At 48.2% G+C, this 144,179-nt stretch overlaps 1 protein-coding gene and 1 pseudogene across 1 annotated transcript; both read right to left on the bottom strand.

Annotated features, from left to right (window-relative positions):
- Nucleotides 1-40,454: 40,454 nt before the first annotated feature.
- LOC146754728 (uncharacterized) lies at nucleotides 40,455-115,876 on the bottom strand. The gene is made up of 8 exons (XM_085527478.1): nucleotides 115,766-115,876; nucleotides 115,410-115,520; nucleotides 115,094-115,288; nucleotides 112,497-112,712; nucleotides 96,690-96,741; nucleotides 50,373-50,496; nucleotides 44,820-46,737; nucleotides 40,455-40,559 (listed from the first exon to the last, which is right to left on the bottom strand). The coding sequence occupies exons 1-8, from the start codon at nucleotides 115,874-115,876 to the stop codon at nucleotides 40,455-40,457; spliced, it is 2,832 nt and encodes a 943-aa protein (XP_085383604.1).
- A 15,590-nt stretch (nucleotides 115,877-131,466) lies between these two features.
- LOC146754727 (protein MANBAL-like) lies at nucleotides 131,467-132,162 on the bottom strand (annotated as a pseudogene).
- Between the last annotated feature and the right edge of the window lie 12,017 nt (nucleotides 132,163-144,179).

Here is a 144,179-nt window from a genome sequence, read left to right as displayed (position 1 = left end):
GCCCAGGCAGCCAGAAAAGCTAACGGTCCCCTGGAGCGCATCAGGCAATTTATTGCCAGCTGGGTGAGGGAAAGGATCGTCCCTGTCTTCTCTGCACTGCCGCAGCCTCACCAGGAGCACTGGGTGCACTTCTGGGCACATAAAGGACATCAAACTATGGGTGAGTGTGTACAGGAGGGCACTGGAACTGAGAGATCTGATGTTCAGAGTTGCATTGGGATTGACTGCTTGTTCAGACTTGGCCCTTCTCACATCCCACATCCTGCAATGAAACACAGGGTGCATATGGGACATGAACCTCAGAGCGTCCTTGCACCCCATGCAGAGCCTGGGATCTTCTGTCCCCATGTCTTTCATTTAACATAATACAGACTTCCAACTCACTGCCCCAGGAAGAATCCTTAGTCAGCATGAGGTCCTGCCTGCCAAGGGTCTGGGGATCAGGGCTTGGCCTTTCTGCTTCATAAGGCAAAGGAGGGATTTCTCAGCATCAGAGCCACCATGCCAGTGCCTTTGCCTGACTGGAGTCATGGCTTCCAATTATCTTCTCTAACAAGTCCCTTGGGAAGCTTGCTTGGTAATGTTCCTCAGTGGCCCCATTCATACTCCAAGAAACTTGACTGTTACTTCTGACTTTGTCTTGTTGAGCACTCTGTGCAAATTTCTCTCTGCACTGGAAGTTGATGGACTCAGCAGCAAATGCGCTCTGGGGCCCATTATAGCGTTTAGAGCCTCCTGTGCCTTGTGCCTTCCCATTATCTTCTTCAGGTTTTCAGAACTTGTTCAGCAAAATGGAGAGATATCTGGAGAGAGCTTAAAGAGGAAGAATACAGCAGACATTTATAGTCTATTTATTTATAGTTGTGTTAAAACAAGACATTAAAACAGCACTGTGCAACTGATAGTGATCAGGATGTCCCAATGATTTCTATTCTCTTACTGTGTTGACAAAGCTCCTCAACATCCCCACCCCATTTCTACTCACCTGTCCCCATGGGATTTGCATCATTTTTTCTCACATCACTCTTCTCCTCTGTCACCCGCTAAGTGTTAAACCTCCTTTGCACCAACTCCCACTGGCTTTCCACAGAGAACCGGATGCACATGGAAAAGGAGTGACTTCTCTTTTTTTGGCCATCAAACGGAAGGAAATGTGATGCAACTGAATCAACACTAAAACACAGTGATCAACTTCATGCCATGTACAAGCTGCGTCTATTGAGGTTTGTCTTTCACAGGGAATATTTGTACAGGAAATGAGATAGACACAGATAGGATGGGATAGATAGAATCATGGTGAAAGAGCTGACAACAGAATCCATCAGACTTTTGAGGAAGGGAGCAAATTCCAGTAATCTCCCTGGGATAGATCTGTCAGGTAGTTGGGAGGTATCAACTTAAAACTGAACAGGACTCATGAGTTCTTCACACATTGAGATGGGTTAACACATTCTCATTGATTTCTATCTTTGTCTTCAACTCTTTTTTTCACCTTTATTGGCATTAATGAACATCTTTTAGGCATTGTGCTTTATAAAAAAAGTAAGAGAAAAACAATAAGAAAAAGAAGAAGGAAAAAAAAAGAAAAAGAAAAAAAAAAGAAAAGAAAAAGAGTAAGAAAAAGAAAAAGAAAAAGAAAAAGAAAGAAAAAGAAAAAGAAAAAGAAAAAGAAAAAGAAAAAGAAAAAGAAAAAGAAAAAGAAAAAGAAAAAGAAAAAGAAAAAGAAAAAGAAAAAGAAAAAGAAAAAGAAAAAGAAAAAGAAAAAGAAAAAGAAAGAAAAAGAAAAGGAAAAAGAAGATAGAAAGCGATAGATGGAATCATGGTGAAGGATTTGACAATGCAGTCAATCAGACTTTGGAGAGATGGAGCAAATTCAAGTAATCTCCTTGAAAGCCAGAAATCAGACAGATAATTGGGAGGTATCTGACTGAACAAAGATGGGGAAATATGGCAGGCAGTGGGAGGAGCGTGTGCCCAAATGGTATGCTGAAAACATGCCCTTAACCACGGCCATTTAGTTACAGGGCATTGGCTCTGGCACCGCTGTCTGTGTCCCTGAACCTGAAGGCATCTGAAGACACCAAATCCTCTCAAATACTCATATTTCTAACTTAAAATGGAACAGGACTCATGAGAATTTCTCATTTGAGATGGGTTAACACATTTTCATTGATTTCGATCTTTGTCTTCAATTCTTTGTTTCATTTCCACTGACATTAAGGAACAGCATTTAAGCTTACAACCTCAAAATAAATAAATAAATAAATTAATTAATTAATTAATTAATAGATCCATTTGCATCTTGCACATGGCCTGATGCCCCTTTGACCTTCACAATTCCCACCAGATCTTCCATGCCGGAGAGTATGAGATCCAGCAGAGAACCTCTCCTCTTTGGTTCCTCCATGGCTTGGTCAAGAATCTCCCATCTGTGCTCTCCACGGATCTGCTGGATGGCACATGCCCTGCTGTGCAGTCCCTGCAGAAGACACTGGAGTGCAAAAGGCCCCCAAAGGTGACAAGGGCCTGAAAACATCAGATTCCCAACAGTCTGCATAAGGCACCTTCCATTTACTCTCCATGATCAGGAAGACAGGAACAGACACTGTTCTCTCCTCCGTTGGCTATTTCCATTAGCTCTGACTTGGCTGCTCTTCCATCCCCAGGCAGAGCTCAATGCACTCTCACAGAGGGCAGTCGCCCTTCCTTGTCTCCTCGCCCATTCATCCTAAAGACTCTGTATTCCCCTTTCGCTACAGTGCAGTTGTGGAAAACATTAAACTGTGTCCCCATGATCCAAACAGGAGCTCAGGCCTGCAGCTCTACCAAGATTTCTAGCTTATTGTGTGTTGGTATTTGCATTAGTGCAAATCCACAGAAGTAAACATCCTAATTGGAAAGCATCACTGGACATAGCCTGACTGGATAGCTCATCTATGGTATTAGTGCGCAGAAGGTGGCACACAGACATTAGACCGATCATGGGTCTTGGAGGTGACACACGGACACACCATGGGCATGGCTTTGCTGAAGGCCCTGTGCTGCTTTTGAAGCTGCATGTGAATTCACCAGACAGCCGGTACTACCCCCTCTCTGGCCCTCAGCTGATGCCCAGGAAGGAGGTGTCTATCTCAGTGATTTCCCACACGGTTTACAAGCACAGGCACACATCAGGAGCAGCCCAGGCACCTTGGGCATCACCCAGTGTCTGTGTGTGAGCAACTGCCTCCCAGCTGAAGGACAGAGGACTCAGAGCAGGAGCTCACATGCAGGCGACTCCTCGTGCACTTCTGAACTGAACTAGAGGAATCCCAGCTCCTGTGGGTGTGTAGGGAGCTGAATCCCATTTTCAGCTTCAGGATTTCTGTCAAGGGTTGAGACTCCTGAACTAACTCAGCTGGATCACTGTCCTGCACAGGGAAAGTCCAAACCTCCCTGTCCTTGTCTGGGTGCCCTTACTGTTTCATCAAACGATCTCTGGTAGTACTCCCCATATGTCTCCAATCAGTCACTGACAACTGGACATGTGGTGGTTAATTGAGCAGATTTCAAAGCACAGTCATGATGCTGTTGTCTTTCAGGAGCTGTTGGCCATGAGGACCCAGGGACATGTCAGGGGAGATGAATGAGAAGGATAAAAATGACATCCTCTGCTGCTGAGCTGGGCCGAGCTCCTGGGACACTGTGAGCTCATAAGAAGTGGGCAGCACTGCAGAGAGACAGCTGTGCCCAGGAGCAGCTCTTGTGCACAGCACAGCCTGCAAGCGTGTCACGGTTTAAACAAAAAATCCACCTACGTCTGTGACAGGGGCCGTGGGCCCCGGAGGGGCCCTAGGCCAAAAGGAAAAAAAGTTAATTAGGAAAAAGAAAACAGCGGCAACGATCTAAGGAGGAACACTTATTTACTAAATACTATATCGAAATACAGGATAACACAATATAATACAATATAATTGAAAATTGAGCTAACGAATCAAGCAAAATAGGAGAGAGAATGAGTCCCGTAACCGAGAGGCCTACTGTGAAATCGAGGCGAGACGGTGAAGGCTCCCACACACTGCCCTGAACTCCAGAACTCGAAAGACATCAGTCTGTTCTGCGACCAAGTTAATATAGAGTCCAGGTCCCGTGACTTATAGTCTTGTTCTCTGGGAGATGTAGTCTTCTTCTATAAGTTGCAGATTCAGTAAAATTATTCATGCTTTATATGATGTTATGATGTGGAATACTGATAGCAAAATTACAAAATTATTAAACCATGACATTCCACCCCTTATTCTACATCATTACATTATGTTTATACATACATACACACTCATACGTATAGTTGTGAACAATCAGCAACCTTATTTTCTCAACAATTTATATTTATTCCATACAAATCCCTAAGTTGAGAACAAAACTCTATAACTTAACCTACTATTTATTAATTTTGAGAAAATGGCAAAACTGCCAGAAAAAGGAAAACATGTCAGTGGTGGTAGAGAAAGGCAGCGCTAGTAGGGCGTCCCCCACATCAAGGTGCACTCATCCCTTCCCAGCCACCACAGCAGATTTCCTTTTGACTTATACTTCGTTCCATGTGTGCTCTACACATGCATGGCCAGAGCACGATATACAGTCCAGATGGAAAACTTGCTTACAGAATGCCTAATTAAGGTATATAGGAAAAAGTGTTTCCTTAACATTCATCCGCTCTATCTTAAGTCCTGTACCTAATTGAACATTCGTCAAATATTTTCTGAGACTCTACCGATATATCTACAAGAAATCATTGGCTGCACTCCCCCAACATCAAATTCCCTTGTGGTACACATTGAACATTCCCGTTTTTGTCCATCACCCACCACGTGCATCCAGGTCCCTGGTCAAAGACAGTACCCCGGAGAGGTTTGCCCTTTCCAGACGCTGGAAGGACCCAAACCGTTTTTCCCAACACGCTCTTTATGTGTACAACAGGAACCTTATCTCCCTCCACGGTACGTAGGGAGCTGGATTGGTTAGGACCATTACGATTACTAGATCCTCGAGTGTTGACTAACCAGGTGGCTTCTGCTAAATGGTTCTCCCAATTTTTATATGTGGAGGGTGTTGCGCTCGGACCGGAGGGCGTTATGCTCGGACTGAAGAGTATTGTGCTCGGGCTGGAGGGTGCCGCGCTCAGACTGGAGGGCGTCATACTTGGACTGGAGAGTGTTGTACCCGAACCAGAGGGCATTGTGCTCAGTCTGGAGAGTGTTGTGCTTGGTCCGGAGGGCATTGTGCTCAGTCTGAAGAGTGTTGTGCTCGGTCCGGAGGGCATTGTGCTCAGTCTGGAGAGTGTTGTGCTCGGACCGGAGGGCGTTATGCACGGACTAAAGAGTGTTGTGCTCGGACTGGAGGGTGTTGCGCTCGGACCGGAGGGCGTTATGCTCGGACTGAAGAGTATTGTGCTCGGGCTGGAGGGTGCCGCGCTCAGACTGGAGGGTGTCATACTTGGACTGGAGAGTGTTGTACCCGGACCAGAGGGCATTGTGCTCAGTCTGGAGAGTGTTGTGCTTGGTCCGGAGGGCATTGTGCTCGGTCTGGAGAGTGTTGTGCTCAGACTGGAAGGTGTCGCAATTGGGTTGGAAGGCATCATGCTTGGGCTGGAGGGTGCTGCGCTCAGACTGGAGGGCGTCGTACTTAGACTGGAGAGTGTTGTACCCGGACCGGAGGGCGTTGTGCTCTGACCGGAGGATGTTACACTCAGACCGAAGGGCACTGTGCTCTGACCGAAGGGCGTTGTGCTCGGACTGGAGAGCGTTGTACCCGGACTGGAGGACGTTATGCTCGGACCGGAGGGTGTCGAGTTTGGATTGCATACTCTCATTCTCGGCCCTGAGACTCTCTCTCTCAACCTCAAAATCTTCCCTCTCGGGAATGGTATTGAATAAGGCCCGATAAGCATTAGCTAGGCCTCAAGTCATTTGTGCCTCCTTAGATCTGCCTGAGCCACAACATTCCTGTCTCAAATATGCGGTCAAACACTCAGGATTCTTTAAGTGTTCAGGAGTAAAGCTCCATGACACTAGAGATGTCTGCCCTCTAAAAGTCTCTCCAAAGTCTCTCCACACTCCCTGCCACTCAGTATTCTCTGATTCTAGGGAAGACTTCCTCCTGATGTAACAAATGTAATAAATCCAAGAAGCAATAAGTAAAAAAGTCAACATTAAGTTCAGGGAGATTGACACAACTGACAGTGTAGTCCACTGGGACAACTGTTCATTCGAAGACTGCTTAAAGGATGCAAAGAAAAAAGGAAGAGCACGCTCAAAAACCACCATTTCCGTACTACTGGTTGCATTAGTTACATTAGTTGCTCCCTCTGGAGCTGCATGCAAATACCAAGTAAGCGTTGCTAACCATGCTTTCAATCTATTATACATTCCTATAAATTCATAGGAAAAAAAGGCTAGCTTAAACATAGTCCAATATTTTTGGAGCATTATAAAAGAGGAACTAATGAAATGCAGTACCTTATAAAGCAAACTTAGTAGAGGGAGCATTTTTTTTATTTATTTATTTATTTATTTTTCAATAGAGAGGGAAAGAAAGTAAAAAAGCAAAGCTCAGCAGTGTTTATAAAATAAACCGGGGTATTGGCAGTCCGCCTGGCCTTTCAAGGTCAAGCTCACAGGTGCAGAATCGCAAACCTAAGATAGCTCCTTAACAAGGAAAAAAACTTGTAGCTCTGTTAACAACTAAAAGAGCAACAGAAGAAAACACAGAAAAACAGCAACTCAAATTGCCCGCATTCTCCACCAAAATCTGTCATGGTTTGAACGAAAAATCCACCTGCGTCCGTGGCAGGGGCCGTGGGCCCCGCAGGGGCCCTAGGCCAAAAGGAAAAAAAGTTAATTAGGAAAAAGAAAACAGCGGCAACGATCTAAGGAGGCACACTTATTTACTAAATACTATATCGAAATACAGGATAACACAATATAATACAATATAATTGAAAATTGAGCTAACGAATCAAGCAAAATAGGAGAGAGAATGAGTCCCGTAACCAAGAGGCCTACTGTGAAATCTAGGCGAGACGGCTGAAGGCTCCCACACACTCCCCTGAATGCCAGTACTCGAAAGACGTCAGTCTGTTCTACGACCAAGTTAATATAGAGTCCAGGTCCCGTGACCTATCGTGTTGTTCTCTGGGAGATGTATTCTTCTTCTGTAAGTTGCAGATTCAGTAAAATTATTCATGCTTTATATGATGTTATGATGTGGAATACTGATAGCAAAATTACAAAATTATTAAACCATGAGAAAGTGACTGAAGGAGAGTAGAGAAAGGGGAGAGAGATTGCAGGATATGTACGGTGTGAGCGGGCTGTGAGCTCACTCACAGACAATGACAAGGTAAGTCTCACTGCAGACCATTTAGCTGCTTTTCATAGAGGGGTAACTTAATCTAGTACATCACGTAGCAGATCTGGCTGCAGGCACTGCATGTTTGTTTACTTTGTTAAAAGCCTTCTGCTCCAGCTGAGGGCTTTAGTGATGCAGTGTCAGAGCACAGCTCTGAAGGCAGCCTGCTTGTTGAGCTGCCCAGGGTGCTGCGGGGAGACATGTGGGGGGAAGAAGCCCCCCGGCAGGGCTTCTGCTGCCACAGCTGCTACCTGGGGCAAAGGGATCACAGTTCCACTGCAAAACTGTATGTTTCCTAGGGCCCTTTGCAACAGAAGAGCCAAGGCAGGGATTTTCCATTTCCTGTTCTTAGGGAAGGAAAGAGGATTGGTGGTAGATATCTAAATGGGTTGTCAACTTTGAACACAGCTCTGAGACTCCCAAATATTTCTTCAGTCCATCCAGAGTTTTGTGAACAGTTGTTCACAGGTTGTTCTTTCAGCCTCTCCTTCCTAAAAGGATGCAGTCTGTTTCAGTTACAGTTGTTTTCTGCAGACATTAATAGTTCACTTGTCCTGTTAACAGGCTGATATCTCTGAGACAATTTAAAGTGTACAGAGGCTGGGGCTGGGGTCTCGAAGAGCAGCTGCAGTAAAGAGGAAAATATCCAGGAGGCTGGAATACAATTATGAAATGAGAAGAAAGAAAGAGCTCCCTAATCTTCTACTCCTTAAGAGATGCTGAAGGTCATGAAAATAAATACAAGTTGTGGAGCTGAATGATCATTTTCCCATGGGAAAGGAAAAATTTATAGTACAGCAGGAGGAGTGTCACTGAGAAAGGTCTGGACTTGTCATTATCTTCTGCACTCTGAACAGGACTCCAAGACCAGGAACAGCAGATGTCCAACAGCAGCTCCATCAGCAAGTTCCTCCTTCTGCCGCTGGGAGACACGCGACAACTGCAGCTCCTGCACTTCTGGCTCTTCCTGGGCATCTACCTGGCTGCCCTCCTGGGCAACGGCCTCATCAGCACAGCCATAGCCTGCGACCAGCGCCTGCACACCCCCATGTACTTCTTCCTCCTCAACCTGGCCCTCCTCGACCTGGGAAGCATCTCCACCACTCTCCCCAAAGCCATGGCCAATGCCCTCTGGGACACCAGGGCCATCTCCTACACAGGATGTGCTGCACAGCTCTTTTTCTTTATCTTCTTTGCCTCAGCAGAGTATTTCCTTCTCACCATCATGTCCTATGACCGCTACGTTGCCATCTGCAAGCCCCTGCACTACGGGACCTTGATGGACAGCAGAGCTTGTGCCACCATGGCAGCAGCTGCCTGGGGCACTGGGGTTCTCCTCTCTCTTCTGCACACTGCCAGTATGTTTTCACTGCCTCTCTGCCAAGGGAATGTTGTGAACCAGTTTTTCTGTGAAATCCCCCAGATCCTCAAGCTCTCCTGCTCAGCCGCCACCTCAGGGAGGTTGTGCTTAACATTTTTAGTTCCTTTTTAGGGTTTGGCTATTTTGTTTTCATAGTGGTGTCCTATGTGCAGATCTTTAAGGCTGTTCTGAGGATGCCCTCTGAGCAGGGATGGAACAAAGCCTTCTCCACGTGCCTCCCTCACCTGGTCGTGGTCTCCCTGTTTCTCAGCACTGCTTCTTTTGCCTACCAGAAGCCCTCGTCCATTTCCTCCCCACCCCTGGATCTGACAGTGGCACTTCTGTACTCAGTGGTTCCTGCAACACTGAACCCTTTTATCTACAGCATGAGGAACAGGGAGATCAAGCACGCTCTCAGGAAGGTGTTGCAATACACACTATTCCATCTTCAATAAAGTGCACGTCTTCCTCACATGATTTCCAGTGATGCTTCTTCATGTGTTATGCATCTTTGATTGTCTGATTGTGTGTCATATAGCAATCCACAAAAAAAATGTTATTGAACTTTTAAATAAAAATTTATTTCACTTCACTAATTTCCGTTTTCTCGCTCCAATAGCTCATGTAAACCCGGAACCACATTCCCTGAATAGGTTAAGGGATACCTAAAATGCTTTCAAAGTAGACTTTTCCTTACCTTTTCTCTCTTCCTACTTTGTCATGGCCTGGGGGAGGTACAGCCACGGACAGCAGCACAACAGGCTCTTTTCATTCCTGCTCTCTTTCCAGTGCTGCAGTGCTCTGAAGTCCTCTCATTTGTGCAGGCCTGAAGGTCATGTGTGTCTCACAACTGTCCTGTGGTCTCTACAACAGCACTCCAGGGCTGCAGTCATTAGGCAGCAATATGAATGGCTGTGTCAGAGCTGGTCTCCTTGCTGGCACTGCCATAACAAGAGGGTCACTTCAGAGCAGCACCAGAGAACTGGAGGCCTCTTCCAAAGCTGGTGTAAGGAATATACCTCAGGAACTGCTCCCTGAGAAGCCCTCGAGATCTTTTGGTGCTCTTCAGTGTGTGACCAGATCAGATGGAATAGTCCCATGGAGATCAGTAAGCGACTCAGGACAGTGCTGTGGTTTAAGGTTTATGGGTTGAGATAAAAAGAAAAGGATAATAATTATGACAAATGTATTTATAAATATATAATATATTTAGTATATTTTCACACATATAAAACATTTGCTGTTGCAAGCATATATGAACTAATCCCTATTCTTACCTGTTTGCAAGTCCAGGACTAGTTGCAGGGCTTTTAACAGCCACAGGGTTCACTGTAGGAGCTGAAGTGTCAGTGAAGAAGTCAGGCTGTTGCAGGAGTTGAAGGACCTCAGAGTTCATTGCCAGAGCTGGAACCACCATAAGGACATGTGATTATGTTGGAGCAGCCACTGGGCTCGTTGGAGGGGTTGGAGAGACCACAGAGCTGTACCTCCTGGCACAGTGCACCTCCCTTGGGTGGCATTTGTTGCATTTTCTTATCGCAATACTTGGAATAGCTACAGGACCTGTAGCAGGAGTGACTGCAGAGCTCATTATGAGGGGTGGAGTGACAGCGGGATCTGTCCCAGAGCTTGGAGCAACCACAGGGCATGAAGCAAAACCTTGGAGCTGCTGCAGAATCTGTACCAGGAGTTGCAGAGGCTGCAGCACTGTCAGCAGATCCAACTCTCTAGATCTGGCACACTGCAGTCATTTGTGCATGTTTGGGATTACCAGGGCCACTGCAGACCTGCCCCCAATATTCTACCAGTTTCTCAGGATCCTTCAGTTGCTCAGAGATGAAGTTCCAAAGACCTGGGGGTGCTCACCGCTCCAGGCAGCTGCCCAGACCGTCCCACACCCCCTGCCATGTAGAGCCTTCTCACCTTGTGGCAGATATCTCACTGATATTCCTGAATAATTGTTTAACCTCAGTCATAGAATCATAGAAACACCAAGGTTGGAAAAGACCTAAAAGATCATCTAGTCCAACCCTTCACCTATTACCAATAGCTCCCACTAAACCATGTCCCTCAACACAACATCCAGTCGTTCCTTGAACACCCCTGGGCTCCCAGAGGAGACTATGTAAAATATGTAATTCCTAATCATATCGACAATATTACTTCTAAAACCCAAAGAGGACCACAGAGCTCAATGTGCACAAAATTTCACTTTGTCAGCTGCCAATTTTATCATGATACAAACTAAGTTCAAACAGCATACCAAAATAAATACCCTAATCCAGCCCTCAGAGTTGACAAATGCAGCAAGGAAAAGAAGCAGCAAGCAAGGAGCTGTGCAATGCAGCTTCATGAGAAGACTCAACAAGCTATCCAGGTCCTTCTGTAGTTCCCTTCTCCCCTCAGGCATATGAACACTCCCTACCAACTTGGTGTTGTCTGCAAATTTACTGAGTGTGCACTCAATGCCCTCATCAAGATCATCAATGAAGAAATACAGAAGCTATACAGTATTGCAGCGTTTGAGGCACGGACTCAGATGTGAATGATCCAAATCATTTATTACAAGTTCTCACATCCCTTATATACCTTCACAAGTTGTTATTTTCTAACTTTCCCATCCGCCCTTACAACTTTCCCAAACACCTTTACATGTCAACAAAGCATTCTACAAAATACTTTTCAACTGTCCATGCAGGCACATATCCAATCAGAGCTGTGAGACTTCTTCTCCTTGCAGAGGTGTCCTTGGTTCTCATGCTGTTTATCTTGCTCCACAGCTGCTGTTCTGTACAGCTTTTCTTGTATTCCCACACAATATAGATTCCAAAACCCAAAGATGACAACTGAGATGAATTTGCACAAAACTTCATTTTGTCAGCTGCAAGTTTTGTCATGACATAACCAAAGTCAAACAGCATAGCAAAATAAATAACCTAATCCAGCATCCAGATCTGACAAAAAATGCAGCAGGGAAAACAAACACCAAGCAAGGAGATGTGCAGTGAAACTTCCTGAGAAGGTTCAATGAGCTCCACAAAGAGGGAAACAATCAGCATCATGGCCAGCAATTCTCCAGCTCCCACGGAGCCCTGAGTTATCTCGCTCTGGACAAATGTGCTGTTATCTCAACCCTTGGAGCCTCACATCGGGCACCAAAATGATCGTGGTTGTTAAACCCAACATGTGGCTCAGCATCACACAGTGATTGTGCACTGCCCATTCCCAGTGGGATGGGGAACAGAACTGGAGTGAAAAAAAAGTTCAACTTGTGTGCTGAAATGAAGCTATTTACTAAGAGAGATAAAAGGAGAGGTGTAATAGTTACCACTACATATCTTTTCATATGGAATAGTACGTAACAATTGACGCACAAGCCCTTGCACAGCACTACCACACTGATGCCCAGCTGGCCCCTAGGCAGCAGAACAGAGCTAGATGAACTCCCACCCCTTCCAGTACTCCTCCTGCTTGCTGTCAGATGGTACAGAACGACCCTTTGGCCACTTTAAGGCATCTGTCCTCACTCTGTTCCCTTCCAGCACCTTGAGCCCTCCACTGACCATGGCCTTGGCTCTGTACAACACTCCAGAGATTACCAAGTCCAACCCCCCTACCAAAGAAGGTTCCTTACACCATGTCATAGAATCATAAAATCACCAAGTTTGTAAAAGACCTAAAAGATCATCCAGTCCAATATTTCACCTATTACCAATAGCTCTCCCTAAACCATGTCCCTCAACACAACATCCAGTCATTCCTTGAACACCCCCAGGGTCAGTGACTCCACCACCTTCCTGGGCAGTCCATTCCAGTGCCTGACCACCCTGTTTGAGAAGTAATATTTCCTAATGTCCAGCTTGAATCTCCCCTGCGGTAGCTTGAAACCATTCCTTCTGGTCCTATCACTAATGACATGAGACGAGGCCGACCCCCAGCTCACTACATCCTCCCTTCAGGAAGTTATAGAGAGCAATGAGGTCTCCCCTGAGCCTCCTCTTCTCCAGGTTGAACATTCCCAGCTCCTTCAGCCTCTCCTCATAAGGCCTGTGCTCCAGACCCCTCACCAGCTTGGTTGCCCTCCTCTGAACAAGTTCCAGGGCCTCAATGTCTTTCTTGCAGTGAGGGGCCCAAAACTGGACACAGTACACGAGGTGTGGCCTCACCAGAGCTGAGTACAGAGGAACAATCACCTCTCTGTTCCTGCTGGCAACACTGTTTCTGATGCAAGCCAGGATGCCCTTGGCCTTATTGGCCACCCGGGCACACTGTCGGCTCATGTTCAGCCGAGCATCAATCAATACCCCCAGGTCCATTTCCTCTATACAGTCCTCCAGCCACTCTGCCCCAAGCCTGTAGCGCCGTCCAGGGTTGTTTTAGCTGAACTGCAGGACCTGGCACTTGGTCTTGTTGAACATCAACATCCTTTCCCTTGTCCACCAGACGGGTCACTTAATCATAGAAGGAGATCAGGTTGGTCATGAAGGACCTGCCCATTGTGAACCCATGCTGGCTAGGCCTGATCCCCTGGTTGCCCCGCATGTGCAGAGTGATCTCCCTCAAGACAATCTTCTCCATAACCTTCCGTGGCACTGAGGTCAGGCTAAAAGGCCTATAGTTCCCTGGGTCCTCCTTACTACTCTTTTTGTAGATGGGAGTCACACTGGCGAGCCTCCAGTCTTCTGGGACCTCACCAGTCAACAAGCAGTGCTGATAGATGGTGGAAAGCGGCTCGGCTTCTATCCATCTATCACATCCATCCAACACTTCCATCTATACATATCTCAGTCCATCTTTCTATTTTTCTATCAGGGCTAGTACTGTTCTACCCCTGCCCTGGGTTCAGTGCATGATCCATGCTGGTGAGGTGTGGTCTGCAGTGTTGTGAAGGCAGGGGAAGAAGAGGAAGGAGGAGATCAGAGCTGTGTGATACAGCAAAAAGAAATGCTTATCTCTCAGCATCTTCTGGTATCTGAAAGCCATACTGTAACTCACACAGCGAACCTTGTCCACAAGATAAAACAAACAGCCCTGTGGGGGCACAGCCCTTATCTAAACCTGAAGGGGAGGTGGATTTGATCTGAATGCAACCATTCAGGTATGAGACCTGAATTACCTCCTTGGTACAACCTCAGAACCTCAGTCTGATGAAAACCAAAATGTTCCTCTCTCTTTTCCTAGTCTACAGCCTCCAGTGACAAGAACTACTCATACACTAAAGTATTTTCTCTCTCAAGCCCGTTAGGTTGTCCCATATACTCGAGAGCTAAGGGCAACTTACCTTTGCCAACATCAGAAGATAAAGTGGATGTTCACGTTGGCTCAGTGAGTTGCAGAGATAGGACAAAAATTATCTTCTGTGTCACACGTTCCTCCCAGAGAAAGTAGAAAGAAAGGCTTGATGTTCTTTCTGTTTACATACCAGTACACATGTAGGTCTCACAGTGCACTGGCCCTGCAAACCAGGACAGCCTCTCTCCTTCCCCATCCCCAGCGCAGATGCATCCAGCTCTGCCATCTCTCCTCACCCACTGCCAACACCCCAAATACTGAAACCTGCTGATCTCAGAGTGTTTGAGCAAGGGCTGAGTCACTGATGAGATAAAGTCAGGTTGAAGTTAGCACAGAGTGAGTTCAGTACACTACGGTTGATTCTATTCTCCATCAGTTTCCTCAGATTCTCTTCTCTTGCTGACCATTCCCTCACTCCTTATCTCAACTACCCTTATTCCCCTTGTTGTTTTTTTTTTACTTTGTATTATTCTTTAAAACTCTTTCTAATTCTCACATTATCCATCTTACAAGGGAGGGGTGGAACATGTACCTTCAGCAGCCACAGTGTTAACAGAGGACATGATAAACCATTGGTACTCACATCTGATCAACATTATCTAACAATCTATCACACCGCCAGTGCAGATCTATTGCATTCCAACATATCTTATCACCAGTCCATGAATATTTATTGATTGCACTGAGATCACCAGTGTCCTCTCCCCTTTCTATCTCTTTATCTCTTTTGGCTATCTAGGCATTTTTGTTTTGTTCAGCATCATGACAACTATGTGACTAACACAGCCAACAGAGAAGCTGAACAAGCCATGATGCCCCAGCATAGAGTGCCATCACACACATCTATTTACAGCAGACCAGAAGTAGACACGTGTTATTGTGGTCTTTTACTATCAACCCCACTGCACGTGAAGAAAAAAGGGGGGAAGCTGAAAAACTACATGAAAAAAACACGTTCTTCATATACAAGAGGAATTCAGGTTGTCTGCATTAGGTATTAACAATGCGTTGTTCCGGCAAACTAACCCAAGACTCCTCCCAAACACTCCCATCGTTCAGACCATGCTTGTGCTCTTCCTAATATCTGTAGGAGCAGGCACAGCACTGCAGAGGGACTTTAATGTAATGTCACAGGTGTGACTGCCAAGATTGTGAGCAGGAAGGGTAAAATGGGGAAGAAAACCCACTAATGTCTTTTCAGAACTTGTTCCTGGTGCTAGAAACCATCTTACCTACATAAATGAATGGACACCACTTTGTGGTGCGTAACACCTGACAACACATCTGAACTGAAAGGCAAAATAAGACAAAACTATTTTCAGTGGGATAAAAATATACAAGAAAATAAATAAATAAATCACAAGTAAGGAATCAAAATAAACTTTCAGAATCAGAATTCCATCTCCAGAGGTGAGGGAGCACATGGTTATGGTGCTGCCCCATGCAGGGAGCATGGCAAGAGCCAACACCAAGCTGGTGCCTTGCCCTACAGAAGCCTGTTGGCTGGGAAAACTTGCAGCCAGAGTGCCTAAGGCCAATGATACGTAGGCAGGTGGGTGAGCTGGCAGCAGGCAAGGCAAGCTTGCCTGTCAGACAGCCTAGCCAAGGCCTGATTATTTCCACTGAAAGCTTTGGCGGAATCGAAACGTTTCCGTGGAACATTTCAATTCAGTCTAATCAGCATTTTTGGATGGAAAAGTCTTCTGAAGGAAAATTTACTTCCAACTCATTTATTTCCGTGGCCAATGAGTGTGGTGTGGGTGTAAGGCATGGGCATGTCAGAGAGCTGGCAATTGACACATCCTTTGGCAGGCAAGAATCATCTCCCTCCTCAGTATCAACATACCATGCCACCCTTAGCAAACACCAGAAACTGATTTTGGCCATGATTTGGTGCATTTGGGGAGACAGGCTGGAATGACATGCGTGGGGGTGGATTTTACTGCGAGCAAGTCACCAAAGAGCTTATCAGAGTCTTTGGTAGACCTTATCACTGTGAAACCCTCGAAGACCAGAGTGTGAGAGAAGAGCAAGCAGTGTCTGTTTGCTTCTAAGGATGGACAGGAGGTTCCACTGATATGCATTGTTAATCCTGTTATTCTTAAGAAACCTTTCATCCTTTATCACTGTTGTTTGGGAGAAGCTGGGATCAATTAACTGATTAGAAGAACTGTTTGAGGAACAGGAATGTCTTGCTTGTAAGTGAATGCTATATAAGATGTACGCTGAACACAATAGAGACTACACTGATGCTACAAGAAACTAAGAGAGCTCTCTAACTCGACTGAGCACCGACAGACATGCAGTCAAGAACCCTGGACCTAGAGCGAACAGGAAATCCTGTCTAGGCATGGCAATATGTGTGGCCATCTATTGTCTCTTTGACTGTCTTTCGGTTGTGTTTTTTTTTTTAATTATTATTTTGTTCCCCAGAACAGTGCATTTCAGAAATGCACAACCTAATACTTTGTAAATTTGACACCAGATTTAAGTCTAAGACTTTCATCAGTGAAACTGTTTGCTTATGCCAGAATTACAAATACACCCACAGACATGCATAAAAAGGATATTTTTGTCCTACTTTTGTGCAGGTGTTGAAATTACGTGGATGCTATGCTAAGATGGACAAAGTGGGGGTTTCTGTGTGTTGTGTGCGCATGTGCAAAACTCGCCTTCAAAAACCCAGTATCTTTATGACAGTAAACAGGGGAATCACCAAACCAACTGAAGGATGAGAAAAGGGCCCCACAGTAAGGGAGAGAAAGAAACTGTCACAGAAACTGGGACAGGAAGAGTGAAAAGATCGTTTATGTCAAAGCTGTTAGAAGAATGGGGAGTGCAGACACTGAGTGCAATAACAAGGGGGATAAAGGCCATAAGGATGCAACAGCCTGAGAACAGTGAGGTGATTAGATGTCCATAGGGCAAACTGGAACCAGTTTGGGGGCTGCCCCTCCTACAGAGTTGAAAGTTTACAGCGAGGAAGACGATGAGCCTTCATCCCCCACCATCCCCACGACTCACCATGCGCACAAGGGGGGAGGGACTGCATGCTAATGGGGTCTCAGGAATGTAATGAATATGTATTCCAATTCCTGACAGCTATTGATGATGTATTAGTTCAGCCTATATTTGCAGCACACTTTCTCATAATGGTGTGCAAGTGAGGTGGAGCTATCCCCCTTACACCAGGGTGTATGCTCATCACTCATTAAACATACCTGCTTTAGAACTACTTTGTGGTTATGGAGTTCGATTCTGCAAGTCTCCTGGAAGTGTTCAAGGAACAACTAGATGTTGTGTTGAGGGACATGGTATAGTGGCAGCTGTTGGTGATAGGTGAACAGCTGGATTGGATGATCTTTTAGGACTTTTCCAACCTTGGTCATTCTATGATTCTATGATTCCCTGTCCTTGTCTGTGTACCATATTTGTTTCAGCACTCTACGGGAGGACTCACCACATGTCTGGAATTAATCACCAACCACTTGAAATCCGGTGTTTAATTCAACAGATTTCAAAGTACGGTCAGGATGCTGTTGTTTTTCAGGAGTTGTTGGCCAAGAAGACCCAGGGACATCTCAGGGAAGACGAGTGGGAAAGACAAAAATAACATCCTCTGCTGCTGAGCTGGGCCAGGCTCCTGGGACACAGAGAGATCATACAAGTGGGCAGCGCTGCAGAGAGAACTCTGTGCCAAGGAGAAGCTCTTGTGCACAGCACAGCAGGGCTGGGGCATGAGCTGCAGGTGACATGAGGATAGAAGAGAAGGGAGAGAGAGCTCACAAAGTGTGTATGGTGTGAGCAGGCTGTGAGCTCACTGCAGGAGCATTGCACACAGACAACGACATGGTAAGTCTCTTACAGTAGGCAACACAGCTTCTTTTTCAGGAGGGATCACTAGACTGGGGACATCCCATAGCAGATCTGGCTGCAGGCACTTCATGTTTCTTTACTGTGGAAAAAGCCTTCTGCTCCAGCTGAGGGCTTCTGTGATGCAGCGTCAGAACACAGCCCTGAGGGCTGCGTGACCCAGAACGGCTGCAGGCTGTGCAGCCGGGGCTGCAGGCGGGTGCCCAGGGCTGTCCTGCAGAGCAGGGTCCCTGCTGTGCCCCAGGGGCTGTGTGCCGGGTATGGGATTTCCAAAGGGAAAGGAAAACTTTTATAGTATACCAGGAGGAGTGTCTCTGAGAATGGTCTGGAATTGTCATTATCTTCTGCACTCTGAGCAGGACTCCAAGCCCAGGAACAGCAGATGCACAACAGCAGCTCCATCAGTGAGTTCCTCCTGCTGCCGTTGGCAGACACGCGGCAGTTGCAGCTCCTGCACTTCTGGCTCTTTCTGGGCATCTACCTGGCTGCCCTCTTGGGCAACAGCCTCATCAGCACAGCCGTAGACTGCGACCAGCCCCTGCACACCCCCATGTACTTCTTCCTCCTCAACCTTGCCCTCCTTGACCTGGGATGCATCTCCACCACTCTCCCCAAAGCCATGGCCAATGCCCTCTGGGACACCAGGGCCATCTCCTATACAGGATGTGCTGCACAGCTCTTTTTCTTTATCTTCTTTGCCTCAGCAGAGTATTTCCTTCTCACCATCATGTCCTATGACCGCTACGTTGCCATCTGCAAGCCCTTGTACTACGGGACCTTGATGGACAGCAGAGCTTGTGCCACCATGGCAGCAGCTGCCTGGGGCACTGGGGTTCTCCTCTCTCTTCTGCACACTGCCAGTACGTTTTCACTGCCTCTCTGCCAAGGCAATGTTGTCAGCCAGTTTTTCTGTGGAATCCCCCAGATCCTCAAGCTCTCCTGCTCAGAATCAAATCTCAGGGAAGTTGTATTTATCATTTTTAGTGCCAGTTTATTCTATGGCTGCTTTGTTTTCATAGTGTTGTCCTATGTGCAGATCTTAATAGCTGTGCTGCAGGTGCCCTCTGAGCAGTGATGGCACAAAGCCTTCGCCACGTGTCTCCCGCACCTGACCGTGGTCTCCCTATTTATCATCACAGGCTTTTATGCCTATCTGAATCCCTATTCTGTCTCCTCCCCATCCATGGACCTGATGGTGGCAGTTCTGTACTCAGTGGTGCCACCAGCAGTTAACCCCCTCATCTACAGAATGAGGAACAGGGAGGTCAGGGATGTGGTAAAGAAAGTGATGACCAGATGTGTTTCAACTGCAGTGAACTGCCCATCTTTTGGAATTCATGACTTGTAATGCAGCTTTCTACTGAATCAAGCTCTCCTTTATTGTTTGTTTGTGGGGATACAAGAAAAGCTGTTCAGAGCAGCAGCTGTGGAGCAAGATAAACAGCATGGGAACCAAGGACACCTCTGCAAGGAGAAGAAGAGTCTCACAGCTCTGATTGGATATGTGCCTGCATGGACAGTTGAAAAGTGTTTTGTAGAATGCTTTGTTGACATATAAGGTGTTTGCGAAAGTTGTAAGGGCGGATGGGAAAGCTAGAAAATAACAAAGTGTGAAGGTATATAAGGGATGTGAGAACTTGTAATAAACGATTTGGATCGTTCACATCTGAGTCCGTGCCGAGTCGCTGCATTTGTTTTCTTGGTTGTTTTTTTTTGTTTGTTTGTTTTTTTTTGTTTTGTTTTTTTGTGGTTTGTTTGTGGATGAGCAAGGAGCTCATGCAGAAACTGAAAGGGAAGAAGAAGGTCCTTGAAATGTGGAAAAAGTGTCTGACCACATGTAGTCAGGGCCTGCAGGGATGGAACAAGGAAGTCTGAAGACCACCTGGGATTGAATGTGACAAAAGGATAATGAAAAATGCTTTTTAAAGTACGTTAGCAGTCAAAGGAAGACTAGGGAGACTGTGGGTCCCCTACTAAGTGAGGGGGGTGTTCTGGTAACAAGGGATTCTGAGAAGATGGAGATACTGATGGCCTTCTTTGCTTCTGTCTTGTGTGAAAAAGCTCTCCATCAGGAATCCCAGAACCTAGAGCTTACTGAGAGGGTCTGGGGACTGAGGGACTTCCCTTTAGTCAGGAAAGAGTTTTGCCACACCAATGTTCATAAATTCATGGTACCCGATGGGGTGCATCCATGGGTGGTGAGGGAGCTGGCAGAGGTGATTGCTGAATCGCTCTCTATCATATTTCAGACATCTTGGAGAACGGTGGAGGTGCCTGAAGACTGGAGGATAGCCAATGTCACTCCAGTCTTCAAAAAGGCAAGAAGGAAAATACAGGTAGTTACAGGCCAGTCAGCCTCACCTCTGTCCCTGGAAAGATGATGGAACAGCTTGTGCTGGATGCCATCTCTAGACAACTGGGAGAAAAGGAGGTTATCAGGAGTACCCAGCATGGGTTCACCAAGGGGAGGTCGTGCTCGACCAACCTTGTGGCCTTCTATGATGTTTTCACATCCTGGGTGGATGGGGAGAGAGTGGTGAATGTAGTCTACCTTGATTTCAGTAAGGCATTTGATACTGTCTCCCACGACATCCTTATAACAAAGCTGAGGAAATGTGGAATAGACTAGTGGACAGTGAAGTGGGTTGAGAATTGGCTGACTGGCAGAGCGCACAGGGTCATCGGTGGTGGTGCAGAATCTGGCTGGAGACCTGTAACCAGTGGTGTCCCCCAGGGGTTGGTGCTGCATCCAGTCTTGTTCAACATCTTCATCAGTGACCTTCACAAGGGGATATTGGTCACCCTCAGCATGTCTGCTGATAAAAAAAAGTTGGGAGGATTGGATGACACGCCTGAAGGCTGTGCTGCCATTCAGCAAGACCTGGACAGGCTGGAGAGCTGAGCAGAAAGAAACCAGATGAGGTTTAACAAAAGCAAGTGTAGAGTCTTGCACCTAGGGAGGAATAATTGCATACACCAGGACAGGCTGGGGGATGAGTATCTGGAGAGGAGCTCTGCTGAGAGGGACCTGGGTGGACACCTGATGGATGACAGGTTGGCCCTGAGGCAGCAGTGTGCCCTCGTGGTTAAAAAGGCCAATGGCATTCTGGGGTGCATTAAAAAGAGCGTGTCCAGCAGGTCGAGGGAGGTGATCCTCCCCCTCTACTCTGCCCTGGTGAGGCCTCATCTGGAATATTGTGTCCAGTTCTGGGCTCCCCAGTACAAAAAAGACAGGGATCTCTTGGAAAGAGTCCAGCAAAGGGCCACAAAGATGGTGAAGAGCCTGGAGCATCTCCCCTATGAAGAATGACTAAGTAAGCTGGGTCTGTTTAGCCCTGAGAAAAGCTGACAGAGAGGGGATCTAATCCAGATTTATAAATATCTGAGGTGTGGGGGCCATAGTGACAAGGCCAGTCTCTTTACAGTGGTACATGGAGACAGGGCAAGGGGAAATGGACTAAGCTGGAGCATAGGAAGTTCTGCACGAATGTGTGGAAGAACTTCTTTACGGTGAGGGCGATGGAGCACTGGAACAGGCTGTCCAAGGGTACTGCGGAGTGTCCTTCTCTGGAGATACTCAAGACCATCCTGGACACCTACCTGGTGTAGGGAACCTGATTTGGAAGGGGGCTTGAACTCCATGATCTATGGACGTCCCTTCCAACCCTTATGATTCTGTGATCCTGTGCGTAATGGGCACTTGAGACCGCAGAGTTATTTAGCTGACCAAATAGATGAGCTCACCAGGAGAAGAGACGGATCTTTCTCTGTTCCCCATCTACTGAAAATTCCAGAGCTTAAGGCATTCCACAACTGTGACACACCTACATTCTCTCACTGATGACACCTTCATTTGATCTGGGCTCTCATCTGAATGGCAGTTCCCTGGGGTGTCCAGCACACTCTCAGCCAGCTGGAAAATGCAGCTGAGGACCTTCAGGAAAGACATGCCCTGGTAGTCTCAGTGCTTGATGAACAACTGTGAGCCCCACAATGGGTCTCGTACCTGTGTGCCACTTTCTGAACACCAGTACCACGATGTAGATGCAAGGCCCAGCCAGGCTAAATCAAATCATGCTTCTGGAAGGGGATGCTCTTGATGAGTCTTTACATTAATGAGAGGACCACAAACAATCACTCAGTGAGCTCGAAATCTCTGTGGCTTTCCAGACCTAGGGTCTCGTTTGGCTCACAGAGACATGTTGGGGTGGTTCCCACCTCTGAACTGTACCAACCTGGATATGGACTCTTTATGACGAATGGGCAAGGAAGATGAGGAAAGTCTGCTTTTTGTGAGAGTGCACTGAGGTCTGCCTGGGGATGGAAGAGAAGCCAGCTGAGAACTGATGGAAAGGGCTCAGAGAGGAGAGTGGAAGGTTCTGTTCTGTGTATATATATATTTGGCAAAATTGTTATCCTTTTCTTTTTCTCCGTCTTAGTCTGTAGATTAGTCTGATCCCTGGGTCAGGGATATTTCTAGAAAACTCCCCAGCCTTATCCGCCACTCTGATTATTACCCTTCATTGATAGTTCAGGCCGGCAGCAATGGGATTGCTGACAGGAGCCTGAGGATTATAAAAAATGATTTTAGGAGACTGGGGAAGTTAGTTGATGGAGCGGGCATACAAGTAGTGTTTGCCAGTATTCCTTTGGTGGCTGGGACAAACACTGAGATGATCAGGAAAAGTCATCTTATAAATGCATGGCTGAGAGGCTGGTGCAAATGCAAAAATTTTGGATTCTTTGATCATGGGGCAGTCTACTTGGTACCTGGCCTGAGGTTGGCTGATGGGAATTGCCTGTCTCCAAAAGGGAAATGGATACTTGCCCAGGAGCTGGTGGTACTTGTAGAGAGAGTTTTAAACTAGATAGTATTAGGTATTAGGAGAGAGGCGAGGGGCTCAGCTGAGGTGCGTCTACACTAATGCACACAGCATGGGCAACAAGCAAGAAGAGTTGGAAGCCATTGTGCGGCAGGCAAACTATGACCTAGTTGCCATAACAGAAATGTGGTGGGATTGCTCCCATGACTGGAGCGCTGCAATGGATGGCTACAAACTCTTCAGGAGGGATAGGCAAGGAAAGAGAGGTGGTGGTGTGGCTCTCTACATTAGGGAATGCTTTTATGCTACTGAGGCCCTTGATCTTGAAAGTCCAGGCGGACTGCCAATAATCCGGGATATTTTGTAAACACTGCTGAGCTTTGCTTTTTTCACTTTTTTTTTTCCCTCTCTATTGAAGAAAAAAAAAAAAAAAGTTTTCTCTAGTAAATTTGTTTTACAAGGGACTGCATGTCATTAGTTCCTCTTTTGTGATGCTCCAAACATATTGGACCATTCTTAAGCTAGCCATTTTTTCCTATGAAGCCATAGGAATGTATAACGGATTGAAAGCATGGTTAGCAACGCTTACTTGGTATCTGCATGCAGCTCCAGAGGGAGCAACTAATGCAACTAATAGTTCAGGAATGGTGGTTTTTGAGCGTGCTCCTCCTATTTTCTTTGCATCCTTTAAGCAGTCTTTGAATGACCGGTTGGCCCAGTGGACCACACTGTCGATCGTATCAATCTCCCTGAACTTACTGTTGGTTATTGTAATAATCTCACTCAGTATCTGGAATTATAACCTCAGGAGGAAGTCTTCCCTAGAACCAGAGAATACTGAGTGGCAGGGAGTGTGGAGAGACTTTGTAGAGACTTTTAGAAGACAGACATCTTTAGTGTCATGGAGCTCTACTCCTGAACACTTCAAGAATCCTGAGAGTTTGACCGCATATTTGAGACAGGAATGTTGTGGCTCAGGCAGATCTAAGGAGGCACAAATGACTTGGGGCCTAGCTAATGCTTATCAGGCCTTATTCAGTACCATTCCTGAGAGGTTGAGAGAGAGAGTCTCAGGGCCGAGAATGAGAGTATGCAATCCAAACTCGACACCCTCCAGTCTGCACACAACGCTCTCCACTCCGAGCACAATGCTCTCCACAGAATCACACAGAATCACAGAATTACCCGGGTTGGAAGGGACCTCAAGGATCATGTAGTTCCAACCCCCCTGCCTAGCAGGGCCACCAAACATACACCTTTACTAGATCAGGTTGCCCAGGGCCCCGTCCAACCTGGCCTTGAACACCTCCAAGGACGGGGCATCCACAACCTCACTGGGCAGCCTGTTCCAGGACCTGACCACTCTTCTAGTAAAGAACTTTCCCCTAACATCCAACCTAAATCTTCCCTCCTTCAACTTAAAACCATTTACCCTAGTCCTGCTATTATCAGCCCTTTCGAAGAGTTTACTCCCTTCCTGGGAGTAAGTTCCCTTCAGGTACTGAAAGGCTGCAATGAGGTCACCCCGCAACCTTCTCTTCTCCAGGCTGAACAAACCCAACTCCCTCAGCCTGTCCTCATAGGGGAGGTGCTCCAGCCCCCTGATCATCTTTGTGGCCCTCCTCTGGACCCTTTCCAAAATCTCCATATCTTTTTTGTACTGAGGGCTCCACACCTGGACACAGTACTCCAGATGGGGCCTCACAAGAGCAGAGTAGAGAGGGACGATCACCTCCCTATCCCTGCTGACCACCCCTCTCCTGATGGAGCCCAGGATCCCATTTGCTTTCCGGGCTGCCAGAGCGCACTGCTGGCTCATGTTAAGTTTCTCATCTATCAGGACCCCTAGGTCTTTTTCAGCCGAGCTGCTCTCAAGGACAACTCCTCCCAGCCTGTACAGGTGCCTGGGGTTCTTCCGGCCCAAGTGCAAAACCTTGCACTTTGCCGTGTTGAACCTCATTAGGTTCACCCGAGCCCAGCTTTCCAGCCTGTCAAGGTCCCTCTGAATGGCATCCGTTCCCTCCACCGTATCGACTGCACCACTCAGCTTGGTGTCATCAGCAAACTTGCTGAGGGTGCTCTCCATTCCCTCATCGATGTCATTAATAAAGATGTTAAAGAGCACCGGTCCCAAGACAGACCCTTGAGGGACACCACTCGTTACCGGCCTCCACCTGGACATAGAGCCATTGACCACCACCCTCTGTCTGCGGTCTTTCAACCAATTGCTTATCCATCTAGTTGTCCACCCATCAAATCCACTTCCCTCCAATTTGGAGATGAGGATGTGGTGGGGGACCATGTCAAAGGCCTTGCTCAAGTCCAGGTAAATGACATCGGTCGCCTTCCCTTCATCCACCAACGCCGTCACTCCATCATAGAAGGCCACAAGATTAGTTAAGCATGACCTTCCCCTGGTGAAGCCATGCTGGCTGTCTCGGATCACATGCTCGTTCTTTATGTGATCAAGCATGTTGTCCAGGAGGATCTGTTCCATAATCTTCCCAGGCACAGAGGTGAGACTCACCGGCCTGTAGTTCCCCGGGTCCTCCCTGCTCCCCTTCTTGTAAATGGGAGTGACGTGACCCTTCCTCCAATCATCCGGGACCTCACCTGACAGCCATGACTTCTCAAATATGATGGAGAGCGGCTCAGCAACCACCTCAGCCAGCTCCTTCAGGACCCTGGGATGCACGCCATCTGGCCCCATAGACTTATACTCATTCAGTCTAAGGAGGCACTCTCGGACTTGCTCTACCCTTACAGTGGGGAGGGAATTTACCTCCTTGGTCCCCACATAGAGGTATGGGGGTGCAAGACTTAGGGACGTGAAAAAGACTAGAATCCTGGCCACCAGTGAAGACCGAGGTGAAGAACTCATTCAGCACCTCAGCTTTCTCTTCATCTGTTGAAGCCATTTCTCCTTTTAAATTTACCAGAGTAGGTACGCCCATTTTGGCCTGTCTCTTCTGGCCAATGTACCTGTAGAAGGTTTTCTTATTGTTTTTCACGTCCCTCGCCAAGTTCAGTTCTGCCTGCGCCTTGGCGTTCCTGATCCCACGTCTGCAAGTTCGGACGGCATCCCTGTATTCTTCCCGGGTGACACAGCCTTGTTTCCAGAGCTTGTACACCCCTTTCTTCACCCTCAGTTCTCTTAGCAGGTCCTTGCTGAGCCATGCCGGTTTTCTACCTCTCCTGCCCACTTTCTTAATCAGGGGAATGGAGACCTCTTGTGCTGCCAGGAGGGCATCCTTGAACAGTAGCCAGCTCTCCTCAACGTCCTTATCTTTGAGGGCAGCGCGCCAGGGGATCTTGGCCAGCATTCCATTGAGAAGCTTGAAGTCTGCTCTTCTAAAGTTCAGCATCCTGGTCCTGCTCTTTGCCAGGCCCACATCGCTTGAGATCACAAACTCAACCAGGGCATGGTCGCTGGAGCCCAGGCATCCTCCAACCTTGACGCCTTTGATGATCTCCTCAGCGTTGGTGAGCAGCAGGTCCAGCAACGCTTGACCTCTGGTCGGTCTGTCCAATACCTGAACCAGAAAGCTAACATCAATGGATTCCAAGAGCCTTCTGGAGCTCTTGCAGCTCGCCGTGTGGTTTTCCCAACAGATGTCCGGATGGTTGAAGTCCCCCACCAGGACAAGAGCCTGTGAGCTAGATGCCTCACGCATCTGGAGCAAGAAAGCCTCATCAGCAGCCTCCCCTTGATCAGGTGGTCTGTAGTATACCCCTAATACCAGCTGTCCTTTATTAGTCCAATCTCTAATCCTAACCCACAGGCTCTCAACCTGTTCTTGACTGTTTCTCATGGGGAGCTCCTCACAGTTTATCCAATCTCTGACATAGAGAGCAACTCCCCCACCCTTCCTACCTCGCCTATCTCTCCTAAAGAGCCTATAGCCATCGATGGTAGTATCCCAATTGTGGGAGTCATCCCACCATGTTTCTGTGATAGCAACAATGTCATAATTTTCAGAGTGCATCACAGTTTCCAGTTCCTCCTGCTTGTTACTCAGGCTCCGTGCATTAGTATAAAGGCACTTCAGCCGGGCTGTCCGTCTCACCACCTTCATGAGCGATCCAGGATCCACTAGAACAGCGGCATCCCCAGCATCCCCCTGCCCTACTCCCTCCTTTTGCACTCTGCAATCATTGCCCACGGAGTTTGGTACAATCCCTTGAATGCACCGTTCAACCCCAGTAGCCCTTATTTTGCCCCCTTCCCCCTTCGTTCCTAGTTTAAAGACCTATCAATGAGTCCCGCTAATTCTTCAGCTAATACCCTCTTACCCCTCAGGGACAGGCTGCTTGCATCAGCAGCCATCATTCCAGGTGCAGTGTAGATTGCCCCATGGTCAAAATAGCCGAAATTCTTGTGTCTGCACCAGCTCTTAAGCCATCTGTTTAAGAGATGGGTTTTTTGGATCCTCCCTGTACCTTTTCCTGACACCACGGGCATAGAAGAAAAGATCACCTGCACCCCAGCTCCTTCAAGTATTCGCCCCATTCCCCTGAAGTCTTGATGGACCTCAGGCTTTCCTTGCCAACTTCCTCACTGCCAGCCTGAATTATTAAAAGTGGGTAGTAGTCTGAAGGATGAATCAATCTAGAAATTTTCTTTCAAATGTCCCTGACCCGTGCCCCAGGAAGGCAGCACACTTCTCTGCGGGTAGGGTCAGGCCGGCATATAGGGCCTTCTGTTCCTTGCAGAAGGGAGTCACCTACAACAATCACCCTTCTGTCCTTACATGTAGAAGCAGTCTTGAGGCTTCGGGGTGACCGCTTCACCTGTGGCAACCTCATGGGTGCACCTGTTTCCATACTCTCACTAGTCCCCCCCTCAAGTTCCAGGGCCTCAAACCGGTTTCGCAGAGGCACCTGGGGAGCCGGGGATGGTCGTGATGGAGGATGCCCCTTCCGTCGAGCAGGTACCCGTTTCCACTCCTCCTCCCTTCTCAAGTTACTGCTGGGGGGAAGAGAGGACAGGGGGCCGGCTGCAGTGTTGCCAGCTGGCTGGTTCCCCTTTACCACCTGTTTGTGAGGTGGCAGGGGCTGACATGCTCCATTAGGAGCCTCGACTGTGTGCTGAGAACTTGAGGCTGAGAGGGACTGACACCACCAGTCAATCTCCCTCTCACACTCTTTTATAGTCCTCAGCCTCTCCACTTCTTCCTTCAGGTCAACTACGAGGCTGAGCAAGTAGTTCACCTGGTCGCAGTGAACACAATCACTGCCTCCCTCACCCAGCACTGCAAGGGCCATGCTCTGGCACTCAGTACAGCCAGAGACCTGCACACCAGCATCTTGGGTTGGGGGCTCAGTCTGAGTTTCCTCAGACATTTTGGCCGCAGCCTTCCTATAAGGCATGTGCAGGACCTCAGTCTGGGTCTCTGCAGTCTTCTTGGTTGCTGTCTCCTGTTTCTGTGAGATCGGGACCCTTGTCTTGGCCTCCTCAGTATTTCTGGCAGCAGCCTTTCGCCGGGGAGCACCCATGTAGGAGCAGAATACTTACCAGAGCTGAAACAGGAAGTCAAGAGGTGCACGAGCCCCGCCTCCTCCTGACCGTTTCTGGTGGGGTGGGCAGCGACTAGTCGCTGCCCTCCTTGTGCCCGTTTAAATCTCCCTCCGTAGGCAGGGAACGCCCACACGCTGCGTCAGCGGCTGCGTCAGCTGCTCCCTGAGAGCTGCCGGGCATTTCCAAGGACTCACGTGTGGACAGAGGTATTGGCACATGCCAAAATCGGTCCTACACCCTCTGAAAGCGGATGTTGATAGCAGTAAGAGATAGATTCCCCTTTAAACGGGACTTGGAGCCTGAGAAAAAGAAATGGACTGATATAGAGAAAGGAATCCAATTCTTGAGAGAAAGTGCTTTGGTGGAAATGCTATACAGCCCCCAATTCAATCGTAACGATCCAAACCAATTACATGATCCTGAAACAGTCCGCGTTCCACGACAAATGTGGCGTGACTTTACAAAGGCAGCTCCAGAAAAGCATGCCAGTGCACTTGCATTAGTATATGGCAAAGGGGAAAGGAAACCCCTTGTGAATGAACTAATTAGCAGACTTCAGGAACTTGAATTATTTATAAGCGCTACAGAAGTTAATCTGTATACTTCAGCCATTGTCAAAATAGTGCAAAGATTAAACAAAATGGAGGGAACACAAAGTGACATTATTGAAAATTGGCTAACGTGCCTAATGTAGATGAATCCACGGGACTCATTGCTCCCCATTCACAAGCTAATTCGCCAATTAGAGAATCAGGGAGTGATTAGCAAAACTCACTTGCCTTTTAACATCCCCATATGGCCAGTGGGTAACACCAGTGGAGAATGGAGGCTGACAGTGGATTACCGTGGCCTGAATGAAGTCACACCTCCATTGAGTGCTGCTGTACCAGACATGCTAGAACTCCAGTATGAGTTGGAGTCAAAAGAAGCTAGGTGGTATGCCACCATTGACATTGCCAATGCCTTCATTTCCATCCCATTGGCTGCAAAATGTAGGCCACATTTTGCTTTTACCTGGAGTGGTATTCAGTATACATGGAACCGTTTACTTCAAGGGTGGAAGCACAGCCCAACAATTTGCCATGGGCAATGCTCCTGAGCACTTGCAGTATATTGATGATATTGTAGTGTGGGGACATACAGCAGCAGAGGTTTTCAAGAAAGGTAAACAGATAATCCAAATTCTCTTGCAAGCCAGTTTTGCCATTAAGAGCAGCAAGGTGAAGGGGCCTGCCCAAGAAATCCAGTTCTGAGGTATAAAATGGCAAGATGGACATCGTCACATCCCAGCAGATGTGACTGACAAAATCACTGCTATGTCTCCGCCCACCGACAAGACAGAGACCCAATCTTTTCTGGGAGTAGTGGGCTTTTGGAGAATGTACGTCCCAAACTACAGCCACATAGTGAGACCCCTCTATCAGGTAACACGGAAGAAGAATAATTTCTCATGGGGTCCAGAGCAGCAGCAGGCTTTTGAGCAGATAAAACAAGAGATAGACCGTGCCGTGGCCTTGGGGCCAGTACGGACGGGACAGGATGTGAAGAACATCATCTACACTGTGGCTGGAGAGAAAGGTCACACCTGGAGTTTGTGGCAAAGAGCCTCAGGAGAGATCAGAGGCCGACCCCTAGGATTTTGGAGTCGAGCATTGTCACGGGTTACTTAGATTTACCTATGCCCGTGACAGGCGAAGCCACCCCGTAGGGCCCCCCGGGGCCCGGAAAGGAGGGGGAAAAGGGGAATGGGATAAAAACAGCGGCAATCTAAGCAGGAAAAAATTCTTTTAATAAATATGATATCGAAATACAAGATAACACAATATAATATAATTGAGGCTAACAAATCGAACGAAACAGAGAGAGAGAGTCCCCGAAAACTGAGAGGCCTACTGTGAACTCTAGGCGACACGGCTGGAACGGTTCCCACTCTCCGAGAAGTTCGAGAAAAGAAGAAGAACACTCCAGCCTGGGAACAAGATTATATAGCGTCCTGGTCCCGTGACTTATCACTGGCCGTGTTGTTCTCTAGGATATGTAGTCTTCTTCTGTGGACTGCACATTCAATATAAGTATCCATGCTTTACATGATGTTATGATGTGGAATGCTGATAGCAAAATTACAAAATTACAAAACCATGACATTCCACCCCTTATTCTACATTATTACATCATGGTTAATATATATATACATATATATACACGTATGTAAAACTCTGATAGCTAAATTGCATGTAACATAACTAAATGTATAACTATAATAACTAAAATACACTACACATGCAAACATATATGTATATATACATAAAATTATTGTCTGCACTCCCCCAGAATCAAATTCCCTTGTGGTACACATTGAACATCCCCATCCTTCTGCATTACCCACCAAGTGCACCCAGTTCCCTGGGCAAAGACAGTTCCACGGACAGGTTTGCCCATTCCAGAAGCTGGAAGGACCCAAACAGCTTTTCCCAACATGTTCTTTACATGTACAACAGGGACCTTATCTCGTTCTATAGTGTGTAGGGGGCTAGATTGGCTAGGACCATCACGATTGACAGATCCTCTAGTATAGACCAACCAAGTGTCTTCTGCCAGATTCTTCTCCCAGTGCTTAAATGTTCCACCACACATTGCTTTCAACATAGTTTTCAACAACCCATTATATCGTTCAATTTTACCAGAAGCTGGTGCATGGTAAGGAATATCGTAAATCCACTCAATGCCATGATCTTTGGCCCAAGTGGTTACAAGAGAATTTTTGAAATGAGTCCCATTATCAGATTCAGTTCTTTCCGGAGTGCCATGTCACCATAGAACTTGTCTCTCAAGACCCAATATGATGTTTCGAGCAGTAGCATGGGGTACTGCGTATGTTTTAAGCCACCCAGTGGTTGCCTCTACCATGGTGAGTACATAACACTTACCACTGCGAGATCGTGGCAAGGTGATATAATCAACCTGCTACGCCTCCCCATATTTTTACTTTTGCCATTGCACTTCCCCCCAAAAAGGTTTCATCCTTTTGGCTTGTTTAATTATGGCGCATGTTTCACAGTCATGAATAATCTGCGCAATAGCGTCCATGGTTAAGTCCACCCCTGTCTCGCTCCAATTTGTAGGAGGGAGGCAAGGTTCTTTGATATGTGTATACCCGGCGTGAGATTAAGAAGCAACGGTTCAAATGTTGGTCCAACCAGTTTATTAAAGTCCTAGGCGTTTTTAGGGAGATGGGGAAGGGAAGGTAAGCGATAGGGAAAGTAGGAAATATAAGCAAGGAGTCTTTGCAGATAGCAAAAGAGATATAGTCACCACCGTGGATCCAGCGAGGTACACAGTAGGTCCGTTGATCTCAGGAACTCGTCTGATCACCGCAGAGGATGGGAGACAGCCAGGGAGCTCTGCAGCAAGCTGGTCCCGGGGTTCTTCCGACAAAGTTTTCCCCTCAGGGAATTCTCCGTCAAAGGTGTCTTTGGAAGTTTGTCTCCAAAGTCCCCAGTTTAGCGAGGGTCTATTATCCCCCATTTCGGTGGGGGTTCTTCTTCTTCTTAACAAACGCTTCTTTGTAAAAAGATTTTAAACTAACTTTTCTGACATTCCTGTCCCACAGATAAGCCAGCAAGGGTTGGAGGTCTCTGTTGCCAGACACAAGATTTACCACCTTCTGCAGGGGTCTGCTCCTCCCGGCAGCACTCCTGGAAAAGACTGCTTGTCTTGTTCCTGCTTATCTTTGCAGTCCTAAGCAGGGATGGCACGATAACACCCACCATTCACCCTCCTGGATAGTTAGCAGTTGCCTGTCAGAGTCTTATAATCAGAAAGGCCTCAAGAAAGAAAACTTTGAGACAATAAAAGAAAAACAGTCTGTCTTTCACAACCCCTCGGTCTCTGGCCCACTTATATGTCGCGTCTCTTCCTTGATGACCTGAGGTCTCATGAGCCCATCGAGCTAGGAATAATTCGCCCTTATTCTGCCAGTCCAAGTCGATTTGAGCCACCTCAATTCTGGCAGCTTTATCTACCTGATGGTTGTTTTGCTGTTCTTCAGTAGCCCGACTTTTGGGTACATGTGCATCTACGTGACGCACCTTTACAACCATATTCTTTGTACAGGCAGCAATGTTCTTCCATAGTTCAGCGGCCCAAACAGGCTTACTCCTCTGTAGCCAGTTATTTTGTTCCCACTGCTGTAGCCACCCCCATAAGGCATTTGCCACCATCCATGAGTCAGTATAAAGATACAGCATTGGCCACCCCTCCCGTTCAGCAACATCTAAGGCCAGCTGGACAGCTTTTACCTCTGCAAACTGACTTGATTCTCCTTTACCTTCAGTGGCCTCTGCAACCTATCGCGTGGGGCTCCATACAGCAGCTTTCCATTTGCGATGCTTCCCTACAATGCGACATGATCTGTCAGTGAATAGGGCATATTTCTTTTCATCTTCTGGTAATTCGTTGTATGGTGGGGCATCTTTAGCACGTGACACCTCTTCTGCTGGTGATGTTCCATACTTTTTATCTTCAGGCCAGTCCATGATCACTTCTAGGATTCCTGGACGATTGAGGTTTCCCATTCGCGCTCGCTGTGTAATCAGCGTAATCCACTTGCTCCATGTGACATCGGTAGCATGATGGGTGAAGGGAAACTGTCTTTTGAACATCCAGTTCAGCAATGGCAGTTGAGGTGCCAAATGGAGCTGCGTTTCAGTCCCAACTACTTCGGAAGCAGCCCGAACCCCCTCATACGCAGTTAAGATCTCCTTCTCAGTTGGAGAGTAGCACTCTTCAGGCCCCTTATATGCTCGACTCCAAAATCCCAGTGGTCGGCCTTGGGTCTCTCCTGAGGCTCTTTGCCACAAACTCCAAGTGGGACCTTTCTCTCCAGCAGCAGTATAGAGGATGTTCTTTACATCCTGTCCAGTCCTTACTGGCCCCAGGGCTACAGCACGGGCTATCTCTTGTTTAATCTGTTCAAAAGCCTGCTGCTGCTCAGGGCCCCATGCAAAATCATTCTTCTTCCACGTCACCTGATAAAGGGGGCTTACAATGAGGCTGTAGTTTGGAATGTGCATCCTGCAAAAGCCCACTACACCAAGGAAAGATTGTGTCTCTTTCTTGCTAGTTGGTGGAGACATGGCAGTGATTTTGTCGATTACATCTGTTGGGATGTGACGACGTCCATCCTGCCACTTTATACCTAAGAATTGAATTTCCTGGGCAGGTCCTTTTACTTTGCTTCGCTTAATAGCAAAGCCAGCTTGTAGAAGAATTTGGATTATCTGCTCTCCTTTTGTGAAAACTTCCTCTGCTGTATCGCCCCACACAACAATGTCATCAATGTACTGCAGGTGTTCAGGAGCACCTCCGTGTTCCAATACAGTTTGGACCAACCCATGGCAAATGTTTGGGCTGTGTTTCCACCCCTGGGGCAAACGGTTCCAAGTATACTGAATGCCCCTCCAGGTGAAGGCAAACTGTGGCTTACATTCTGCAGCCAAAGGAATAGAGAAGAAGGTATTGGCAATGTCAATGGTGGCATACCATTTGTCTGCTTTTGACTCCTGCTCGTACTGGAATTCCACCATGTCCAGCACAGCAGCGCTCAATGGGGGTGTGACCTCATTCAAGCAACGGTAGTCTACTGTCAGCCTCCATTCTCCACTGCCTTTAAGCACAGGCCATATGGGACTGTTAAAAGGTGAGTTTTACTGATCACTCCCTGATACTCCAACTGGCGAATCAAATCATGAATGGGGAGCAAGGAATCCCTGTTGGTGCGATCCTGCCGTCTGTGCACTGTCTTTGTAGCAATCGGTACCTGTTGCTCTTTTACTCGTAGCAGCCCCACAACAGACGGGTCCTCTGACAGGCCAGGCAAAACAGACAGCTGCTTAATGTTGTCCATATCTACAGCAGCTATCCCAAAGGCCCATCAATACCCCTTAGGATCCTTGAAATGCCCCCTTCTGAGGTAATCAATACCCAGTATACATGGAGCCCCTGGGCCAGTCACAATAGGATGTTTTTGCCAGTCTTTGCCAGTGAGGCTTATTTCAGCCTCCAGCACAGTCAATTCTTGAGAGACCCCAGTCACTCCAGAAATATGGATTGATTCTGTCCCTTCATGACTGGAGGGCATTAGGGTGCACTGTGCACCGGTATCCACCAGCGCCTTATATTCCTGTGGTTCTGATGTGCCAGGCCATCGAATCCACACAGTCCAATAAACTCTATTATCCCTTTCCCTCCCCTGACGGAGGGCAGGGCCCCTCTATTGGTTACCTGTGATGACTGGAGCAACTCCACTGGTGGTTGGTTTGTCTAGTAATTCTTTCACCCGTGCTCATTGTACAGAAGTAGGCTGGTCATGCCACTTCCTCATGTCTTCTCCACGGTCACGTAGGTAGCGCCACATGGAAACACACGTTGCAATCGTACTGTTGTTCCTTGCTCGAGCTGGGATCGTGTGCGTTTAACAGCTGAGACTTTTGATGATACAGGTGAGGAGTAGGACTGGAATACTTTGATCAGATCCTTCATTAAACCTGGTGGCCTGTACGAGGATTGACATTCATCAGTTGTATCTGATACTATTAATGGATCATTACGATTAGTTGATGGAAACAATTTCTTGTACATTTCATCTAGTCGGTCTTCTAGCCGTGAGATGGCAAAAACCGTGGCACGCAGTTGGGGGAGCTGCTGATCGACGGTTTGAAGCATTGTAATCAGCTTAAAAACTCGGGGCCATCTGTCCTCGAATCCTCTAGATGCTGTTACCAATGACTGCAATTCTCTCTGGTGCTGTACTTGTGATTTTCTGCCACATGTCAGGATCGGCCCTCACTCTCTCCGGATCATGTTCGCTTGGATCAGGGTTGTACAACATATCCACCATGGCCAATTCCCTCAGGTACTGAATACCATTTTGGACGGTATTCCAACTAGTAATTTTAAACTTCAAAGCATTCCTGTAGGGGTACCTTTCTCTCTCAGCTTCTAACAGCCGCAACTAGAGAGTGGCAGCTCCATCCGTACATCTGTTAATCCCTCTGTCAACACCTGCATCTTAGGCAAGGCTTCCTACTTGGCGAGCTTCATTACCATCTAGAGACAAGCTGTTGGCCCCGTTGTCCCAGCAGCGAAGCAACCAAGCAAGGATACCTTCATCTTGGCGCCGTGTAAACTCCTTTCTTGAGCCTTGGATTTCAGTCAGCTTCAGAGGTCAACGATAAGTGATTTCCTCCTCCTCATCAGTCTCTTCTTCATGCCTCTTGGTTTTTCCCTTTGCTTATTTCGGTACTGCTCCATGCCCGGCACCTGGGTCTTCTGCTGCGCCCCCCTCTGCTTCTCCTTCTTTTCGTTCTAGACGCATGGACACCCGTTTCCATTTCTTGCCTTCCTCAGGGGTGACTGATATTGCTACTGATGCCTCCTGTGACTGATCAGAGATAACTTGGGCTTGAATCTCATATCGGAATCTCTCTCTCTCCAGAACAGTATGATACAAAGCACGGTATGCATAAGCCAAACACCATATAAGGTTTACCTCCTTAGATCTCTGACCCATATACTCACTTAATTTCTCAGGGTCCCTTAGGTGTTCAAGAGTGAAATCCCATGACACTGCAGGTCCCCATGCTTCTAAGACTTTTCCTAAACCATTCCATATTTCCTGCCAGTCATCATTCTCTTGTTCAGGAGGAGACTTTTGCATGGAACGAATGTATAGGATTACACATACATTCATTAATATTGATAACATGGATACAAGTATGAACCCTATCTCAGTTATTGAAAGGCATGCAGAAATCTGAGAGTACAGCCTACAAAAAGCAGGTTTTTTTAGCTTGTACACTGAATTAAACATGGTGATGTTTGTAAAATTGCCTATTCCATCTGGGATGCAAGTATTTGTAAGATTCGCAATTCCATCTGCAATGCAAGTGTTTGTAAGATTCACAATTCCATCTGGGGTGTAGATGCCAAAATTCGGACCATACCACATCTCATATAAGTACCAGGCAGGTGTCTCCATCAGTATCCACCTTATTAGGCCATATACCTGCACAATTCCACAACAACAAATTATGGTGTTAATAGTTGATCAATACTTTGAGAAGATCATAATTGCTTTCAATCCCTTAAACAGAGCAACTGGGATGGAGAGTGAATTCATAGCTGGCAGGCTCCGTAAAAGTCAGAGCTAGCTAGCTTTGCTCTAAGGGAGAAAGAAATCCCTTTGTTTTCTATACAAAAGTTAGATAGCAATGCTGAGAATGTGCAGCTGCCCTTGATGTTGACAATTCGTCTGGTATTTCAAGGTCACGTTCTCAGTGAGCAGCTACAAAAAGATAACACTCCCGTAACACAGCTAACGATGCTCATTGGGAGCTAAGAGAGAGTCGTTCTAAAAGCTAAAAATCTCTATGCCCACATTCTCCACCAATAAATCTGTCACGGGTTACTTAGATTTACCTATGCCCGTGACAGGGGAAGCCACCCCGTTGGGCCCCCCGGGGCCTGGAAAGGAGGGGGAAAAGGGGAATGGGATAAAAACAGCAACAATCTAAGGAGGAAAAACTTCTTTTACTAAATATAATATCGAAGTACAAGATAACAGAATATAATATAATTGAAGCTAACAAATCGAACGAAACAGAGAGAGAGAGTCCCCGAAAACCGAGAAGCCGACTGTTAACTCTAGGCAACACGGCTGGAACGCTTCCCACTCTCCGAGAAGTTCGAGAGAAGAAGAAAAACACTCCAGCTGGGGAACAAGATTATATAGCGTCCTGGCCCCGTGACTTCTCACTAACCGTGTTGTTCTCTGGGATATGTAGTCTTCTTCTGTGGACTGCACAGTCAATAGAAGTATCCATGCTTTACATGATGCTATAATGTGGAATGCTGATAGCAAAATTACAAAATTACAAAACCATGACAAGCATATAAAGGGTATGAGGAGCGCTACACTCCAACTGAGAAGGATATCTTAGCCGTGTATGAGGGGGTTCGGGCTGCTTCTGAAATAGTTGGGACAGAGGTTCAGCTTCTTCTAGCACCTCGCTTGCCAGTAATAAACTGGATGTTTAAAGGACAGGTTCCCTCCACCCAGCAAGCTACTGATACCACTTGGAGTAAGTGGATTTCATTAATTACTTAACGAGCTTGAATGGGAAAACTCAGCCGTCCTGGAATTCTAGAAGTGATCATGGACTGGCCTGAGAGTAAAAAAAATGAAATACCACCTACAGAAGAGGTATCATATCATATCATAGTATCATAGTCTCGTGCAGGTTGGAAGGGACCTCAGAGATCATCGAGTCCAACTCCCGGGATTCGAGCCTTTTGTGGAGCTGAGTGGCACTTCTACCACTTGCGCTACAGGGGGATTCGAACCCAGGGCCTCCGGTGTTGCAATGTGGCATTCCTACCACTTGCACCACCGGGGCACACGTATCACGTGCTAAAGAGGCACCACCATACAATGAGCTACCAGAAAACGAAAAGAAATTTGCCCTATTCATAGACGGATCATGTCGTATTGTAGGGAAGCATCGCAGATGGAAAGCTGCTGTATGGAGCCCCACACGACAAGTTGCAGAGGCCACTGAGGGTAAAGGAGAATCAAGTCAATTTGCAGAGGTAAAGGCTGTTCAGCTAGCTATAGATGTGTCTGAACGGGAGAGGTGGCCAATGCTTCATCTTTATACTGATTCATGGATGGTGGCAAATGCCTTATGGGGGTGGTTGCAGCAGTGGGAAGATGATAACTGGCATCGAAGGGGTAAACCTGTTTGGGCTGCTGAACTGTGGAAAGACATTGCTGCCCAAATAAGGAACATTGTTGTAAAGGTGCGCCATGTAGATGCTCATGTGCCTAAAAGTAAGGCTACTGAAGAACATAAAAATAACCATCAGGTTGATCAAGCTGCCAAAATTGAGGTGGCTCAAATAGACTTGGACTGGCAGAACAAGGGTGAATTATTCCTAGCTCGGTGGGCCCATGAGACTTCAGGTCATCAAGGAAGGGATGCAACATATAAGTGGGCCAGAGACCGAGGGGTGGACTTAACTATGGACGCTATTGCTCAGGTTATTCATGACTGTGAAACATGCGCCATAATTAAACAAGCCAAGAGGATGAAACCTTTTTGGGGGGAAGGGCGATGGCAAAAGTATAAATATGGAGAGGCATGGCAGGTTGATTATATCACCTTGCCACAATCTCGCAATGGTAAGCGTTATGTACTCACCATGGTGGAGGCAACCACTGGGTGGCTCGAAACATATGCACTACCCCATGCTACCGCCCAAAACACCATATTAGGGTTGGAAAAGCAAATCCTGTGGCGGCATGACACTCCAGAAAGAATTGAATCTGATAATGGGACTCATTTCAAAAATTCTCTTGTAACCACTTGGGCCAAAAATCATGGCATTGAGTGGATTTACCATATTCCCTGTCATGCACCAGCTTCTGGTAAGATTGAACGATTCAATGGGTTGTTGAAAACTATGTTGAAAGCAATGGGTGGCGGAACATATAAAAATTGGGAGAACCATTTAGCAGAAGCCACCTGGTTAGTCAACACTTGAGGATCTAGTAATCGTAATGGTCCTAACCAATCCAGCTCCCTACGTACTGTGGAGGGAGATAAGGTTCCTGTAGTACACATAAAGAGCGTGTTGGGAAAAACAGTTTGGGTCCTTCCAGCGTCTGGAAAGGGCAAACCTCTCCGGGGTACTGTCTTTGCCCAGGGACCTGGGTGCACGTGGTGGGTGATGGACAAAAATGGGGATGTCCAATGTGTACCACAAGGGAATTTGATGTTGGGGGAGTGCAGCCAATGATTTCTTGTAGATATATAGGTAGAGTCTCAGAAATATTTGACGAATGTCCAATTAGGTACAGGACTTAAGATAGAGTGGATTAATGTTAAGGAAACACTTTTTCCTATATACCTTAATTAGGCATTCTGTAAGCAAGTTTTCCATCTGGACTCTATATCGTGCACTGGCCATGCATGTGTAGAGCACACATGGAAAGAAGTATAAGTCAAAAGGAAATCTCCTGTGGCGGCTGGGAAAGGATGAGTGCACCTTGATTTGGGAGGCGCCCTACTAGCGCTGCCTTTCTCCTCCACCGCTGACATGTTTTCCTTTTTTCTGGAAGTTTTGCCATTTTTCTCAAAAATAATAGTTAATAATAAATAATAAATAAATAATAGTGGGTTAGGTTATAGAGTTTTGTTCACAACTTAGGGATTTGTATGGAATAAATATAAATTTTTGAGAAAATAAGGTTGCTGATTACTCACAACTATATGTATGAGTTTGTATGTATGTATAAGCATAATGTAATGATGTAGAATAAGGGGTGGAATGTCATGGTTTAATAATTTTGTAATTTTGCTATCAGTATTCCACATCATAATATCATATAAAGCATGAGTAATTTTGCTGAATCTGCAACTTACAGAAGAAGACTACATCTCCCAGAGAACAACACAAGCAAAGAGATAGGTCACAGGACCTGGACACTTTATTAACTCTGTCGCAGGCTAGACTGACGTCTTTTGAGTTCTGGCGTTCAGGGGAGTGTGTGGGAGCCTTCACCATTTCGCCTAGATTCACAGTAGGCCTCTCAGTTACGGGACCTCATTCTCTCTCCTATTTTGCTTGATTCGTTAGCTCAATTTTCAATTATATTGTATTATATTGTGTTATCCTGTATTTAATTATATTATTTATTAAATAAGTGTGCCTCCTTAGATCGTTGCCACTGTTTTCTTTTCCTAATTAACTTTTTTCCTTTCGGCCTAGGGCCCCTGTGGGGCCCACGGCCCCTGTCACGGACGCAGGTGGACTTTTAGTTTAAACCGTGACTTCCCATTGATAGGCATATCCTATCCGTTGTCATCCATTCCATTGGTAGGCATAGCCTATCCGTGGTCATACATTCCATTGATAGGCATAGCCTATCCGTGGTCATTCATTCCATGGACATGGGCAGAAATTCCAAGCATTAATTCACATCTCTGGTGGTGGTGGGATGAAGGCTAATAGCCATTCGGGCTGTAAAGGCCCAGCCCTTTCAGGGGGGCTGCCCAAACTGGTTCTCGCTGATGTTACATCCTGCTGAGGCATCTGTTCTGCCATCTTGTCTTCAGAAGCAGCACATCTATTCTACTTTCTAATCTTCCCATGACAGCAAACTCTGCGGCCCACTAAGTTCTGTTTCTGAGCTGACATTCACTCGAGCCCTTTGTCCTTCAGGCTGATTAAGTTGTGCAAGAGGCTGTTTCCAAAACGTAGAACAGCAACACTTCTGATTCACAAGCCTAACCCTGACGCAAACATTATCCCAAACCCTACATCAGACCCTAACCCTAATCCAATACTGACCCTACCCAAACCCAACATAGACACAAACCCAAATACCAAACCCAAAACAAACCCTACCCCAAACCAAACAGAGACACAAACCCAAACCCAAAACAAAACCTAACCCAAACCCAACAGAGACACAAATACAAAATCTAAACCTGAAACTAAAATTAAAGAACCCAAACCAACACAGACACAAACCCAAAACTCAAACCTAACACCAAACCTAAAGAAGCCAAACGTAACAGACACAAATCCAAACCCAAACCGAAAACCAACCCAAAAGAACCAAAAGCCCACACAGACACAAACCCAAACCCCAAACCTAAAACCAACCCTAAAGAACCCAAACCCAACACAGACACAAACCCCAAACCCCAAATCTAAAACCAACCCTAAAGAACCCAAACCCAACAGAGACACAAACCCAAACACCAAACCTAAAAACAACCCTACCCCAAACCCAAACCAGACACAAACCCAAACCCCAAAACTAAATCCAACCCTACCACAAACCCAACACAGACACAAACCCAAACCCAAAACCTAAAACCAACCCTACCCCAAATCCAAACTCAAAATAGACACAAACCCTAACCGCAAACCTAAAACTAACCCTAAAGAACCCAGACCAACATAGACACAAACCCAAACCCCAAACCTAAAACCAACCCTAAGGAAACCAAACCCAACAGAGACACAAACCCAAAACCCAAATCTAAAACCAACCCTACCCCAAACCAAACAGAGACACAAACCCAAACACCAAACCCAAAACCAACCCTAAAGAACCCAAACCAACATAGACACAAACCCAAACACCAAACCTAAAACCAATCCTAATGAACCCAAACCTACATATACAGAACACAAACCCCAAACCTAAAAACAGCCTTGCCCAAAACCCATACCCAACACAGACACAAAACCAAACCCCAAACCTAAAACCAACCCTACCCCAAAATCAAACTCAACACAGACACAAACCAAAACCACAAACCTAAAACCAACCCTACCCCAAACCTAACATAGACACAAACACAAACCCCAAACCTAAGATCAACCCTACCCTGAACCCAAATCCAAACCTAAAACCAACCCTACCTCAAACCCAAACCCTAAACCTAAACCCAACCCTACCCCAACCCAACACAGACACAAACTCAAACCACAAACCTAAAACCAACCATACCCCAAACCCAAAAGAGACAGAAACACAAACCCCAAATCTAAAACCAACCCTACCCCAAACCCCAAACCAACAGAAACACAAACCCAAACTCCAAACCTAAAACCAACCCTACCACAAACCCAAACCCAACAGAGACACAAACCCAAACCCCAAACCTAAAACCAACCCTACCCCAAACGCAAAGCCAACATAGACACAAACCCAAACCCTAAACCTAAAACAACCCTAAAGAACCCAAACAAAACATAGAAAGACACAAACCCAAACCCCAAACCTAAAACCAACCCTACCCAAAACCTAAAACCAACCCTACCCCAAACCTAACATAGACACAAACACAAACCCCAAACATAAAACCAACTCTAAAGAACCCAAATCCAAACCTAAAACCAACCCTACCCCAAACCCAAATCCCAAACCTAAACCCAACCCTACCTCAACCCAACACAGACACAAACCCAAACCACAAACCTAAAACCAACCATACCCCAACCCAACCCAACACAGACACAAACCAAACCCCAAACCTAAAAACAACCATAAAGAACCAAAACCCAACAGAGACACAAACCCAAACACCGAAAATAAAAACAACCCTACCCCAAACTCAAACCCCAAATCCCAAACCCAAACCCAACAGAGACACAAACCCAAACCCCAAACCCCAAATCCCAAACCCAACAGAGACACAAACCCAAACCCAACAGAGACACAAACCCAAACCCCAAACCTTAAACCAACCCTTCCCCAAACCCAAAAAACCAACCCAAAAACCAACCCTACCCCAAAACCAAACCTAAAACCCCCCACAAACTCTTCTGTGCTTCTATCATCATTAAGGAACACCCCAACCTACCAGGACCCTTCCAACACAAGCCAATCCACGGTTCTTTAATCATCAAGGAGCCTCCCAAGGAGGTCATGCCATCCCAAACCATTCCCTGGTTCTTAATGATCTTCAAGGACTCTTCCATCACAAACCATGCTCTGCATCTGTGACCTTCAAGGACCCTCCTGTGCTGGTGTGTCACAATGACTCTCTGACATCATAGAAGCCCCCCTGGGGAGGGGCAGGGGCAGTGGGTCAGCACGGAACACGCCGGTCCCATTCTGCAAGTGGTGCAGGTCCTGCAAGGATCTGTGTGAACAGTGCAGCAATGAGGGCCCAGTATGACGGCGGAACATAACAGCATTGGAGCGTGTGAAGCTGCTGCAGGAGATGAAGCAGCTGAGCACTGAATGGACGGGCAACATAGGGCAGAGCTGCAGCTGGATGGAAGGCATCCTGCACATTGCATGGCAGCATTGGGTTGGGCTGCAGAGGGATATAGGGCACCCTGCCCATAGCAGGGCAGCATTGGGTTGAGCTGCAGCTGGATGGAAATCAACCTGCACATGGCATGGCAGCAGTGAGTTGAGCTGCAGCTGGATGGAGGGCACCTGCCCATGTCATTGCAGCATTGGGTTGAGCTGCTGAGGGAGGGTACCCTGAGCATGGCATGGCAGCATTAGGCAGAACTGCAGAGGGAGGGCACCCAGCACATGGCATGGAAGAATTGGGTTGAGCTGCAGCTGGATGGAGGGCATCCTGCACATGGCATGGCAGCATTGGGTTGAACTGCAGAGGGATATAGGGCACCCTGCACATTGCATGGCAGCATTTGCTTGAGCTGCAGATAGATGGAGGGCACCCTGCACATGGTATGGCAGCATTAGGTTGAGCTGCATCTGAAGGACACTCTGCCCATGGCATGGCAGCATTAAGCTGAGATGCAGCTGGATGGAGGGCCCCCTAAAAGATGGCATGGCAGCATTGGGATGATCTGTAGCTGGAGTGCACCCTACACATGGCATGGTAACATAAGGTTAAGCTGCATCTGGAGGGCACCATGCAAATGGCATGGCAGCATTGGGTCGAGCTGCAGCTGGAGGACACCCTGCGTATGGAATGGCAGCATTGGGTTGAGCTGCAATGGGAAGGCACCCTGCACTTGGCATGGCAGCATTGGGTAGAGCTGCAGCTGGATAGAGGGCACTCAGCAAACGGCATGGCAGCATTGGTTTGGTCTGCAGCTGGGTGGAGGTCACCTTGCACATGGCATGGAAGCATATGGCGGAGCGGCAAAGGGAGGGCACCCTGCACATGGCATGGCAGCATTGGGTTGAGCAGCATCTATTGCAAACCCTAAATATGGCGTGGCAGCATTGTGTTGTACTGCAAAGGGGAAAATACCCTGCACATGGCATGGCAGCATTGGGTTGAGGTGCAGATGGAGGCCACACTTCACTTGGCATGGCAGCATTGGCTTGAGCTGCAGCTGGATAGAGGGTACTCTACACGTGGCATGGCAGCATTGGGCTGAGGTGCAAATGGATGGAGGGCACCCTGCACATGGCATGGCAGCATTGGGTTGAGCGGCATCTGTAGCAAACCCTGAGTATGGCATTGCAGCATTGTGTTGTGCTGCAGATGGGTGTGTAACCTGCACATGGCATGGCAGCATTGGGATGACCTGCAGCTGAATGGAGAGCTACCAGCCCATGGCATGGCGGTATTGGGTTGAGCTGCAGAGGGATGGCACCCTGCACATTGCATGGCAGTATTGGGTTGGGCTAAAGAATGAGTGCACTCTGCAAATGGCATGGCAGCATTGGATTGAGTTGCAGCTGGAGGACACCCTGCACATGGAATGGCAGCATTGGTCAGAGCTGCAAAGGGAGGGCACCCTGCATGTGACATGGTAGCACTGGGTAGTACAGCAGAGGGAGGAAAACATGCAAATGGCATGTCACAGAATCACAGAATCACAGAATTGTAGGGGTTGGAAGGGACCTCTAGAGATCATCGAGTCCAACCACCCTGCCAAAGCAGGCACCCTACACCATGTCACACAGGTAGGCGTCCAGGCGGGTCTTAAATATCTCCAGAGAAGGAGACTCCACCACCTCCCTGGGCAGCCTGTTCCAGTTCTCCGTCACCCTGACTGTAAAGAAGTTCTTCCGCACATTTGTGCGGAACTTCCTATGCTGTATTTTCATCCCATTACCCCTAGTCCTATCCCCACGCACTACTGAAAACAGACCAGCCTCACCACTATGGCTCCCACACCTCAGGTATTTATAAACCTGGATCAAGTCCCCTCTCAGCCTTCTTTTTTCAAGGCTAAACAGACCCAGTTCCCTAAGTCTCTCCTCATAGGGGAGATGCTCCAGGCCCTTCACCATCTTAGTGGCCCTCCGCTGGACTCTTTCCAAGAGATCCCTGTCTTTTTTGTACTGGGGAGCCCAGAACTGGACACAATATTCCAGATGAGGCCTCACCAGGGCAGAGTAGAGGGGGAGGATCACCTCCTTCGACCTGCTGGACACGCTCTTTTTAATGCACCCCAGTATGCCATTGGCTTTTTTGGCTACAAGGACACACTGCTGGCTCATGGTCAATCTGTCGTCCACCAGGACGCCCAGGTCCCTCTCAGCAGAGCTCCTCTCCAGCATCTCTTCCCCCAGACTGTACTGGTGAATGCAATTATTTCTACCCAGGTGCAAGACTCTACACTTGCTTTTGTTAAACCTCATCCGGTTTCTTACTGCCCAGCTCTCCAGCCTGTCCAAGTCTCGTTGAATGGCAGCACACCCTTCAGGCGTGTCAGCCAATCCTCCCAACTTCGTGTCATCAGCAAACTTGCTGAGGGTGGTCACTATCCCCTCATCAAGGTCATTGATGAAGATGTTGAACAAGACCGGACCCAGTACAGACCCCTGGGGGACGCCACTAGTTACAGGCCTCCAGCCAGACACCGCACCGCCAACGACAACCCTCTGCACTCTGCCAGTCAGCCAATTCTCGACCCACTTCACCGTCCACTCATCTATCCCATACTTTCTCAGCTTTGTTATAAGGATGTCATGGGGGACAGTATCAAAAGCCTTTTTGAAATCAAGGTAGACTACATCTACCGCCCTCCCCCTGTCCACCCAGCTAGTGACATCTTCATAAAAGGCCACCAGGTCGGTCGAGCACGACCTACCCTTGGTGAACCCATGCTGGGTACTCCTGATAACCTCCTTATCACCCAGATGTCTGGAGATGGCATCCAGCACAAGCTGTTCCATCACCTTCCCTGGGACAGAGGTGAGGCTGACTGGCCTATAGTTACCCGGGTCTTCCTTCTTGCCCTTTTTGAAGACTGGAGTGACATTGGCCGTCCTCCAGTCTTCAGGCACCTCCCCAGTTCTCCAAGACCTCTGAAAGATTACAGAGAGTGGCTCAGCAACGACCTCCGCCAGCTCTCTCAGCACCCGCGGCTGCACCCCATCAGGTCCCATGGATTTATGGACCTTAATGTTTCCTAGGCACTCACGGACCACCTCTTCCCTGACTAAAGGGAAATCTCCCATTCCCCGGACTGTCTCATCAACCTCCAGGGTCCGGGATTCCTGAGGGAGAGCCCTTTCACTAAAGACAGAAGCGAAGAAGGCGTTCAGTATCTCCATCTTCTCAGAATCCCCTGTTACCATAGCGCCCCCCTCACTTAGTATGGGGCCCACATTCTCCCTAGCCTTCCTTTTGCTGTTAACGTATTTTAAAAAGCCTTTTTTATTATCCTTTATCTCCTTAGCTAGATTCAACTCCAGGTGGGCTTTGGCCTTCCTGGTCGCATCTCTGCAGTCCCTGACTACATTCTTGTATTGTTCCCAAGTGGTCAGACCCTTTTTCCACATATCATGTACTTTCTTCTTTCCGCGGAGCTTGCACATGAGCTCCTTACTCATCCACGCAGGTCTCCTTGCACCTTTTCCCGATTTCTTAGTCACAGGGATGCACCGATCCTGAGCTTGGAAGAAGAGCCGTTTAAACGCTAACCAGCTCTCACAGGCCCCCTTGCCTTCTAGCACCCTGGCCCACGGGATTGCCCCAAGTAGGTCCCGAAGGATATCAAAGTTGGCTCTCCTAAAGTCCAGGGTAGCAATCCTACTTTTTGCTTTGCTTAATGTCAGCATTGGGTTGAGCTTCAGAAGGAAAGCGCCGTGCACATGGCATGGCAACATTGTTTTGAGCTTCATAGGGAGGTCACCCTGTAAATGTCATGGAAGCATTGGGTTGAGCTGCAGCTGGATGGAGGGCACCCTGCACATGGCATGGCAGCATTGCATTGAGCTGCAGGGGGAGGGCACCCTGCACATGGCATGGCAGCATTGGGTCGAGCTGCAGCTGGAGTGCACACTGCAAATGCCATGGCAGAATTAGGTTGAGCTGCAGCAGGATGGATGGCACTCTGCAAATGGCATGGCAGCACTGCATTGAGCTGCAGAGGGAGGGCACCCTGCAAATGGCTTGGCACCATTGGGTTGATCTGTAGCTGGAGGACACACTGCATATGGCATTGAAGCATTGGGTTGAGCTTCAGAGGGAGGGCATGCTGCCCATAGCAGGGCAGTATTGGGTTGAGCTGCAGCTGGACAGAAAGCACCCTGCAAATGGCATGGCAGCACTGAGTTGAGCTGCAGCTGGACGAAGGGCACCTTGCTCATGGCATGGCAGCATGGGTTGAGCTGCTGAGGGAGGGCACCCTGCCCATGGCATGGCAGAATTGGGTTGAGCTGCAGATGGATGGATGTCACCCAACTCATGGCATGGCAGCACTGGGTTGAGATGCAGAGGTACGGCAAACAGCACATGGCATGGCAGAATTGGGTTGAGCTGCAGCTGGATGGAGGGCACCCAGCACATGGCATGGCAGCTTTGATTTGAGCTGCAGCTGGATGGAGGGGATACTGAAAATGGCATGTAAACATTGTGTTGACCTGCAGCTGGATGGAGGGCATCCTGCACATGGCATGGCTGCATTGGGTTGAGCGACACAGGGAGGGCACCCTGCACGTATAATGGCAAAATTGAGTTGTGCCGCTTCTGGAGGACACTCTGCACATGTCATGACAGCATTGGGTTGAGCTGCATCTGGAGGGCACACTGAATATGGCATGGCAGCACTAGGTTGAGCTGCATCTGGATATAGGGCACACTGCACATGGCATGGCAGCATTGGGTTGAGCTGCAGCTGGAAAGAACACTGAATATTGCATGGCAGCACTAGGTTGAGCTGCATCTGGATATAGGGCATACTGCACATGGCATGGCAGCATTGGGTTGAGCTGCAGACGGAGGGCACTCTGCACATGGCATGGCAACATTGGGTTGTGCTGATTCTGGAGGACACTCTGCACATGGCATGGTAGTACTGGGTTGTGCTGCAGTTGGATGGACGGCACCCTGTACATGACATGGCAGCATTGGGTTCTGCTGCTTGTGGAGGACACTCTGCACATGACATGGCAGCTTTGGGTTGAGCTGCAGAGGGAGGGAACCCTGCCTATGGCATGGCAGCATTGGGTTGAACTGCAGAGGGAGGGAACCCTGTACATGGCGTGGTATCACTGGGTTGTGATGCAGCTTGATGGAGGGCACCCTGCACATGACATTTCAGCATTGGTTTCAGCTGCTTCAGAAGGGCACCAAGCACATAGCATGGCAGTTTGATTTGAGCTGCAGCTAGATGGAGGGCACACTGAACATGGCATGAAGGCATTGAATTGAGCTGCAGAGGGAGGGCACCCTGCACGTGGTATGGCGGCATTGGGTTGTTCTGCTTCTGGAGGGCACACTGAATATGGCATGGCAGCACTAGGTTGAGCTGTATGTGGATATAGGGCACTCTGCACATGGCATGGCAGCATTGGTTGGAGGTGCAAAGAGAGGGCACCCTGCACATGGCATAGCAGCATTCAGTTGAGTATCAGCTGGATGTTGGGCATGCTGCATATGGCAAGGCTACAAGGGGTTGAGGTGCAGCTGGATATAGAGCACTCTGCACATGGCATGACAGCATTCGCCTGAGCTGCAGCTGGATAGAGTGCACTCTGCACATGGCATGGCAGCACTGGGTTGAGCTACAGCTGGGTAGAGGTCATCCCGCACATGGCATGGCAGCATTGAGTTGACGTGCTGAGCTGCAAAGGGAGGGCACCCTGCACATGTGTCATGGGTTACTTAGATTTACCTATGCCCGTGACAGGGGAAGCCACCCCACGGGCCCCCCTCCCGGGGCCCGGAAAGGAGGGGGAAAAGTGGAGTGGGATAAAACAGCGACAATCTAAGGAGGAAAAACTTATTTTACTAAATATGATATCGAAATACAAGATAACACAATATAATATAATTAAGGCTAACAAATCGAACGAAACAGAGAGAGAGAGAGAGTCTCCGAAAACCGAGAGGCCTACTGTGAACTCTAGGCGACACGGCTGGAACGCTTCCCACTCTCCGAGAAGTTCGAGAGAAGAAGGAGGGCACTCCAGCCTGGGAATGAGATTATATAGAGTCCTGGTCCCGTGACTTATTGTTACTCCTGTTGTTCTCTGGGATATGTAGTCTTCTTCTGTGGACTGCACATTCAACAGAAGTATCCATACTTGACATGATGTTATGATGTGGAATACTGATAGCAAAATTACAAAATTACAAAACCATGACAACATGGCATGGCAGCTTTGATTTGATCTGCAGCTGGATAGAGGGCACTCTGCACATGGCTTGGCAGCAATGGCTTGAGCTTCAGCTGGATGGATGTCACCCTGCACATGGCATGGCAAAATTGAATTTTGCTGCTTCTGGTGGACACTCTGCACATGGCATGGTAGCACTGGGTTGTGCTGCAGCTGGATGGAGGGCACCCTGTACATGACATGGCAGCATAGGGCTCTGCTGCTTGTGGAGGACACTCTGCACATGACATGGCAGCATTGGGTTGAGCTGCAGAGGGAGGGAACCCTGCCTATGGCATGGTAGCACTGGGTTGTACTGCAGCTGGATGGAGGGCACCCTGCACATGACATATCAGCATTGGTTTCAGCTGCTTCTGGAGGGCACTCTGCACATGGCATGGTAGCACTAGGTTGAGCTGCATCTAGAGGGCACACTGAATATGGCATGGCAGCACTAGGTTGTGCTGCAGCTGGATGGAGGGCGCCCTGCACATGACATATCAGCATTGGTTTCAGCTGCTTCTGGAAGGCACTCTGCACATGGCATGGCAGCATTGGGTTGAGCTGCATCTGGAGGGCACACTGAATATGGCATGGCAGCACTAGGTTGTGCTGCAGCTGGATGGAGGGCGCCCTGCACATGACATATCAGCATTGGTTTCAGCTGCTTCTGGAGGGCACTCTGCACATGGCATGGCAGCATTGGGTTGAGCTGCATCTGGATAGAGGGTACCCAGCACATGTCATGGCAGCTTTGAGCTGAGTTAAGTTGGATGGAGGGTACCTGCTCATTGCATGGCAGCACTAGGTTGAGCTGCAGAGGTAGGACACCAAGGACATGGCATGGCAGATTTGATTTGAACTACAGCTGGATGGAGTGCACCCTGCACGTGGATAGGCAGCATTGGGTTGAGCTGCAGCTGAAAGGAGGGCATCCTGAACATGGCATGGAAGCATTGGGTGGAGCTGCAAAGGGAGTGCACCCTGTACATTGCCTGGCCGAATTGGTTTGAACTGCAGCTGGATTTAGGTGACCCTGCATATGGCATGGCAGCATTTGTTTGAGCTTCAGAAGGTGGTCTCACTGTACATGGCATGGCAGCATTGTGTTTAGCTGCAGAGGGGAGGGTACCATGAACATTGCATGGAAGCATTGGGCTGAGCTGTATCTGGAGTGCACCCTACATATGGCATGGCAACATTGGGTTTAGGTGCAGAGGGGAGGGCAGCCTGCACATGACATGGCAGCATAGTGTTGAGCTGTAGCTGTGTCATGGTTTAATAATTTTGTAATTTTGCTATCAGTATTCCACATCATAACATCATATAAACCATGAATTGTTTTACTGAATCTGCAACTCACAGAAGACTACATCTCCCAGAGAACAACACGAGCATAGAGATAGGTCACGGGACCTGGACTCTATATTAACTCTGTCGCAGGCTAGACTGACGTCTTTCGAGTTCTGGCGTTCAGGGGAGTATATGGGAGCCTTCACCGTCTCGCCTAGATTCACAGTAGGCCTCTTGGTTACGGGACTCATTCTCTCTCCTATTTTGCTTGATTTGTTAGCTCAATTTTCAATTATATTGTGTTATATTGTGTTATCCTGTATTTCGATATAGTATTTAGTAAATAAGTGTGCCTCCTTAGATCGTTGCCGCTGTTTTCTTTTCCCAATTAACTTTTTCCTTTTGGCCTAGGGCCCCTCCGGGGCCTACGGCCCCCTGTCACGGATGCAGGTGGATTTTTAGTTTAAACCGTGACAGATTTTGGTGGAGAATGCGAGCAAATTGAGTTGCTGTTTTTCTGTGTTTTCTTCTGTTGCTCTTTTAGCTTTTAACAGAGCTACAAGTTTTTTTTCTGTTAAGGAGCTATCTTAGGTTTGCAATTCTGCACCTGCGAGCTTGACCTTGAAAGTCCAGGCGGACTGCCAATACCCCAGTTTATTTTATAAACACTGCTGAGCTTTGCTTTTTTACTTTTTTCTCTCTATTGAAGGAAAAGAAAAAAAAAGAAAAAAAAGAAAAAAAATGTTTCCTCTAGTAAATTTGTCCTACCAGGGACTGCATGTAATTAGTTCCTCTTTTGTGATTGTCCAAACATATTGGAGCATGTTTAAGCTAGCCACTTTTTCCTATGGAGCTATAGGAATGTATAATGGATTGAAAACATGGTTAGCAATGCTTACTTCGTATCTGCATGCATCTCCAGAGGGAGCAACTAATGCAACTAATAGTACAGGAATGGTGGTTTTTGAGCCTGCTCCTCCTTTTTTCTTTGCATCCTTTAAGCAGTCTTCGAATGACCAGTTGGCCCAGTGGACCACACTGTCAATCGTATCAATCTCCCTGAACTTACTGTTGGTTATTGTTGTGATCTCACTCATTATTTGGATTTATAACCTCGAGAGGAAATCTTCCCTAGAACCAGAGAATACTGAGTGGCAGGGAGTGTGGAGAGACTTTGGAGAGACTTTTAGAAGACAGACATCTCTAGTGTCATGGAGCTTTACTCCTAAACACTTAAAGAATCCTGAGAGTTTGACCACATATTTGAGACAGGAATGTTGTGGCTCAGGCAGATCTAAGGAGGCACAAATGACTTGGGGCCTAGCTAATGCTTATCGGGCCTTATTCAATACCCTGCCCATGTCATGGCAGCATTGGGTTGAGCTGCAGAGGTAGGGCATGCAGCCCATAGCATGGCAGCATAGAATTGAGCTGTAGCTTGGTGGAGGGCACCCTGCATATGGCATGGCAACATTTGGTTGAGCTGCAGCTTGATGGAGGGCACCCTGAACATGACATGGCAGCATTCTGTTGAGCTGCATATGGAGGGCACATGCCAATGGCATGGCAGCATTTTGCTGAGCTGCAGCTGCATGGAGAGCACCCTGCCCATGTCATGGCAGCATTGGGTTGAGCTGCAATTGGATACAAGGCACCCTGTACATGGCATGGCAACATTGGGTTGAGCTGCAAACAAAGTGCACCCTGCACAACTCATGGCAGCATCTTTTTGAGTTGCTTCTGTAGGATACTCTGCACATGGCAGGGCAGCACTGGGTTGAGCTGCAGCTGCATGGAGGGCACCCTGCACATGACATGGCAGCATTGGGTTGAGGTGCAGCGGGGAGGTCACACTGCACATGGCATGGCAACATTGGGTTGGGCTGCAGAGGTAGGGCAACCTGCACACGGTATGGCAGCATTGGGTCGAGCAGCAGAGGGAGGGCACACTTCACATTGCTAGGCAGCATTGAGATGAATTGCGGAGGGAGGGCACCCTACCCATGGCATGACAGCACTGAGTTGAGCTGCCAAGTGAGTTCACCATGCACAAGTCTATAAAGCAATGGGCTGAGCTGCATCTGAATGGAGGGCACCCTGCACATGCCATGGCAAAATTCAGTTGTGCTGCAGCTGGATGAAGGGCACCCTGCACATGGCATTGCAGCGGTTGACTGAGCTGCACCTGGAGTGCACCCTACACATGGCATGGCAACATTGGGTTGAGGTGCCAAGGGGAGAACACCCTACACATGGCATGGCTACAATGGGTTGAGCTGCAACAGGAGTGCACACTGCAAATGTCATGACAGCAACTGGTTGAACTGCAGCTAGATGGAGGGCACCCTACACATTGCATGAGAGCATTGGGTTGATCTGCAAAGAACTGTCACCCTGCACAAGTAATGCCAGCATTGTGTTCTGATGCAGGGCAGGGTGCACTGCACATGGAATGGCAGCATTGGGATGATCTGCAGCGGAATGGAGGGCACCCTGCACATGGCTTGGCAGCATTGGGTTGATCTGCAAAGTGAGTTCACCCTGAACAAGTCATGGCAGCATTGGGTTGAGATGAATATGGAGGGCACCCTGCCAATGAAATGACAGCACTGGTCTGAGCTGCAGCTGAGTGAAGTGAACACTCCACATGGCATGGCAGCATTGGGATGATTTGCAACTGGCGGGCACACTGCACATGGCATGGCAGCATTGGTTTGAGATGAAGCTGGATGGAGGACACCTTGCCCACGGCATAGCAGCAATGGGTTGAGCTGCAAAGAATGGGTACCCTGCCCGTGGCATGGCAGCATTCTATTGAGCTGCATCTGTAGCGAACCTAAAATATGACATGGCAGAATTGTGTTGTGTTGCAGAAGGGAGCGTACCTTGTACAGGGCATGGAAACATTGAATGATCAGCAACAGGATGGAGAGCACCCTGCCCAATGCATGGCTCATTCAATTGAGCTGCAGAGGGAGGGCACCCTGCCCTTGTCATGGCTCATTTGGTTGAGCTGCAGCTTTAAAAGACACTGCACATTGCTTGGCAGCATTGTTTTGATCTTCAAAAAGCGGTCACCCTGTACACGGCATGGCACCATTGGGTTGAGCTGCATATGAAGGTCACCCTGCACATGGCATGGAGGCATTCTTTTGAGCTGCAGAGGTAGGGCACCCTGCACATGGCATGGCAGAATTGGGTTGAACTGCAGCTGAAGGACACCCTACACATGGCATTGCAACACTGGGTTGAGCTGCAGAGGGAGGGGACTCTGCACATGGCATGGCAGCATTGTGTTGAGGTTCAGAGAGAGGGTATGCTGACCATAGCATGGCAGCATTGGATTGATCTGTAGCTGGATGGAGGGCACACTGCATATGGCATTGCAACATTTGGTTGAGCTGCAGCTTGTTGGAGGACACACTGCACATTGCCTGGCAGCATTGTGATGAATTGCAGAGGGAGGGCATCCTACCCATGGCATGACAGAACTGAGTTGATCTGCAAAGTCAGTTCACCATGCACAAGTCTAATAAGCATTGGTTTTAGCTGCATCTAAATGGAGGACACCCTGCACATGCCATGGCAACATTCAGTTGTGCTGCAGCTGAATGTACTGCACCCTGCACATGGCATTGCAGCGTTGGGCTGAGCTGTACCTGGAGTGCTCCCTACACATGGCATGGCAACATTGGGATGTGGTGCAGAGGGGAGGGCACCCTGCACATTGCATGGCAGCATTGGGTTGAGATGCAAAGAACTGTCGCCCTGCAAAAGTAATGCCATCATTGGGTTGAGCTGCATCTGTAGCGAACACTAAATATGGCATGGCAGAATTGTGTTGTGGTGCAGAGGGGAGGGTACCCTGGATAGGGCATTTTGCTCCAGATTGCTCCAGATGCGTGAGGCGTCTGTCTCACGGGCTCTTGTCCTGGTGGGGGACTTCAATCATCCTGACATCAGTTGGGAAAACCACACGGCGAGCTGCAAGAGCTCCAGAAGGCTCTTGGAATCCATTGATGATAGCTTTCTGGTTCAGGTATTGGACAGACCGACCAGAGGTCAAGCGTTGCTGGACCTGCTGCTCACCAACGCTGAGGAGATCATCAAAGGCGTCAAGGTTGGAGGCTGCCTGGGCTCCAGCGATCATGCCCTGGTTGAGTTTGTGATCTCAAGCGATGTGGGCCTGGCAAAGAGCAGGACCAGGATGCTCAACTTTAGAAGAGCAGACTTCAAGCTACTCAATGGAATGCTGGCCAAGATCCCCTGGCGCGCTGCCCTCAAAGATAAGGACGTTGAGGAGAGCTGGCTACTGTTCAAGGATGCCCTCCTGGCAGCACAAGAGGTCTCCATTCCCCTGATTAAGAAAGTGGGCAGGAGAGGTAGAAAACCGGCATGGCTCAGCAAGGACCTGCTAAGAGAACTGAGGGTGAAGAAAGGGGTGTGCAAGCTCTGGAAACAAGGCTGTGTCACCCGGGAAGAATACAGGGATGCCGTCCGAACTTGCAGATGTGGGATCAGGAAAGCCAAGGCGCAGGCAGAACTGAACTTGGCGAGGGACGTGAAAAACAATAAGAAAACCTTCTACAGATACATTGGCCAGAAGAGACAGGCCAAAATGGGCGTACCTACTCTGGTAAATTTAAAAGGAGAAATGGCTTCAACAGATGAAGAGAAAGCTGAGGTGCTGAATGAGTTCTTCACCTCGGTCTTCACTGGTGGCCAGGATTCTAGTCTTTTTCACGTCCCTAAGTCTTGCACCCCCATACCTCCATGTGGGGACCAAGGAGGTAAATCCCTCCCCACTGTAAGGGTAGAGCAAGTCCGAGAGTGCCTCCTTAGACTGAATGAGTATAAGTCTATGGGGCCAGATGGCGTGCATCCCAGGTTCCTGAAGGAGCTGGCTGAGGTGGTTGCTGAGCCGCTCTCCATCATATTTGAGAAGTCGTGGCTGTCAGGTGAGGTCCCGGATGATTGGAGGAAGGGTCATGTCACTCCCATTTACAAGAAGGGGAGCAGGGACGACCCGGGTAACTACAGGCCGGTGAGTCTCACCTCCGTGCCTGGGAAGATTATGGAACAGATCCCCCTGGACAACATGCTTGATCGCATAAAGAACAAGCATGTGATCCGAGACAGCCAGCATGGCTTCACCAGGGGAAGGTCATGCTTAACTAATCTTGTGGCCTTCTATGATGGAGTGACGGCGTTGGTGGATGAAGGGAAGGCGACCGATGTCATTTACCTGGACCTGAGCAAGGCCTTTGACATGGTCCCCCATCACATCCTCATCTCCAAATTGGAGGGAGGTGGATTTGATGGGTGGACAACTAGATGGATAAGCAATTGGTTGAAAGGCCGCAGACAGAGGGTGGTGGTCAATGGCTCTATGTCCAGGTGGAGGCCAGTAACAAGCAGCGTCCCTCAAGGGTCTGTCTTGGGACCGGTGCTCTTTAACATCTTTATTAATGACATCGATGAGGGAATGGAGTGCACCCTCAGCAAGTTTGCTGATGACACCAAGCTGAGTGGTGCAGTCGATACGGTGGAGGGAACAGATGCCATTCAGAGGGACCTTGACAGGCTGGAAAGCTGGGCTCGGGTGAACCTAATGAGGTTCAACACGGCAAAGTGCAAGGTTTTGCACTTGGGCCGGAAGAACCCCAGGCACCTGTACAGGCTGGGAGGAGTTGTCCTTGACAGCAGCTCGGCTGAAAAAGACCTAGGGGTCCTGATAGATGAGAAACTTAACATGAGCCAGCAGTGCGCTCTGGCAGCCCGGAAAGCAAATGGAATCCTGGGCTCCATCAGGAGAGGGGTGGTCAGCAGGGATAGGGAGGTGATCGTCCCTCTCTACTCTGCTCTTGTGAGGCCCCATCTGGAGTACTGTGTCCAGGTGTGGAGCTCTCAGTACAAAAAAGATATGGAGATTTTGGAAAGGGTCCAGAGGAGGGCCACAAAGATGATCAGGGGGCTGGAGCACCTCCCCTATGAGGACAGGCTGAGGGAGTTGGGTTTGTTCAGCCTGGAGAAGAGAAGGTTGCGGGGTGACCTCATTGCAGCCTTTCAGTATCTGAAGGGAACTTACTCCCAGGAGGGGAGTAAACTCTTCGAAAGGGCTGATAATAGCAGGACTAGGGGAAATGGTTTTAAGTTGAAGAAGGGAAGATTTAGGTTGGATGTTAGGGGAAAGTTCTTTACTAGAAGGGTGGTTAGGTCCTGGAACAGGCTGCCCAGTGAGGTTGTGGATGCCCCGTCCTTGGAGGTGTTCAAGGCCAGGTTGGACGGGGCCCTGGGCAACCTGATCTAGTAAATGTGTATGTTTGGTGGCCCTGCTAGGCAGGGGGGTTGGAACTACATGATCCTTGAGGTCCCTTCCAACCCGGGTAATTCTGTGATTCTGTGATTCTGTGATTTTAGCACTGAATGATCTGTAGATGGATGGAGAGCACCCTGCCCACGGCATGGCTCATTGGGTTCAGCTGCAGCTGGAGGAGACACTGCACATGGCATGGCAGCATTGTTTTGTTCTTCAAAGGGAGGTCACCGTGCACAAGGCACAGCAACATTGGGTTGAGCTGCTTATGAAAGTCACCCTGCACATTGCATGGCAGCGCTAGTATGGCGTCCCCCACATCAAGGTGCTCTCATCCCTTCCCAGCCACCACAGCATATTTCCTTTTGACTTATACTTCTTTCCATGTGTGCTCTACACATGCATGGCCCGAGCACGATATAGAGTCCAGATGGAAAACTTGCTTACAGAATGCCTAATTAAGGTATATAGAAAAAAAGTGTTTCCTTAACATTAATCCACTCTATCGTAAGTCCTGTACCAAATTGAACATTCGTCAAATATTTTCTGAGACTCTACCTATTTATCTACAAGAAATCATTGGCTGCACTCCCCCAACATCAAATTCCCTTGTGGTACACATTGGACATTCCCATTTTTGTCCATCACCCACCACATGCACCCAGGTCCCTGGGCAAAGACAGTACCCCGGAGAGGTTTGCCCTTTCCAGATGCTGGAAGGACCTAAACTGTTTTTCCCAACACGCTCTTTATGTGTACTACAGGAACCTTATCTCCCTCCACGGTACGTAGGGAGCTGGATTGGTTAGGACAATTGCGATTACTAGATCCTCGAGTGTTGACCAACCAGGTGGCTTCTGCTAAATGGTTCTCCCAATTTTTATATGTTCCGCCACCCATTGCTTTCAACATAGTTTTCAACAACCCATTATATTATTCAATTTTACCAGAAGGTGGTGCATGATAGGGAACATGGTAAATCCACTCAATGCCATGATTTTTGGCCCAATTGGTTACAAGAGAACCCCGGTGGCGCAGTGGTTAAAGACGCCGCCTTGCAACACTGGGGCCCGGAGTTCGAATCCCCCCTGTGGCGCAAGTGGTAGAAGTGCCGCTCTGCTACACAGAGGCTCGAATCCCGGGCACTGGACTCGATGATCTCTAAGGTCCCCTCCAACCCGCACGAAACTATGAAAGAGAATTTTTAAAATGGGTCCCATTATCTGATTCAATTCTTTCCGGAGTGCCATGCCTCCACAGGATTTGCTTTTCCAACCCTAATATGGTGTTTCGGGCGGTAGTATGGGGTACTGCGTATGTTTCGAGCCACCCAGTGGTTGCCTCCACCATGGTGAGTACATAACGCTTACCACTACGAGATCGTGGCAAGGTGATATAATCAACCTGCCATGCCTCTCCATATTTATACTTTTTCCATCGCCCTCCCCCCCAAAAAGGTTTCATCCTCTTGGCTTGTTTAATTATGGCGCATGTTTCACTGTCATGAATAACCTGAGCCATAGCGTCCATAGTTAAGTCCACCCCTCGGTCTCTGGCCACTTATATGTTGCATCCCTTCCTTGATGACCTCTCTCGTGGGACCACCGAGCTAGGAATAATTCACCCTTGTTCTGCCAGTCCAAGTCTATTTGAGCCACCTCAATTTTGGCAGCTCGATCAACCTGATGGTTATTTTTATGTTCTTCAGTAGCCTTACTTTTAGGCACATGAGCATCTACATGGCGCACCTTTACAACAATGTTCCTTATTCGGGCAGCAATGTCTTTCCACAGTTCAGCAGCCCAAACAGGTTTACCCCTTCGATGCCAATTATCATCTTCCCACTGCTGCAATCACACCCATAAGGCATTTGCCACCATCCATGAATCAGTATAAAGATGAAGCATTGGCCACCCTTCCCTTCAGCCACATCTGAAGCCAGCTGAACAGCCTTTACCTCTGCGAATTGACTTGATTCTCCTTTACCTTCAGTGGCCTCTGCAACTTGTCGTGTGGGGCTCCATACAGCAGCTTTCCATCTGCGATGCTTCCCTACAATACGACATGATCCGTCTGTGAATAGGGCAAATTTCTTTTCGTTTTCTGGTAGCTCATTGTATGGTGGTGCCTCTTTAGCATGTGATATCTCTTCTGTAGCTGGTGTTTCAATTTTTTTACTCTCAGGCCAGTCCATGATCACTTCTAGAATTCCAGGACGGCTGAGTTTTCCCATTCGAGCTCGTTGAGTAATTAATGAAATCCACTTACTCCAAGTGGCATCAGTAGCATGATGGGTGGAGGGAACCTGTCCTTTAAACATCCAGTTTATTACTGGCAAGCGAGGTGCTAGAAGAAGCTGAACCTCTGTCCCAACTACTTCAGAAGCAGCCCGAACCCCCTCATACACGGCTAAGATATCCTTCTCAGTCGGAGTGTAGCGCTCCTCAGACCCTTTATATGCTCGACTCCAAAAGCCTAGGGGTTGGCCTCGGGTTTCTCCTGAGGCTCTTTGCCACAATCTCCAGTTGGGACCTTTCTCTCCAGCAGCAGTGTAGAGCATGTTCTTCACATCCTGTCCCGTCCGGACTGGCCCCAAGGCCACGGCACGGGCTATTTCTTGTTTTATCTGCTCAAAAGCCTGCTGCTGCTCAGGACCCCATGAGAAATTATTCTTCTACCGTGTTACCTGATAGAGGGAGCTCACTATGTGGCTGTAGTTTGGGACATGCATTCTCCAAAAGCCCACTACTCCCAGAAAAGATTGGGTCTCTGTCTTGTCGGTGGGCAGAGACATAGCAGTGATTTTGTCAATCACATCTGCTGGGATGTGATGACGTCCATCTTGCCATTTTATACCTAAGAACTGGATTTCCTGGGCAGGCCCCTTTACCTTGCTGCGCTTAATGGCAAAACCAGCTTGCAAGAGAATTTGGATTATCTGTTTCCCTTTCTTGAAAACCTCTGCTGCTGTATGGCCCCACACTACAATATCATCAATATACTGCAAGTGCTCAGAAGCATTACCCTGTTCCAAGACAGCTTGGATCAATCCATGGCAAATTGTTGGGCTGTGCTTCCACCCTTGAGGAAAACGGTTCCAGGTGTACTGAATACCTCTCCAGGTAAAAGCAAACTGTGGCCTACAGTTTGCAGACAATGGGATGGAAAAGAAGGCATTAGCAATGCCAATGGTGGCATACCACCTAGCTTCTTTTGACTCCAATTCATACTGGAGTTCTAGCATGTCTGGTACAGCAGCACTTAATGGAGGTGTGACTTCATTCAGGCCACGGTACTCTACCGTCAGCCTCCATTCCCCTCTGGTTTTACGCACTGGCCATATGGGGTTGTTAAAAGGCGAGTGAGTTTTGCTAATCACTCCCTGATTCTCTAATTGGCAAATTAGCTTGTGAATGGGGAGCAATGAGTCCCTATTGGTGCGGTACTGCCGTCTGTGAACCACTTTGGTGGCAATTGGTACCTCTTGGTCTTTTACCTGGAGCAACCCCACAGCAGAAGAATCATCTGACAGACCAGGTAATGCTGACAGCTGCTTAACACCGTTTGTGTTAACAGCAGCTATCCCAAAGGCCCATCGATACCCCTTGGGATCCTTGAAATATCCCATCCTAAGGTAATCGATTCCCAGTATACATGGAGCCTCTGGACCAGTCACAATAGGGTGTCTCTGCCAGTTTTTACCAGTGAGGCTTATTTCGGCCTCCAACATAGTCAATTCTTGGGAACCCCCAGTCACTCCATGGATATATATTGGTTGTGTCCCTTGGTGACTTGAGGGCATTAGGGTGCATTGTGAACCAGTGTCCACCAAGGCTTTATATTTCTGTGGTCGAGATGTGCCAGGCCACTTAATCCACACAGTCCAGTATACTCCATTGTCCCTTTCCCCTCCCTGACTGGGGGCAGGGCCTCTCTACTGTTTGCTTCGGTGGCTTGCAGCAACTGGAACTTTCCCTTTCTTGGAAGAGTTCACCTTGGTGGTTGTTTCACCTTGTAATTCTTTCACTCGTGCCTGAAGTGCAGAAGTGGATGAATTACACCACTTCTTCATGTCCTCCCCATGACTACAGGGAAAAACAACAAGGCAAGACTTGTAGTCTTATCGTTGTCATTTGCTTGAATACGAGGTGTCTTATCGTTGTCATTTGCTTGAATACGAGGACGTCTTTTTTTAATGGTTGAGATTTTCGATGATACAGATTGAGAGGAACTCATGTTGATTAGCTTTCTCAATAGGCAATCATGGAAATCCTGGTTTCCATCATCTTGTACCACCGTGGATTCATCTACATCAGGCACATTAGCCAATTTGTCAATAATATCACTTTGTGTTCCCTCCATTTTGTTTAATCTTTCCACTATTTTGACAATTGCTGAAGTTTACGGATTAACTTCTGTAGCGCTTATAAATAGTTCAGGTTCCTGAAGTCTGCTAATTAGTTCGTTCACACGGGGTTTCCTTTCCCCTTTGCCATTTACCAATGCAAGTGCACTGGCATGCTTTTCTGGAGCTGCCTTTGTAAAGTCACGCCACATTTGTCGTGGAACGCCGACTGCTTCAGGATCATGTAATTGGTTTGGATCATTACGATTGAATTGGGGGCTGTATAGCATTTCCACCAGAGCAGTTTCTCTCAAAAACTGGATACCTTTCTCTATATCAGTTCATTTCTTTTTCTCAGGCTCCTAGTCCCGTTTAAAAGGGAATCTATCTTTTACTGCTATCAGCATCAGCTTCCATAGGGTGTAGGACTGATTTTGGCATGTGCCAATACTTCTGTCCACACGTGAGTCCTTGGAAATGCTACCCAGTTGGCGAGCTTCACTGCCATCAAGCCACGCACTGCTGGCACCATTGTCCCAGCATCAAAGTAACCAAGTGACCATATTTTCTTTTGGCTGACGTGTGAAATCCTTTCTTAGATCTCGAATTTCACTCATTTTAAAAGACTGATCAATAATGGTCTTAATACTTTGCTCACCTTTTGCTCTATCAAGAGTCCCAGGTGTTGATGGTGGCTGCTGTGTTGATGAGGCTGCCCCATCTATAAGTTTGGACTCGAGAAATTCTCGTAAATAAAATCTAGCTTTTGGCTCCTCTTCTTCTGACTCTGACTCTTCTATTATTTCCTCCAGGTTACCCTCCTTCTTTTTCCTCTCTCCTAACTTTCTCTCTCCTAACTTCCTCTGCTCCTCTAACATCTTCCTAAACTCCTCTAACATCCTCTGCTCCTCCAACCTCCTCTGGTCTTCTGAGTCCCCCTGCTCTCCTGAGTCCTGCTCTCCTAACTCCCTCCGCTCTTCTAACTCCTTCTGCATTTTCTCTAACTGAGTTGAAACTCGTTTTGTCTTTCGCCCTCTTACAGGGGCAACCAACATTGTATCTGGTGTCCCCGATGGTTGGTCCAATTGGACTACATGTGCCCCCGGTGGCTGGTCAGATTGGACTTCATGTGCCCCCGGTGGCTGGTCAAATTGGACTACATGCGCCCCCAGTGGCTGGTCAAATTGGACTACAGGTGCCCCTGGTAGTTGGTTAAATACATTCAGCTCACCCCGGAGGGCACATAGCTGGTTTCGGAGAGTGTTCAGCTCGAACTGGACGGCACCGAGCTCAGTCTGGAGGTTGTCGTAGTTGGACTGGAGAGTGTTGTACCCGAACCGGAGGACGTTATGCTCGGCCCGGAGGGCATTGTGCTCAGTCTGGAGAGTGTTGTGCTTGGACTGGAGGGTGTCGCAGTTGGTTTGGAAGGCATTGTGCTTTGGCTGGAGGGTGCCGCGCCCAGACTGGAGGGTGTCATACTTGGACTGGAGAGTGTTGTACCCAGACCGGAGGGCATTGTGCTCAGTCTGGAGAGTGTTGTGCTCGGTCCGAAGGGCATTGTGCTCAGTCTGGAGTGTGTTGTGCTCGGTCCGGAGGGCATTGTGCTCAGTCTTGAGAGTGTTGTACTCGGACCGGAGGGTGTTGTGCTCGGACCGGAGGGCGTTATGCTCGGACTGAAGAGTGTTGTGCTCAGACTGGAGGGTGTCACACTTGGGTTGGAAGGCATCGTGCTTGGGCTGGAGAGTGCCGCGCTCAGACTGGAGGGCATCGTACTTAGACTGGAGAGTGTTGTACCCGGACCGGAGGGCGTTGTGCTCTGACCGGAGGATGTTACACTCAGACCGAAGGGCTCTGTGCTCTGACCGAAGGGCGTTGTGCTCGGACTGGAGAGCGTTGTACCCGGACTGGAGGACGTTATGCTCGGACCGGAGGGTGTCGAGTTTGGATTGCATACTCTCATTCTCGGCCCTGAGACTCTCTCTCTCAACCTCAAAATCTTCCCTCTCAGGAATGGTATTGAATAAGGCCCGATAAGCATTAGCTAGGCCCCAAGTCATTTGTGCCTCCTTAGATCTGCCTGAGACACAACATTCCTGTCTCAAATATGCGGTCAAACTCTCAGGATTCTTTAAGTGTTCAGGAGTAAAGCTCCATGACACTAAAGATGTCTGCCCTCTAAAAGTCTCTCCAAAGTCTCTCCACACTCCCTGCCACTCAGTATTCTCTGGTTCTAGGGAAGACTTCCTCCTGAGGTTATAAATCCAGATACTGAGTGAGATTACTACAATAACCAACAGTAAATTCAGGGAGATTAATATGATTGACCGTGTGGTCCACTGGGACAAGTGGTCATTCGAAGACTGCTTAAAGGATGCAAAGAAAAAAGGAGGAGCAGGCTCAAAAACCACCATTCCTGAACTATTAGTTGTGTTAGTTGCTCCCTCTGGAGCTGCATGCAGATACCAAGTAAGCGTTGCTAACCATGCTTTCAATCTATAATACATTCCTATAACTTCATAGGAAAAAAGGGCTAGCTTAAACATGGTCCAATATGTTTGGAGCATCATAAAAGAGGAACTAATTACATGCAATCCCTGGTAGAACAAATTTACTAGAGGAAACATTTTTTTTTTTTTCTTCAGTAGAGAGGGAAAAAAAGTAAAAAATCAAAGCTCAGCAGTGTTTACAAAATAAACTGGGGTATTGGCAGTCCGCCTGGACTTTCAAGGTCAAGCTTGCAGGTGCAGAATTGCAAACCTAAGATAGCTCCTTAACAGAAAAAAGACTTGTAGCTCTGTTAAAAGCTAAAAGAGCAACAGAAGAAAACACAGAAAAAACAGCAACTCGAGTTGCCCGCATTCTCCACCAAAATCTGTCACGGTTTGAACGAAAAATCCACCTGCATCCGTGACAGGGGCCGTGAGCCCCTCAGGAGCCTTAGGCCGATAAGAAAAAGTTAATTGGGAAAAGAAAACAGAGGCAACGATCTAAGGAGGCACACTTATTTACTAAATACTATATCGAAATACAGGATAACACAATATAATACAATATAATTGAAAATTGAGCTAACGAATCAAGCAAAATAGGAGAGAGAATGAGTCCCATAACCGAGAGGCCTACTGTGAAATCTAGGCGAGACGGTGAAGGCTCCCATATACTCCCCTGAACGCCAGAACTCGAAAGACGTCAGTCTAGCCTGCGACAGAGTTAATATAGAGTCCAGGTCCCGTGACCTATCTCTATGCTCGTGTTGTTCTCTGGGAGATGTAGTCTTCTGTGAGTTGCAGATTCAGTAAAATTATTCATGCTTTATATGATGTTATGATGTGAAATACTGATAGCAAAATTACAAAATTATTAAACCATGACATATGGGCAGCATGCCCTCCCTCTGAAGCTCAACACAATGCTGCCATGCCGAGTTCAGGTTGCCCTACCTCTGCAGCTCAACGCAGTGTTGCCATGCCATGTGCAGAGTGCCCTCCCTCTGGAGGTCAAACCAGTGTTACAATGCCATGTGTAGGGTGTCCTCCATCTGCATCTCAACCCAATTCTGCCATGCCATGTGCAAGGTGCTTTCCATCTGTAGCTCAACAGAATGCCGCCATGCCATGTGCAGAGTGAGCTTCATACACAGCTCAACCCAATGCTGCCATGCCGTGTGTAGGGTGACCTCCCTTTGAAGATCAAAACAGTGCTGCCATGCCATGTGCAGTGTCTCCTCCAGCTGCAGCTCAACCCAATGAGCCATGCCATGTGCAGGGTGCCCTCCCCTCTGCACCACAACCCAATGTTGCCATGCCATGTGTATGGTGCACTTTAGGTGCAGCTCAGCCCAACGCTGCAATGCCATGTGCAGGGTACACTACATCCAGCTGCAGCACAACCGAATGTTGCAATGCCATGTGCATGGTGCCCTCCATTCAGATGCAGCTCAACCCAATGCTTCCAAGACTTGTGCATGGTGAACTCACTTGGCAACTCAACTCAGTGCTGTCATGCCATGGGTAGGGTGCCCTCCCTCTGCAATTCATCTGAATGCTGCCTAGCAATGTGCAGTGTGCCCTCCCTCTGCTGCTCGACCAAATGCTGCCATGCTGTGTGGAGGTTGCCCTACCTCTGCAGCCGAACTCAATGATGCCATGCCATGTGCTGGGTGCCCTCCCCGCTGCACCTCAACCCAATATTGCCATGCCATGTGTAGTGTGCACTCCAGCTGCAGCTTAGCCCATAGCTTCCATGCAATATGCAGGGTACCCTCCCCTCTACAGCTAAACGCAATGCTACCATGCCATGTGCAGGGTGCCCTACATGCAAATGCAGCTCAACCCAGTTCTGCCATGCCATGTGCAGAGTGTCCTCCTAAGCAGCTCAAACCAATGCTGCCATGACTTGTGCAGGGTGCCCTCCATCCAACTGCAGCTCAACCCAATGCTGCCATGCCATGTACAGGGTGCCTTCTATCCAGCTGCAGCTCAACCCAGGTCTTCCATGGCATGGGCAGAGTGCTTTCCATCCTGCTGCAGATCATTCAATGCTTCCATGCCCTGTACATGGTACCCTCCCCTCTGCAGCACAACACAATTCTGCCATGCCATATTTAAGGTTCACTACAGATTCAGCTCAACCCAATCCTGCCATGCCACGATCAGGGTACCCATTCTTTGCAGCTTAACCCAATGCTGCCATGCCATGTACAGGGTGCCTTGTATCCGGCTGCAGCTCAACCCAATGCTGCTATGACATGGGCAGTGTGCTTTCCATCGTGCTGCAGATCATTCAGTGCTTCCATGCCCTGTACATGGTACCCTCCCCTCTGCAGCACAACACAATTCTGCCATGACATATTTAAAGTTCGCTACAGATGCAGCTCAACCCAGTGCTGCCATGCCATGGGCAGGGTACCCATTCTTTGCAGATCAACCCAATGGTGCCATGCCATGTGCAGAGTACCCTCCATCCAACTGCAGCTCAACACAATGCTGCCATGACATGTGCAGGGTGCACTCCATCCAGCTGCAGTTCAACCAATAGCTGTCATGACATTTGCAGTGTGCACTCCTGTTGCAGCTCAACCCAGTGCAGCCATGCCATGTGCAGGGTGCCCTCCCCTCTGCACCTCAACCCAATGTTGCCATGCCATGTGTAGTGTGCACTCCAGGTGCAGCTCAACCCAATGCTGCCATGCAAAGTTCAGGGTGCCCTCCATCCAGATGCAGCTCAGCCCAATGCTGCCATGCCATGGGCAGGGTGCCCCCCATCCAGCTGCACATCAACCCAATGCTTCCACGCTATGGGCAGCATACCCTCCCTCTGAAGGTAAAGAAAAGGCTACCATGTCATGTGCAGAGTGTATTCCAGCTGCAGCTCAACCAATGCTGCCATGCCATGTGCAGCGTGCCCTCAGTCTGCAGTTCAACCCAATGCTGCCATGCCATGTGCAGGGTGCACTCCATCCAGTTGCAGATCAACCCAATGCTGCCATGCCATGAGCAGGATGCCCTCCATTTGACTGCAGTTCAACCCAATTCTGCCATGACATGGGCAGGGTGCCCTCCATCCAGCTGCTGCTCAACCCATTGCTGCTATGCCATGGGCAAGTTGTCCTCCATCCAGCTGCAGTTCAAACCAATGCTGCCATGCCATGCGCAGTGTGCACTTCACTCAGCTGCAGCTCAGACCAGTGCTGTCATTTCATGGGCAGGGTGCCCTCCATATGCAGCTCAACCAAATGCTGCCATGACTTGTTCAGGGTGAACTCACTTTGCAAATCAAACCAATGTTGCCATGACATGTGCAGGGTGCCCTCCATTCAGCTGCAGTTCATCCAATTGCTGTCATGACATTTGCCGTGTGCACACCTGTTGCAGCTCAACCCATTGCAGTCATGCCATGTGCAGTGTGTATTCCAGCTTCAGTTCAACCAATTCTGCCATGCCACGTGCAGGGTGCCCTCCCTCTGCAGCTCAGCCCAATGCTGCCATGCCATGTGCAGGGTGCACTCCATCCAGTTGCAGATCATCCCAATGCTACCATGCCATGTGCAGGTTGCCCTCCATCCAGCTGCAGCTGAACCTAATGCTGCCATGCCATGGGCAGTGTGCTCTCCAGCTGGAGCTTGACCCAGTGCTTCCACGCCATGTGCAGGGTGCCCTGCCTCTTAACTTATACTCAATGCAGCCAAGAAATTTGCAGTGTGCCCTCCTTCTGCAGCTCGACCCAATGCTGCCATGCCATGTGCAGGGTGATTTACCTCTCCAGCTCAAACCCAATGCTGCCATGCCATTTGCAGGGTGCCCTCAATCCGGATGCAGCTGAACGCAATGCTGCCATGCCATGTACAAGTGAAGCTCGCTCTGCAGCTCAACCCTATTCTGCCATGCCATGTGCAGGGTGCCCTCCAGATGCAGCTCATCCCAATGCTGCCATGACTTCTTCAGGGTTAACTCACTCTGCAGCTCAACCCAATGCTGTTATGCCATGTGCAGGCTGCCCTCCATTCAGCTGCAGATCATCCCAATGCTGCCATTCCATGTGAAGTGAACCCTGCCCTGCAGCACAACACAATCCTGCCATGCCCTATTTAGTGTTCGCTACATATGCAGCTCAACCCAAAGCTGGCATTACTTGTGCAGGGTGACAATTCTTTCCAGATCAACCCAATGCTGCCATGCAATGTGCAGGGTGTCCTCCATCCAGCTGCAGCTAAACCCAGTGCAGCCATGCCACGTGCAGGGTGCCCTCCCCGCTACACCTCAACACAATGTTGCCATGCCATGTGCAGAGTGTTTTCCAGAAGCAACTCAAACCAATGCTGCCATGACTTGTGCAGGGTGCACTCCCTTTGCAGCTCAACCCAATGCTGCCATACCACGTGCAGGGTGCCGTCCATCCAACTGCAGCTCAACTCAATGTTGCCATGTCATGTGCAGGGTGCCCTCCATTCAGATACAGCTCAACCGAATGCTGCCATGACATGGGCAGGGTGCCCTCAATCCAGCTGCAACTCAGCACAACCCAATGCTGCCATGACATGGGCAGGTGCCCTCCATATGCTGCTCAAACCAATGCTGCCATGCCATGTGCAGGGTGACCTCCATCAAGCTGCAGCTCAACCGAATGTGGCCATGCCATATGCAGGGTGCCCTCCACCAAGCTACAGCTCAATCCAATGTTGCCATGCTATGGGCAGCATGCCCTCCCTCTGAAGCTCAACACAATGCTGCCATTCTGATTGCAGGTTGCCCTACCTCTGCAGCTCAACCCAATGCTGCCATGCCATGTGCAGAGTGCCCTCCCTCTGCAGCTCAACCCAATGTTGCAATGCCATGTGTAGGGTGTCCTCCAGCTGCAGCTCAACCCAATTCTGCCATGCCATGTGCAGGGTGCCCACCCTCTGAAGCTCAACACAATGCTGCCATGCCATGTGCAGGGTGACCTTCATATGCAGCTCAGCCCAATACTGCTGTGCTGTGTGCAGGGTGACCTCCCTTTGAAGATCAAAACAATGCTGCCATGCCATGTGCAGGGTCTCCTCCAGCTGCAGCTCAAGCCAGTGCTGCCATGCCATAGGCAGGGTGCCCTCCCTCTTCAGCGCAACCCAATGAGCCATGCCACAAGCTGGGTGCTCTCCATCCTGTTGCAGATCATTCAATGCTTAAATGCCCTATCCAGGGTACACTCCCCTCTGCACCACAACACAATTCTGCCATGCCATATTATAGAGTTCGCTACAGATGCAGCTCAACCCAATGCTGCCATGCCATGTTCAGGGTACCCATTCTTTGCAGCTCAACCCATTGCTGCTATGCCATGGGCAAGGTAGCCTCCATCCAGCTGCAGCTCAAACCAATGCTGCCACGCCTTGTGCAAGTTGCTTGCCAGTTGCAAATCATCCCAATGCTGCCATGCCAAGTGCAGGGTGAACTTCATTCAGCTGCAAATCAGCCCAATGCTGCCATTCCATACGCAGGGTGTCCTCCCGATGCAGCTCAACCCAATTCTGCCATGACTTGTTCAGGGTGAATTCACTTTGCAGGTCAACCCAATGCTTCCATGCTATGGGCAGCATGTCCTCCCTCTGAAGGTCAACAATAGCTGACATGCCATGTGCTGTGTGTTCCAGCTGCAGCTCAAACAATGCTGCAATGCCATGTGCAGCGTGACCTCACTTTGCAGCTAAACCAAATGCTGCCATAGCAAGTGCAGGATGCTCTTTGAAAAGATGCAGCTACACCCAATGTTGCCATGACATGTGCAGGGTGCTCTCCAACCAGATGCAGCTCAAACCAATGCTGCCTTGACTTGTGCAGCGTTCCCATTATTTGCAGCTCAACCCAATGCTGCCATGCCATATGCAGGGTGCCCTACCTCAGCAGCTCAACCCAATGCTGCAATGACATGGGCAGGTACCCTCCATCCAGCTGCAGCTCAACTTAATGCGGCCATGCTATTGGCAGTATGCCCTTTCACTGCATCTCAACCCAATGCTGCTATGTCATGTACAAGGTGCCCTCTATCCAGCTGCAGCTCAAGCCATTGCTGCCAAGCCATGTGCAGAGTGCCCTCTATCCAGCTGCAGCTCAACCCCATGCTTCCATGCCATGTGCAGCATGCCCACCATCCAGCTGATACTCAACTGAATGCTGCCATGCCATGTGCAGGGTGCCCTCCCTTTGCACCTCAAACCAATGGTGCCATGCCATGCGCAGGGTGCTTTGTATCCAGATGCAGCTCAACCCAATGCTGCTATGTCATGTGCAGAGTGTCCTCCAGAAGCAGAACAACCCAATGCTGCCATACCATGTGCAGGGTGCTATCCCTGTGCAGCTCAACCCAATGCTGCCATGCCATATGCAGGGTGCCCTCCCTGTGCAGCTCAATTCAATGCTTTCATGCCATGTTCAGGATGCCCTCCATCCAGCTGCAGCTCAAATCAAAGCTGCCATACCATGTGCAGGGTGCTATCCCTGTGCAGCTCAACCCAATGCTGCCATGCCATATGCAGGGTGCCCTCCCTGTGCAGCTCAATTCAATGCTTTCATGCCATGTTCAGGATGCCCTCCATCCAGCTGCAGCTCAAATCAAAGCTGCCATGCCATGTGCAGGGTGCCCTACCTCTGCAGCTCAACCCAGTGCTGCCATGCAATGAGCAGGTACCCTCCATCCAACTTAATACAGCTCAAAGCTGCCATGACATGTGCAGGGTACCCTCTATCCAGATGAAGCAAGATCTAGTGATGCCATGCCATATTCTGTGTTTTCAAGATGCAGCTTAACCCAAAGCTGCCATGCCATGTGCAGGGTGTCCTCCAGAAGCAGCTGAAACCAATGCTGATATGTCATGTGCAGGGTGCCCTCCATCCAGCTGCAGCACAACCCAGTGCTGCCATGCCATGTGCAGAGTGTCCTCCAGAAGCAGCACAACCCAATGCTTCCATGCCATGTGCAGGGTGCCCTCCGCCTGCAGCTCAAAACAGTGCTGCCATGCCATTTGCAGGGTGCCCTCCATCCAGCTGTAGTTGAAATCAAATCTACCATGCCATGTGCTTGGTGCCCTACCTCTGCAGCTCAACCTAGTGCTACCATGCAATGAGCAGGTACCCTCCATCCAACATAACTCAGCTCAAAGCTGCCATGCCATGCGCAGTATACCCTCTATCCAGATGCAGCTCAACCTAGTGCTGCCATGCCATATTCAGTGTGCCCTCCAGATGCAGCTCAACCCAATGCTGCCATGCCATGTGCAGAGTGCCCTCCAGAAGCAGCTGAAACCAATGCTGAAATGCCATGTGCAGGGTGCCCTCCATCAAGCTGCAGCACAACCCAGTGATACCACGCCATGTACAGGGTTCCCTCCCTCTGCAGTTCAACCCAATGCTGCCATGCCATAGGCAGGGTTCCCTCCCTCTACAGCTCAACCCAAAGCTGCCATGTCATGTGCAGAGTGTCCTCCACAAGCAGCTGAACCCATTGCTGCCATGTCATGTATAGGGTGCCCTCCATCCAGCTGCAGCACAACCCAGTGCTACCATGCCATGTGCAGAGTGTCCTCCAGAATCAGCACAACCCAATGTTGCCATGCCATGTGCAGGGTGACATCCATCCTGCTTCAGCTCAATCCAGTGCTGCCATGCCATGTGCAGAGTGCCATCTATCCAGCTGCAGCTCAAGCCATTGCTGCCAAGCCATGTGCAGAGTGCCCTCTATTCAGCTGCAGCTCAAATCAAATCTGCCATGCCATGTGCAGGGTGCCCTCCCTTTGCAGCTCAGCCCAATGCTGCCATGCCATGTTCAGGATGACCTCCATCCAGCTGTAGCTCAACCCCATGCTGCCATGCCATGTGCAGTGTGCCCTATATCCTGATGCAGCTCAACCTAGTGCTGCCATGCCATATTCAGTGTGCCCTCCAGATGCGGCTCAACCCAATGCTGCCATGCCATGTGCATAGTCCCTCCAGAAGCAGAACAACCCAATGCTGCCATACCATGTGCTGGGTGCTATCCCTGTGCAGCTCAAATCAAAGCTGTCATGCCATGTGTAGGTTGCCCTCCATCCAGCTACAGCTCATATCAGAGCTGCCATGCCGTGTTCTTGGTGCCCTCCCTCTGCAGTTCAACCCAATGCCACCATGCAATGTGTACGGTGCACTCCAGATGAAGCTCAGCCCAATGCTGCCATGCCATGTGCAGGGTGCCCTCCCACTGCGGTTCAACTCAATGCTGCCAGGCAGTGTTCAGTGTGTCCTTCCTCAGCAGCTCAAACCAATGCTGCCATTCCATGGCCAGGGTGCTCTCCTTCCAGCTGCAGATCATCCCAATGCTGCCATGACATGTCCAGGGTATCATCCATCCAGCTGCAGCTCAGCCCAATGCTGCCACGCCATTTGCAGTGTTCTCTTCAGCTACAGCTCAACCCAATGCTGCCATGCCATGTGCAGGGTACCCTCCCTCTTCAGCTCAACCCAATGCTGCCATGCAATTTGCAGTGTGCCATCCACCTACAGCTCAACACTACGTCCCCATGCCATGTGCAGGGTGCCCTCCTCTCTGCAACTCAACCCAATGTTGCCATGCCATGTGTAGGGTGCACACCAGATGCAGCTCAGCCTAATGCTGCCATGCTATGTGCAGTGTGACCTCCACACTGCTGTTGCTCATCCCACTGCTGCCATGCCATGTGCAGCATGCCCACCATCCAGCTGCAGCTCAAGCTATTGCTGCCAAGCCATGTGCAGAGTGCCCTCCATCCAGCTGCAGCTCTACCCAATTCTGCCATGCTGTGGGCAGCATGCCCTCCCTCTTAAGCTCAACAAAATGCTACAATGCCATCTGCAGTGTGTCCTCCAGCTGCAGCTCAACCCAATGCTGCCATGCAATGTTCAGGGTGCCATCCCTCTGCAGCTCAACCCAATACCGCCATGCCATTGGCAGGATACTCTCCATTCAGCTGCAGGTCATCCCAATGCTGCTATGCTATGTGCAGGTTACCCACCCATCTGCAGCACAACACAATGCTGCAATGCCATATTCAGGGGACGCTACAGATGCCACTCAACCCAATGCTGCCATGCCATGTGCAGGGTGCCCTCCATCCATTTGCACCTCAGCCCAATGCTGCCATGCCATTTTCAATGTGCTCTCTATCCAGCTGCAGCTCAAGCCAATGCTGCCATTCCATGTGCTGAGTGCCCTCTATCCAGCTGCAGCTCTAGCCAATGCTGCCATGCCAAGTGCAGGGTGGCTTACAGCTGCAGCTCAACCCTATGCTGCCATGCCATGTTCAGCGTGCCCACATTCCAGCTGATACTCAACCAAATATTGCCATGCCATATGCAGTGCTGTTATGGTTTTGCAATTTGGTTGGTGTTGGTATTCCACATCAGAACACCATGCCTAATAATGGGAGTAAAGGGGACAAGTTTTTTTTTCTGTGAACTGCCTTAATGGGCATGTGGGGTGGAGCACCGGAAGGGAAGTGAGGAAGGGGACGGGGTTGCTGGACCGGCTCCCTGCGAGGAGACAGCGTGGTCAGAGCTTCCTACCTTCCACAGCTCCATCGGTGAGATTTGGGACTTGGTACTCTCTTTGTTGAAACTCTCTTGTTGTTGTTTAGTGTTATTAGGTTATTAAACTGCCATTCGTTCTCAGATCAGCTTTTTCCTCCCTCATTTTTTTGTTAGACCTAATCGCAATCTCCCTTCCCTTCCCCGTCTCCCTAAACGCAAGTGGCCGGACCGCGCCGGGCCGCGCCGCCGTGCCGCAGGAGAAAAGGGGGGGGGGCTTTTGTTCCTGCTGCCCCGGGTTTGTGCCCACTGTCCCGGAGTGAGCTCTAGAGAGAACTCCGTGACATTTTTGGTGGAGGATGCGGGCAGAGCTCAGGGCAATGTTTTGGGCAGTAATTAGGTGGTTTTTTTCAGCAGCCCTGTATGTAGGACTGATAGTCCGTAGGTTCCTGTGGTCCTGGCTTAAGGACTTCCTGATGTTGGGGGTAGGGGTAGATTTATTAATCCGACGGCTGGCAGGGATAGAGATATCTGCCTGGCTCCCTTCCAGACTAATGAACATCACAGGAACCGTGCTTGAACTGGCTCACGAATGCTCTGAATTCCTTAAGTATGACTGGGGTGTCAATTGGAATACTGTGTTGTTAGTCTCTCTAATTGTAGTAGTTTACTATAAATTGCAAAGAGACTTGCAAAGAATAGTGCAGAGAGACTCAGGAAAAGGGCCAGAAGCATCGGGACCCCCAGTATCAGGTAATCTCACCCCTGAACACCAGAGGGACCTTGGGAAATTAATAGAACCCCTGAGTGAGTGTGGGAGATCAGGGGGATCTCAGATCGAATGGCTTATGAAAAAGAGAGTCTCAAGAATGAGATCCAAACCCTAAGGGGAAGGCAACAAGTCAATCCCAGCCGACCACAGGAAGCACCAGCATCAGTGTCAGTCGCCCCAGTGGAAGGCCAGAGATGGGAACGTGGGTCCTCACGTCTGGAATGGATGGAGGAAGTAGAGGAAGATCCGGGCGAGGGACCCTCCCCAAAACCACCAAGGAAGGCAACTCAGAAGACTAACAGACGCGGAGAAGATAGTGATGATGAGGGAAAAGTCACTGCTTCCTCTACTCGTAAACCTCTGAAAATTACTGAAATCCAAAGTGCGAGAAAGGAGTTTGCCCGACTCCCAGGTGAATGCCTTGTCACTTGGCTGCTCCAGTGTTGGGACAATGGGGCCTCCTGCATGTCCCTAAGCTGCAATGAGGCTCGTCAATTAGGAAACATTGCTCGAGACTCATCTATTGATAGAGGGATCAGCAGATGTCTCGATGGAGTCGCCAGTCTCTGGGAGAGGATTCTATCAGCTGTAAAGGCAACCTGTCTTCTCAAAAATGATTTGGAGCCTGTACTGGAAAAATGGAGTACAGCTGAGGAAGGTATCCAGTACCTGAGAGAAATGGCTGTGGCAGAAATGCTGTTTGATCCCACGTTTGCCCCTGGGGACCCAGAGGATTACCATGACCCAGAAAAGGTGAGCGGTACTCCGGAAATATGCAAGAAACTCATACGGTCAGCACCAGGGAAGTATTCCAGTGTACTATTAACGAACTCTAACAGGTATGATGAGCTGGATAGGAGACCTGAAATTTTTGAGCTCATCCTTTCACTGCAAAATATCGAATACTCACTACTGCCACACCGTACCACCATCGCAGCCATCTGTAAAATGGTGGATAGAATGGACCAAATGGAGAGAAGACAGGACAACATGCAGAAGAGCTTGTCTGCGGCAAGGAACCACAGTGAACCTGTGGCAGTCTCAGCTGTCAGACGCAAACGCACACCTGTCCGAGTGAAGGACCGCAGTGAGCCTATGTCACGTGGTGCCATGTGGAACTACCTGCGTGACCATGGAGAGGATATGAAGAAGTGGCATGACGAACCCAATTTTGTACTGCGAGCACGGGTAAGAAAATTACAAAAGAGGTCAGCCACTACTGAGGTTGCCTCTACCGCTTCAGACAACCAATAGAGGGGCCCTGCCCTCAGCCAGGGGGGGAAGAGGGATAATAGAGTGTATTGGACTGTGTGGATTCGGTGGCCTGGCACATCAGAACCACAAAAATATAAAGCACTGGTGGATACCGGTGCACAGTGCACTCTGATACCCTCAGGTTTCGAAGGGACAGAACGGATACATATACATGGGGTGACTGGGGGTTCGCAGGAACTGTCTGTATTGGAGGCCGAGATAAGCCTCACTGGTAGAGACTGGCAGAAGCATCGCATAGTGACTGGCCAGGGGGCTCGTTGCATACTTGGAATAGATTACCTAAGAAGGGGACATTTCAAGGACCCCAAAGGATACAGATGGGCTTTTGGAATAGCTGCTATAGAAACAGACAACATTAAGCAGCTGTCTGATTTGCCTGGCCTATCAGGGGACCCATCTGCTGTGGGGTTACTACGGGTGGAAGAACAACGGGTACCAATTGCCACGAGAACAGTACACAGACGACAGTACCGTACTAATAGGGATTCCTTGCTCCCTATCCATAAGCTCATTCAAGAACTAGAAAGTCAGGGAGTAATTAGTAAGACCCATTCACCCTTCAATAGCCCCATATGGCCAGTGCACAAAGCCAGTGGAGAATGGAGGCTGACAGTGGACTATCGTGGCCTTAATGAGGTCACACCCCCATTGAGTGCTGCAGTGCCAGACATGTTGGAACTCCAGTATGAACTGGAATCGAAAGAGGCAAAATGGTATGCCACCATTGATATTGCCAATGCATTTTTCTCTGTCCCTTTGGCCACAGAGTGTAGGCCACAGTTTGCCTTTACTTGGAGGGGTGTTCAGTACACTTGGAATCGTTTGCCCCAGGGGTGGAAACACAGCCCGACCATCTGCCATGGGCTGATCCAAGCCACGTTGGAACAGGGCGGTGCTCCAGAGCACCTGCAGTATATAGATGATATCGTTGTGTGGGGTGATACAGTGACGGAGGTTTTTAAAAAAGGAGAACGGATAATCCAAATCCTCCTGTCTGCTGGTTTCGCTATTAAGCGAGACAAAGTGAAGAGCCCTGCCCAAGAAATCCAGTTTCTAGGGGTGAAATGGCAAGATGGGCGTCGCCATAGAGTGGATCTATCACATCCCCTATCACGCACCAGCCGCTGGTAAGATTGAGCGCCACAACGGTTTGCTGAAAACCACGCTGAAAGCGATGGGTGGTGGAACATTTAAGAACTGGGAGAAACATCTAGCAGAAGCCACCTGGCTGGTAAACACCCGAGGATCAGCCAACCGAGACGGCCCTACACAGTCCAACTCCCTGCGTACCGTGGAGGGAGACAAGGTTCCTGTGGTGCATGTAAAGAATATGCTGGGAAAAGCGGTTTGGGTCCTTCCAGCCTCTGGAAAGGGGAGGCCCCTCCGTGGAACTGTCTTTGCACAGGGACCTGGGTGCACCTGGTGGGTGATGCAGAAGGATGGGGATGTTCAGTGTGTGCCACAGGGAAACTTGATGCTGGGGGAGTGCAGCCTGTGATTCCATGTGTGTGTATATATATATATATATATATCTGTATGTACATATGTAATGCATGTTAACTACTGTTCTGTTTATATGTTGATAAAAATTAGGCATGATGTGATGATGTGTAATAAGGGGTGGAATGTTATGGTTTTGCAATTTGGTTGGTGTTGGTATTCCACATCAGAACACCATGCCTAATAATGGGAGTAAAGGGGACAAGTTTTTTTTTTCTGTGAACTGCCTTAATGGGCATGTGGGGTGGAGCACCAGAAGGGAAGTGAGGAAGGGGATGGGGTTGCTGGACCGGCTCCCTGCGAGGAGACAGCGTGGTCAGAGCTTCCTGCCTTCCACAGCTCCATCGGTGAGATTTGGGACTTGGTACTCTCTTTGTTGAAACTCTCTTGTTGTTGTTTAGTGTTATTAGGTTATTAAACTGCCATTCGTTCTCAGATCAGCTTTTTCCTCCCTCATTTTTTTGTTAGACCTAATCGCAATCTCCCTTCCCTTCCCCGTCTCCCTAAACGCACGTGGCCGGACCGCGCCGGGCCGCGCCGCCGTGCCGCTAGAGAAAAGGGGGGGGGCTTTTGTTCCTGCTGCCCCGGGTTTGTACCCACTGTCCCGGAGTGAGCTCTAGAGAGAACTCCGTGACAAGTGCGCCCTCCCTTTGCAGCTCAACCCAATGCTGCCATTCCATATGCAGGGTGTCCTCCAGCTGCAGCTCGACCCAATGCTGCCATGCCATTTGCATGGTGCCCTCCAGATGCAGCTTAACCTTATGCTACCATGCCATGTGTAGGGTGCACTCCAGCTGCAGATCATCCCAATGCTGCCATGCCATCTTTTAGGGGGCCCTCCATCCAGCTGCATCTCAGCTTAATGCTGTCATGCCATGGGCAGAGTGTGCTTCAGATGCAGCTCAACCTAATGATGCCATACCATGTGCAGGGTGCCCTCCATCCATCTGCAGCTCAAGCAAATGCTGCCATGCAATGGGCAGGGTGCCCTATATCCCTCTGCAGTTCAACCCAATGCTGCCATGCCATGTGCAGGATGCCCTCCATCCAGCTGCAGTTCTGCCCTATGTTGCCCATCCATTCAGTGCTCGCTTGCTCCAGCTCCTGCAGCAGCTTCACACGCTCCAGCGCTGTTATGTTCCGCCGTCATACTGGGCCCTCATTGCTGCACTGTTCCCACAGCTCCTTGCAGGACCTGTACCACTTGCAGAATGGAGCCGGTGTATTCCGTACTGACCCACTGCCCCTGCCCCTCCCCAGGGGGGCTTCTATGATGTCAGAGAGTCATTGTGACACACCAGCACAGGAGGGTCCTTGAAGGTCACAGATGCAGAGCATGGTTTGTGATGGAAGAGTCCCTGAAGATCATTAAGAACCAGGGAATGGTTTGGGATGGCATGATCTCCTTGGGAGGCTCCTTGATGATTAAAGAACCGTGGATCGGCTTGTGTTGGAAGGGTCCTGGTAGGTTGGGGTGTTCCTTAATGATGATAGAAGCATAGAAGTGTTTGTGGGGGGTTTTAGGTTTGGGGTTTGGGTTTGGGGTAGGGTTGGTTTTTGGGTTTGGGGAAGGGTTGGTTTAAGGTTTGGGGTTTGGGTTTGTGTCTCTGTTGGGTTTGGGTTTGGGATTTGGGGTTTGAGTTTGGGGTAGGGTTGTTTTTATTTTTGGTGTTTGGGTTTGTGTCTCTGTTGGGTTTAGGTTCTTTATGGTTGTTTTTAGGTTTGGGGTTTTGGTTTGTGTCTCTTTTGGGTTTGGGATTGGGTTGGTTTTAGGTTTGGGGTTTGGTTTGTGCCTGTGTTGGGTTGGGGTATGGTTGGTTTTAGGTTTGTGGTTTGGGTTTGTGTCTGTGTTGGGTTGGGGTAGGGTTGGGTTTAGGTTTGGGATTTGGGTTTGGGGTAGGGTTGGTTTTAGGTTTGGATTTGGGTTCTTTAGGGTTGGTTTTAGGTTTGGATTTGGGTTTGTGTCTATGTTGGCTTTGCATTTGGGGTAGGGTTGGTTTTAGGTTTTGGGTAGGGTTGGTTTTAGGTTTGGGGTTTGGATTTGTGTCTTTCTATGTTTTGTTTGGGTTCTTTAGGGTTGTTTTAGGTTTAGGGTTTGGGTTTGTATCTCTGTTGGCTTTGCATTTGGGGTACGGTTGGTTTTAGGTTTGGGGTTTGGTTTTCTGTCTCTGTTGGTTTTGGGTTTCGGGTAAGGTTGTTTTTAGGTTTGGGGTTTGGGTTCTGTATATGTTGGTTTGGGTTCATTAGGATTGGTTTTAGGATTGGGGTTTGGGTTTGTGTCTATGATGGGTTTGGGTTCTTTAGTGATTTTTTTGGGTTTGGGTTTGGGTTTGTGTCTATGTTGGGTTTGGGGTAGGGTTGGTTTTAGGTTTGGGGTTTGGGTTTGTGTCTATGTTGTTTTGGGTTCTTTAGGGTTGGATTTAGGTTTGGGGTTTGGGTTTGTGTCTGTGTTGGCATTTGGTTCTTTTGGGTTGGTTTTAGGTTTGGGTTTGGATTTGCGTCTGTTAAGTTTGGCTTCTTTAGGTTTGGTGTTAGGTTTGGGTTTTGGGTTTGCGTCTGTGTTGGTGTGGGTTCTTTAAGGTTAGTTTTAGGTTTAGATTTTGTATTTGTGTCTATGTTGGGTTTGGGTTAGGCTTCGGCATTGGATTAGGGTTAGGGTTTGATGTAGGGTTTGGGATAGTGTTTGCGTCAGGGTTAGGCTTGTGAATCAGAAGAGTTGCTGTTCTAAGTTTTGCGAACAGCCTCTTGCACAACTTAATCAGATACAGCCTGAAGGACAAAGGGCTCGCGTGAATGTCAGCTCAGAAACAGAACTTAGTGGGCCGCAGAGTTTGCTGTCATGGGAAGATTAGAAAGTAGAATAGATGTGCTGCTTCTGAAGACAAGATGGCAGAACAGATGCCTCAGCAGGATGTAACATCAGCAAGAACCAGTTTGGGCAGCCCCCCTGAAAGGGCTGGGCCTTTACAGCGAGAATGGCTATTAGCCTTCATCCCACCACCACCAGAGATGTGAATTAATGCTTGGAATTTCAGCCCATGTTCTTGGAATGAATGACCATGGATAGGCTATGCCTATCAATGGAATGAATGACCACGGATAGGCTATGCCTACCAATGGAATGGATGACAACGGATAGGATATGCCTATCATATTATATCCGGTATTTCGATATAGTATTTAGTAAATAAGTGTGCCTCCTTAGATCGTTACCGCTGTTTTCTTTTCCTAATTAACTTTTTCCTTTCGGCCTAGGGCCGGGGCCCACGGCCCCCTGTCACGGATGCTTACAAAATGCCCAATTAAGGTATATAGGAAGAAGTGCTTTCCTTAACATTAATCCACTCTATCTTAAGTCCTGTACCTAATTGAACTATCTTGCACCTAATTGAAATATTTTCTGAGACTCTACCTATATATCTACAGGAAAATCATTGGCTGCACTCCCCCAACATCAAATTCCCTTGTGGTACACATTGGACATTCCCATTTTTGTCCATCACCCACCACGTGCACCCAGGTCCCTGAGCAAAGACAGTACCCCGGAGAGGTTTGCCCTTTCCAGACGCTGGAAGGACCCAAACTGTCTTTCCCAACACGCTCTTTATGTGTACTACAGGAACCTTATCTCCGTCCACGGTACGTAGGGAGCTGGATTGGTTAGGACCACTACGATTACTAGATCCTCGAGTGTTGACCAACCAGGTGGCATCTGCTAAATGGTTCTCCCAATTTTTATACGTTCCGCCACCCATTGCTTTCAAAATAGTTTTCAACAATCCATTGAATCGTTCAATCTTACCAGAAGCTGGTGCATGATAGGGAATATGGTAAATCCACTCAATGCCATGATTTTTGGCCCAAGTGGTTACAAGGGAATTTTTAAAATGGGTCCCATTATCTGATTCAATTCTTTCTGGAGTGCCATGCCGCCACAGGATTTGCTTTTCCAACCCTAATATGGTGTTTCAGGCGGTAGCATGGGGTACTGCGTATGTTTCGATCCACCCAGTGGTTGCCTCCACCATGGTGAGTACATAACGCTTACCATTGCGAGATCGTGGCAAGGTGATATAATCAACCTGCCATGCCTCTCCATATTTATACTTTTTCCATCGCCCTTCCCCGCAAAAAGGTTTCATCCTCTTGGCTTGTTTAATTATGGCGCATGTTTCACAATCATGAATAACCTGAGCAATAGCGTCCATAGTTAAGTCCACCCCTCGGTCTCTGGCCCACTTATATGTTGCATCCCTTCCTTGATGACCTGAAGTCTCATGGGCCCACCGAGCTAGGAATAATTCACCCTTGTTCTGCCAGTCCAAGTCTATTTGAGCCACCTCAATTTTGGCAGCTCGATCAACCTGATGGTTATTTTTATGTTCTTCAGTAGCCTTACTTTTAGGCACATGAGCATCTACATGGCGCACCTTTACAACAATGTTTCTTATTCGGGCAGCAATGTCTTTCCACAGTTCAGCAGCCCAAACAGTTTTACCCTTTTGTTGCCAATTATCATCCTCCCACTGTTGCAACCACCCCCATAAGGCATTTGCCACCATCCATGAATCAGTATAAAGATGAAGCATTGGCCACCTCTCCCGTTCAGCCACATCTAAAGCCAGCTGAACAGCCTTTACCTCTGCGAATTGACTTGATTCTCCTTTACCTTCAGTGGCCTCTGCAACTTGTTGTGTGGGGCTCCATACAGCAGCTTTCCATCTGCGATGCTTCCCTACAATACGACATGATCCGTCTGTGAATAGGGCAAATTTCTTTTCGTTTTCTGGTAGCTCATTGTATGGTGGTGCCTCTTAAGCGCGTGATACCTTTCTGTAGGTGGTGTTTCAATTTTTTTACTCTCAGGCCAGTCCATGATCACTTCTAGAATTCCAGGACGGCTGAGTTTTCCCATTCGAGCTCGTTGAGTAATTAATGAAATCCACTTACTCCAAGTGGCATCAGTAGCATGATGGGTGGAGGGAACCTGTCCTTTAAACATCCAGTTTATTACTGGCAAGCGAGGTGCTAGAAGAAGCTGAACCTCTGTCCCAACTACTTCAGAAGCAGCCCGAACCCCCTCATACACGGCTAAGATCTCCTTCTCAGTTGGAGTGTAGCGCTCCTCAGACCCTTTATATGCTCGACTCCAAAATCCTAGGGGTCGGCCTCGGGTCTCTCCTGAGGCTCTTTGCCACAAACTCCAGGTGGGACCTTTCTCTCCAGCAGCAGTGTAGAGGATGTTCTTCACATCCTGTCCCGTCCGTACCGGCCCCAAGGCCACGGTACGGGCTTTTTCTTGTTTTATCTGCTCAAAAGCCTGCTGCTGCTCAGGAACCCATGAGAAATTATTCTTCTTCCGTGTTACCTGATAGAGAGGGCTCACTATGTGGCTGTAGTTTGGGACATGCATTCTCCAAAAGCCCACTACTCCCAGAAAAGATTGGGTCTCTGTCTTGTCGGTGGGCGGAGACATAGCAGTGATTTTGTCAATCACATCTGCTGGGATGTGACGACGTCCATCTTGCCATTTTATACCTAAGAACTGGATTTCCTGGGCAGGCCCCTTCACCTTGCTGCGCTTAATGGCAAAACCAGCTTGCAAAAGAATTTGGATTATCTGTTTCCCCTTCTTGAAAACCTCTGCTGCTGTATGGCCCCACACTACAATATCATCAATATACTGCAAGTGCTCAGAAGCATTACCCTGTTCCAAGACAGCTTGGATCAATCCATGGAAAATTGTTGGGCTGTGCTTCCACCCCTGAGGTAAACGGTTCCAGGTATACTGAATACCTCTCCAGGTAAAAGCAAACTGTGGCCTACAGTTTGCAGCCAATGGGATGGAAAAGAAGGCATTAGCAATATCAATGGTGGCATACCACCTAGCTTCTTTTGACTCCAATTCATACTGGAGTTCTAGCATGTCTGGTACGGCAGCACTTAATGGAGGTGTAACTTCATTCAGGCCACGGTAATCTACCGTCAGCCTCCATTCCCCACTGGTTTTACGCACTGGCCATATGGGGCTGTTAAAAGGCGAGTGTGTTTTGCTAATCACTCCCTGATTTTCTAATTGGCGAATTAGCTTGTGAATGGGGAGCAATGAGTCCCTATTGGTGCGGTACTGCCGTCTGTGAACCACTTTGGTGGCAATTGGTACCTCTTGGTCTTTTACCTGGAGCAACCCCACAGCAGAAGAATCATCTGACAGACCAGGTAAAGTTGACAGCTGCTTAACACCGTTTGTGTTAACAGCAGCTATCCCAAAGGCCCATCGATACCCCTTGGGATCCTTGAAATATCCCATCCTAAGGTAATCGATTCCCAGTATACATGGAGCCTCTGGACCAGTCACAATAGGGTGTCTCTGCCAGTTTTTACCAGTGAGGCTTATTTCGGCCTCCAACATAGTCAATTCTTGGGAACCCCCAGTCACTCCATGGATATATATTGGTTGTGTCCCTTGGTGACTTGAGGGCATTAGGGTGCATTGTGAACCAGTGTCCACCAAGGCTTTATATTTCTGTGGTTGAGATGTGCCAGGCCACTTAATCCACACAGTCCAGTATACTCTATTGTCCCTTTCCCCCCCCTGGCTGGGGGCAGGGCCCCTCTATTGTTTACCTCGTTGACTTGCAGCAACTGGAACTCTCCCCTTCTTGGAAGACTTCACCTTGGTAGTTGTTTCACCTTCTAATTCCTTCACTCGTGCCTGAAGTGCAGAAGTGGATGAATTACACCACTTCTTCATATCCTCCCCATGACTACAGAGGAAAAGCCACAAGGCAAGACGTGTAGTCTCATTGTTGATTCGAGGTGACTTATCATCGTCATTTGCTTGAATACGAGGATGTCTCTTTTTAATGGTTGAGATTTTCGATGATACAGGTCGAGAGGAACTCATGTTGTTTAGCTTCCTCAATAGGCGATTGTGGAAATCCTGGTTTCCATCATCTTGTACCACCATGGATTCATCTACATCAGGCACATTAGCCAATTTGTCAATAATATCATTTTGTGTTCCCTCCATTTCGTTTAATCTTTGCACTATTTTTACAATGGCTGAAGTATACAGATTAACTTCTGTGGCGCTTATAAATAATTCAAGTTCCTGAAGTCTGCCAATTAGTTCATTCACAAAGGGTTTCTTGTCCCCTTTGCCATATAATAATGCAAGTGCACTGGCATGCTTTTCTGGAGCTGCTTTTGTAAAGTCACGCCACATTTGTCGTGGAACGCCGACTGCTTCAGGATCATGTAATTGTTCTGGATCATTACGATTGAACTCGCGGCTGTATAGCATTTCCACCAGAGCATTTTCTCTCAAAAATTGGATACCTTTCTCAATATCAGTCCATTTCTTTCTCTCAGGCTCCAAGTCCCGTTTAAAGGGGAATCTATCTCTTACCGCTATCAACATCTGCTTCCAGAGGGTGTAGGACCGATTTTGGCATGTGCCAATACCTCTGTCCACACGTGAGTCCCTGGAAATGCTACCCAGTTGGCGAGCTTCACTGCCATCGAGCCACGCACTGTTGGCACCATTGTCCCAGCAGCGAAGTAACCAAGTGACCATATTTTCTTTTGGCTGACGTGTGTAATCCTTTCTTAGATCTCGAATTTCACTCAGTTTAAAAGATCGATCAATAATGGTCGTAATACTTTGCTCACCTTTTGCTCTATCAAGAGTCCCAGGTGTTGATGGTGGCTGCTGTGTTGATGAGGCTGCCCCATCTATAAGTTTGGACTTGAGAAATTCTCGTAAAGAAAAACTAGCTTTTGGCTCCTCTTCTGACTCTGACCCTGACCCTGATGCTTGTGTTATTTCCTCCAGGTAACCTTCCTTCTTTTTCCTCTCTCCTAACTTTCTCTGCTCCTCTAACTTCTTCTGCTCCTCTATCATCTTCTTATACTGCTCTAACTTCCTCTGCTCTTCCAACTTCATCTGCTCCTCAATCTTCTTCTGCTCCTCTATCATCTTCTTATACCCCTCTAACATCCTCTGCTCCTCCAACTTCTTCTGGTCTTCTGACTCCCCCTGCTCTCCCGAGTCCCCTGAGTCTCCTGAGTCCTGCTCTACTAACTCCCTCCGCTCTTCTAACTCCTTCTGCATTTTCTCTAACTGAGTTGAAACTTGTTTTGTCTTTCGCCCTCTTACAGGGGCAACCAACATTGTATCTGGTGTCCCCGATGGTTGGTCCAATTGGACTACATGTGCCCCCGGTGGCTGGTCAAATTGAACTACATGTGCCCCCGGTGGCTGGTCAGATTGAACTACATGCGCCCCCAGTGGCTGGCCAATTTGGACTACATGTGCCCCTGGTAGTTGGTTAAATATATTCAACTCACCCTGGAGGGCACATAGCTGGTCTCGGAGAGCGTTCTGCTCAAACTGGACGGCACCAAGCTCAGTCTGGAGGCTGTTGTAGTTGGACTGGAGAGTGTTGTACCCGAACTGGAGGACGTTATGCTCGGCCTGGAGGGCAGTGTGCTCAGTATGGAGAGTGTTGAGCTCGGTCTGGAGGGCATTGTGCTCAGTCTGAAGAGCGTTATGCTCGGACTGGAGGGCATTATGCTCGGACTGAAGAGTGTTGTGCTCGGACTGGAGGGTGTCGCAGTTGGGTTGGAAGGCATCATGCTTGGCCTGGAGGGTGCCACACTCAGACTGGAGGGCGTCATACTTGGACTGGAGAGTATTGTTCTCAGTCTGGAGGGCATTGTGCTCGGTCAGGAGGGCATCGCGCTCAGTCTGGAGAGTGTTGTACTCGGACCGGAGGGCGCTGTGCTCGGACTGGAGAGTGTCGTGCTCGGACCGGAGGGCGCTGTGCTCGGACTGGAGAGTGTCGTGCTCTGAACGGAGGGCGCTGTGCTCGGACTGGAGAGTGTCATGCTCGGACCGGAGGGCGCTGTGCTCGGACTGGAGAGTGTCGTGCTCGGATCGGAGGGCGCTGTGCTCGGACTGGAGAGTGTTGAGTTGGGATTGCAGGGAGCTTTTCTCATCCCAAAGTTTTTCTGCGTCAGCTCTAAGACTCTCTTTCTCGTACCAGATTGAGTCTCGTTGGTACAGGAGATCTTTTCTCTCAGCTTCAAAAGCTTTTTCTCTCTCTACCTTGTCAGTCCAAAGTTTTTCTGCCTCAGCTCTAAGACTCTCCTTCTCGGCCCTGAGACTCTCTCTCTCAGCTTCAAAAACTTCCCTCTCAGGAATTGTATTGAATAAGGCCCGATAAGCATTAGCTAGGCCCCAAGTCATTTGTGCCTCCTTAGATCTGCCTGAGACACAACATTCCTGTCTCAAATATGTGGTCAAACTCTCAGGATTCTTTAAGTGTTTAGGAGTAAAGCTCCATGACACTAGAGATGTCTGTCTTCTAAAAGTCTCTCCAAAGTCTCTCCACACTCCCTGCCACTCAGTATTCTCTGGTTCTAGGGAAGACTTCCTCCTGAGGTTATAAATCCAGATACTGAGTGAGATTATTACAATAATCAACAGTAAGATCAGGGAGATTAAGAGTGTGGCCCACTGATCATTCAAAAACTGCATAAAGGATGCATAGAAAGAAGGAGGAGCACGCTTAAAAATCACCATTTCTGTATAATTAGTTGCATTAGTTGCTCCCTCTGGAGCTGTACGCAGATACGAAGTGAGCATTGCTAACCATGCTTTCAATCCATTATACAATTGTATAGCTCCATAAGAAAAAGTGGCTAGCTTAAACATGACCCAGTATGTTCGGAGCGTCTCAAAAAAGGAACCAATGGCACACAGTCCCTGGTAAAACAAATTTAGTAGAGAAAACATTTTATTTTTTTTTCCCCTTTTTTCCCTTCAATAGAGAGAAAAAAGTAAAAGAAAACAAAGCTCAGCAGTGTTTATAAAATATACCGGAGTATTGGCAGTCCGCCTGGACTTTCAAGGTCAAGCTCGCAGGTGCAGAATCGCAAACCTAAGATAGCTCCTTAACAGTGAAAAAAAACTCGTAGCTCTGTTAAAAGCTAAAAGAGCAACAGAAGAAAACACAGAAAAACAGCAACTCAATTTGCCCGCATTCTCCACCAAAATCTGTCACGGTTTGAACTAAAAATCCACCTGCGTCCGTTACAGGGGCCGTGAGCCCCGGAGGGGCCCTAGGCCGAAAGGAAAAAGTTAATTAGGAAAAGAAAACAGCAGTAACGATCTAAGGAGGCACACTTATTTACTAAATACTATATCGAAATACCGGATAACACAATATAATACAATATAATTGAAAATTGAAAACTGAGCTAACGAATCAAGCAAAATAGGAGAGAGAATGAGCCCCGTAACCGAGAGGCCTACTGTGAATCTAGGCGAACGGCTGAAGGCTCCCACACACTCCCCTGAACGCAAGAACTCGAAAGACCTGAGTCTAGTCTGCGAACGAGTTAAGATAGAGTCCAGGTCCCGTGACCTATCGTGTTGCTCTCTGGGAGATGTAGTCTTCTTCTGTAAGTTGCAGATTCAGTAAAATTATTCATGCTTGATATGATGTTATGATGTGGAATACTGATAGCAAAATTACAAAATTATTAAACCATGACAGTCATGAATATGTATCCCAATTCCTGCCAACTATTGATGATGTATCAGTTCAGCCTACACCTGTAGCACACTTTCTTCTGACGGGGTGCAAGTGAGGTGGAGCTATCCCCCTTGCACCAGGCTGTATATGCATCACTCATTAAACATACCTGCTTTACAACTACTTTGTGGTTATGGAGTTTGATTCCGCAAGTCAATTTGGTGACCCAGATGGGACCTCCTCTGCTCGGCTGCAGGACCAGCTGAGAAGGGGGACGCCTTCTGCACACCCTAAGATTTCTCAGAAGGACTCCCCTCCCTCAGCTGATCACTGCAGGAGCAGAGAAGAACCATCTATCGGCGGACCAGGTATGTGAAATGGGGGACTCGTAAGTCATGAGGAGATTTCCTATGCAGGGCACAGAGGAGTCGGCGTGCTCCCCCCCGAGGGATGTGGGCTCACAGGTTAGGTTGCTGGCTGGGTTAGAAGGACTCCCTAGGGAGTGCCTACAAAGGGGCCAATAAGTCATACGCATGTTAAAAGAGCTATTGCTCACCCTCAGGTGATTGCTAACAGGGCAGAGCTTGTCTGCTCTCTTCTACAGGGTGATTTGGGTAATCCTGGGATAATTGGTATCGTACAGCACCGTCTATATAGGTGACCTCAGTCAACAACTAGCACCGGAGTTCTTAACATCTTTGGTTAAGCTTAACAAATGATTTATTGTAATTCTGTTTGAATTGTCGTGTGAGTGTGGAGTGAGTGAGACGCAGCACAGCTGCGGGGCGAGTGCGGAGTCCCGGCCCGCGGTTCTGTCATCCCACGAGGGAAACGGTCGGGGACGGACGAAGTGAAAGTTGTCCCCTTAATACTTGTTTGTTCCTGTTTTAATGTGTTTATTCTCGTATTGTAAATTACTGGTTATTGTAAAGTACATTGTCGTAAAACGCATATGGGGTTAGGTGGGAGGAAGTGTTGCTACTTGTAAAATAGTACGGTGGTTTATATTAAGTTATGATGGGAAGATCACAGGGAAAGGAGGTCCCTAAGCATACACCCCTGGGGTGTATACTGGCACATTGGCGAGATATTGCTGGGGAACCAGGAGGAACCCTGTGCCGGAAAATCCTGATTAAATATTGTAATCAGTGGTGGTTGATGTATAAGCTGGAGGATAGGGACAATGAACATATAGAGGGATGTCCGTGTGGAATGAGTATCAACCCATTTGTGTGATATTGTGTTCTGTCTGTGAAGAGGTGTGCAATAAGAAGAAAACAAACAAACAAACAACAACAACAAACAAAACAAACACCTGATTGAGAAACAGAAATGTTCAGGAAATTGAGAATAATAACAGCTGTTACTGTTGTGGCGCTAGAGTAAGGCCATAGGACCCAGAGATCCCCCATGAGGAAGGGGGGGTGAAGGGGGGCTGGAAGATCCCAGTGAGAGCTCTGCCCTGCGGGAATGAAAGTAGTGTGCAAACTGCAGTGGGACACTGGTAGAGAAATCCTACCAAGCTGAGTGAGAAGGAATTGCCTCTGATTGCAGAGCTGAATAATGAGAACTTGGGAAGTTAACCCTAGCAGATACACTGATGAAACTGCCGCTGTGGAAGCAGGATAAAGTAGTTCGTTTTCTGACAGATATGGGAGCTTCTTACTACCCGTAGACGGTTTTGTAACAGTAGTAGAAGCTACTGCCCAACAAGAAAAGGCTTACTTTTGGAATTAATTAAATATAAGCTAAGAAAACAAGTAGGAATACAGGAATTCTTGTACCTGCCAGGTTACTCTGGCAAGAAATTTAATAAAAGTGGAGCTAAGGGTCAAACAATATTGGCTGATTAAAAATTGTAAGTCTGGCTTTAACACAAACTGGGAAAAACAATGTTGTACGTCCAGGAGTTACAGCAATCTCAAATAAGACACTTAGGGGTGTGGGCATCAAGGCCAAAATGAAGCCCTAAATACAAGTTAAAAGCAAGAGCTCACCCAGTCAGGGTAAAGCCGTGCCCTTTGAGGATATGTGACTGTAGAAGGATAAAAGAAATAACAGAGAAATTTTTTTGAGTTTGAATTACTAATTGAATGGGAATCCAAGTACAAAACCCCAATTTTGCCAATTTGCTAAATTTTCGGATAGCAAGTGCTTTAGTTTGGTAGAAGACATGAGGGCAAGTAATGGAATCGTTGAATGGATACACTCAGTGATGGAAAATCCATGCACTTTATCAACCAAGTTAAGGAATGAATAGGTGGAGTTTACCTTCTGGATTTGAGGGATGTCTCTTCTGCCTGGTTTGGCCAAAGGAAGCCTAAGGTTATTTGCCTTTGAATAGGAAAGCCCTAATAGAGGGAGAAGAGACTCAGTTAACCTGGACAGTGTTACCCAGGGTTGTGAGATCAGCTTAATGATTTTTGATAACTGGTCAACTCATGAGCCTGAGACCTGGGATCCTCCATCCTAGGGTGAAACTTTACTGCAGCACGTGGCTGCCCCAGCAACAAAAGGACTGTGTACAATAGACTAGGAGTTTTCTGAGTTTCTTGGTTTACAGAAAGCACAAATAACTCAGCAACAAGTGACATATTTGGGATAGGAGATTACAGCTGGACTTTGAACCTTAAGGACTGAGAAAGAAGCCATCTGCTAAACCCCTAGGCCGCAAACTGCCAAGGAACTCCATACGTTCCCAGGAATGACAGGAGGGTGCCAACCATGGATACACAGCTATGAACTGGTAAACCTCAAACAGCTTGAAGTGAGTAAGAGATAGCCAGGGTGCACTGGTGCTCAATATTCAAGAATCCCATAAATCTACACTGGGCCAAAAGATACCAGTTTTAATATCTTATACAGTGTTTACTGTATTGGTGACAAAAAGGGGGACATTGGCTCTCACCCCAAAGATTCCCAAAATCAGGTCATCCTGGTAGAGCAGGGTGATGTAGAAATAATTGTGACTAATATTGTCAACCCAGTATCTTTCCTTAGCGGAACTCCCCTGGTGGAGAACCAGGATGACATGACTGCTTTGAAACAACTGAAGCTGCACATTCCAGCTGGTCAGTCAGACCTGAAGGACTAACCCTTAGAAGATGCAGAAGACACCTGGTTTACCAGCAGCTGCAGTTTTGTGAGACAAGGAGACTGTAAGGCAGGACATGCAGTAACTGCTACAGACCAGGTAATTGAAGCACAGCATTACCTGTGGGGACTTTCCCCCATTAGGCTGGAATAACTGCTTTGACAAGAGCCTTAATGATATGGACAGATGCTAAATATGTGTTTGGGGTGCCACACGCTCATAGTACCATCTGAAAAGAGAAAGGATTGCTCACACACAAAGAAAAGAGCCTGATGTGAATCTACCAATGGCTATTATATGTTGTAAAGGACATCAGAAATGTAACACTGTACAGGAAACAGAAAACAAGATGAGAGATCAGGTGGCAGACAGGCAGTTGAAGAAGGCTTCAATTCCAGACGGTAAATTTAAAATCTCTGAAGCCAAGTCAAAACCTGTAAAATATTCTAAAGAAGACAGGAGTCCAATTAATGATTTAGAAGGGAAGAGAGCAAGCTGACAGATGGGTACAGGCCCAAATGGACACATTGTTATGCCCTTTAGTATTTTATGGAAATTGGTTATAAGGGAAAATAAGAGAATATATTGGGCAAACCAACACTACAAAGTACAATCCCAGTACCAGGAGCAGGGCACAAGTGGGCCTCACGGAAAAGGGCCTTCCAGGGCAACAATGGCAAATTGATTTCACAAAACTCCCAAGAAAAGGGGGGTATCGCTTGTAAGAGGCCATGCTTTTTACATTACTGTCTCAAAGTTTGCTGAAATGGACAAGTTCAGGCAAGTCCTGGCCAAGGTTCCAGGACTCCCTTTGTCTGAGACACACAGGAACTAAGGTTCGAGAAATCCCTTTGTTAAGGAGATGGACAAGTCCTTATCAATCCTGATAGATTGATTTGTGTGCCTCTCTGGTAAAGATTAGAAGTCCAAGGCCAGTGCTGTAAATGCCAGTTATAGAATATTGTACTTTCTTAGTTGTTCTTTGTTTAAACTGTCAACTATTTAGTAATGGGGATAAAAGCTATAAAAGTGACCGTACAATAAGAACTGCAGAGATTCTGAACTAGAAAGGTCTGAGTGGAATGCTTCCTCTTCAGGTCTGTTATCAATTTTGGCCTGTAAGCCTTGGTCATTTTGTAACGGAGCTTGGAAGGGGAATCTGTCTTCATGTGTTTCTACATAAGATTCACAGCTTTTCGTTAAAGTGATGGTTGCTGAAATGATAGATCTAAGGGAGATGAGATGCTTATTAATGGCCCTTAAGTGGTCTTTTGTGTTGGCCTATCTCAAGGAAGATGGCCATCTCTGAGGACTAATGGCCCTTAAGTGGCCTTTTGTGTTGGCCCATCTCAAGGAAGATTGCCATCTCTGAGGAAATCACACGACTCTGACCCGAGCCTTCCCGAAATGTCTCGAAGGCTGGGAAGAAGGATAAAAAGGGCATGTACAAACCCCGAATTTAGGTTTTCTGACACCAGATGCCTCACTACGGAAACAAGGAGGTTTTCTGTCATCAGATGCCTCTCTATGTGAACGCCTGCATGCTGAAGAAGATGCCTGCATGCTGAAGAACCTTTTAGGTTTCTAGGTATCTGACCTCAGATTCCTCCACCGTTGTCCTACTGCTGCCTACTGTTTCTTCCGGGATCGCTGCTCGAGACTCTGCTCCGTGGGACCTCGCTGCCCGAGACTCCGCTTCTTGAGACCACGGTACTCTGACCATCTTTTCTGCGATTCACCGATCTGCTGCTTGCGGCCTGCTACTCCTCTGCTGCTCTCCCCTACGCTTATTTTGCCCGGGACCAACGTTAACAACGTGCTACAGGACGCTGCTGCATCCAGGAGGTGACTATTCCCTGCTTTAACGTAATTCTTGCTCTTTTCTATCTTTTTCTATCGCCCACTTTCCCTTCCCCATCACCCTAATTTTGATATTTCATCGCTCTCCCTTCCCCATCCCCTCAGTTGTCTATCATTTCTAATAAACTGTTCAGATCAACATTTGAATGCTCTTCTTCTTAATCTCACGCCGGGCATAACATATCAAAAGAACCTATGCCTCACTCCTAAATTGGAGCGAGACTTTGCTGTATGAAAATTTCTGTAACCTTAGAAACAATTGAGGATGATGCAGCAGATGCCTGATGGACAGTCCAAGAGGAGGTATCCTGTTTATCCAAAACTGCATTGAAACATAGAGTAGGCAGGGATAACACCGATTGGGGAATAGTTTTCTCTGGACCATGGGATAAACCTACTAGTTGCCAAATTTAGGATGACTAAAACATCTTTTCTTAGTCTGCATCACCTTGCTACTCTTGGTGTGTTTTACTTGTGTTGTTATAAGATGCTTTTTGTGTCTGTGCCAGGATACCAGAAGGGAATATAAGGTTTGGAAGAGACATGAGCTGAGACAAAAGGTAGAGAATGGAGCCTATTTTGAGACCCATTATGAATCTAGCAGATAAAAGCCTGCTAGATTAATGAAAAGGGGGGAATTGAAGAGTGAGAAAAGCCCCAAAATGGAGGCAACGTAACACTTTGCTATAGAAAGGGAAAGGGGAACTTCACAGAAACCAAGACAAAGGGTAACTGTAGATAGTTTACATTTAAAAGAGCAGAGAAAGGGAGAATTACAGACAGTCAAAATAAAGCCCGAGAAGAGGGCAATAAAGAAGAAATTGTCTGGAGACCTCTGACAAGAAGGATTAGATACCCCCAGGCAAGATGATGCCGACATGGGAGAACGATAACAGCAGATAACACCAAGAAGAAAACAGAAGAAGAATTTCACCCCAAAACAACGGCAAGGGTCGCGGGGAATGGGGTCAGGGGGAATGAGGGAATGGGGTTGTGAGGAATGGGGCTATAGGGAATGTAATGAATATGTAATCAAACTGAGGAGGAGACTATTGATTATGTATTAGCTTGACCTATATCTGTAACACACTTTTCTCCTTACGGTGTGCAAGTTTGGAGGAGCTATCCCCCTTGCACCCGGAGCTGCGCAACGCTGGAATAAACATACCTGCTTTATAACCCATCTCTGGATTATAGAGTTTGATTCCGCAAGTCACAATGAAGGCACAGAGCGCTGCTGTGGGTACATGTCCCAGGAGCCCACCTCGCCATTGGGTCCCCAAGACACATAGAGCTCAAAGTCCACCCTAAACCTTGTTCAATCCCACAGAGGTGACAACTGGATAACTTTATCACCTGATAACTTGGACACTATATTAACTCGGTCGCAGACTAGACTGACGTCTTTCGAGTTCTGGCGTTCAGGGGAGTGTGTGGGAGCCTTCACGGTTTCACCTAGATTTCACAGTAGGCCTCTCGGTTACGGGACTCATTCTCTCTCCTATTTTGCTTGATTCGTTAGCTCAGTTTTCAATTATATTGTATTATATTGTGTTATCCTGTATTTCGATATAGTATTTAGTAAATAAGTGTGCCTCCTTAGATCGTTGCAGCTGTTTTCTTTTCCTAATTAACTTTTTCCTTTCGGACTAGGGCCCCTGTGAGGCCCACGGCCCCCTGTCACGGACGCAGGTGGATTTTTCGTTCAAACCGTGACACCTAGCATGTGGCAGAAACTCACATGTACAGCATCAGAAAGATACTCACAGACACCGGTGGCAACGTTTGGAAGATACGAGGACCAACAGAGAAGACCACGAGTTTTTGAACTGATTACGACACTTCAAAACTATGAACAGCAGCTCCCCCCACTGCACACTACAATTTCTGCCATCTCACGAGTAGAAAACCAACTGGATAAAATGCACAAGAAATCGTGACAAACAAGTACAAGTATCAGAAACGTTTGATGAAGATCAGAACGATCAAGGAAGTCTACTGAAGGAGCTGATCAAACTAATTTAAGGTGATGAACACTACTCCCAACCTGTATCATCAAAAGTCTCAGCTGTTAGACGCACACACTTTCCAGCTCGAGCAAGGAACAACAGTAAGTTTGCACCGCATGTTTCCATGTGGCGCTACCTATGTGACCACAGAGAAGACATGAGGAAGTGGCATGACCAGCCTACTACTGTACTACGAGCACTGGTGAGGGATCTACAAAACAGACCAACCGCTAGTAGTGCTGCTCCAGTCATCACAGGTAATGAATAGTGGGGCCCTGCCCTCAGTCAGGGTCGGGAGAGGGATAATAGAGTTTAATGGACTGTGTGGATTCGATGGCCTGGCACATCAGAACCACAGAAATATAAGGCGCTGGTGGATACCGGTGCACAGTGCACTCTAATGCCCTCCAGTCATGAAGGGACAGAATCAATCCATATTTCTGGAGTGAATGGGGACTCTCAAGAATTGACTGTGCTGGAGGCCAAAGTAAGCCTCACTGGCAAAGACTGGCAAAAAATTGTTACTGGTCCACGTCCTCCGTGTATACTGGGTATTGATTACCTCAAAAGGGGGCATTTCAAGGATCCTAAGGGGTATCGATGGGCCTTTAGAATAGCTGCTGTAGATATGGACAACATTAAGCAGCTGTCTGTTTTGCCTGGCCTGTCTGAGGACCCATCTGTTGTGGGGCTGCTATGAGTAAAAGAGCAGCAGGTACCGATTGCTACAAAGACAGTGCATAGAAAGCAGTACTGCACCAACAGGGATTGCTCCGCCTTCATGACTTGATTAGCCAGTTGGAGAATCAGGGAGTGATCAGTAAAACTCACTCACCTATTAGCAGCCCCATATGGCCAGTGCATAAAGCCAGTGGAGAATGGAGGCTGACGATAGACTACCGTGGCCTGAATGAAGTAACACCCCCACTGAGTGCTCCTGTGCTGGACATGTTGAAACTCCAGTATGAGCTGGAGTCAAAAGCAGCCAAATGGTATGCCACCACTGACATTGCTTACGCCTTCCTCTCCATTTCTTTGGCCGCAGAATGTAGGCCACAGTTTGCCTTCACCTGGAGGGGCATTCAGTATAATTGGAACCGTTTGCCCAAGGGGTGGAAACACAGCCCAACCATTTGCCATGGGTTGGTCCAAACTGCACTGGAACAGGGTGGTGCTCCTGAACACCTGCAGTACATTGATGACATTGTTGTGTGGGTGTCACGGTTTGAACGAAAAATCCACCTGCGTCCGTAACAGGGGCTATGGGCCCCACAGGGGCCCTAGGCCGAAAGGAAAAAGTGAATTAGGAAAAGCAAACAGCTGCAACGATCTAAGGAGGCACACTTATTTACTAAATACTATATCGAAATACAGGATAACACAATATAATACAATATAATTGAAAACTGAGCTAACGAATCAAGCAAAATAGGAGAGAGAATGAGTCCCGTAACCGAGAGGCCTACTGTGAAATCTAGGCGAAACCGTGAAGGCTCCCACACACTCCCCTGAACGCCAGAACTCGAAAGACGTCAGTCTAGTCTGCGACCGAGTTAATATAGTGTCCAAGTCCCGTGACCTATCGTGTTGTTCTCTGGGAGATGTAGTCTTCTTCTGTAAGTTGCAGATTCAGTAAAATTATTCATGCTTTATATGATGTTATGATGTGGAATACTGATAGCAAAATTACAAGATTATTAAACCATGACAAACTCGGCGTCTTCTCTGTTGGTCCTCGTATCTTCCAAACGTTGCCACCGATGTCTGTGAGTATCTTTCTGATGCTGTACATGTGAGTTTCTGCCACATGCTAGGTTTGGTCCTCACTTTCTCAGGATCACGGTCTTGTGGATCAGGGTCATACAACATTTCCACCATAGCCGTTTCCCTCAGGTACTGGATACCTTTTCTGATGGTATCCCACTTCATAATCTGAGGCTTCAGAGCATCCTTGAAGGGGTACCTTTCCCTCAGAGCTGTTAGCATTCGGTCCCAGAGGGTGCCAGCTCCATCGAAATATCTGCTCTGTTGATAGCTGTGTCTCTGGCAATGCTTCCTAGCCGGTGAGCTTCATTACCACCTAGGGAAAGGCTGTTGACTCCATTGTCCCAGCAGCGAATCAACCAGGCAAAAAGGCCTTCGTTTTGACAGTGTTAACTCCTTTCTTGAGCCTTGGATTTCAGTCAACTTCAGAGGTCGACAAATGGTAATAGAGATGTCCTCCTCATCACTGTCTTCTTTATGCCTCTTAGTTGTTTTTTTTTTTTGCCTTTCTCGGTGCTGATACAGACCTCTCACCTGGACCTTCTGCTGCCTCTTCCTCTGCTTCTCCTTCTTTTCATACTAGACTCGAGGACACAGAATCACAGAATCACAGAATTGTAAGGGTTGGAAGGGACTTCTAGGGATCATGGAGTCCAACCCCCTTGCCAAAGCAGGTTCACTCACCACGTCGTACAGCTGGGCGTCCAGGCGGGTCTTGAATATCTCCAGAGAAGGAGACTCCACCACCTCCCTGGGCAACCTGTTCCAGTGCTCCGTCACCCTCACCGTAAAGAAGTTCTTCCGCACTCCTATACTGATGTTTCATCCCATTACCCTTAGTCCTGTCCCCATGCATTACTGAAAAGAGACCAGCCTCGCCACTATGGCCCCCACACCTCAGGTATTTATAAACCTGGATCAAATCCCCTCTCAGCCTTCTCTTCTCAAGGCTAAACAGACCCAGTTCGCTTAGTCTCTCCTCATAGGGGAGATGCTCCAGACCCTTCACCATCTTTGTGGCCCTCTGCTGGACTCTTTCCAAGAGATCCCTGTCTTTTTTGTACTGGGGAGCCCAGAACTGGACACAGTATTCCAGATGAGGCCTCACCAGGGCAGAGTAGAGGGGGAGGATCACCTCCCTTGACCTGCTGGACACGCTCTTTTTAATGCACCCCAGTATGCCATTGGCTTTTTTGGCTACAGGAACACACTGCTGGCTCAGGGCCAACCTGTCATCCACCAGGACGCCCAGGTCCCTCTCAGCAGAGCTCCTCTCCAGCAGCTCTTCCCTGTACTGGTGCATGCAATTATTTCTTCCTAGGAGCAAGACTCTACTCTTGCATTTGTTAAACCTCAACCGTTGAATGGACACCCGTTTCCATTTCTTGCCTTCACAGGGGCAACTGATATTGTTACTGGTGCCTCCTGTGACTGATCAGAGTTGACTTGGGGATTTTCTTTTATGGCTTGAACCTCAGATTGGAAACTCTCTCTCTCCAGAATAGTATTATACAGAGCATGGTAAGCATAAGGCAAACCACAAATAAGGTTTACCTCCTTAGATCTCTGTATGCCGCACCATCTCTGACTCAAATACTCAATTTCTCTGGGTCCCTCAGGTGTTCAGGAGTGAAGTGCCGTGACACTGAGGGTCCCCACGCTTCTAAGATTTTTCCTAAACCTTTCTATATACCCTGACAGTCAGCATTCTCTGGTTTTGGAGGAGACTTCTGCATAGAACGAATGGAAAGGAGTACATTCATTGATATTGTTAACATGAATGTGAGTATGAATATGAGTATGAACAGTAACTCAGCATTCCAAAAATGTGTGGCAATCTGGGAAGACAGCCTAGATAACGGATTGAACATCATGGAGTTTGTAAGGGAATAGGCGAAGGTTCTGAATGCCTTTTTTACGTCTGTCTTTAAAAGTCAGACCACTTATCCTCAGGGTACTCCTCTCTCTGACCTGGTATCTTCTGGGGAGCACACTAACCCCCCTGTGATTCTGGAAGAAATGGTCAAGACTTACTACTCCAACTGGACTGCCCCAAGTCCATGGGGCCAGATTAGATCCACCCGAGAGTGCTGAGGGAACTGGCAGAGGTGATAGCCGAGCCGCTTTCCATCATCTGTCAGCGCTCCTTGTTGACTGGTGAGTTCCCAGAAGACTGGAGGCTCACCAATGTGTTTCCCATTTACAAGAAAGGCTGTAAGGAGGATCCAGGGAACTACAGGCCTGTTAGCCTGACCTCGTTTCCAGGGAAGGTTATGGAGCAGATTGTCTTGAGGGAGATCACGTGGCATGTGCGGGACGACTCAGGGATCAGGCCTAGCCTGCATGGGTTCATGAAGGGCAGGTTCTGTTTGGCCAATCTGATCTCCTTCTATGATCTAGTGACCCATCTGCTGGATGAGGGAAAGGCTGTTGATGTGGTCTACCTAGACTTCAGCAAAACCTTCAACACTGTCTCCCACAGTATTCTCCTGCAGAAGCTGGCAGCCCGTGGCTTGGATGGGTACACTCTTGGCTGGGTAAGGAGCTGGCTGGAGGACCGGGCTCAGAGAGTGGTGGTGAATGGAGCTCAATCCAGCTGGCGACCGGTCACAAGTGGTGTTCCCCAGGGGTCAATGCTGGGGCCTGTCCTCTTCAACATCTTTACTGATGACCTGGATGAGGGCATTGAATGCACCCTCAGTAAGTTTGCGGATGACACCATGTTATGGTTTTGCAATTTGGTTGGTGTTGGTATTCCACATCAGAACACCATGCCTAATAATGGGAGTAAAGTGGACAAGTTTTTTTTTCTGTGGACTGCCTTAAATGGGCATATGGGGAGGGGCACCGGAAGAGAAGTGGGGAAGGGGACGGGGTGGCTGGCCCAGCTCCCTGCGAGGAGACAACGTGGTCGGAGCTTCCTGCCTTCCACAGCTCCATCGGTGAGATTGGGGCCTTGGTATTCTCTTTGTTGAAACTCTCTTGTTGTTTAGCGTTATTAGGTTATTAAACTGCCGTTCGTTCTCAGATCACCTTTTTCTCCTTCATTTTTTGTTAGACTCAATCACAATCTCCCTTCCCTTCCCCTCTCCCTAAACGCACATGTCCGGGCCACGCCGCGCCGTGCCGTACAGAGCCGCTAGAGAAAAGGGGGGGGGGGACTTTTGTTCCTGCACCCCTGGGTTTGTTTCCACTGTCCCGGAGTGAGCTCTAGAGAGAACTCCGTGACATTTTTTGGTTGAGGATGCGGGCAATGCTCTGGGCAATGTTTTGGGCAGTAATTAGGTGGCTTTTTTCAACAGCCCTGTATGTATGTGTGAAAGACAGAACTGGCTTTCTTTTGTTGTCTCAAAGTTTGCTTCATGAGGCCTTCCTGATGATAAGACTCTGACTAACATCTGTTAAGTGTCCTTGGGGGTGGACGTTGGTTGTCATTGTGCCATCGTGTTTCTGCTTACGATTGCAAAGATAAGCAGAAGCAGGACGAGCAGTTTTCTTCAGGGGTGCTGCTCAAAGGAGCTGACCACTGCAGAAGGCGATAATGCTTGTGTCTGGCGACAGAGACACCCCCCCCCCCCTTTTTGCTGGCTTATCTGTGGGCCAGGAATATCACAAAAGCTGGTTTAAATCCCTACTACAAAGTGTGTTTACCTGCTTGTTTGGAAGTTCAGTGTTTGCTCGAGATACGTTCCCAAAAATGCTGTGTCAAACTTCAAAGGAGAAAAACAACCTCACCGAAATGGGGGATAAAAGGCCCTCGCTAAACTGGGGACTTTGGAGACAAACTCCCAAAGACACCTTTGACGGAGAATTCCCTGAGGGGAAAACTTTGTCGGAAGAACCCCGGGACCGGCTTGCTGCGGAGCTCCCTGGCTGTCTCCCATCCCCCGCGGTGATCAGACGAGTTCCTGAGATCAACGGACCTACTGTGTACCTCGCTGGATCCACGGTGGTGACTATATCTCTTTTGCTATCTGCAAAGACTCCTTGCTTACATTTCCTACTTTCCCTATCGCCTCCCTTCCCTTCCCCATCTCCCTAAAAAAACACCTAGGTCTTTAATAAACTGGTTGGACCAACATTTGAACCGTTGCTTCTTAATCTCACGCCGGGTATACACATATCAAAGAACCTTGCCTCACTCCTACAAATTGGAGCGAGACATTTTTTATTGGCGTAGTCGGCAGGATGCCCGCCGTGAGAGTGTTGTCCTCCCAGACATAGTCTAAAACTTTTCTATGTGCACCTCCTGGAGTTGCAAGGAGCGACAATTTTGGTAACTTAGATGTGAGAACCTCTCCAGGAAGACCGCTCCATATTCTGAAACTTTACTGCTCAAGTGTTTACCTCTCGGGGACGTATGAATTAATTTTGACTATTTACTTTTGTTTTATATGTGTGTGCCTCCTCGGCAAGACTATTTCGCATTTTTTGTGGTTTAAGTAACTTGTAACCTATCTTGGAAATTGGAAAGTTTTGTGTGTGCGCCTCTTGGGGAAGTGAGGGTAATTTTTTGATGTTTGTGCCTCTCCAAGAAGTTTATTCCTTTTTGAGAAAACTTGAAGTATTTTGTAACTCTTGAAGCTTGAAGATTTTCTGGCCTGACAGGGTAGCCAGGAGCGATTTAGGTGTTTACACTTTCTTTTTAAGTGTTGATTGGGCTTCTTGGTCTTTTGTGAAAGGGAGGAATGATTGTAGCATTTGCATTTGTTTGATAGGTGTGTGCTTCCCTGGGGAGGGGTAAGGACTTAAGTGTGCCTTCTCTTCCCTTAGTGTTTATCTTTTAGGGTAGAAATGAGTGAAAGTATTGTCACTATGAATAGTGAAAATGTGCTATTTGACCTTTTAGAAAAGCATGGTGCTCGGCCTTCTTTATCAGGGGTGGATTGGGCACGACAAAACTGGTATAACTTGCAGAGTGTTTCCGACCGCATTAGTGTCTTACAAAATGGGGCTCGTACCCGAGCCGGGAAAGGGAAATCGTTTATTTGTGTGGTACTCGGTGCTGCTTTAAAAGCTGCCGTGGAGTTCCGAGATGAAAAGCATTCGGCAGAAACCCAAACCATACAAGCATTACAAGAATCAGTTAAAGTAATGCAAGAATTGGTAAAAACTCTGCAGAATCAAATAGTGAACCTTGAGGAACAATTACAAAGAGAGCAACATAATACAGTTTTGTTGCAAATAGCTTTTAAGGAACTATTAACATATAAGAATACTAGCAATACTGCTGTCCATAATTTGCCTCAAGAAAAAACTTTTCCTCAGAAGGAACTACAAGGAATAAAGGAAGGGCTTGGCAAATTAGAGGACTCGCCAGCCCAATTGCGTCCTTTGATAAAAACCGAATATATGTTTGATAACAGTGAGGATCTGGACCCTCAAATGAATGTTAAAGAAATTCCCTTTTCTGCCACTGAATTAGCAAAACTGAAAAAAGATTTTAGCCGCTCTCCAAAGGAATCAGAGACAGAGTATGTATGGAGGGTTAGTCTCACTGGTGGAGACCAAATACTGTTAACTGAAAAGGAAGCTGAAGGTTATTGGGGGCCAGGAGTATTTTTAACTACTGGTAACAACCGTGCTCCCTGGTCCCTAACACAAAGGGCTGCCTATTGGGCAGGTGGTCTTAACTCTTTAGAAAGGGGAGACCCTCTTGCCATTAATGGGACAGCTGATCAATTGGTTGAAAGTGTTCAAAAAGCTGCTTGTCTGCAAATGATGTATGATAGAAAGCTGCAGCCACATCATGAATCACCTATGATGATGCCTGTTGATCCTGAAAGGATGACTCCTTTAATCAGGGGGCTTCCAGAATCACTGAAACCTATAGGTATACAACTACAAGGAAAAATACAAGCTATGCCTCAGGGAGAAAGAACCCTGGCAGAATTAGAAGGAACTGGCACCTCAGGCCATTTGCAGTCGGGATATAAAGTATGGACATGGGGGGAGGTTGCCCAAGAGTTGATTAATTATGAAAGGAAATATGGGCCTGTGGCTTCTTCCAGTATATCTGAACCAGAGGAAGTAAGGCTCGCAGCAACCACCCATGCTCCTAGGCCACCTAGTCCAAAGCTCAGTGGAACTGGAAGGGTCTCATTGCCAGTAAGAACAGGTAGGCGAAATATTGATCATAAACGTAATCATCTCTGGACACTGGGCTGACAAAAGGGTGTTCCACGAGACCTGATGAATGGATTACCCACAGTCAGGTTAGAGAAATTAGTTAACTTGTGGCCAGAACAAAAGCTCAAGGAAAGCTGATGCTTTCGCCCCCTCCCCCAGATGAGTGGGAGGTGGGGGGGGAAGGCAGTGAAGGGTGGATGTTTATTAGAAAGCTCACAACAAAAGGAGATCCTCGATTTAACACCTTCTGTCCCAAGGCCTCCCCACTCCTGCCAATTGCCCCTGTGATCACGATCCAGTTGCTGATAAGCTAGGGAAACACTTATCTTCCTGGCCAGCCTATGTCGACTGACTCAGCTAACATGAGGCGTTTCCCTAACCTTAATGAAATCCCTTAACAAATATCCTTAGAAGCCTAAGGACACCCCGAAAAAGGAATGTAAAATATCATGCTCGATGGATTGTTCTCTCATTTTTTAATTGTATTAACAAAGCCCCAAAAGGGCAAGTTGTTGTTTTATTTTTCAGAAGATCCCCGTGGGACCTTCACTGAACAGAATGGCTCATAGCTGACTTTAACCATTTGTGTTTTGTGACAGAAAAATTGAAGATGTGATTGTGCTAGAATTCTGAATTTACCTCTCTTATTACATATTTTGTTTGCAATAGTATTATGCTTTTGTTTGTTGTTGTGGATTGTGATTGATATCAGTCCTTGGATCTGTTAAAACTTCACAATTTGGTTCAGAGTTTTTCCAGGTCATTCTGACTTTCTGGTACTTTCTGCACAGTGATAACCATTCCTTCTGATCCCTTCTTTTACCCCTTTTTGTCAAACTGATTGTGGTTTGCATGTAACTCCTCCATAGTGTTTCCAAATTCCTAACAAATTGGGAAATGAGCCAAGGGACCTATCTAATATCTGTTAGATGTGGTCAAAAATGAAATCTATTTTAAAACCCTTTGCACTGATATTTTTCAGTGTCACATCAGTCCAGGAGTTCCATACAAAAACATGGTTGTTGGAAAATGTCTAAGTTTTGATAAGAGATGTGTATGTTTCTGGGATTATCCCTCTTATGGTTTATACTCTGGGGTATCCCACACACTGTCCTGTGAAAAGTTCGATAGACTATTACAGTATTTAACTTGCCAAACTGGCATTTATATCTCTCAGCAATTGAACTGCTTTGGAAATGCTCAAGTGGACAGCAGCAGACACAAATACCCCTATTTATTTGTTTTACTTGTTTATTTGATACTATTGGTTATTGTCACTGTCTTTGTGATTTTTAAATGTTTATGGTATATGTAAGTATGGATTGCTAAAGGAAAGTTATATGGTACTAAGGGTGTTGTGGAAACTGAAGAACTGTGTTGTTTGATCTGTGGGTTCTGAAGGGAATGGGACAAACTGCTTTGATGATGATACAGAAGTATAACTGAGGGTATGTGGAAGTGTAACTGAGGGTACAAATAGTGGAATAGCGTACGTTAGTTTATGTAATGATGAGAGTTTGGAAAGTGAGAAAGTTTGGGAACAGAAGTAAGGGACTTGGACAAATTTGTTGATGGAGCTTGGAAATTGTGTGGAGGGGGAATTGTGGTGGTGGAGTTGGGAGGAACGGTGGCAGCTGTACTAGAGCGTGATAAGATCCCAGGATGAGTTTTGCCCCAGTGGACTGAATGCAACATGCACATAGCAGTGTAAAGATGTTTGTTTTCTGGTAAATACGGGTGCATCTCACTCTGTACTGCATCAAGAATTACTACCCTTAGATGATTTTTGTAACAAACAATAGGAATAAGTAACTGTAGCTCTAAATATCTTTTCTGAGTAGTTTGTATTGTAGAGAGATCTAATATAGTGGTTTGTTATGAGTGAATATATATTGATGGAAAATAATTATGGTTATCAATCAAGGTTTTGATTGAATGATGATGATTGTTAACATTTAATTCCCCCATATCACCTATCCCGTTTTTCCCTTATGCTTTTCTTTTTTTTTTTTTCTTTCCTCACCACCCTGAATGGTCATTTGCGCATCAATTTCAAGCAACCTTTGAGCCACGGGGTGGTGTGAAAGACAGAACTGGCTTTCTTTTGTTGTCTCAAAGTTTGCTTCATGAGGCCTTCCTGATGATAAGACTCTGACTAACATCTGTTAAGTGTCCTTGGGGGGTGGACGTTGGTTGTCATTGTGCCATAGTGTTTCTGCTTACGATTGCAAAGATAAGCAGAAGCAGGACGAGCAGTTTTCTTCAGGGGTGCTGCTCGAAGGAGCTGACCACTGCAGAAGGCGATAATGCTTGTGTCTGGCAACAGAGACACCCCCCCCCCTTTTTGCTGGCTTATCTGTGGGCCAGGAATATCACAAAAGCTGGTTTAAATCCCTACTACAAAGTGTGTTTACCTGCTTGTTTGGAAGTTCAGTGTTTGCTCGAGATACGTTCCCAAAAATGCTGTGTCAAACTTCAAAGGAGAAAAACAACCTCACCGAAATGGGGGATAAAAGGCCCTCGCTAAACTGGGGACTTTGGAGACAAACTCCCAAAGACACCTTTGACGGAGAATTCCCTGAGGGGAAAACTTTGTCGGAAGAACCCCGGGACCGGCTTGCTGCGGAGCTCCCTGGCTGTCTCCCATCCCCCGCGGTGATCAGACGAGTTCCTGAGATCAACGGACCTACTGTGTACCTCGCTGGATCCACGGTGGTGACTATATCTCTTTTGCTATCTGCAAAGACTCCTTGCTTACATTTCCTACTTTCCCTATCGCCTCCCTTCCCTTCCCCGTCTCCCTAAAAAAACACCTAGGTCTTTAATAAACTGGTTGGACCAACATTTGAACCGTTGCTTCTTAATCTCACGCCGGGTATACACATATCAAAGAACCTTGCCTCACTCCTACAAATTGGAGCGAGACAGTAGGACTGACGGTCCTTAGGTTCCTGTGGTCCTGGCTTCAGAACATCCTGATGATGGGGGTAGGGGTAAATATATTAAGCCGACAGCTGGCAGGGATAGAGATACCTGCCTGGCTCCCTTCCAGACTACCGAACATCACAGGCACTGTGCTCGAACTGACCCACGAATGCTCTGAATTCCTTAAGTATGACTGGGGTGTCAAATGGGATACTGTGTTGTTAGTCTCTCTAATTGTAGTAGTTTACTATAACGTGCGGAGAGACTTGCAAAGAATAGTGCAGAGAGACTCAGGAAAAGGGCCAGAAGCATCGGGACCCCCAATATCATATAATCTCACCCCTGAACACCGGAGGGACCTTGGGAAATTAATAGAACTTTTGAATGAGAGATTAAAAGAACTGGTGAGTGAGGGTGGGAGATCAGGGGGATCTCAGAACGAACGGCTTATGAAAAAGATAGAGAGTCTCGAGAATGAGATCCAAACCCTAAGGGGAAGGTGCCAAGTTAATCCCAGCCGACTACAGGAAGCACCAGCATCAGTGTCAGTCGCTCCAGTGGAAGGCCAGAGATGGGAACGTGGGTCCTCACGTCTGGAACGGATGGAGGAAGTAGAGGAAGATCCGGGCGAGGGACCCTCCCCAAAACCACCAAGGAAGGCAACTCAGAAGACTAACAGACATGGAGAAGATAGTGACGATGAAGGCCAGAGATGGGAACGTGTGTCCTCACGTCTGGAACGGATGGAAGAAGTAGAGGAAGATCCTGGCGAGGGACCCTCCCCAAAACCACCAAGGAAGGCAACTCAGAAGACTAACAGACGCGGAGAGGATAGTGATGATGAGGGAAAAGTCACTGCTTCCTCTACTCGTAAACCTCTGAAAATTACTGAAATCCAAGGTACGAGAAGGGAGTTTGCCCGACTCCCAGGTGAACGCCTTGTCACTTGGCTGCTCCGGTGTTGGGACAATGGGGCCGCCTGCATGTCCCTAAGCTGCAATGAGGCTCGTCAATTAGGAAACATTGCTTGAGACTCATCTATTGATAGAGGGATCAGCAGATGTCTCGATGGAGTCACCAATCTCTGGGAGAGGATGCTATCAGCTGTAAAGGCAACCTGTCTTCTCAAAAGTGATTTGGAGCCTGTACTGGAAAAATGGAGTACAGCTGAGGAAGGTATCCAGTACCTGAGAGAAATGGCTGTGGCAGAAATGCTGTTCGATCCCACGTTTGTCCCTGGGGACCCAGAGGATTACCATGACCCAGAAAAGGTGAGCTGTACTCTGGAAATATGCAAGAAACTCATACGGTCAGCACCAGAGAAGTATTCCAGTATACTATTAACGAACTCTAACAGGTATAATGAGCTGGATAAAAGACCTGCAATTTTTGAGCTCATCCTTTCACTGCAAAATATCGAATACTCACTACTGCCACACCGTACCACCATCGCAGCCATCTGTCAAATGGTGGATAGACTGGACCGAATGGAGAGAAAACAAGACAACATGCAGAAGAGCTGGTCTGTGGCAAGGAACCACAGTGAACCTGTGGCAGTCTCAGCCATCAGACGCAAACGCACACCTGTCCAAGTGAAGGACCGCAGTGAGCCTATGTCACGTGGCGCCATGTGGAACTACCTGCGGGACCATGGAGAAGATATGAAGAAGTGGCATGACGAACCCAATTTTGCACTGCGAGCACGGGTAAGAAAATTACAAAAGAGGTCAGCCAATACTGAGATTGCCTCTACCGCTTCAGACAACCAATAGAGGGGCCCTGCCCTCAGCCAGGGGGGGGAGAGGGATAATGTATTAGACTGTGTGGATTCGGTGGCCTGGCACATCAGAACCACAAAAATATAAAGCACTGGTGGATACCGGTGCACAGTACACTCTGATACCCTCAGGTTTCAAAGGGACAGAACGGATACATATACATGGGGTGACTGGGGGTTCGCAGGAACTATCTGTGTTGGAGGCCGAGATAAGCCTCACTGGTAGAGACTGGCAGAAACATCGAATAGTGACTGGCCAGGGGGCTCCTTGCATACTTGGAATAGATTACCTAAGAAGGGGACATTTCAAGGACCCCAAAGGATACAGATGGGCTTTTGGAATAGCTGCTATAGAAACAGACAACATTAAGCAGCTGTCTGATTTGCCTGGCCTATAAGGGGACCCGTCTGCTGTGGGGTTACTACGGGTGGAAGAACAACGGGTACCAATTGCCACGAGAACAGTACACAGACGACAGTACCGTACTAATAGAGATTCCTTGCTCCCCATCCATAAGCTAATTCAACAACTAGGAAGTCAGGGAGTAATTAGTAAGACCCATTCACCTTTCAATAGCCCCATATGGCCAGTGCGCAAAGCCAGTGGAGAATGGAGGCTGACAGTGGACTATCGTGGCCTTAATGTGGTCACACCCCCATTGAGCGCTGCAGTGCCAGACATGTTGGAACTCCAGTATGAACTGGAATTGAAAGAGGCAAAATGGTATGCCACCATTGATATTGCCAATGCATTCTTCTCTGTCCCTTTGGCCACAGAGTGTAGGCCACAGTTTGCCTTTACTTGGAGGGGTGTTCAGTACACTTGGAACCGTTTGGCCCAGGGGTGGAAACACAGCCCGACCATCTGCCATTGGCTGATCCAAGCCACGTTGGAACAGGGCGGTGCTCCAGAGCACCTGCAGTACATAGATGATATCGTTGTGTGGGGTGATACAGCGACGGAGGTTTTTAAAAAAGGAGAACAGATAATCCAAATCTTCCTGTCTGCTGGTTTCGCTATTAAGTGAGACAAAGTGAAGGGCCCTGCCCAAGAAATCCAGTTTCTAGGGGTGAAATGGCAAGATGGGCGTCGCCACATCCCAACAGACGTGATCAACAAAATTACTGCAATGTCTGTGCCCATTGACAAAAAAGAGACACAGTCCTTCCTGGGTGTGGTAGGCTTCTGGAGGATGCACATCCCAAATTATAGCATCATTGTGAGCCCCCTCTATCAGGTGACCCGAAAGAAGAATAACTTCGCGTGGGGCCCTGAACAGCAGCAGGCCTTTGAGCAAATCAAGCAAGAGATAGCCCGTGCTGTGGCCCTGGGGCCAGTACGGATCGGAAAGGATGTGAAGAACATCCTTTACACTGCTGCTGGGGAGAAAGGTCCCACTTGGAGCTTGTGGCAGAGAACCTCAGATGAGACCCGAGGCCGACCCCTAGGATTTTGGAGTAGAGCATACAGGGGGTCGGAAGAGGGCTACACTCCAACTGAGAAGGAGATCCTAGCCGCATATGAAGGGGTCCAGGCTGCCTCTGAGGTAATTGGCACTGAAACACAGCTTCTCCTGGCACCTCGACTTCCAGTGCTGAATTGGATGTTTAAAGGGCAGGTTCCCTCCACTCACCATGCCACAGATGCCACATGGAGTAAGTGGGTTGCACTAATCACACAGCGGGCCCGGATGGGGAACCTCAGCCGTCCAGGGATCCTAGAAGTCATCATGGACTGGCCCGAAGGTAAAAAGTTTGAAGCACCACCAGCAGAAGAGGTGTCACGCGCCAAAGAGGCTCCACCATACAATGAACTACCGGACAACGAAAAGAAGTTCACCCTATTCACTGATGGATTGTGCCGCATTGTTGGGAAACATCGCAGATGGAAGGCTGCTGTGTGGAGCCCCACACGACAAGTTGCAGAGGCCACGGAAGGAAGAGGAGAATCGAGTCAGTTTGCGGAGGTAAAGGCTGTCCAGCTGGCCCTAGACATTGCTGAGTGGGAGAAATGGCCAGTGCTTTACCTCTATACTGACTCATGGATGGTGGCCAATGCCTTATGGGGGTGGTTGCAGCAATGGGAGCAAAACAACTGGCAGTGGAAAGGTAAACCTATTTGGGCCGCTGAACTATGGAAGAACATTGCTGCCCGAATAAAGAACATGGTCCTAAAGGTGCGTCACGTAGATGCCCACGTGCCCAAGAGTCGAGCGACAGAGGAGCAACAAAATAACCACCAGGTAGATCGAGCTGCCAGAATTCAGGTGGCTCAGATAGACCTGGACTGGCAGAATAAGGGAGAGTTATTCCTAGCTCGGTGGGCCCATGAGACCTCAGGCCATCAAGGCAGAGATGGAACACATAAGTGGGCTAGAGACCGAGGGGTGGACATAACTATGGACGCTATTGCGCAGATCATCCATGATTGTGACACCTGTGCCATGATCAAACAGGCCAAGAGGATGAGACCTCTCTGGGGGGAAGGGCGATGGGAAAAGTACAAATATGGGGAGGCATGGCAGATTGATTATATCACCCTGCCAAGGACTCATAATGGTAAGCATTAGGTACTCACCATGGTGGAGGTAACCACCGGGTGGCTTGAGACATATGCGGTGCCCCATGCCACTGCCAGAAACACCATATTAGGCCTAGAGACACAAATCCTGTGGCGACATGGCACCCCAGAGAGGATCGAATCAGACAATGGGACTCATTTCAAAAATTCACTGGTGAGCACTTGGGCCAAAGAACATGGCATCGAGTGGATCTATCACATCCCCTATAACGCACCAGCCGCTGGTAAGATCGAGCGCCACAACGGTTTGCTGAAAACCATGCTGAAAGCGATGGGTGGTGGAACATTTAAGAACTGGGAGAAACATCTAGCAGAAGCCACCTGGCTGGTAAACACCCGAGGATCAGCCAACCGAGACGGCGCTATACAGTCCAACTCCCTGCGTACTGTGGAGGGAGACAAGGTTCCTGTGGTGCATGTAAAGAATATGCTGGGAAAAGCGGTTTGGGTCCTCCCAGCCTCTGGAAAGGGGAGGCCCCTCCGCGGAACTCTCTTTGCACAGGGACCTGGGTGCACCAGGTGGGTGATGCAGAAGGATGGGGATGTTCAGTGTGTGCCACAGGGAAATATGATGCTGGGGGAGTGCAGCCTGTGATTCCATGTGTGTATATATATATTTATATCTGTATGTACATACGTAATGCATGTTAACTACTGTTCTGTTTATATGTTGATAAAAGTTAGGCATGGTGTGGTGATGTGTAATAAGGGGTGGAATGTTATGGTTTTGCAATTTGGTTGGTGTTGTTATTCCACATCAGAACACCATGCCTAATAATGGGAGTAAAGGGGACAAGTTTTTTTTCTGTGGACTGCCTTAAATGGGCATATGGGGAGGGGCACTGGAAGAGAAGTGGGGAAGGGGACGGGGTGGCTGGCCCGGCTCCCTGCAAGGAGACAATGTGGTCGGAGCTTCCTGCCTTCCACAGCTCCATCGGTGAGATTGCGGACTTGGTATTCTCTTTGTTGAAACTCTCTTGTTGTTGTTTAGCGTTATTAGGTTATTAAACTGCCGTTCGTTCTCAGATCACCTTTTTCTCCTTCATTTTTTGTTAGACTCAATCGCAATCTCCCTTCCCTTCCCCTCTCCCTAAACGCATGTGGCCGGGCCACGCCGCGCCGTGCCGTACAGTGTCGCTAGAGAAAAGGGGAGGGGACTTTTGTTCCTGCACCCCCGGATTTGTTCCCACTGTCCCGGACTGAGCTCTAGAGAGAACTCCGTGACACACCAAATTGGCTGGGAGTGTGGATCTGCCTGGAGGTAGCGAGGCCCTACAGAGGGATCTGGACAGGCTGGAGAGCTGGGCTGAAGCCAATGGGATGAGGTTCATCAAGACCAAATGCCGGGTCCTGCTCTTTGGCCACTACAACCCCAGGCAGTGCTATAGGCTTGGGCTGGAGTGGCTGGAAGACTGCGTAGAGGTAATGGACCTGGGGGTATTGATTGATGCTCAGCTGAACACGAGCCGACTGTGCCCAGGTGGCCAAGAAGGCCAACGGCATCCTGGCTTGCATCAGAAACAGTGTTGCCAGGAGGAGCAGAGAGGTGACTGTTCCCCTGTACTCAGCACTGGTGAGGCCCCACCTCGAGCGCTGTGTTCAGTTTTGGGCCCTTCACTGCCCCCCCCCAACAGGCCCCAGCCCGACCTGAGCCACGTGACAGGAAGTGCTTCCTGAAGGCGGCGGAGAGCACTTCTGGGCCATGGCCTATTCCTGCCAATTGCCCCTGTGAGTCACGATCCAGTTGCTGATAAGCTAGGGAAACACTTATCTCCCTGGCCAGCCTGTGTCCACTGACTCAGCCAACATGAGGCCAGTTTCCCTAACCTTAATGAAATCCCTTAATGAATATACTTGGAAGGCTAAGGACACCCCGATAAAGAAATGTAAAATTAACTCTCTCTTGTTTGTTCCCTCATTTTTTTTTAAATTGTATTAACAAAGCCCCAAAAGGGCAAGTTGTTGTCTTGTTTTATTTTTCAGAAGATCCCCGTGGAACCTTTACTGAACACAGAATGACTGATAGCTGACTTTAACCATTTGTGTTTTGTGACAGAAAAGTTGAAGATGTGATCACGCTAGAATTCTGAATATACCTCTTGATTACATATTTTGGTTGCAATAGTATTACGTTTTGTTTGTTGTGGTTGTGGACTGTGATTGATATCAGTCCTAATACTGAACTAATTTCTCTAACCTGACTGTGGGTAATCCATTCATCAAATCTCGTGGAACACCCTTTTGCCAGCCCAATGTCCAGAGACGATTACGTTTATGATCAATATTTCGCCTACCCGTTCTTACTGGCAGTGAGACCCTTACAGTTCCACTGAGCTTTGGACTAGGTGGTCTAGGAGCAAGGGTGGTTGCTGCGAGCCTTACTTCCTCTGGTTCAGATATACTGGAAGAAGCCACAGGCCCATATTTCCTTTCATAATTAATCAACTCTTGGGCAACCTCCCCCCATGTCCATACTTTATATCCCGACTGCAAATGGTTAGAGGTTACAACTCCTAATGCTGCCCGGGTTCTTTCTCCCTGAGGCACAGCCTGTACCTTTCCTTGCAGTTGTATGCCTATAGGTTTCAGTGATTCTGGAAGCCCCCTGATTAAAGGAGTCATCCATTCAGGATCAACAGGCATCATCATAGGTGATTCATGATGTGGCTGCAGTTTTCTATCATACATCATTTGCAGACAAGCAGCTTTTTGAACACTTTCAACCAATTGATCAACTGTCCCATTAATAGCAAGCGGGTCTCCCCTTTCTAAAGGGTTAAGACCACCTGCCCAATAGGCAGCCCTCTGCGTTAGGGACCAAGGAGCACGGTTGTTACCAGTAGTTAAAAATACTCCAGGCCCCCAATAACCTTCAGCTTCCTTTTCAGTTAACAGTATTTGGTCTCCACCAGTGAGACTAACCCTCCACACATATTCCGTCTCTGATTCCTTTGGAGAGCGGCTAAAATCCTTTTTCAGTTTTGCCAGTTCAGTGGCAGAGAAGGGAATTTCTTTAACATTCATTTGAGGGTCCAGATCCTCACTGTTATCAAATGTATATTCAGTTTTTATCAAAGGACGCAACTGGGCTGGCGAGTCCTCTAATTTGCCAAGCCCTTCCTTTATTCCTTGTAGTTCCTTCTGAGGAAAAGTTTTCTCTTGAGGCAAATTATGGACAGCAGTATTGCTAGTATTCTTATATGTTAATAGTTCCTTAAAAGCCATTTGCAACAAGACTGTATTATGTTGCTCTCTTTGTAATTGTTCCTCAAGGTTCACTATTTGATTCTGCAGAGTTTTTACCAATTCTTGCATTACTTTAACTGATTCCTGTAATGCTTGTATGGTTTGGGTTTCTGCCGAATGCTTTTCATCTCGGAACTCCACGGCAGCTTTTAAAGCAGCACCGAGTACCGCACAAATAAACGATTTTCCTTTCCCGGCTCGAGTATGAGCCTCATATTGTAAAACGCGAATGCGGTCGGAAACACTCTGCAAGTTATGCCAGTTTTGTCGTGCCCAATCCACCCCTGATAAAGAGGGCCGAGCACCATGCTTTTCTAAAAGGTCAAATAGCACATTTTCACTTTTCGTAGTGGCAATACTTTCACTCATTTCTCAATACCCTAAAAGATCTACACTAAGGGAAGAAATGGTACACTTAACTCCTTACCCCTCCCTAGGGAGGCACGTACCTATCAAACAAATGCAAATGCTACAATCATTCCTCCTTTTCACAAAAGACAAAGAAGCCCAATCAACACTTACAAAGAAAGTGTAAACGCCTAAATCGCTCCTGGCTACCCTGTCAGGCCAGAAAAACTTCAAGCTTAAAGCCACACAAGTTACAAAACACTTCTAGGTTTCTCAGAAAGGAATAAACTTCTTGGAGAGGCACAAACGTCAAAAAATTACTTCCTCACTTCCCCAAGAGGTGCACACACAAAACTTTCAAATTCCAAAATACGTTACTAGATACTTAAACCACAAAAATGCGAAATAGTCTTCCCGAGGAGGCAAACACGTATAAAACAAAAGTAAATAGTCAAAATTAATTCATACGTCCCCGAGAGGTAAACACATAAGCAGTAAAGTTTCAGAATATGGAGCGGTCTTCCTGGAGAGGTGATCACATTTAAGTTAACAAAATTGTCGCTCCTTGCAAAACCAGGAGGTACATACAGAAAAATTTTGGAGTTTTTGGAAGGACAACACTCTCACGGCGGGCATCCTGCCGACTACGCCAATAAAAATGTCTCGCTCCAATTTGTAGGAGGGAGGCAAGGTTCTTTGATATGTGTATACCCGGCGTGAGATTAAGAAGCAACGGTTCAAATGTTGGTCCAACCAGTTTATTAACGTCCTAGCCGTTTTTAGGGAGATGGGGAAGGGAAGGTAGGCGATAGAGAAAGTAGGAAATATAAGCAAGGAGTCTTTGCAGATAGCAAAAGAGATATAGTCACCACCGTGGGTCCAGCGAGGTACACAGTAGGTCCGACGATCTCAGGAACTCGTCTAATCGCCGCAGGGGATGGGAGACAGCCAGGGAGCTCCGCAGCAAGCCGGTCCCGGGGATTCTTCCGACGAAGTTTCCCCCTTAGGGAATTCTCCGTCAAAGGTGTCTTTGGGAGTTTGTCTCCAAAGTCCCCAGTTTAGCGAGGGCCTTTTATCCCCCATTTCGGTGGGGTTTTTTCTTTGTAAAATGATTTAAAACTAACTTTTCTGACATTCCTGTCCCACAGATAAGCCAGCAAGGGTTGGAGGTCTCTGTTGCCAGACACAAGATTTACCACCTTCTGCAGGGGTCTGCTCCTCCCAGCAGCACCCCTGGAAAAGACTGCTTGTCTTGTTCCTGCTTATCTTTGCAGTCCTAAGCAGGGATGGCACGATAACACCCACCATTCACCCTCCTGGATAGTTAGCAGTTGCCTGTCAGAGTCTTATCATCAGAAAGGCCTCACGAAAGCAAACTTTGAGACAATAAAAGAAAAACAGTTCTGTCTTTCACAATGCTGTAATGTGCAAAATCACTTTCCTCATTTCATTTTCATCAAAGTAGAAATGGTTAATTAGCGTTTGACAGCATGTTGCAGCCTCTCATGCTTCATGTTTTTGACCTGTTTGTCATGCTTTGTGTAATACACCCCAAAATGTGGTTTGCCTCTTGGCTGCCAGGGCACACTGCTGGCCCTTGCTGAGTCTGCTGCCACCAGTGCCCCCAGTCCCTTCCCACTGAGTTGCTCCAGCTGCTGGCTGGAGTCCGGCACTGCTCCATCCCTGCCGCAGAGCCCAGCATTTCTCTTGGCTGAACTTCATGCTGCTGCTGATTTCTCAGTACTCCCATCAGTTGAGACCCCCTGCAAGGCCTCTCATCCCAACAGGGAATCAGCAGCGCCTCCTAGATCAGTGTCATTCTCAGACTTGCAGAGGATGAATGTCTGTGTCCAGTTGGTTGATAGAAATGTTGGACAGGACTGACCCTGGAGTCGAGCCCCATAGAACACCACTGGTAACTGTACACAGCCAGATGTAGCCCCGTTTGCCCCTTGAGCTCTTCTATTGAGCCAGTCCATCACCCAGCATAGTGTGATCTTGTTTATCTCACAGTAAAACAATCTGTCTAGAAGGCTGCCATAAAGAACTGTATCAAAGGCCTCACCAAAATCTAAAACAGTGAAATCTGCTGCCTTCCCTTCATTCACCAAGCAGGTGACCTTATCAGAGGAGATCAAATTACTGAGGCAGGACTTTCCCTTTGTGTGCCCATGTCGACTGTGGCTGGTAATGGCTTTATAGATGCCTTTCCATATCCCCCAGGACAAACTTCTCCATCACTTGCCCAGGGACTGAGGTTGGACTGGCAGGTCTGTAGTGTCCTGGCTCTTCCTTTATGACCTGCTGGTGGATGGGTGTGATTTTGGCCACCTTCAAAGGGACCTCCCCAGACTGCCAAGACATTTGGTGAGCTATTGGGAGGGATCCAGCTGTAACATCTGCTGACTCCCTCAGTACTATGAAGTGAGTCCCACCAGGGCCCATTCAGCTGGTACAGCTGGATCCCTACAATTGTAATATCTGCAAATTGAAAGTTGTTTCTTCCCCAGTCATGGTCCTCCAGCTCAGGTCCAGGCAAACCAAGATCTCTTGCTACTGTTAAATACTGAGGCAGGAAAGGAATTAGATGTCTCTACCACTTCCTCTTCACTTGTGAGGTGACCTTTCACTCCAAGTATCAGTCCTGTGTTTTCTTTTGACCACCTCTTGCTGTTGACAAACTTGAAGAAGCCTTTTTGTTGTCTCATACCGCACTGCTCAATGTGAACTCAAGTACAGCTTTGGTTTTTCTTGTTTTCTCCCTGCAGATGCGAACTGCAGCTCTGTACTCTCCCTTTGAAACCAGACCTTGCTTCCGCTTTCTCTTTCTGCCCCAGTTCCAGGTGTTCCCTCTTCAGCCAGGCCACTTGCTCAGCATGTGGCTCAGTGGGATTGCCTGCTCCTAGGCTTCAAAAGGTTTTTCTTGAGAAATGACAAGCTCTTGTGAGCCCCTGGATGCTGGAAAGCAGAATTCATGGGGACACTGCTAATTTGCTCCCTGAGAAGCTTAAAGTTTGTTCTCTTTAAAAGTCCATGGTGACAATTCTGGTGGTAATTTTTTTTTCTTCCTTACACCAAAGATTTTGGAGTCAACCACTTCATGATCCCTGTGGCGTAGCCTGTTTTAAATGATCCTTCTGTGTCTTTTCCAGGCTGGTAGCAGAATGGAGACTTTCCTGAGGCACTGAGGAACAGACACAAGCTTCTTTTGAAGGCTTCAATGAAATTCTGCCCCAGCAGTATCTGCGGTCCTTTGATGCTAAGGAGCTGGAGGTAAAGGGTTCTTTGACTATTGCCAGATCCAGGCTGCTACACGTAATACTTGAATTTCAGTCAGAGTCTGAAGAGCAGAGTTCATTAAGGCTGGCGGTTCTGCTTTCAAGATGTGTGAGAGAAGCCTTATGTATCTGTTAATATTTGGTTACTGTGTTGTTCTTCACTTTCTTCTTTGCAACCAACTTAGACACATTTCTAACGTTAAGATTCTGCCAGCATAAATTTTTTGGCTAACAGTGTTTTTGTAATCCTTGACCATGTGATTTGCGTGTGTTTAAAGAGTGAACAATTGGAAAGCAAGGAAGATAAGAACCAAATATCAGCAGATGGTCAAATTACAGAGTGGAGCAGGTTTTAGCTGCTTTTGGTCTCTGCAAATTATACTCTGCAGCAGAACATCGTATTTCTAGCACAGAATGGTACAGTTAGGCAATGAGAAAGTATGGTTTATGTGTCTAAATACATTCATTTTCATGACTGGGGTATCTCCTTTGTTGCCACTCTACATTTTCTTTGTGAACGGATGTTATTTGCTGTGGAAGTTTAAAAGTTTAATATTAAAACCAAGCGTACTGTGATTGCGGGTCTTTGAAGTACAGTAGTATTTAAGTACAATAGTCTTGCTGTAGAAGCAAAGTAGTAGCTTGTAGTTTCCATGTTCATGATCCTTTTTCTTCCCTAAAGGTGCTCCCATGTGGAATGCAAGAAATTGATCTGAATGACTGGCAGAAGCAATACCATCTACCAGCATGATACCAGAACCAGCAGAAAGATACTGTGGATCTGGCAGGTTTGTAGACTTCTTTTTTCCTCACAAGAACACAGCTACAGCTTAGTGAGCAACAGTCAGAATTACTCAACAGATAAGTAGCATGTAAATGTAAATGATAACTGCTAATCCAGCTGTCCTAGGGGTGATGGGGAAGTGATCACATAAATATTAAACTTTACATCAGTGTTAATTATTATCACACACAGAATCACACAAAATCACCCGGGTTGGAAGGGACCTCAAGGATCATGTAGTTCCAACCCCCCTGCCTAGCAGGGCCACCAAACATATGCCTTTACTAGATCAGGTTGCCCATGGCCCCGTCCAACCTGGTCTTGAACACCTCCAAGGACGGGGCATCCACAACCTCACTGGGCAGCCTGTTCCAGGACCTAACCACCCTTCTAGTAAAGAACTTTCCCCTAACATCCAACCTAAATCTTCCCTCTTTCAACTTAAAACCATTTCCCCTAGTCCTGCTATTATCAGCCTTTTCGAAGAGTTTACTCCCCTCCTGGGAATAAGTTCCCTTCAGGAACTGAAAGGCTGCAATGAGGTCACCCCGCAACCTTCTCTTCTCCAGGCTGAACAAACCCAACTCCCTCAGCCTGTCCTCATAGGGGAGGTGCTCCAGCCCCCTGATCATCTTTGTGGCCCTCCTCTGGACCCTTTCCAAAATCTCCATATCTTTTTTGTACTGAGGGCTCCACACCTGGACACATTATCTTTCAGTTTGTGAAAGAAATAGATAATGAGAAGAGAATGAGACTTCTACAGTTCGTTACTGGAACGTGCAGATTACCAGTGGGAGGATTTGCTGACCTCATGGGTAACGAGCCCTCTTTAATGCATTTTATGCTCATGTTATTTCCTTTTTTCTTAATAAGGACCAAACTGTGTTTTTAAGTGTATTTTTTAATGAATATATGTGGAATCTTTTCTGAGTCTTGCATATTGGTAGAGCTGTGACAGAAAAATGAATGGAGGGAATGTGAACACGCCTTGCATCAGTGACTTGATCCATGGTTTGGACGTGGTCCTGGCTGGGCAGCCTGCTCTGGGTATCCCTGCTTGCTCAGAGTGGAAGGACTAGGTAAACTCCAGAGATTCTTTCCAGTACCAAACCAACAATGTGATTCAGTGGATGAGTTTCTTTGAAAACCGCTTCATATTTATGCATTTCACTACGTGGATTTCTTCAGAGGGATGTAGTGAGAGACAAATGTCTTTGTGCTCTGCAAGTAGTTATAGTCTTGTTTTCACGCGCTGTTGTCATGTATTACCTACTGGTATACACGGGCAGTTCGACCTAAGAATTCATTGTTTGATTTTTGTACAGGGAGCAACAGACCCCAAAAATTTTGCATTGAGAAAGTTGGAAAGGAAAACTGGTTACCTGGAATTCACACCTGGTAAGTACGAAGGATCAAACTCTGCTGTGGTTCTGTTCTTATGGATGGAAATCTACTTTGAGATTTTAGGAAGTGGGTGTGTTATGGAAGTGTCTGAGACTGTGTGAAAGCAAAACACTGGGTTATGGCAGTAAGCTCTGCTGACTAATAGTTGAACTTCTGAAAAGCAGTTTTGTTGTGGAGCTGATTCCATTGTAAACGCCATGGATTTGCACACCACTAAAAACGTAAAGCTACTTTTAGTACTTAAGGTTGTCCTTTTTTTAAAGAGTTTGGGATTGATCTTTCATTATCACCACGCTCGATCTTGGCAATGAAAATAAATAGCCACGCTCATGCTTCCTCTTGGCTGGAGAAAATGTAGCTTCTGCTCAGTTTCTCAGTTATGCTGGTGCTTTGTGAAGATGCTCAGATATTAATTTTCAGATACAGAAGAGAGATTAGCTGAGACTTCTTGCTAAATACATTGCCAGTTCTGGAAAGTTATCGCTGCTCAGGTGCTTGTTGTGCTTTAACTCTCACTTTCATAGACAAATGAATGTCAAGATACAGGTGTTTTAGAGGGTACAAATGCAGTCTTCCTTCTGAACAGGACAGTTCATATGCCTGTGTTCCTAATGGATTTTTTGGTGGTTTAAACTGTTGTTCAATACTTAAGGTTTCTCTTTGTTTTCAGTTTCAATCGCTTGGACCTTCCAGCCTATAAGAATTATGAGCAGCTGAAGGAAAAGCTGTTATTTGCAACTGAAGAAACAGAAGGTTTTGGGCAGGAATAGCTGCGATTTGCACCTTGAAGAATGTGAACTCAGTGTGATGTTCTTCTTCGCTTCTTCTGCTTGTTGCACACTTCATAGTAAAGTAGACTTGACTTGGATTATTTAACAATAGTAGCGTGTAAGTAAATGGATGTTATCCTGAGGTTTTATCCACGTAAACTCTGGATTTCTACCGAGCACTTTCATAAACCTTCTCACTGGCGGTGAAAGCTATTCTTGCTTCACAGTTTTACTAGGAGGAAGATCTGCCTATTCCAAAACACTGGATGGGTATTTTACTGTATACAGCTCAGAAGGAGAAGAAAAAAGCCTTATGAATAATCTGTTTATGTTAATTCTGACAGTGAAACCTAGTTATCTAACATATTTACAGGAGAGATGAAATTAAACAGGATAATGCAAGATTAAGCTAAGACAACTAGTTTATGTTCTGCATAATGATTTCTGATTCACATAAGGAACCTAGACATGCCGTGGATGTATAAATATCACCCAAAAGGCTTTCAGCCCTATATTTTTAAAACACAAAGCAGTTCTAATTGAAATAGCCTTAGCCCTAGTTCTATAGGGTACGGCTGTTGAATATTGTTATGGTTGAAATGTTTAGTTCAGGAAAAAGATAAATGCTTGTATATATTTTTGCAGTCTCGGATTCCATTTCCTCCTTGTTTTCTTTCTTTAATTTAAGTGGTGTGTTTGTGTCTTTCCTGCTGTATTGGATGGGGAAAGGGGGCTGGATATCCCAAGCACCAGAACTTACTTTAATGTACTGCAGACTAAGAGTCAGATGGGAAAAGCAGTCTGTGAAACGCTGCATTTGGCCAAGCAGTAAAGTAAACCTGCCAGTGTGTTCAATTGGCGACGTTCTTGAAGTCTGAAATAATGTTTACTTACACGTTTTGCTTTGTAAGCCAACAAGTCCCAGGTGCCTCTGCAAAACAGATTTGCGGCCCTGGAACCCGAGGGAGAGGTGAATACAGATGTGGAATCAGCCCCACCTGTGAGGGTGCCTCGGGGGAAGCGGACACACCCGCACCTCAAAACTTCTTCCACACGGAAGGATAGAAGGGTAGTCGTCATAGGTGACTCCCTTCTGCAAGGAATGGAAGGCCCTATATGCCGGCCTGACCCTACCCGCAGGGAGGTGTGCTCCCTCCCCGGGGCACGGGTCAGGGACATTGCTGGGAGACTTCCCAGTCTGATCTGCCCTTCTGATTACTATCCCCTGCTAGTAGTTCAGGCTGGCAGTGAAGAAGTTAGTAAAAAAAGCCTGAAAGCTCTCAAAGATGATTTCAGGGGACTGGGGCAGGTAATCGAAGGAACAGGTGTGCAAGTGGTTATTGCATCTGTACCTTCAGTGGCAAGGAGGGATACTGAGTTGGGCCTAAAACCCCACCTCTTAAACAAATGGTTAAAGAGTTGGTGCAGACATAGGAGTCTTGGTTTTTTTGATCATGGGGCAATTTATTCGGCACCTGGCATGACAGCGGCAGATGGAAGCAGCCTGTCTCAAATGGGTAAGAGGGTTCTAGCTGAGGAACTGTCAGGACTTATTGACAGGTGTTTAAACTAGGTAGGATGGGGGAAGGGGACAAAACGAGGGCCGCTGGGTCTGAGGCGGCAGTTCAAGACTCAAAGCAGAGCTCGCTGGGTGCAGACAATGGAGTTAAAAGGCATGGAGAGGGGTGGGGAGATGCTGCCTCTCTCAAGTGCCTGTATACCAACGCGCGAAGCAGGGGGAATAAACAGGAAGAATTGGAGCTCTGTGTGCGGTCAAGTGGCCATGATCTCATTGCGATCACGGAGACATGGTGGGACGGCTCGCATGACTGGAATGTTGTCATGGAGGGCTATGTGCTTTTTAGGAAAGATCGGCTGGCAAGGCGGGGTGGTGGAGTTGCTCTTTATGTGAGAGAGCAGCTAGAATGTATTGAACTCCACCTGGGCGAGAGTAATGTAGAAGTTGAGAGCTTGTGGGTGAGAATCAAGGGCCAGGCTGGCAAAGGGGACACTGTTGTGGGTGTGTACTACAGGCCTCCTGATCAGGAGGAGGAGGTTGATGAGGCCTTCCATAAGCAACTGGAAGTAGTGGCACGCTCCCAGGCACTGGTACTTATGGGGGATTTCAATTATCCAGATATTTGCTGGACGACCAACACGGCCAGGCATGCGCGGTCCAGACAATTCTTGCAGTGCATTGAAGATAACTTCCTGATGCAGGTGGTAGAGGAACCGACGCGGGGTGGGGCATTGCTGGACCTTATTCTCACCAATAAGGAAGGACTTGTTAAGGAAGTAAAAGTTGGGGGCAGCTTGGGATGTAGTGACCATGAGATGGTGGAGTTCGAGATCCTGAGTGGAGGAAGCAAAGCAAAAAGTAGGATTGCTACCCTGGACTTTAGGAGAGCCAACTTTGATCTCCTTCGGGACCTACTTGGGGCTATCCCATGGGCCAGGGTGCTAGAAGGCAAGGGGGCCTGTGAGAGCTGGTTAGCGTTTAAACGGCTCTTCTTCCAAGCTCAGGATCGGTGCGTCCCTGTGACTAAGAAATCGGGAAAAGGTGCAAGGAGACCTGCGTGGATGAGTAATGAGCTCATGTGCAAGCTCCACGGAAAGAAGAAAGTACATGATATGTGGAAGAAGGGTCTGACCACTTGGGAACAATACAAGAATGTAGTCAGGGACTGCAGAGATGCAACCAGGAAGGCCAAAGCCCACCTGGAGTTGAATCTAGCTAAGGAGATAAAGAATAATAAAAAAGGCTTTTTTAAATACGTTAACAGCAAAAGGAAGGCTAGGGAGAATGTGGGCCCCATACTAGGTGAGGGGGGCGCTCTGGTAACAGGGGATGCTGAGAAGGCGGAAATACTGAATGCCTTCTTTGCTTCTGTCTTTAGTGAAAGGGCTCTCCCTCAGGAATCCCAGACCCTGGAGGTTGATGAGAGAGTCTGGGGAATGGGAGATTTCCCTTTAGTCAGGGAAGAGGTGGTCCGTGAGTGCCTAGGAAACATTAAGGTCCATAAATCCATGGGACCTGATGGGGTGCATCCGCGGGTGCTGAGAGAGCTGGCGGAAGTCATTGCTGAGCCGCTCTCTGTAATCTTTCAGAGGTCTTGGAGAACTGGGGAAGTGCCTGAAGACTGGAGGACGGCCAATGTCACTCCAGTCTTCAAAAAGGGCAAGAAGGAAGACCCAGGTAACTATAGGCCAGTCAGCCTCACCTCTGTCCCAGGGAAGGTGATGGAACAGCTTGTGCTGGATGCCATCTCCAGACAACTGGGTGATAAGGAGGTTATCATGAGTACTCAGCATGGGTTCACCAAGGGTAGGTCGTGCTCGACCAACCTGGTGGCCTTTTATGAAGATGTCACTAGCTGGGTGGACAGGGGGAGGGCGGTAGATGTAGTCTACCTTGATTTCAGTAAGGCTTTTGATACTGTCCCCCATGACATCCTTATAACAAAGCTGAGGAAGTATGGGATAGATGAGTGGACGGTGAAGTGGGTTGAGAATTGGCTGACTGGCAGAGTGCAGAGGGTTGTCATTGGCGGTGCGGTGTCTGGCTGGAGGCCTGTAACTAGTGGCGTCCCCCAGGGGTCTGTACTGGGTCCGGTCTTGTTCAACATCTTCATCAACGACCTTGATGAGGGGATAGTGACCACCCTCAGCAAGTTTGCTGATGACACGAAGTTGGGAGGATTGGCTGATACACCTGAAGGCTGTGCTGCCATTCAGCGAGATCTGGACAGGCTGGAGAGCTGGGCAGTAAGAAACCGGATGAGGTTTAACAAAAGCAAGTGTAGAGTCTTGCACCTGGGTAGAAATAATTGCATTCACCAGTACAGGCTGGGGGAAGACCTGCTGGAGAGGAGCTCTGCTGAGAGGGACCTGGGCGTCCTGGTAGAGGACAGATTAACCATGAGCCAGCAGTGTGCCTTTGTAGCCAAAAAAGCCAATGGCATACTGGGGTGTATTAAAAAGAGCGTGTCCAGCAGGTCGAAGGAGGTGATCCTCCCCCTCTACTCTGCCCTGGTGAGGCCTCATCTGGAATACTGTGTCCAGTTCTGGGCTCCCCAGTACAAAAAAGACAGGGATCTCTTGGAAAGAGTCCAGCGGAGGGCCACTAAGATGGTGAAGGGCCTGGAGCATCTCCCCTATGAGGAGAGACTTAGGGTACTGGGTCTGTTTAGCCTTGAAAAAAGAAGGCTGAGAGGGGACTTGATCCAGGTTTATAAATACCTGAGGTGTGGGAGCCATAGTGGCGAGGCTGGTCTCTTTTCAGTAGTGCGTGGGGATAAGACTAGGGGTAATGGGATGAAAGTACAGCATAGGAAGTTCCGCACAAATGTGCGGAAGAACTTCTTTACAGTGAGGGTGACGGAGCACTGGAACAGGCTGCCCAGGGAGGTTGTGGAGTCTCCTTCTCTGGAGATATTCAAGACCCGCCTGGACGCCTTCCTGTGTGACATGGTGTAGGGAGCCTGCTTTGGCAGGGGGGTTGGACTCGATGATCTCTAGAGGTCCCTTCCAACCCCTACAATTCTGTGATTCTGTGATTCTGTTAAGTCTTTTGGTTTTTCTATAGCATGTTCTGTAGAAATAAAACGTTGTTCCTATGAACCATTGGTGCACTTTGCTGTTCTTTATGTTTTGGAAACATCCCGTGGATGCTGTGGTTAACCCCACAGCATCTGCTACCCCAGGTTATACTGGACTTCCAGCTGAGATGAATGACTTTACTGCTCCCAGCACTGCTTGAGCAACCTGGTCTGTGTGAATTCATACTGCATAACAAATACATACTTGTATGTAGCTGCCAATTAATCCCAATTCTCAAGCATGAAAATAACTTCTGTTTCGATTTTTGCCTTATGAAAATGACATGAAAAACTGAATGAGATGCTGAGCTGCTGATGGACAAATTGACAAAGCCTTATTGCTCCAGGTAGCTCAGGTGTTCCTATATGAAGCTGCACAGTAAATGTGCCATGTCTTCATCTGATCAAGCAGCTGGAGCTGATATTTTAATGTGTTTCTATTCCAGAAAAAGAAAAAAAAAAACTGAAAGAGAAAAGCCTTTTAAAATTGTCTTGTTTGCATCATTCTGACATGCTGCGCTCTGTCTGTGAATTCAGCTCTTGGTTCTGTTGGTATCTGCAGCCCCTGATTCTTGTGGTGTCTTCATTTTCTTCCAGCATCACTGTTTGTGTATATATGCTCTATTGAACAAGGACATGAACATCCAGCAGCACTGGATGGTAAAATACTGTATGAAATTCATTGTGGAAATTTCCTTGTATTGTAATTTCCAATACTCAGGTAACTGTAACAATATCTCTGTAAGTCAAATACTTTTATAAAATGACTCAAATAGATGCTCGTCCTGTTGTTATTGGTTTGGTGTTACGAAGCACAAGTGTAGAAATGAAGGATTGAACTGCTGCTGGGGGTTGCAGGTAGGCTGGGATTCTGTCGGGTGATATTTCTGCCTGCTGGGGATGTGAGTGGGCATTGGGCCCGAGCCCCGCTTGTGTTGGTCACAGCACAGGGGCTGCGGGAAACACTGGGAGAGCAGAGTGGGGAGAGCCGGGCTGTGTGCAGGCCAGGGCATGACATGGAACCTCGGCAGCTGCGCAGCTGCTGAGCTTTTCCCCCAAGTCTTCAGACTCTCGGGTGATAACAATGTGCAGCAAAGCCAGCTGGGCACTGCTGATATATCACTGCAGGGTTAGGGGATGAAGCCCTGCAGCACCCGCATGGCACTCCCTGTAATCTGCCATCCTTATGTGCACAGCTGCTGTAGGTGTTGTTGGAGCAGCGGAGTGGCAGTGCTGTGCTGCAGGGCAGCTACACACCCAAAGGGTCTCCATAGGCTGCAGTGATGTGACCCAAGTCCCACACTCACTTTCTTTCCCATTCCCAAGAATGACATACCAGTAGCAAAATATGTTTTCCCCTTTTCCCAGTGTCCAAAGACAAAGATGAGGTGTCTTAGCAAGTGCACCAGCAATGTGTGGAGCAGAACCGCCTTGGGAGCCACTGTCACACCTGAGTCAATCTGTTCTAGGCTTCCCATGGAAATGTAGCATTTTGACTCTTTGTTAGTAAATCTTTGAGGTTGCATTTGACTTGCTGTTGCAATGTCTGCTGCTTGCTCTTCATGCAGCTAGTCCATGTATTTGTTTATGTAGTCAGTGCTAGGGTTTGATTTAGACAGCTCCGCCATCTTTTCAAGAGCTGCTCCATGGCCGGCTGTGGAGAGAGGGTGAGTGGGAGAGGACACCTGTGTCCCACAGTGGCTCCTCCAGTCAGTAAAGGTCCTGAAATTGGTCTCTTCAGCTAATAGGGAGCTTTCCTCAGCTACCATGTGTTTGGAAAGAGGAAGAGCAGTCCCAGGGCCTTCAGCTGTGAGACTCTTCACACAGACCTTGTGGAGATATCTGCAGGTGTAGTCTGGGATGGAATGGCTCCTGTTTGGCTCTTGTTACCCACGTGCGGCATGTGGTTATTGATCTTTGAAGGGAGCAACATAGGAAAGAATCCTGTTCTCATCTACTACCTAATGCTAAGTCATTCCTCCTCACGGGGAAGTGACTAAGCATTGGTCCTGGGTGCTAGGAGAGGAATGTCAGATCTGAAATCAGTGTGAATGATGGACATCCTTGTTTAACACAGGGCCGCTCTGTAGTGCAGAGGTGCTTGTGAGTTCAGAAGATACCTGCTGAAGGAGAACTGCCTTGCTGTTGGACGTCATCAAGCTGCAGTCTTCCCAGGCAACAGCAAAACAGGCAGAGGTGTGTGCTCCAGACTGTGCCAGCCTTTGATTCTGTTCCTGAGGTGAGCTGCACTTTGCTCGCTGCAAATTCCAACTATATTTGTAGGAATTATTACTATGAATAACACAATGGTGGTGTTTGAGTCGCAGACAGACGCAGCAGAGCCCTTTGCTCTGATCTTTTCACTCAAGCAGCTTTTTGCCATCCCCACCTGGAGCCACTGAAGCGTGCAGCCAGCAGCTGGACTCAGTGGTCCTCGCAGGGACCATCCAGCTCAGGAATTCTATCATTTTACAATCACTGAGCTTGGCAGACTTGCAAAGAGTGTGGGTGTGACAGCAAGCAATTAGCGTGGCCAGCATCAGGAACTCATGGTTATGAGCTTAGGACTGGTTTAGGTTTGCCAAGCAGGGGGACTAATGCTGGGATCCTTCTCTCCAGCCTGGAGGCTCTCACACAGCAGCATGGTTCTGTGTTTGGCAGGTGGGTTGGACCCAGGCTGTGCAAGAATCAACTGGGCTCTGCTTCAGCTGCAGTCTGAGGGCCTTTGGCTGCAGCCAGCTGCTGTTCACACAGGGTGCAGAAAGCTCCAGAGCCACACAAGTGCCTTCAGGCTCCGAGTGAAACCCCACAAGCTGAGGGGAAGGAAGTGAACATCATCAGAGGTGGGGACTGCACAGCACTGATATGTGGTGACAGATCGAGGTGGGCGGTGAAGTTGGGAAGACCAAGAATGAAAGATGGGAAAAGCAGCTGAATTTAAAGGAAGAGATGCGAAACCAACAGGATCATCACCCTGTAATTGCCAGCCCAAACAAGGGACGTTTTGACCAGCGACTGCTCTGATCCACTTAACAAAAGACACAAAACCACTCCATAAACTTAGAAGAACTGCTCAAAGCCACACTGGTTTGCTTCCGTATCTCTTATGGGACGGCACCAGCCAAATCGTCCCTTCTGGTCTGAGGATGAGGAGGGTCAGATCCTTTCAGAGCACCAAACCTGGCAGCCAACCTCATCACCAAACAAGCAGACAGGATCCAAACGCCAGCACTCTCCATTCATCATCCCACTTCCTCGCTGCAGTCAGTCTGATGCTTCATGAGATTCAGAAGCAAACAAAATCAATACAGTCATCTTGATCCCTGCAGGAACACGCTGTGAGCAACAGAACACCTTCCTGGAAGAACTACCTCCATGAACAGAGGCAGCGACCACCTCCTCCCCTCCTACAGCCTCATTGCTTTCTCCTTAAGTATCACCACATGGAGACTCGACCCTCCCTGGCACCCAGGCACCAAAGGGCTCTTTTCATGTTCTTTACACCAGGCTGGGAAAGAATCTTGGCTTCAAAACTTCCAGAGCAGCAAGAAGGAAGTATTGGTTCTCTTCACAGACAGCCTTGGCTATTCCACTGCTGCCAGTGGGGAACATCAGCAGAGAGCATCTCTAAAGCAGAGAGAAGCATATGTATGAGAATGAAAGTAAATTAGGTCTGAGCAGGATTAATTGGGATTTAATTGAACTATGTGAACTGGAACTCGGGTCACAAGCTGCTTATTAACCTGCCTCAAGAGATCATTCAGCTTGCACTGCAGGAGCACAAGGATGCACTGTGAGCAGGATGGCGTGTGGTCAGAGAGGGAGACCTGCTTGAACAGTCAAAAATGGAAGAGAAAAACTGCTTGAGATAGATGCCTGGGAATTTGAGGACTTACCGCACAGTCTTTCTTTCCTTTCCTCTTCTGGGGAGGGAACCAAGTAACACCAGCCAGAGCTCACCCAGCTCACCGCTCCTCCTGCAGCCCAAGTGGCTGCCAGGCAGCTCCCTGCTACAGCTACACTTGCCAGGGAGCCTACAGAAATCCCCATTATCAATCGACTGAATCCCCATCTAATCCCCCGATCCTATTAACAAACACTGCCTTTATTTTGCTACCTCCACGGGGGCTCTTGGAGCCAATATCCCTCATGAGAGGCAAATTAATTAAGACATTGCACCGTTTCCTCTTTCCAGGAAGGTGGAGGTGTTCTGGCAGACATTTTGCTGCTTCCAAGTCAAGCACGGACACACGCATGCCTGAAAGTATGAGCTAACCACCTTCACACAGATCGAAGGAGCTGAATGGCCTCCCCTAAATGGGTCACTCTCGTGAACAGGCCATGGATGTCCTTGTGTTTCTACAGAGCTCCAGCAGCTTTCATAGTAAACACACAGAAAGAGGCAGCATGACTTTTAAAAAGTTATTTTTGTTTTAATTTGAAACAAAGATTATATGTAATTGGTGTGAGATATTTTTGTCATGTTTCTTTGTCCTGAGATCTCCAAGCAACTTCGGAATGCTTTTGTCTTGCATGCTTTGTTCTGTTCTCCTCATGCTGCCCACCTGACTCATCCACCAACAGCAAGGGAGATAAGCAAACGCGGTCCTTCTCACACTGATGGTTCCAGCAAATGTGCTGTTAGGCTTCTGGTAGAGAACAGACACAGCACAGCACTGCTGCCGGACCTGGGCTCACAATGCATTTGTCAATTGAGGATGTCAGTCTGTGTATGCAAAAGGATGGCAGACTTGCAGACCCACCACAGAACCCTTTTCTTCAAAGCCACTGTAAGCCCTGTGGCACCTAACACAGCAGGTTTTCCTCCCGTTGACTCATTCATGATCAAACAAACCAAGCAGTGAGCTGGCATCTGGAAGCTCCAGATGCCTTACAGAGACTCTGTGGCTATGACACCACCTCTCTCCAGTCCCATCTAGCCATATTTCAGGCTAACACTGGACCGTCCCTGGCCCTGAAGAGACAGACCCTGAAGGAATGCAGTGTCACCAGCTCTTACCATATATCAAGTCCCAAATAGGTGAAGTCCTCTTTGCTGCTAATGCATTGGAAGCCCTTCCCTTCCAACTTCCTTAGTTCCTCTCCGCAGTTCATGAAAGGGAAAGCACAGCCATGCCTGAAAAACAGACCACGCAGTCCGTTGCCATTGGTGCACCTCTGAGGAAGCATTCCAGGCGATTCTGCTGTCCTTTGTGCCTTCCTGCTCAAGCCCTTATCATTTCTTTTTGCTTTCCTTCTTGGATTTCTTGCTCAGCTGAGCAGCACTTGCCTTGGGTTTCTTCACCGTCTCCCAAGTCTTAGACTCAAAGCTCTCTGAGTCCTGCAAGAAGCAATTTGGAAACAGTCAGGGAGCTTTCTAACAACTGGCTGATGCCCAGCTCATTTCAGGCATTTATGTGAAAGCAAAAATACGTAAGTGCTGGGTATTTCCGCTGGAATGCATCTATATCAGGCTGAGCCTACATTTAGTAAGACTTGAACAGCACCATCCCTGCTTCCTCTGCATGTGTTTCTGGATGAGTGTGAATCCACACACAGCCTGTTACCACAGAGGTTGTTATAAGCTTAAGTGCCTAAATCATAGTATCATCATAGTATCATAGTCTCGTGCGGGTTGGAAGGGACCTTAGAGATCATTGAGTCCAACCCCCCGGAATTCGAGCCTCCTGTGTAGCAGAGCGGCACTTCTACCACTTGCGCCACAGGGGGGATTCGAACCCAGGGCCTCCGGTGTTGCAACGCGGCATTCCTACCACTTGCGCCACCGGGGCACACAAATCAGGCTTTGTAGAAAAGAAACACCCCCATTTTAACAGCAGGACAAAAACCAACACTAAACAACAATTATTCACACCAGAAAAAGGAGAAGATATCACAGAATCACCAGCATGTATTAAACCATTGAAAAAGTATTTCTGCCAAATTTTCTTCCTTATCATGTGTGAGACAAAAGGTAAGCCTCAAAACAGCAGTCAGAATGTTACGTTCAGAGCCTTTACACCAAGACCAAAATCCAGGCAGGGCACTGAAGGCAAAGCTCTTTTCACCTGGACTAACAAGGAATCCTAAGCTATAAAGTTTGTTTCCTTCAGGCAGATGACAGATCATATTTCAGCCATGGGAAATAAAGTCTAGTTATCTGGAAAAGACACGAGGGAACAGCACCAGTCTCATTGGAGAAAGCGCACACACACAGATTGCCTATTTTCATTAAATGCATTTGAGTCTAAATATTGCTTTAGCATCTTGGGTTCTAGCAGTCAGAGCTTGCCAACTGGAAAAGGACACACAGAAAATGCCAGAGCAAGATCTGCTAGCTTCAAGCTCCCAACACAGAGCACCAGATAATAGAGGGGCAGACATGCATCTGACAGTATCCTTTAATCAAAGAGTCCTGTTCAATCATCTCTAAAGTCACTGGGCTATTATAGTTCACATCTGTGTGGTTTCCCAAGGAAAGTGAGTTGGCTGCCTTTCCAAAGGCTGTAATCAGTGCACGGGGAGCAGCGAGGCTCTGCAGAAACAGAGCAACAAGCAGCTATTACTCAGGTTTGTAGATTGGTGCTGCTGAGAAGTGAACACTGATGCCTTCTGCTGTTCGAACCAAGGTAGTCTCCAAAGCCTGAAGCCTCTAAAACAAAGAAGCTCATCTGTACCTGAACCTAAGCATCATTCCTAAGAAATGGAGAGTGTCTCTTTTGTTTATTGTCATGTGAATTAATCACATGCACAGGAAATCATGGGGACAGTGCATATACGGAGAAAATAAGAAATAGAGCATATAAACAACCTAAACACAAACAAGCTTGTCAGTTCTATCACATTAATAGGACAAATGAGGGCCAGAAACCCCACACCTAACAAAGAGGTCATCATTCTCAAAGAACAAGCACTAGATATACAGTATCTACAGAAGTACAGAAGAGAGACAAGCTCAAGGCGCAGGGACACCTTTCTTCCTCCCATGCCACTTTTGTTTCTCTCGGCCCTTGGAGAACAGGGGATGCTCACAGTCCATCGCCAGCAGTTCCAGATGGGCTGAAAGGCCACCAGTTGGGAACACCAACACGGAAACGTGGGACAAGCAGCTCCATTTCCAGGGAGGGACGTGAAGCCGACCACTTCATGGCTCTGTGATTGCCAGCCCTAGCCAGGCGCGTTTTGAGCTGCTAATGAAAGAGGCAGCACCACTATTCATATGTTTGTTTTGCTTTAATTTGCAACAAAGAGATGCTAAATGCATCCAAAATACATTTCAATATGAAATCAAATAATTGGGATACTGGTAATGACTAAAGTTTCCTTAGTTCCTCTTCGCAGTCCACAAAAGGGAAAGCACGGCCATGCCTGAAAACAAGACCACGCAGTGTGTGTCCTTTGGTGCACCTCAGAGGAAGCATTCCAGGCGATTCTGCTGTCCTTTGTGCCTTCCTGCTCAAGCCCTTATCGCTTCTTTTTGCTTTCTTTCTTGGCTTTCTTGCTCAGCTGAGCAGCACTTGCCTTGGGTTTCTTCACCGTCTCTCAAGTCTGAGACTCAAAACCCCCTAAGTCCTACAAGAAGCAATTGGGAAACAGTTAGGGAGCTTTCTAACAACTGGCTGACAGCTGCTTTGAGAGCTCAAGTCACCTGACCGAGCAGCTTTGGGGGTCAGCACTGGAAATTGCCTTCCTGACCTCAGGGCACATTAGAAACTCCACCTTTGTCTAGTTCCCAAAAAACCCATGCAAACCAGAGCCTAAAGTCCTCTCTTGCAAGGCGGTCCATGCTGGGAGGGTGGACCCTCTGCCTGGCAGCTCACAGGGCTCAGCAGCAGCTGCAGGATAGGATGAGCTGGCACCTCAAGGCTGCTGGCGTGCAGAAGGAAGGACAGAACCAAGTGCGGCACTCTCAGCAGTGCCGGGGCACACTGCCATAGGCAACAGCTACAGACAGTTCCCTCCCAGCTGACTGCCTGAGCATTCCTATTAATCTCACACAGCGCTACTTACTGCCTTTGGGGACTTGGAAACTGGCAGGATGATGGCCAGCACACACAGGAGCTGGAAAAGGGCTCCAAACAAGAGTCCATAGCGCAGCACGTTCTCCATTAGGGTGGGCTCAGGGATCTCAGGTGATGAGAAATGCAGTTCAGCAGCCATAGAGCAGACAGCTGCTGCTCCACTGCTCTCACAGAGGCTGCCTGCTGTGAGGGGGGGAAAAATGGCATCGTTAGTGTCAGGCACTGCAATGGGGTTACTTCCTGCTAGCAAACATTTCCAGGCTGACTTAGAGAGTTGCTGGGATGATATCCAGGGCCTACTGACTCGCGAACAAAGAGGGACATCAAAGTTGCATTTCAGTTGCCTTTGTCCACCTGCCTAGGAAAAGACCCCTCAGCCTTCAGTACTGCTGCACTTGCAGGTGGGGGGAAGATAAGCAAGAGAGGACGGGTGGATGTCAAAGAAGGGAAGAGCTTAACAGACAAGAATAAACCTATCCCTGAGCTCCATTACACATGCGTGACCACTGCCTTATTAATATTAATACCAGTATTATTCACAGAATTAAAGTTTCCCATGTTCACGTACCTGGTTGTGGACGTGTTTGCTGTCTTGCTGCTGCTGTGCTCTACAACGCCAGCCACAGAAATAAAGCGTGAAGAAAGCTGATCTGTTGAAGACAGAGGAGTGAGCTGTGCTTAACCAACACTGCTTCAGAGTACGTTTACAGTAAGGCACACCTACCTTACAATGGCCACGCAGGAAGCTCCAGACACAGCTCCGGACTGTTTCCATGAAGCCCAATTGCATTTCACAGCCACTCACGCTCTGTAGCTCGACAATCTGCAACAGAAAAGTCACAAGATGCAAATCCCATCCCTCAGAGATGTCACAGACCTCCCCACTCATGGAGCAGTACTCATGTCATTGGGTGAGAAAGCAGACGTGTGCTTACCGAGTGAGCACTGTTTGCTGCCAGTTGCTGGTAGGACCCCACCTAACTCTAAGTAGGAACAGTAACCTACGCCTAACTCTAAAGCAGGAACAGAAACCTAGACCTAACAATAAAACATGAACAATAACCTATACCTAACTCTAAAACAGGAACAATCATCTGCTAACACTAAAACATGAACAATAACCTACTCCTAATTAAAAAACACTAACAATAACCTACTCCTAACAGTGCAACTAAACTTAACACTAAAATTGTAGTACAATGTGTAGAACAATAGAAATAGGGTTAAGATGGATCCAGGGGCCCTCAGAGGTCTCAAAGGAGGAGATGATGTTAAATGAAGCCACACGGCTAATGCTGGGGGCGAGGGCCACGCAGACGGTATGGAGCCCAGCGCCTGGACCAGCAATGGCGGAGCTGAGATGGTAAGGATGTGGGGCCTGGCACGGTGGTGTGGTGCCAGGCCAGCTGTGTCGTGGGCGGATCCACCTCCATGGGCTCATCAGGAGGTGGATCCACCTCCATGGGTTCATCAGGAGGTTGATCCACCTCCATGGGCTCCACGGAGGGGGTCACACGGCTGGTCCAGGCGCGATGGGAACGGGCTCTCTTGCCTGTCTGCTGCCTGATGGTCATGGCGGGCCCCCTCCTCCTCCTCTTCGACCCTGCGGTCCCCGGCTCCATCTTCCCACCTAAATCCTGGGAATCCTCCAGCCTCGCTCTCTTGGTTCCCAACATGGCTGTCAACGGCCGGAGCTCTAAGAGGCGAGTGCGTTGCGTGGGGCAGCGGTGACCAAGGTGACCAAGGTGACATGGCCAGGGTTCTAACATGGCAGCCGCACTGCTGGCACTGCTGGCACTGGCATTCCACAGGGCATGAGGAGGGGGCTGGAGGACAGGGCACGGCACGGGAGCCAGAAGGAACTGCCTGTGCCCAGCGAGCAGCCCTTCTCTCCGGCCAGCAAGAGGGCACAGAGGAGCCGGCCCTGAGCAAAGGGCCCTCGGCCACCTTCATCCTCCCCCTTCTTTGACAAGGGAATCTCTTGGCGCTGCTATACGCAGCATGCAGCACCACGTTGATGGGGCTCCTGAGCTCAGCGCCAACAACAGCAGGCTCCAAAGGGTACCTGACTACGCCAGCCTGCTGGGACACACCAGCTCTGCTCTCCATGTTCAAATCCAGAGCCTCTCCTTGTAATACCTCTGACTCAGTTCGCATTCCAGTCACTCTGATTACATCCCACGTCCGCACACTGTGCTGAAACACACACGGGGCCACGCTGCCTCACCGACCCTCAGTGGGGACCCACAGCCGTACAGCACCATCAGCACAGCAGAACCGGACCATGCTCCTGATGCTGCCACTTGTCCAACCACCCTCTCGCTGCCCCCATTCTGCTCAGGCATCCGGTCCCAGCAACAAACACCAGCACAGAACTGAAGCCCCAACTCATCCCGCTCACTGACAGCCAGAGCAAGGACATGTTACACACCTTCATTCAGCTCCACGCACTCGCTGGCACCGCACGCATTGCCTCTGCGTGCCGCAGCACCGCCAGCTCCTCCCCCGGCATCCCTCCATGCCCCGCACCGCGGCCCGACCCCGTTGGCAATGCACAGCCCACTCCTCCCAGCTCCGATCACCTTCCTGGCGCCGCCACGCCGCCATGGCCCGGAACTGCTCCAGCCAGCACGAAGCGCTTCCTGCCCCTCCATCCCTTGCTCCTCCTTTCCCTTCACTTTCCATCCACACTCAGGATGCAGATCTCAATGGAGGTGGCTGCAGAAGATCATCTGTGCAGGCAATCAATGGCTCGTGCTGCGCTTCACTGCCTTGTGCTCTTCACTGACTGCTCTGCTGTGCCCTTTCCTAACCCTGCAGGATCAGGATGGCCTGGCTGGCTTTACTGCAGAACCTCATCATCTGAGTCTGAAGCCTTGGGGGAAAAGCTCAGCAGCTGCCAAGGGAAGATTTCATGCCGTGTCCTGCACACAGCCCAGCCCTCCCTGCTCTGCGCTCCTGGCATCCCCTGCAGCCCCTGTGCTGTGACCAACACGATTTGGGCTCAGGCCCAACACCCTCCCTGATGCCGGCCCTCCCCCATGCCCATGTGCTGCACCCACAGCGGCTGCCCCAGCTCCACAGCCCCTCAGCCCCCTGCAGGCAGCACAGCCCCGGGCACCGGGCTTGGCCCCAGCCCTGAAGTGCTGCTGCACAGGCTGAGCCCAGACCCACACCTGAGATGCAATGACCACTCATTAATCTTTGGTTTCCCTCCTTCACATCCAGGTCCTTTGCTGCACACAGCTCAACAATCCTCTCTTTCACCTCCAGCAGTGCTGCTTGCTGCCATGCAGGCAGCAGGAGGCAGTGCCTTGTGGCTCATTTTACCGAGTCCACTGTGCAGGCTGGTGGAAGGAGGAAGACGCCAAGGTGCCAATTGAAAATGGCCACCAGACACTCCTGGCATCCAGCCTCTCTGACTTGCGGAATCAAACTCTATAATCCAGAGATGGGTTATAAAGCAGGTATGTTTTATTCCAGCGCTGGGTGCAAGGGGGATAGCTCCTCCAAACTTGCACACCAACTTGTAAAACCGTGATACAGATATAGGTACACCTCATGCATAGTCAATGATTTCCCGTAATTCTAACATGCATCCCTTAATTCTAATACACATTCTTTATCATGCAGACCCCCTCTTGTTATCGCCCATCTTGTCAGGGAGATGCAACTCCTCTTCTGATATTTACAACCTCTAATCCCTTCCTTCCTGCTCTCCCAGACCCACTGTCTCCATTCCTTGTTATTCTAACTAAATCATTTCTGTAAACTACCTTTACCTATCCCCCTCTTATCCCCCCTTTATTCTGAATTCCAGCAGAGCATCTGTTTTCTGCTTCCCTGTTCATCTCCACGTTGGGATCTGGCTCAGCAACGTGCTCTCGCAGCACCCTGGCACTAAACACGCGGTGATGCCCATCATGCGCTTGAAGCCATTGGAGCTGAAGCAGCGCAGCACGGCTCAGGGCCCTCCCGGCTCACGGCTCAGCTCTGGGCCTGAGGTGCGTTCACCTGCAGCCCTCCCGCTGCCCTCTCCTCCTCCACACTGCAGCTGGGCTTCCCAGGGCAAACAGCAACACACGGTGCATCAGAAGGCTGAAAGAGCCAGCCGGGAAGACAGACAAGCTCAAGGAGCTGAGCGTAAGGACACCCTTCTTCCTCCCGCGCTGCTTCCTCTCCCTTGGTTTCTTCTCAGCCCTCTCAGAGAAAGGGGAAGCTCACAGTCTGTCGCTAGCAGTTCCAGGTGGGCTGAAAGGCCACAGGTACGGAACACCAACAGGGAAACGGGGAAAAGCAACTGCATTTCCAGGGAGGGACCTGAAGCCGACCGCTTCATCACCCTGCAATGGCCAGCAGAAGCCAGGCACGTTTTGAGCAGCTACTGAAAGAGGCAGCACCAGTTTTAGAAAGTTTGGTTCGCTTTTATTTGAAACGAAGAGATGCAAAATGCAACTAAAATACATTTCAACACAAAATTAAGTAGGTAGGATACTAACAATGACTAAAGACATGCTATAAGGTCAGCTAGTAATCAATACGTTGAAACAGGGATCGAGCTGAAGCACCCTGAAGGAACGCAGCGTCTCCAGCTCTTGACATACATCAAGTCCTGCACGGGTGAAGCCCTCTTTGCTTCTAATGCAGCACAAGCCCTTCCCTTCCAGCTTCCTTCTTTCCTCTCCATTGTCCACGAAAGGGAAAGCATGGCCGTACCTGAAATCTTGACCATACTGACTGTTGCCTTTGGTGCCACCTCCGAGGAAGCGTTGCAGGTTGTTCTGCTGTCCCTCGTGGATTCTTGCTCAAGCCCTCATCGTTGCTTTCTGCTTTCCTTCTCGGCTTTCTTCCTCAGCTGAGCAGCGCTTGCCTCGGCTTTCTTCACTCTCTCCCAAGTCTCAGTCCCCAAACTCTCTGAGTCCTACAAGAATCAATTAGGAAACACTCAGGAAACCTTCTCAGCTAACAACTGGCTGATGGCTTGCTTTGGGAGCTCAAGTCACCTTCCTGGGCATGTTGGGCTGCCAGAACTGGGAACCGCCTTCCTGACAGTCGGGCACACAAGAAACTCCACATCTGTCTCATTCCCCAAATCCCATGCAAACCAGAATCTAAAACCCTTTCCTACAAAGCGGTCCCTGCATGGGCAGGTGGACCCTCTGCCTGGCAGCTCATAGGGCGCAGAAGCAGCTGCAGGATAAGACGAGCTGGCACCTCCAGGCTGCTGGCAACAGCTACAGATGGTTCCCTCCCAGCCGGTTGCCCGTGCCTTTCTCTCAGCCCGTGAGAGCACCACTTACTGCCTTTGGGGACTTGGAAACTGGCAGCATGATGGCCAGCACAGAGAAGCTGCAAAACGGCTCCGTAAAAGAGTCTGTGGCGCAGCATGTCCTTCATTAGCGTGGGCTCAGGGATCTCAGATGGCCAGAAATGCCGTTCAGCAGCCATAGCGCAGACAGCCTGCTGCTCTACTGCTCTTATGGAGGCAACTTGCTGCGAGAGGGAAAAAAGAGGCACTATTTCTCTCATGCACACTGCCGGCACAGGCTGACTTAGAGAGCTGTTCTGAAGATATCCTTGGGCTACTGACCCAAGAACTAGGAAGGACACGAAACTCACATCTGCATTGTCTGTAACCGCCTGCAAGGAAGAGTCCTCACACTCAAGCACTGCCCCACTTGCAGCTGAGGGGAGGAGGAGCTGGAAAGGACAGGTGGACAGAAAAGAAGAGAAAAGCTGAAGAGGCGAGAATCAACTTCTCTCCGAGGCAGATCACACCTTCATGGCCACTCTTTTAGGAATGCTCACCATTCCTAATCCTAGCGTTAGGAAGATGAAAATTCACCACCTACCTTTTCACGCTCCTCGGGTACGTACTGAGGGCCGTGCCGTGGCTGTGCTGCACATCACCAGCGATGAAAGAAAGCACAAGATCTGTTGCAGACAGTGCCAGGAGCTGTGCTTGAACTACGCTTATGGTAAGGCACGCCTACCTTGCAGTGGCCACACTTTGGGAGCTCTGGGACACAGCCACGTGTTGCTCTCCTGAGTCCCAGCTCCATTTCTCAGCCACTCACACTCTGCTCCTCCATGTTCTGCAAAGGAAAAGTCCCAAGAGGGAAATTCAGTTCATCGCAGATGTCATCAAACCTCCGCTCTCAGGGCAGTCGCACTCATTGCTTGGAGTGAGCAACCAGCTGTGTGCTTACCCAAAGAGCAGCGGTTACTTTTACTTCAGTGTAGCAGCCAATGCCTGACTCTACAGTACGAACACTAACCTATGCCTAACTCTAAAATAACAAAAGGAACATATACCTAACTCTAAAATAACAACAGGAACCTATACCTAACTCTAAAGAACAAACAGGAACCTATGCCTAACGCTAAAACTAAACTGAACACTAACACTAACCTAACGCTACCATCAACAACAAAGAACAGAACAAGCACCTAACTCCAACAGGGAGAAGAAAGAACAGGGGGCCCACAGAACAGGAAGAGCAACAAGATGGAAGAGAAGATGATGTTAAATAATGCCACCCAGCAAACGCTGGGGGCAGGGGCCGCGCAGCAGGAAAGGAGCCGAGTGCCTGGACCAGGGATGGTGAAGCTGTGACCATGCCAAAGCGGGGCCTGGCACGGTGGTGTGGTGCCAGGCCAGCTATGCCGTGGGTGGATCCACCTCCATTGGCTAATCTGGAGGGGGATCCACCTCCATCGGTTCCTCTGGAGGGGGATCCACCTCCATCGGCTCCTCATGGGTGGTGGTCACAGGGCTGGTCCAGGCACGATGGAAGCGGGCTCCTTTCCCCTTCTTCCACTTGATGGTAATGGCGGGCCCCCTCCTCCTCTTCGGTTCTGGGGCCCCCAGCTCCTTCTTCCCACTTAAAATCTCACTACGATCCTCTCTCCCTCGCTTTGTGCTGGACATGGCTGCTACCTGCCCAGAACTCTCAGAGGTGAGTGAGCCGGGTGGGGCAGCAGCAACCAAGGTGAGAGCTGTGACATGGGGAAAATTCCAAAATGGCACCTGTGCTGCTGGGAGTGTCATTCCACATAGGATGAAGAGGGGGCTGGAGGGCAGGGCACAGCACGGGAGCTACAAGGCGTTCCCTGTGCCCAGCAGGCAGCCCTTCTCTCTCTCAGCAGCCAGCAAGAGGGCACAGAGGAGCCGGCCCTGAGCAAAGGGCCCTCAGCCTCCTTCATCCTCCCCCTCCTTTCATAAGGGAATCCCCCCTTGGGGCTGGGGCACCCACATGGAGACATGAAAACTACAACCTACTACTTTGCTTCTACAGCAAGACTATTGTACTGAAATACTACTGTACTTCAAAGCACCTGCAATCACACTACACTCGTTTTTAATATTAAACTCTCAAACTTCCACAGCAAATAATAACATCCGCTCACACAGAAAATGTGGAGAGGGCACAAAAGAGAAAAACCAGTCATGAAAATCTTTGTATTCAGACATTCAAACTAACAATGTATACTTTGCCTTTGCCTAACCGTACCATTCTGTGCTAGAAATACGATGTTCTGCTGTAGAGTATGATTTGCAGAGACCAAAAGCAGCTAAAACCTGCTCCACTCTGTAATTTTATCATCTGCTGATATTTGGTTCTTATCTCCCTTGCTTTCCAATTGCTCACTCTTTAGACACACGCAAATCACATGGTCAAGGATTACAAAAACACTGTTAGCCAAAAAATTTATGCTGGCAGAATCTTAACGTTAGAAATGTGTCTAAGTTGGTTGCAAAGAAGAAAGTGAAGAACAACACAGTAACCAAATATTAACAGATACATAAGGCTTCTCTCACACATCCTTAAAGCAGAACCGCCAGCCTTAATGAACTCTGCTCTTCAGACTCTGACTGAAATTCAAGTATTACGTGTAGCAGCCTGGATCTGGCAATAGTCAAAGCACCCTTTACCTCCAGCTCCTTAGCATCAAAGGACCGCAGATACTGCTGGGGCAGAATTTCATTGAAGCCTTCAAAAGAAGCTTGTGTCTGTTCCTCAGTGCCTCAGGAAAGTCTCCATTCTGCTACCAGCCTGGAAAAGACACAGAAGGATCATTTAAAACGGGCTACGCTAACCCAAGTTCATCTTTGTTAGTTTGTTTTGAAATGAACCGTAAGCAGTGTTAAGAAAAATGCTGGAAAGTTCTGGGGATAGAGCACTGCATAACTGTATTATAATTGTATTCCCAACCTTCACTCTGCGCAAACAATTTTAAGTTAAAACCCTATGTTTCCAACCACTCAACTATGGAAAGCATTTTAGGCTCCAACAGGAGGCAGCATCTACTCACTGTTGATATTAATGAGAGCACAGCAGTGCCTTGCTGTTTGGAGGAAGAAAAAAATGCAGAGCTGTATTCATCTAATATCTAATATCCTCCCCAGAAATCTCAGTCATTATCCACAACAAGGTAAAATCGAGGTCAAGTGCTACTAGTGAAGATAAGTAGGAGTGCTAGCTTACCAAGAAATGACTACGTCCACTTGGAAAGTTCCATATTTGTTTCGGTTAAAAATCCTTCGCAGATCAGATCTTAAGAAAGAGGGAAATTCTACGGCCACAGAAATAAAGCGCGCAGAAAGCCCACCTGTTGCAGACAGAGGAGTGAGCCTTGCTTAACCAACACTGCTTCAGCGCTTCCACTGCCATTGCTCCCGCCACAAGACATCAACGTCTGCTTCTAATGCGGCTCCACGATGGGATCACAGAATCACAGAGTTGTAGGGGTTGGAAGGGACCTCTAGAGATCACCGAGTCCAACCCTCCTGCCAAAGCAGGTTCCCTACACCACATCACACAGGTAGGCATCCAGGCTGGTCTTGAATATCTCCAGAGAAGGAGACTCCACCACCTCCCTGGGCAGCCTGTTCCAGTGCTCCGTCACCCTCACCGTAAAGAAGTTCTTCCGCACATTTGTGCGGAACTTCCTATACTGATGTTTCATCCCATTACCCTTAGCTCCTCCCCCGACAGCCTCTCCGTGCCCCCGCACTGAGGCCCGACCCCGTTCGCAGCACAGAGCCTGCTCCTCCCGGCCCCGCTCACTGGCCCCGCGCCGCCATGCCGCCATGGCCCAGAAGTGCTCTCCGCCGCCTTCAGGAAGCACTTCCTGTCACGTGGCTCAGGTCGGGCTGGGGCCTGTTGGGGGGGGGCAGTGAAGGGCCCAAAACTGAACACAGCGCTCGAGGTGGGGCCTCACCAGTGCTGAGTACAGGGGAACAGTCACCTCTCTGCTCCTCCTGGCAACACTGTTTCTGATGCAAGCCAGGATGCCGTTGGCCTTCTTGGCCACCTGGGCACAGTCGGCTCGTGTTCAGCTGAGCATCAATCAATACCCCCAGGTCCATTACCTCTACGCAGTCTTCCAGCCACTCCAGCCCAAGCCTATAGCACCGCCTGGGGTTGTAGTGGCCAAAGAGCAGGACCCGGCATTTGGTCTTGATGAACCTCATCCCATTGGCTTCAGCCCAGCTCTCCAGCCTGTCCAGATCCCTCTGTAGGGCCTCGCTACCTCCAGGCAGATCCACACTCCCAGCCAATTTGGTGTCATCTGTGAACTTACTGAGGGGTCACTAGACCATAGAAGGAGATCAGATTGGTCAAACAGAACTTGCCCTTCGTAAACCCATGCTGGCTAGGCCTGATCCCTGAGTCGTCCCGCACATGCCACGTGATCTCCCTCAAGACAACCTGCTCCATAACCTTCCCTGGAAACGAGGTCAGGCTAACAGGCCTGTAGTTCCCTGGATCCTCCTTACAGCCTTTCTTGTAAATGGGAAACACATTGGTGAGCCTCCAGTCTTCTGGGAGCTCACCAGTCAACAAGGAGCGCTGACAGATGATGGAAAGCGGCTCGGCTATCACCTCTGCCAGTTCCCTCAGCACTCTCGGGTGGATCTAATCTGGCCCCATGGACTTGGGGCAGTCCAGTTGGAGTAGTAAGTCTTGACCATTTCTTCCAGAATCACAGGGGGGTTAGTGTGCTCCCCAGAAGATACCAGGTCAGAGAGAGGAGTACCCTGAGGATAAGTGGTCTGACTTTTAAAGACAGACGTAAAGAAGGCATTCAGAACCTCCGCCTATTCCCTTACAAACTCCATGATGTTCAATCCGTTATCTAGGCTGTCTTCCCAGATTGCCACACGTTTTAGGAAAGCCGAGTTAGTGTTCATACTAGTATTCATACTCACGTTCATGTTATCAATATCAATGAATGTACTTGTCATGGTTTAATATTTTTGTAATTTTGCTATCAGTATTCCACAGCATAACATCATATAAAGCATGTATAATTTTACTGAATCTGCAACTTACAGAAGAAGAATACATCTCCCAGAGAACAACACGATAGGTCATGGGACCTGGACACTGTATTAACTCGGTTGCAGGCTAGACTGACGTCTTTCGAGTTCTGGCGTTCAGGAGAGTGTGTGGGAGCCTTCACCGTTTCGCCTAGATTTACAGTAGGCCTCTCGGATACGGGACTCATTCTCTTTCCTATTTTGCTTGATTCGTTTGCTCAGTTTTCAATTATATTGTATTATATTGTGTTATCCTGTATTTCGATATAGTATTTAGTAAATAAGTGTGCCTCCTTAGATCGTTGCCGCTGTTTTCTTTTCCTAATTAACTTTTTTTCCTTTCGGCCTAGGGCCCCTCTGGGGCCCACGGCCCCCTGTCACGGACGCAGGTGGATTTTCGTTCAGACCGTGACAGATTTTGGTGGAGAATGCGGGCAAACTGAGTTGCTGTTTTTCTGTTTTCTTCTGTTGCTCTTTTAGCTTTTAACAGAGCTGCAAGTTTTTTTTTCTGTTAAGGAGATATCTTAGGTTTGCGATTCTGCACCTGCGAGCTTGACCTTGAAAGTCACACTCCCTGCCTTGAGTGGCAGGGAGTGTGGAGAGACTTTGGAGAGACTTTTAGAAGACAGACATCTTTAGTGTCATGGAGCTTTACTCCTGAACACTTAAAGAACCCTGAGTGTTTGACCGCATATTTGAGACAGGAATGTTGTGGCTCAGGCAGATCTAAGGAGGCACAAATGACTTGGGGCCTAGCTAATGCTTATCGGGCCTTATTCAATACCATTCCTGAGAGGGAAGATTTTGAGGTTGAGAGAGAGAGTCTCAGGGCCGAGAATGAGAGTAAGCAATCCAAACTCGACAATCTCCAGTCCGAGCACAACGCCCTCCAGTCAGAGCACAGTGCCCTTCAGTCTGAGTGTAACATCCTCCGGTCAGAGCACAACGCCCTCCGGTCCGGGTACAACACTCTCCAGTCCAAGTACGACGCCCTCCAGTCTGAGCGCAGCACCCTCCAGCCCAAGCACGATGCCTTCCAACCCAATTGCGACACCCTCCAGTCTGAGCACAACACTCTTCAGTTTGAGCATAACGCCCTCCGGTCCGAGAACAACACCCTCCGGTCCGAGCCCAACACTCTCCAGTCCGAGTACAACACTCTCCAGACTGAGCACAATGCCCTCCGGACCGAGCACAACACTCTCCAGACTGAGCACAATGCCCTCCGGTCTGAGCATAACGCCCTCCGGTCCGGGTACAACACTCTCCAGTCCAAGTATGACGCCCTCCAGTCTGAGCGCGGCATCCTCCAGCCCAAGCACAATGCCTTCCAAACCAACTGCGACCCCTGCAGTCCGAGCACAACACTCTTCAGTCCGAGCATAACGCCCTCCGGTCTGAGCACAACACTCTCCAGACTGAGCACAATGCTTTCCAATCCGAGCATAACGTCCTCCGGCTAGGGTTACAACACTCTCCAGTCCAACTACGACAGCCTCCAGACTGAGCTCGATGCCATACAGTTCGAGCGGAACACTCTCCGAAACCAGCTATGTGCCCTCCGGGGTGAGCTGAATGCATTTAACCAACTACCAGGGGCACATGTAGTCCAATTTGACCAGCCACTGGGGGCACATGTAGTCCAATTTGACCAGCCACCTGGGGCACATGTAGTCCAATCTGACCAGCCACCGGGGGCACATGTAGTCCAATTGGACCAACCATCAGGGACACCAGATACAATGTTGGTTGCCCCTGTAAGAGGGCGAAAGGCAAAAGGAGTTTCAACTCAGTTAGAGAAAATGAAGAAGGAGTTAGAAGAGCGGAGG

Source organism: Coturnix japonica, chromosome W (assembly GCF_054131305.1).
Source record: "Coturnix japonica strain WE chromosome W, WE-NBRP24, whole genome shotgun sequence".
Taxonomy (NCBI): Eukaryota; Metazoa; Chordata; class Aves; order Galliformes; family Phasianidae; genus Coturnix; species Coturnix japonica.
The sequence above is the reverse complement of the archived record's forward strand: the minus strand, read 5'-3'. Positions and strand labels throughout refer to the sequence as shown.

Excerpts from the sequence above, each read along its gene's own strand:
- LOC146754728 (XM_085527478.1), bottom strand. The coding sequence starts at position 115,876 with ATGAGACAACAAAAAGGCTTCTTCAAGTTTGTCAACAGCAAGAGGTGG. Across the intron at positions 115,289-115,409 it reads CAACCTCAGTCCCTGGGCAA|GTCACCTGCTTGGTGAATGA; the intron begins GTGATGGAGAAG and ends TCCTCTGATAAG. Across the intron at positions 46,738-50,372 it reads AACCAATTCGGCCAGGCAAT|GGTGCTAGAAGGCAAGGGGG; the intron begins GTACAGGGTGCA and ends CCCGTGGGCCAG.